The 142,322-nt window shown below is 45.8% G+C and overlaps 3 protein-coding genes across 3 annotated transcripts; 2 read left to right on the top strand and 1 right to left on the bottom strand.

The window, feature by feature from the left end:
* Positions 1-17,985: 17,985 nt before the first annotated feature.
* Positions 17,986-55,301, top strand: SGPP2 (sphingosine-1-phosphate phosphatase 2; the record flags this gene model as incomplete). Its single annotated transcript, XM_082487094.1, has 5 exons — positions 17,986-18,201; positions 32,531-32,689; positions 45,919-46,098; positions 48,657-48,746; positions 54,756-55,301. The coding sequence occupies 5 exons, from the start codon at positions 17,986-17,988 to the stop codon at positions 55,299-55,301; spliced, it is 1,191 nt and encodes a 396-aa protein (XP_082343220.1).
* Positions 55,302-61,893: 6,592 nt separating this feature from the next.
* Positions 61,894-102,827, bottom strand: FARSB (phenylalanyl-tRNA synthetase subunit beta). Its single transcript, XM_082486834.1, has 17 exons — positions 102,753-102,827; positions 101,066-101,121; positions 99,735-99,889; positions 99,142-99,214; positions 98,561-98,676; positions 98,021-98,171; positions 96,683-96,791; positions 94,234-94,304; positions 92,857-92,918; positions 92,719-92,770; positions 91,112-91,173; positions 90,481-90,688; positions 89,973-90,053; positions 86,902-86,994; positions 85,355-85,472; positions 78,534-78,686; positions 61,894-62,579 (listed from the first exon to the last, which is right to left on the bottom strand). The coding sequence occupies exons 1-17, from the start codon at positions 102,808-102,810 to the stop codon at positions 62,428-62,430; spliced, it is 1,770 nt and encodes a 589-aa protein (XP_082342960.1). The 5' UTR covers positions 102,811-102,827; the 3' UTR covers positions 61,894-62,427.
* A 1,052-nt stretch (positions 102,828-103,879) lies between these two features.
* Positions 103,880-127,625, top strand: MOGAT1 (monoacylglycerol O-acyltransferase 1). The gene is made up of 6 exons (XM_082487353.1): positions 103,880-104,039; positions 113,691-113,869; positions 114,301-114,502; positions 117,076-117,250; positions 120,776-120,975; positions 124,099-127,625. The coding sequence occupies exons 1-6, from the start codon at positions 103,946-103,948 to the stop codon at positions 124,251-124,253; spliced, it is 1,005 nt and encodes a 334-aa protein (XP_082343479.1). The 5' UTR covers positions 103,880-103,945; the 3' UTR covers positions 124,254-127,625.
* The last annotated feature ends 14,697 nt before the right edge of the window (positions 127,626-142,322 follow it).

Below are 142,322 nucleotides of genomic sequence, written 5' to 3'. Positions count from 1 at the left end.
AGGTGTAACGTGCCGATGGCTTTGTAGTCCTGAACTGCATTGGTTTAATCGTTCAGTTGGGTTCCCCGGGGTGATGGCGCATGAGGACCGGCAGGTACCATTGCGAAGCACCGGTAACGGAGGGTTAACAGGGGCATCCCCGCCGGCCGGCGGGTTCTCACCTCTTCTGTGCGCTGCAGGTCGCAGCCTAACGTGGATTTGACATCTCTTCGGGAATAACCTCTTGTGCACTGTGATTTTCTTTCATTATGCACAGTGAAAATCAAAGGGTTTTGCTATTTGGGAAGCCAGAGCCGGAAGGAGCTACCGAGGGTTTTATTTACATCCTGACATTGCTGTAAGATTGAGAGGTTTTGCCCTATGCAAAACAATAAAGCGCTTATAGCTTCCAATGTCAGATGTTAAACAATCTGATAGATTTCGCTAAATCAAATTCTGCTCTGTCACATCAGGGAAGTCTGGAGTAACTCTATTACCTTCAGGTGTAGCACGGGCCATAAAAGTATTTATTTCTCTTCGTAGTTCTGAAAATGCACTTGCGGGTGGGGGTGGCTTTAGGCAGGTAAGGCCCGGCTTTCAGGCGTACCGCATCGCCCTGACGTGGTGTTAGAGCTGCGTCTTGGGAGAGAGTCCTGGACCTCAGCTCGGACGTCTTCCCCGCTCCTCTGCTGTGTGACGTGCTGCATCAGGCGGGCTTCACTGCAAACGCCCTCTCCTCCTCAGTATTGGATCCCTTCTTTTATCTGTCTGCACTGGGACTTACATTGTTCTTGAGATCTGAGCATTCTTGAAGAGCTAGGGAAAACGGGGAAACTGTTAATCATTCAGAAAGAACAGCCTTTTTGGAAAGATGAAAAGGCACATATTACTAAATTGTGGTGGCAGGTCTGAAGATTGCCTGTGAGTCCTTGAAAAATAAAACTAGCAAATGAGGGAACTTCCTTAAAGTTTTTCAGCTTAGCATAAACTGAAATAATGACATAAAGTCAAAGAGAGAAAAGGAGGAACACTCTCTGTACAGGGAGCCAGATCCTTTTTGTAATTTATCCTAGGAGATGGTTTACAGTCTGTTAAAAGTCTAGGCTCAGCCTCTCAAAAGAAGAAAGAAAATGAATTTTGCTGTCACTGTCCATAGCGCACAGCTACTTTGGCATGTAGAGTCAAAAATCACCCCTTTTTAAAGCCCATACTGGTTTGCAACTTCAGAGCTAGTCTGCCCCTGTCACCTGAGGACTTTCTCAGTGTTACTGTTTTCCCAGTGCTGCGTATCTTCCCTGATGATGAATGTGGACTGTTTTCATCTAACTCTGGTATCTTCATTTTTTACACTAAGAATACTTGAGTAAATAAGATGAGATTTAAGTTCTTAAATGTATGTTTCTGGTGGTTTGTTTTGCCCCCCCTCCTTTTTTTTTTTTTTTTTTTTGGCTTGCTACTGTTTCCCTGTTTAGCGTTGTCTTCCCATTTAATTAGTTCATTGTTAAAAGATATATGTCAAATTATTCCAGGCACCGCCCTTCCACTTAATATTATTGCCACTTTCATAACCCAACAGCTTTCAATAAATTTTCAAAACACGTGAAAGTCCTTAGATCCAAGCAGTTCTGAATTAATTTTTCAAGTAAAATTTTTTGAGGCACTGTATCAAATGGTCTAATAAGGTCCAGATACATCAGCTGTGTTTCTGGTTCAAACTGCTTTACCCCTGTCTTTTGTGGTCTGGGTTTTCTTATCTGATGTGTATCTGCCCTGAGGTCAACTGAAACTCCACCTAATAAGTATATGAAAGTCAGCATTGGGAAACCTTCCTGTAATTCTGGCGTGAAAACTACACAGAGTAGATGGCAAAGTTGAGCATAACTGAAAAAAAAAAAATAAAAAAAAATAAAAATGCTAAATGCAAAATGAGGATGAAATTTACATTTTTTAATAAAACTAAGAATGAGAAAAACTGGTGTGTAGTCACGGAAACTTTTTTTGCTTATAATTACCCCTGTGAACACAATGCTGTATAACTAGATCCCGCACAAGCAAGGCTATCTTGTGCCGTGTGGTCCCTAGAGAACACTGTTTAATAGAACACGTAAGCCGTGTGGTCCCCACGCCTGGTGAGATGCTGCTTTCTTTCTATGGAAGGGTGTAACTCCTTTTACCTCTCTGTATGTAGTGGCAGTTGAGGGTTCTGTCCTTACTCCTTCGCTAGCACAGGAACTCACGTGATGACGCAGCAAGTCAGTTCATGGAGATGGTCCAACTGAGCACTATTTACATTTTACGTTTTTATTACTATTTCTGCTGGATCAACTCGGAGAAGTGGGTCGCTGCCTGGGTGCGTGAGGTCTGCAGCCAGCGCAAGGAAAAATGCCGGTGGCTGTGGTCAGGAGAGGAAATGAGGCTGGGACCACAGCGACAATGATTTATGTACTTGCCTTACTGTGGAACAAAACCATTAATGATTTCAGCCCATTTGTTCAGCATCGTGCCATGTATACAATGGGATATGGTAGTCCAGAGCAAGGCTGGAAGCCTGCTGCGACAACCTGAAGACCAAGCTGCGTTCCCGCATCCCCAGCCAGCCTTATCCATGCAGGACAGTGCTCAGCTGTAGCTCTCCGGGGGTGCACAGGTTCACCGGACAGGGTGTGCGTCTGTGCTCCTCCTCCCTGCGACGTGGTGCTACCCTGGCTCCTCCGTCCCTTGGGCCGGCAGAGCGCCCAGCCTGGAGATGAAGGTGGCTTCTTGGCTGGATTCCTCTGGCAACTGAATCCGTGATTCTTCACCAGCGGAGGAGTTGGACCATGAGTACTAGAAGACATCTTCATGTTGAATTTAAAGGCTTCCTAGGCTGGGATTGAAGAGAAGAGAAAGGTCTTCGGATTTCTGGAAGAGTTACTGTGTTTCTTAAGATCCAGATGTATTTTCTGCTTTAGTTACTTTAATTGCAATGAACATTTGTTCTTTGGATTGTCAGCTTGTAGGGAGTGTTCTTTAGAAATATGTAATTTAGAAATATGTATTAGTTATTGTAAAAAAAAAAAAAAACCTGAAATGCAACTGAGCCGATTCTGAGGGCTGACTCTTGGCTGAACCACTATTGGAGACTTTGGATGTTACGCAGAAGTTGTGTTATGAATTCTGAGCAAAAGTGGCAAACAGCCCTTACGAAATACACATTTTTCCACTTAAAATAATCATCCTGTGGCTGGTAAGAATTGATTTTTGGCATTTTAAATATTGGGCCTGATTTACCCCGTGCAGCGTGCCAGTTTTGTGCTGGTGTAAGACTTGATCTAAGAAGAGCTGTAACAGTGTAAAATGAACTCACGGATAAGCTGAGCCCAAAACCTCATAGAAGAATCCTTCCGTTTTTCACAAGGGACACGCTGGCATATATCCTCGCAGCAGTAATGTCTTGTTTAGCTGGTTTAATTCTTCAGAATTTCTGTGTTGTGGTACAACAGGTACGTTTGATGAAATTTGACATCTCGCTTTTTATTTACAGGTAGGAAGAAAGTTCCCTCTGACGGATGCGCAGGACAGTAGTGGATCGGATGCCAGCCTATTTGTAGTAAAAAAGTTACCTCCCCCCTTTTTTATGCTTATGTTTTCTATACATTTGACCGATTAAGTATCTTGTTTAGGACTGATGCAAAGGTCATTGAAGTCAGACAGCTCTTCAGATAAGTCCTTGTGGTTTAATATACTGTTATGCTTGACATCAGGAGCTTTTTGACAATAACATCAGTAGGTTTTTACTTTTCTAAAAGTCTACTTATTCTATGACTTTCTAGAGTGCATTAAGTAACTAAGCCTAGAGCTCATTTAGTAAATATTTAAAAAAAGACAACCCTCTTGCTTTTTATCCTTCCACTCAGATTCATTTACAAGAATTTCCTCTTCAAGCCCCATTTCCACTCGCTTTTGAGGGGTGGCAAAAGCTGTGCGTTGTTTTTGTGCCCTATCGTTGTATTGTAGGATGCTGCAACATCATCTTCTGCTTTCTTCACGTTAACAATTTATTTCATATAATGTATTTCTGAATAATTTATAATTAAAGTGCTTTTTTACCTTTTCTGTCTTGGAACTACTGTAAAAGCTGTTGTGTGTGCGGTCTGTTGCATTCAGTACAGAAAGAAATGTTAATTTTCAATAATATTTGCGGGCCATTTCAGGGAGCTGAAAGAGGAAAGAAGAAGGATTACGATTATGAGCAATTCCACGTCAGTCACAGCCATATATGAAGTGTGTTGTTCTCTTAATGCGTGTAATAGGAAAGATGCAGAGGTAAATAGATGCAGAGGTACCGTATTTGACACCCCTCTCCTCCCAAATGCTCTTTATGTGTTGTAGCTGCAAAGTTCTTTCTCTTTCCTTCTAGGTTAAGCTTTAAGCTTCTTTTCCTCACCCAGTGTTGACCTGAGGCCCCAAGCACAGGCACACCCTTGTTGGCATCAGTCTGGTGCCAAATTGTGCAACGGGTTTATTGGCAATAAAAGGATGAGGGACGTGGGCTGAGGGACGCGGGCTTAAAGCTGGAGGTGACCACATCATTTCTGATGGGAATAATTTCCGATTATTCCCATCCAATTATGTTCCGTAACGCTGTGTTTTCGGCACGTCCCAAACAGGTAACTGCACTACGAGCTTTGGTTAAGAAAAGATGAGGAACCATTTAAATTGTGAGGTTATGTCCCTTGGTGCAACGTCCTTCTCAAATAGCCAAGGAATAACAGCAACCGGGGGCATCACCACAGACTGGCTATGCAGAGCAAACCCAACTCAGAAATGGTATTTAAGCTGGAGACAGATGTGGACTAACTCAACATTCTGGCAGAGGAGACTCCGGTATTACCCACGCAGACCTACGCTTAATTTAGCTAATGGGAGTATCAAGATCAATCTTTTGGGCTGCAGAGCCCTGCGCCCCTTGGGTCCCTCGGGCTGTGCCGTACGGTGAAGCGCAACCAAAGGAGCCCGCATCCTTCTCACTTTATTAAGGGCTCCCTGAAGCAGGAACTGTGTTTCTGTGCTAGGGCAGATCTGCCCCGAGTGTTTGCAGGGATTGAATTAATGGCGTAGCAAACGGTATTTAAATTGGTGCAGTCTTCCAGGTTGATTGCAGCTTTAGGAAGAAAGGTATTTTCATAAAATTTAGCTTCTAATAAGCAAACTGCACTTCAAACCCTTTGCTGATGATATACATGAGAAAAGAATCCAGGAATTGCACTGATTTAACTGTTGTTTTTTCAAAAAGGACCAAGCTAAAAAGAGAAAAAGAGAGAAAACCTCAGAGCAGACCTTTGTTTTGGCCAGCACTGTGTTTTCTGCACGTCACAGTAATGGTGAAAATTGAATCCGGCCCGGGATGCTGATTTGGGTGGCAGTGTGGGGCTGGCAGAGCCTGTTTGGGCTTGCTTGGTGCGGCGCGCTGCCTCAGCAGCCTCCGCAAGGAGACAGATCTCTGCCGAGCAGCACATTTCGGGATGCGGGACTGCTGTGCCTCATGTGGCACCTTGGGGCTTAAAATTAGCCAAGTGTTACGGCTATGCTGGCCACAATAAAGCAGCTCTGTGGGAAAATAAAGGCAAAATCAATAATTACGGGTTAGGGTGACTAAAGTAATTAGTGAATGCCAGCACGGCTATATGCTTTGGGGCAGTTACTTTCTGCTACCCAAATTGTCCTTGCATTGTCCTGAGAAAGAAAAGCTATTCCTGTACGGAATCACTTTAAAAGATTATTTAGCGCTTTGGGAGCTCTGTTTAAAATACACAGTACGCATTCCAGTTACTGCATTTATTACAGCATATCATTGGTAACGTTGAGTTCAAATAGGGGTGGTTATCTCTGAAGTAAAATCCCGATCCAGTGAAGCTGGTAAGAATTCCTTCATCAGCTTTAAAGGGGACAAGTTTTTATCCTTGATAATGACAGGGACATAGTTTTTAAGACAGCTTGGAAACGACTACTATTGCTCAGACCGCAATATTATGTATATGTACTCAAATCAATTTTATTCAGAATGAGAAACAGATGAAGGATTTGGAGATTTTTGCATTCATACTATTGCATATATTCAGATATTAAAATTGTATTTTTTTGTTTTGTTTTGAAGTGAGCACATGGGAGTTTCTTATATTTTTAGACAAACTTTAACCTCTTCTCACAAGAAATAACAAACTTAAAAATCACTTGACGTGAAACTAAAAGCTGACCTATAGCTAGCTGAAACCTAAGGGACCGTTTCTAGCCATTTCTCTGGGCTCGCAGTTAGTTTCAAATCGTATTATTTTCTGTTGTAGATGTATTTCAGCTCTGTGCTTAAGAAATGCCTGTGCAGGGGAGAAGAAACTTCACAAGCCTCGCCTGAGCTGAGGTAGCTTTTAAAGGGGACGTAGAAATTGGGTCGCTTGCGGAGTGGCAGGGCTGGGTGCCACCCTCGCCGCCCCCTGCTCTCCCCACCTCTTGGAAGCCTCTGCATTCCCTCCCTGGGTCTCCGTCACCCCGGAGGAGCTCAGCCTCTGCTTTTAAAAGAGGTACCCATCAGAAAAGCAAACCAAGGGTTAGGGGTAAACTAGGAACAATTAAAACATCGTTTTGCCCCTGTATCCGTCACATCCCGAGCGCTGTGTGCCCTTTTGGTGCCTCGTCCCCAGGAAGGCAAACTAGGAAGGAAAGTGTTCAGGGAAGAGCAAGACGGACCAGAGATCAGGAAGAGCTTCTCTGCGAAGGAAACCCGACGGAGCAGGACTCCACAACCTCCGGAAGAGGCGGCTTAGAGGGGGTACGATAGTGGTCTAATTGACTTTGCTGAACAAGCCAAGCGACTCAGACGCGGCGAACGGATCTCCAGCATTACAAGGGGATGGAGACCGCCAAAAGGGATGCTGCCAACTTCTCAACTCGCCCCACCAAGGGCGACTGTAACTCTAGAAGGAAAGGGATATCTGATTCGGTACTTGGCATACTCCTGCCGTATAGGCTGCTCCGCTGGCCCGCTCATTTTCATAATATTGGAAAGGAAGATGAGAAGCTTGTTTCTAATGGGTTGATTAGATATTAAGTATTTTGGAACAAAACCGGCCAACAACTGGGATGCCTTTCCGATGGGGGTGAGAACTCAGGATGTTACATTTGGAGAGAAAAGTCTCCAATTAGCTGAAAAGGCAGTTCTAGCTGAGTCAAGAAAGAGATTCCTTCATCCTAATTTGAAATCTAAATTGCTTTAATTGAAGAGTATATGGTTCCTGCGTTTTATGAGTAAGAATAATTGTAAATGGATTCAGCTGCCATTTTTTTTTGGTTCACAATTATTTTCCCCACAAAAAAATGTGGATTAAATTTGTACTTGCGCTAGTGAATGCCAATTTGGAAGAATTCCACTGGTTTCACTGCAGTTGCCCTACTTGCACCTTCCTTAGCGAGTACAGAATCAGGCCCTGCGTGCATAATTTTTCCACTTTTAGACCTGAGGGAATATAATCGGGAGCCAGGCTGAGGTCCCATTCCAGATCAAGTCTTTCATATGCAGATTATAAAATCAGTGAAAAACAAGCTTGGTTTGGCAGTTACTTTAAAAGAGACCTTTGGATGGTTCTTTCTACAGCAGAAGAGGTGATTCATTCTTCACGCTAGAAAACATTATATATCTCATTTGGGGAGATGTGATCTATACTGACTGTTTTTTGTGCAGAGAGAAAAATACCATATTTGGCAGAAATTTTCTTAGGGCCACTTTAGGTCTCTGGAAACACTTCTGCCCTCAAAAACCTCATCCCGTAATCTCAGAGAAATATTTTTACCCAATGTATTTAGATCAATATTTTTGTGTTGGTTTTTTTTTTTTTTATTATTATTTCTGTAGTCTTGTCTCTTTGACTGTCCGAGGCTTCAAATAAGATTTCAGAAGCTCATCCAAAGTTTCTATATTATTTCTGCTAGAAGCAGCGACAGGGAGTTATAGCTGTGGTTCAGATTTGTAGATCCTCATGCAAGAAAGCACCCAAGGAATGCAACTTCTCTCAAGTCTTGCACCGCTAGGGACCTCATAACTGCTAAGGAAGGGGGTTAAAACATGATTTTCTCTTCAGCCATTGCCAGGAAAGCTGCCAACCAGATGGACGAGCCACAGTGGAAGGTCAACAATCATAATTCGCAGATCTGTAGGTGCTGCCATTGTCTTTCAGAAGAATGCATATTCGCTAAATGAGCGCAAATAAATAGGGATAACAGGGTGGGCATGGATGTCTTCTCTAAAACAACCGATGGATGTCTCAAGTCCTGCTGACTTGCAGAGTGTCCGTGCAAGGGCCACGGGTCAGGCTGCAGCCCTGTAAGGGCTGCCGTGCCGCCCTCCCTCCCAGGCAGAGGGTGCAGCAGCTCCTGTCGGGTGGGATCGGTCGCCTCTCCGATGACAGCTGACGTTCAGCAATTTGATGCAGAGGAAATATTTTTGCTAAAATAGTTAAAAATAAGGATTATTAAAACAGCTGTACAGACAGCTGGGTTTGCGTTAAAGGGAGATGACAGAGTATGACCACGTTTCTCTCCTGCAAAAACTATTGGAGAAGCCTGCCATTTGGAGATACTTAAATACATTTCAGCAGCAAAATGTTGGCTCTGAGAGTGAGGCGTAGTAGAAAATCGCTCCTGCTATGAGTTATTAGAGGTGACGGATCGATGATGACTCCATTCTGAAGAGGGATGAGGGAGCCACCCAGGCAAGCCATCTCCTCAGCCTGCCTGCCGCTGAATTCAGTGATGTCTCCATCTTCCTTACGGATGCCTCTTCCTTCCTTCCCCCGGTCTGTCGATGCTCACGTTTTTAAGGGGTTGCAAACTGCTGCAGAAAGCCAGGGCAGGACAGCCTGAGGCTCTGGAAATACGCTGCTCGCACCTGAAAGAAAGAGTAATCTCAAATTCACTTATTCGTATGTAAGAATAGCTTCATCTGTAGCTGAGTACGAACTGCCCGAATCAGGGCAAATTCCCAGAATATAAAAGGTTTTTCCTCACTGCCCCGTGCAGTTCATTTCATAGCTTCCATTGTTCGAAGTGGATGACTTGTATTATTTCTAATGAATCAGGGCAAACACTGTCAGACCTCCTAATGATTGTTTCTATCTACTATACCATAAAATATGTACATATGTATCCTTGGTTTACTGCCAGTCAATCGATGCTAAAAAGTTGACATATGGGTGTGGGATTTTTTGCTGTCTTTAAAATAGGATCAATGACATTAAGGTTTGTCATGTAAATAGTAGAAATAAAGCAAAAAACCTAAGAGCTATTTATGGGTTTAGGATGACATCTGTAATGTGGGTGGCAGTAGAATGAAAAGTGGAGAATTTCGAAGCTCTTCATAGTTGAATGAATTGACTGAGCATATATTTTTTAGTGGTTTAAAAAGCATTAGTTACCCAAAGTTCATGCATACAAACAAAGTAAATCTACGAAGTAAAGATAAAATAAATCCATGAACTGGCTGCACTGGCCTCAATCCATCTCATTGCTCATTTTCCGCTCCCACCCTTCCTTCTCTGGGCTGTTAACTCAGACTTTTTGTTGAAACTCGTAAATTACCTGAAAACAAAAACATATTTAACAAGTCAGCAGCTCGCGGCAAAAACCACTGTTGCCCTTCTCAGGATGGTTTGTGTTCCTGAGTCTCTGCAGGGACTGACCCATTGGTGACGGCCAGGTGAACCTGCGCTGGCGATGCCCGGCTCCGGCTCCCTACCGCAAATCAACCGTTCAGAGGAAAGAAAGCAAGCAATGCTCTCAGCCTGTTGCACTCCTAACGAGCGTTTGACAGCAGTGACTCATGCCACAGCAATAAACGTTTAGAAAACACAATGCTGCAACTTTGAAAGTGATGTCGGGAAGTTTCTTATAGGTGAGGTACCACAAAGGAGACGGTATGGTGGAGAGGGAAGAACCGTGGAAAAACCTGCAGTGCACAAAGGGCCTTTGGAAGTGGTCTCTGCCAGGGCAAGATAAACTGCTGCTCCCCGCCACTGCTGAGTGTCAATGGCTTTTCCTCCAGGAAAGGTATGTGATTAAAATCGGCAGCTCCTCTCCTGCAGCCTTTGCTCGGTTTTGTACCTGCGGGGTGTGAGCTGCGTGTTAGCAGTTGACTGCTTAAAGCCAACACACCATGTCCAGGCTTCCTTCTGCGCGTACGGGCTCAGAGCAAAGCCGACCTTTCTAGGATAATAGCTTGCGTGAAAGACAAGGGAGTTGTAAAAAGCAGGGTATTACGCTGTATTCGATAATAACTACTCAAGAGCTGTCACCTTGTCACTGTTTTTCCACATGCCGAATGAGGGTTTATTCAGGACATAGCACGCCAGGGGATTTCTCAGAGTAAAACAAGCAAAGGGAAAGGGTGCTTGTTCAGCTGAGCCCTTTCGGCAGCGACCACGTCTCTGTAGTAAAGGTGTACACTCAGCCCGACTGCCCGATTCCGAGTCTTTGTGCCATCCCTTCAGCCCGGGCACTGGCTGCTACGAGCACAGACGCGCCGGGCAGCAGCGCGAGCGCTGCCTTAAAAAATGCTAGAAAACCTTTCTGCGGTTTCAAGTGCATCAGGGCAAATCTCAACCCAAAGACAGACAAATTTTCACCGTTTTAGGCCTGGGCTGCTGCTGCCATAATCAGTTTTTTTTGACAGAAAGCTAAGATACCGAATTGTAAATCGAATCAGAAAGGTCAACTCTTATGATAGTCAACCTTCTGAACATTCTTAGGGGTTAAGTTTGTTATTTAAACACAGCATTATTAACTTCTCTTCTGCTGTTATTTCCCAAAACTCTGAAACAGCCAAGGTGTGGTGTAGCCTACAAATAACCTGAAATGTTGAGAACACCTCTAGGAATTTCACAGTAGATGTGCGTGCAATTGAAGTGTCCAAATGATATGGTGCAGAATAATTATTTAAATGACATGCTAATCATTGCTGGAAATTAGCAATACCATTTCAAGCAATGCAAATCATAAGCAATTACATAGCATTATCTGGTTACTTACCCTGCAAACAGAAAAGTTAATTATTCCTACCCAAGACAGCAGCCGCAGCTTCAGCGCATTCTCTTTCTTGCAGTTTTTGGAGGTGCTTTCATCTTTCCAAGTTCTAAAATTCACTTTGCTTTTGTACTTACATTCTCTAAAACTGAAAATTTGACCATATATAAAGTAAGTATTTTATAATAAAATTATACGTGAATTAGAAAAAACATTCCTCTACGATTCCATTTCTTCCTGTGGCTAAAGTCACGGGAGGTGGTGAGCAGTCTGGACCCTAAAGGACTGACGTATATTTAGCAGGTGCTGGGTGCTGGAGCTTTACATTTTTAAGACCATCTGTGCAAAGACAATCAGCTACGCCTTCGGTGCGTTGAAGGCTGCGGAAGTATTACAGAAACGAGTTCCAATCTTGCTATACTGCTCGGTGAAACTAGCGAAGATATTTTCTCATAGTCCAAAAAGGCTTAAAAAACATGCAGGCTGGAGACCTGTTAGAGCTGCGTGGAGTCCTGTTGTGCAAAACCAAGCTGGTTTATGTTGTTATGTCTCAAATGGAGACCAAATCTGGGAGAGATTCAGTGAGAATTGTACCTATCCGTGCCTTTACATTGCAGACCCAAGACCCTTCCCACTGCTGCAGAGCAAAGCCTGGTGAAACTTTGGGATTCTTTCTCTATTGACGTATGTCGCAAAAGATTTTTTTCCCAAGAAGGCTTCTTCAGGATGAATTGTATTTGAACTTTGATATGCATTAAATCAAAAGCAAAAGGTTCAGGTGCCGTGAAAACCATAGTCTCTCACGCCTTGGTTTCTAAGAGCATCCTCTGCAGAACTTTGCCATCTCTTCACCTTACTTCAAACCAGCTGAGAAAGCTCCGTTCCGTTCCCGGTGAGGTTAGTGGGTGGTTGGGTCTGACAATCAGTTCCAAAGTCTCAGATCCAAAATAATGTGTTCAGTAACGCGTCAACTAAACAAAATGAAAATACAAAGATCTTATAAAAAGAACTTCTGGTAGTAAAAAACAAAGTTTTTTTTTAAATAGTTTTTAATAGTTTCTTTTGTATTATAAACAGTGAAAACCACAAATTGCCCAAAAATGTTGAAGGTAGATGAAACTAAGAGTTGAGCTTTAAGTACGTTGAGAAAATGACTGAGGATAATGAAAACATATGGGATGAAGCTTGGAAAGAAAATGCATTCAAAACCTGTTTAAGCACAATGTGCCATGATACTGATGAGCTGGTGGGATTTCTGTCTTCACTGCACGGCCAAAGTGTTTCTGCTTCTAGCCGTAAGCGTCTTCAAGTGGTGAAGAAGAGGGATCGCACCAAACCACAAGTTGGGTCCCAGCCCTCCCTCTGGCACAGCCCCGGTCCCACCGCCACGCTCTGCGGCTCCCAGGTCACAGCGCGCTGCCTTGTTAAATCTTCATCACCCCTCTCGGCGTCCAAGATATTAGCAAGTCCTCTCCCCCTGGTACCGGAGACATCTCATACTGCAGTGGCTCTGTGCCTACCCTACGGCAGTTTCAGTGGAGGCTTCAGTTTGTCTGTGTTCATGTCATCTCAGTGTTCTTTTCTTTGGAAAACCACAGTTCTGACAATTGTGTGTGTAACCAATAGCCCGCCGCTGCCTGAAAGGGCTGTCAGCCAGAGTAACTAGGTACGACCCTCTGCAGTGCAACGCGGTGGTTGTCTGTAGAGCGACTGTCGAAGTTATGCTCATATTTGCTCCTTCAGCCCCGTTCCCTCCGCTTACGAGTCAAAACAAGACTCGTCTGGCTGTCAGGATTGCAAACTCACGCCAGCATCCGAAAACTGAGCTGTGTTCCCCGCGCATCCTTATCCGCCCCCAGTCATGGAATTTGTACTTCGCTCTTTGCTTTGTTGATGCTGCAGGCAAAATCATCCCCTGTCACGACAGTGACGCCCGTTGTTGTTAAGGAGATGCTTTCAGCGCAAAGTGCTATTTTCAGTTTTCTCAAAAGTTATCCTTTTTACTCTCATCTTTCACGTTTATCCTCAGCCCAGAGGTGATTTTCTTCCCTTGTGAAAATGTAGCTGACTGCTGACCAGCTATTAGTGAAATATTTTGGCCCCAAACGAGGTATTTTCGCCAGTTAAAGCTTTAAAAACGTTCTTCGCAGCTGGACGGTTTATAAATAGCTTCTTTTAGACACTCTTAGAATGCTACTCATCTAGTCCTCTGCAGTGATGTTGCTTCCACCGGTTTTACAGAAAACTGCCTTTCTAAATGTCAGAAAATCTGTGTGGGGCATACAAAGTGTGGGACAGTTCTTGATTTTTTTGTTTCATTTTGTGTGTTTATTTCTAAAGCAAATCTTTCAAGGAGCCAAATCCTGAGTATTTTTCTTGGCCGTCAGAGATACTGTGAGGTCGGTCTCAGGGAAAGGTGATTAGAGCATTGTTCTACGGGAGGAATAGAAGAGGGATGATTCATACTCTTGCTTTGAGCAAGAATAAACAAGTTGCTCCATGAGCAGTGCAAATGATAAAACACAATTCCTATAGATTTTTATTCCACATTACTGGACACTTCCCACTGCGATGGTCAGTCTTCTGCCCTCGGTTCTCTCCTCGAACCCACCACCCTCTTTGTGGCCCAAACACCTCCCACTGATGATGTGTCATGGTCCTTCCTACGGTCCTCTGTTCCATCCTGGAAATATCTTTATTTCCCTCTTCCCGGTCCCCCAAAACCACACTGCTGTATCCCACGGCTGTGCCTGTACCTGTTGGGTAGGCAAGAGGTGGCATTGCCAGCAGCACTCCTGGAAACAAGCGTGTCCTGTGTGGGGCCATCAGGCAGCCCAAATTGTGTCTCCGTCTGCTATTCCGCTGCCATTTCTCCCTAAAACTGCGGGAGTGCCAGTCTGGGGAAACCTCTGCTGCCGTGATGAGTGTGGTTTGCATTTGCCGCATGGTTCACAAATTGCTCGAGGGGAGGTGGTAGAGCAGATTGACCTGATTCATCATTATCTTCCCAAGAAAATGTCCAAAAGCCATCAATGAGTTCTCTTTGTGTCCTAATCCGAACCTGAAATGTTTCTTTCATTCCAGGAATCAGACTATATTAGGAACATAGCTTTCACAAATCCCTTCACCTCCCTTAGCGAAAAAGCGGTGAAAGACGTCCACCATCGGCTTACGTACCGCTTACGATTGCTCGTGTCGACTGAAGGGGTGTAGGCGTCTGGCCTCTCCAGGCATTCCCACAGATCCCTTTTGCTGGATGTTCGCACCCACGCGCCTTTGCAAAGTGGCCCCCACACCTCTAAGCTAATTAGGGTCAGCTTGCTTGGAAGCTCGAAATGACAGGCAGCATCCTTCCCGCAGGCAGCCAGGTTTTGCGGAGTCAGCGTGTCTCCGCAGCCCGGACCACAGGGATGCTCCAAGTCCCTTTGGATCTTGCAGGTTTCGAGCCCCCGGCTTGCGCTTCTTTTTGGTGATGCTGCACTTCTGGCCTCGCTTTTCCTCCCATCCCCCGGCGGCCCGTATCTGCGTGCTGACCCCCCCTGTACGGCGACAGGCCTGGCGTGCTCCGGCGCTCCCCATTCCACGCCGCAGCCGGAAGGTCTCGCAGGGCCGGCCGCGTCCAGCGCTTTGCTGCTCGAGCCGGCAGAAGGCAACACGGGGGTAAAACCACACGCGGTCGTTCTGCGTGAGCGCACCTGCTAAAATAATCTACTAACGTAATCTGCAGGCACCGCTGTATTCAGCTAATGTTAAGAAAATGGTCAATTCTTAAAAGTAGATTGCCCCCCCCTCCCCTTTTGGCTTTGTTGGAAGCCTCAGTGAACAGAGACCAACTAAGAGCTGGAGTGCTCAAGGCGTGGGCAGGGCAGATTAAAACTAACAATAGGTAGAATTCCCCCTACCCCCCTTCTTCTTTTTTTTTTTTTTTAATTTTTTTTTTTTTCTCTATTAGGTTTAGAGTAAATTCGGGAAAAAAAATCTCAGTCATTCTGCATTCTTTACCGTGCTGACGTCCTCGCTGAGGCACGTTCCCACCGGCCTCTGCGCCTGCCCGAAGAAGAGTTAGGTAGAAGCTGGCCGCAAATTCTTAGTGCTATTTTAATACTCGGGAAGCATTATAACGACAACCGGGAGACACAAGGGTGTAGGCAGGTCAGATGAATACTGGCTTGGGGTTGACAAAGAGGTGGTTTAAAGTCGCTGTAGATTGCTGGCCCCAGCCACGCGCTTTAGTTCCTGCTGTCCGCAGTGCCTCTGGATGAGATCCTATCTCGCCGGCCTCGGCGGCAAAACTCCCGGCCGCACCGGCGGGGCTGTAATTTTGCTCTTCAAATTAACACGTTAAAAACTCATGTCCACATCGTCATACAGGTGGATAAAATAAGAATGAAAGCGTTTTGAAGGCTCTTTCTGTAATACAGTGAAAAGAACGGTGTAGGAACTATGGACCGAACTCATCCAGCTCTACTGAAGTCCATCTGTGTAGAAGGAATTAAGCAATACTGACGCAATTTTTAATTGCGATTCCACACTTGTGGATGTTTCACACATCCAGGAAAGAGGAAAAAGAACAGAAAAGCTTCCCGGTGACTCATGAGCGCGCCTAATAAATTATACCGCCATTAAAAAGCAAAAGCAGAAGCAAACAGTGAATAGTTCCTGCGAGTAAACAACATAACCCCATAACCAAGCGGGAGCGGGCAGCCTCCCTCCTCCGCCCGCGTCAACTGGTTCTGCCAACAAACGAGCTGCAGCCCTGTCAGCACCCCGCGGCCGAGCGCGTGCGCCCACAAGCAGGGAGGAAAGCACTGGGAACGCGATGTCAGCCGGAGCTGCGGTTGGGCAAACCTCGCATGATAGAAGATTACATTTCCAGAAGATAAAAGAAAATGAATCACGCGGAACGATTAGATGGGATCTACGGGGTCCGCCCTGGAGTCAGGGCGGGAGCGAAGGACACCCATCCCTGCGGTTCCTGGCGGAGGCCACCCTGCCCGCGGCTGTGGAGCTGGCCTGGCCCCACCTGGGGCTGGGCGAGGAGGTGGCCCTGCCACCTCGAGAGCACCGGCGCTGGCAGAGGCTGGGTGAGCATCTCCCACCATCAGCACCTGCAATGGCACAGGGACAAACCGACTTTCTAAAAAGCCGAGGAGCATCGTTTGGTTTTCAATGGCTCTAGAAACAAAGCCTGGATGCAATCCCAGATAATTTGGGGTATTTGAGAGGGGGCAAAAAAGTAGCAAATTTGCAATGTGCCTACACTGAGAGAACAATGATTTTGCAATCTTTGTACAAAATATATTTCTGGGCACAGGAACGGGCTGTTCTAAAAAGTCAAATACACCAACAAACCCAAAGTTCTCCATGTTTCACCAGCAGAAATCAGTGAGGATCATCCAGAGCTTCAGGGGCACCTTCCAAATGGCAGCTCCTCTCTTCCTGTAGGAAATTCTGTGACTGCATTTAAGGGAAAAACCACTCAGAGGCGTGTGCTTACATGTGTGTGTGTACATGTGTATCTATACAATACATACGTTCAAATATTCAGGAGGAAAAATAAATGCTGGCTACAAGGTGGGACAAGATGAAGCAAGGGCAGGCCCAGGGGACGTTCTACACCCATGAGGGGGTGTCTGGGAGAGGAGCCCCGGGAGCCCCCTGCCCGCAGGAGCAATGGTGTGAGTGCTGGCGCAGGTGGGGGAAGGGGCTGTCCCCTGCAGCCCTCCCCGCCCACCGAAAAGGTGGGCACCCTGAGGAGAAGGACCTGGGGGTGCTGGTGGATGGGAAGCTCAACGCGAGCCGGCAGTGTGCTCGCAGCCCAGAAAGCCAACTGCATCCTGGGCTGCATCAGACGCAGCATGGCCAGCAGGGCTGGGAGGGCATTCTGCCCCTCTGCTCCACCCTGGTGAGACCCCACCTGCGGCACTGCATCCAGCTTTGGGGCCCCCAACAGAAGAAGGACATGGACCTGCTGGAGTGGGTCCAGAGGAGGTCACAAAGATGATCAGGGGGCTGGAGCACCTCTGCTATGAGGAGAGGCTGAGAGAGTTGGGGTTGTTCAGCCTGGAGAAGAGAAGGCTCCAGGGAGACCTTATAGCCCCTTCCAGTACCTAAAGAGTCCTACAGAAAAGGTGGAGAGGGACTCTTTATCAGGGAGTGAGTGTAGTGATAGGACAAGGGGGAATGGTCTTAAACTGAAAAAGGGTGGATTTAGATTAGATATTAGGAAGAAATTCTTTACTGTGAGAGTGGTGAGACACTGGAACAGGTTATCCAGAGAAGCTGCGGATGTCCCATCCCTGAAAGCATTCAAGGCCGGGTTGGACGGGGCTTTGAGCAACCTGGGCTGGTGGGAGGTGTCCCTGCCCATGGCAGGGGTGTTGGCGCTAGATGATCTTTAAGGTCCCTTCCAACCCAAACCATCCTATGATTCTATGTTTAAGTGTTTTCCAGGGAAATCCCGAAGCTCCTGGTGAGATTTGGGGCGTTTCATCGGCAGGTGAAGCACGCGGGCTGTGCTTTTCTCAAGGGAGATTATACTCATCTTTTCATCAGGGGCCCTGCGGGAGGGAAAACAACAAAAAAAAGAGGAACTTGGAACCATAGAAGGGTTTAGGTTGGAAGGGACCTGGAAGATCATCGAATTCCAACTTGCTGAGTTTCCTACTGCCGCGGGGGGGGACCGGGAGGGGGGTGTGTGTGTGGGGGGGTGTGTGTGTTTCACAGCCCGGCCGGCAGGGGGCGCTCCCGGGCGGGGCACCGCACCTGTGCGGATGGGGCGGGGCCGGGCGCACCTGGCGGGGCGGGGCGGGGCGGGGTGGGGCGGGGCCGGGCGCACCTGGCGGGGCGGGGCCAGGCGGGGCGCACCTGCCCGCGGCCCCGCGGCCGCCGGGGCGCTGCCCGGGTCGGAGCGGTGCGGTGCGGTGCGGAGCGGAGCGGAGCGCGGAGGCTGCCGGCAGTATGTCCCGCCTGCTGGGTACCCTGCGCAGCTCCCAGCCTGTGGCGCGCTTCCAGCGCTGCTGCGGACTCTTCCCCGCCGGCGAGGAGGGCGGCAGCGGCGACCCCACGGAGGGGGCCCGTGAAAGCGGCGCCTGCAACGGCGCGGGCGCGCAGCGCCGCCCGGCAGCCGCCGGCCGTGGCTCCCCCAACGGGGTGCGGAGCGGCCGCGGCCCGCAGGTGAGTGCCGCGGGGGGCGGCCGGGCCCGGCCGTGACTCAGCAGAGCCGCCCCCCCCCCCCCCCCCCTCCCGCGGCCGTGCGCGCCGGGGCTCCCCCCCACCGCTGCCGCCATCCCGCCGCCTGCCCGGGTGAAGGACCGGGAGGAGGGATGGAGGGGCCGCGGAGCGCGGCATCATCCCGGCTCCACCGGGGAGGTGTTTCCGGGGTTCCCGCACCCCACCGCCGGCGCCCCCGAAATGGGGTAATCGGTGTGAGCGGGGCTGTGCCCGCGGCGGGGCCCGGGGCAGCTCCGCAGCGTCAGCGCTGCCTCCCCCCGCGACGCGCGTTCTGCCGTGGGCAGCGGCGGGGAGCGCCGTCCCCTTTCCCGCGGGTCTCTCCCCGCGCGGGGTGCCCGGGCTGGGCCGCGCCGCCGACCCGCGGCTCCCCGCCGGTCTCGCGTGGGGTAAGGCCGGGCCCGAGCCGGGAGCTCTGCCCGGGCTGTGCCACGGCCCGGGCCCGGGCGGGCTGGCGGCGGTTGGGGTTGCGATGGAGATCGGCCCCGCTCTCCGCGCTTCCCGCCGGCCGAGCGGGTCACGGCGTTCCGTGGCACCGTCTGTAATTCGGTTGCGCATCTGGAGGGAACAGGGAAGGGCATGACGCCACCCATGGGTGCAGGTTGGATGACCTGCTTTTTCTCGTACTGTAATGACTCGAATTCATCAGCAGATCACTTTGCGGTGCCTTCTGGAAAGGAGGGGAGGAGCGATAATGGTCTTCCGAATTCTACCTGCAAAATAAACAGGCTATGAAGGCCCCAACTCTACCCGCCCTCCCCTCCCATGCTGTTTCACCTGCCCTGGTCTGCATCTCCTGCTTGGTTTCCTATTTCAAGCATCTAAAATTCTTCATCAACTGCTGATTGACTCTTTCTCAATTAGAAGATGAGGAACATTGGGGTAGTCCTGCAGTCTGTTCGCTTCTGAACTACGGTAAACTATTTGCAGTGAATTATGCAGATGATTCACTAAAAGATTTGTTTTCACTATTTGCTTTTCAACAGTGACATGGTTAATGTAACAGTATTGATACTAAAATCCTGTCGAAGTTAATGCTCCATGAATGGAGCCATTCACTTCACCAGGAGCAATTGTTTTGGGTTTCACAAAACAAGAAACAACTGCCAAGGGTGACCAAGTCCTGGGTAAGACTTTATGAGACCCAGAGCTAAAAGCAGAAGAGTTTGTTTCCACATAATCAGGGCACTCACTTCTGATACATGTGAAATTTGGGTTGAAATGCAAAGACAATGGAGATGGGAGTAATGGCTTGACCAATGTTTCAATGAAGTGCTAGAATTATAAAGACAGATTCTCTCTGCTCCTGTGAAAATTTGTTTACTCGAAGAGGGTCTTCTGCAACCTGCCAGGAGATGCAGAAAGTGCATTTGGATCTTCCTTATGCCAAAATGCATACTTGCTGCTCTGTTGCTAAGTGAACTGGGGTTGCCCTGATGTATCTGCAAAGAAGCGGAGGAGTCCAATACACATAGAAAAGCTTTTGGTCATAAACTCTCTATGGACAGTGGTGTTTTCTTGCTCTTGGCTGCAGGCGTTTGCAGAAAGGTGCTTAAGCACTGCCCCTCCATCTCGCTCCTGCTGACCTTGGATGGCTCTGTGCTCAGCTTGAGCATCCCTTTCTGAAGCTTGGGGCTTTCAAAGTCTGTATTATCAGGACAGAAGTTTTCTATGAGGTTGTATTACTGTCTTTACTGTCACAATGCAGTAGTCTTAAAAGCTTTCAGGTTCTCATGTGTAAGTTCTTGAATGATCAGTAGGTTTATACCTGTGAAAGCAGAGTATGTAATTGGCTGCTTGAGTGAAGAAGGTGTGAACGGTTGGCCAGATGCTGGGGTTGCCCCAGCTCCATCTCCCCAGGACATTCCCCTTTCTTCTGTGCCAGCTCTCAGGACCCTGCATCTGATGTGGGCTGGGCTGTGTGCCGAGGTGGCCCAGCTGGAGGGACTCTGGGGAAAGGGAGCTGAGGACCAGCAAATGGTGCTGGTTTAGGAGGGGATGGACAGGGATGGATGCTGTACTGCCTGGAGAGAAGGGGGGATCCCTCAGGAGGCTAACGAGACAAGACAGCTCATGATCTGGGAGAAGGAGGCCTTTAATTACCTGCGTGCATTTGTTGCCAGCACTGCTACTCCTGATGTGTTGGTGTCTTCTTTTATGCATAACCTGCAGATTATATGTGTGTGGTGTTTTGTTTTTTTGGGTTTTTTTTTGTTTTTTTTTTTTTTTTTTTTTTTTTTAAATATCAGCAAGGGCTCATTACAGTGGTCAGCAGCACAATGAGTGGCTGCTTTTGTGAGTCTTTGTAACTCAGTCCCGTCTGCCCCACAGGAGCTGCCCTGAGATGACAAGATGAGGAATGAAATGCTTAGATGTGACAGTGAGGGCTGCATGTGTTTCTTAAATATTGAATCAGTTGCCTAGCCCATGTGCTTGATGTTCACTTGGTTACCAGATCCGTTAGAAACACTTCTTAGTACTTCAAGTGAAAACTTGGGTATCTGAGGATGATACAAAATGTTGCTGGTCCAACGTGCTAGCTGGATGTACGCCCCGATTTAGACTTAATGTGGAACCTATGGGCTTTTAGTGAAGGAACTGTTGGGTTTTCCTACTATGGAAGACAAGACAGTAAGTTCTTGTAATTATCCTGTCTCTAGCTAATACTTCTTTGTTTTCTGCACTCCTTTCTAATCTTAGCTTGTTTCACAGGGGATTTATTTCTGTAACTGCTCGGAAGATGTCTTTTCCTGATGCTCTGTATGATGTGCTCAAGTTGCACGCTTAAAAATGCTAACTAACTTTCTGGAGATTTGTCCAGCGTTTAGTGAGTGGCCAAATGAATGTAACCTACATTTAAAAAGTAGAGCTCTGCTTATCTGTAACCTCCTGATGGACTTTTGCTCCTGAAATTGATAGCCTGAATTAAAGGGAACAAAGAAAAAAAATAATCTCTTATCCGAAGTTCTCTGTAGAGATTTGTTTGTTTTTCTCCCCTCTTCCTTTTTCCAGGTGCTTTATCATCTGCTGAGATCTATCTTTCTGCCTTTGAAAGAGTACAGTTCGTATTTACTCTGTAGTTATAGCTTAACTGTCAGAACCGCTCCGAACTGGTGCAATGTTTACAAACTTCCCCATCACACTTAGTGATTGTGTAGTTCATGCTCGTGCCTTAGGTGAGGAGGCTAATGACCAGGACAACGGCAAGGTGATGGGAACAGAAACAGAAAAGGTAGGTAAAAACTGCACATCAGTCTCAGATGTATTACAGTACCCAAAGATGTAGTTAATTACTGGCAAGACATAGAAGACAGCACTGCTTTTGCTGCAAGGGCACGTCTGGTAACTTGAAGTAGACTTGCTCTAGAGCTTGAGTCAAAGTCCTCTTCTGTGGTGTTCCCTTGCAATAGGTTTTTGTATCGGCCTCAGGGACTTGCTTTTCCTTTTTAAATCATATTACTGGCTTACTTGGTTTCACATTGTTTCTCTTTCCGTGCAGCAGTGAGTTGACACTATCTGAGGTAGGTTCAGCAGGTGAGAAAAGCCCACAAGCACCGTTAGGAGAGTGGGCAGGAAGGCATTTCTGCCTCAAGTGCTGGCGCTTTGTCCTCCTAGAGAATACAGCTGAACTTTTGGAAGTTCCTCAGTTTGGAGCTGCAGCTGGAGAAACATGAGATCCAGTTTCTTATTTCGATGGGCTGAGCAGGAGGCTCGCATTCCTCAGCATCGCTCCCGTGGCTCTGGTACTTCATCTTCAGCTCTCCCCTACCCCGTGTGGCAGCCGAGGGAGCTCGCCCGTCTTGCATGTGTCTGGTTTTTGTTTTGAGGTTCCCATGGAAAGCAGCTGGCAAGGGGCATTGTATGGATGGGACGGTTTCATCGGATGGTTTTGGCCAGCCCTCTGCGTGATGGTGCTTTGGAAGATGACAAGTACTGTCGCATCCAAGATGCAAGCAGTGTGCAGCAACCCAATGTAGACCTGTTAGTGCTGGGTTTGCCGCTCCTCAGCGAGAAGACCAGTGTCCCCTCCGGAGAACAGGCAGCAAAGCTAGACCCGTGCCGTTTGTTACCAGTGGCCAGTCACCTTCTCATTCTTGCTGCAGAAACACCTGATGCTAATAAAAGTTTGTGAAACTTCACTTGCTGATTGTAATAGGTACCCTGTGTGGCTGTGAGGTGCCTGCTGGTGGGGTGGGTGGTGGTGCAGGGGGCATGTGAGGGGCCGCGCAGGGAGCCCGGGTCGTTACGCTCAGGATTAGGGGCTTCGTGACTCAGCGCTTGCCAGCTCACCGCCTGAGTCATCTTTTTGGAGGCTGCTGGACCTCGCAGCGAGGAGCTGTCAGGATCCTAGGATTAATTCCAGTACTTGGAGGTGAGCCACTTACTGTTTTGTAATTCTGCGGAATGTCTCGGGCCATTAGTTCAGATATCAACGAGAAGAATAAAAGCTCATCCGCTGTCATCTTTCTCCTTTGGGTCTCTGAAGAAGAAGGGTAAGTTTAATGGGCAAGGGGCCAGAGGAAAATCTGTTCTCCCTGGAAAATTCCTTTGGGCAGCCAGTTCTTTTACTTTACCTCGCGTATATGCACTGCAGGGAATATTTATGGGTCACCTGGGCAATAGAAGGTGACTATTGACTGCTATGGCAGGTAAATACAAGGTCCAGAATGTACAGGTAGTGTTGTTTAAACCATGAGATTTTATTTAAAAAGACTGTTCAAGTTCCTGCTTTATAGGGCTTCATATCAGTTCAGTATAGTTAGCACCGGTAACTTTCTTTTCCAGGGTAAACTGCTATTGGTCTAGATTTAGAGGTATGTGAATGCTTTAATATAGGGTTACATCGCTAATTTATTACTATTTTATTTTATTACTATATTTGTGAATATTTATTGCTAGATTAAAAAAAAAAAAAAGGTATGTTTAATCCTTCCTTTTGAAGACAACTGACTGTTGCAAACTACAGCTGATCGAGTTCCCTGAGCCTGCTGGCATGCACGAAGCTGTGTGGTCATTCCGTAACAGCAGAGCAGGTCGTCGTTATCCCTCCCCTTTGCAGCTACCTCGGCTTCACGTAATTATAACTGCTTACTTATGCTAACTACTTTAATTAGGTGTATTGCCTTCAGTGTTCCCTGTTGACGTTTCTCTGTGCGAAGGGAGAGCGCTGAGGTGCTGTATTTTCCAGGAGAGTGTCAGACACCTCGGTTGTTCCAGAAAGACCCGACGTTTGCACGGGAAAGGGCTCAGAGGCATTAGCAGCGAGGAACCTGTTCCCTGCCGTTCCTAAGGCCCACGGACCGGGATGTATGGCACGAAGCAGAGGACCGAATAAGCAAAACACTGTAAAGAGGGGTCTGGGGAGGAGCAGGGGGTACGTGCGGCAGGGTGGCCGCTGTGCCAGTGTCACCCCCACCTGTGAGGTGCCAGGGTGAGTAGTGAACCGGCACTGATTGCAGCGTTAAACCTTGCAAGCACCTGCCGAGCTGTGCTGGCGCATGGAGGCTGCTGGAGTGCCAAGGGGGCTTCAGCCAGGCTTGTTTAGCAGCGTAAAAGATCCCGGCCGTCTGCTTGAACAGTGCTCGTTGGTGACATCGGGTCACCCGTCGGTGTCCTTGTGCGTTTCCTCATCGGAAACGGAGCTGGCATCAGCACGGCCTGCACTAATTGCAACTAATAGTGAGGCAGCGAGTGAATTGAGAGCATCTTATCTACGGTTCTGGTCCCCAGGGGCTGGCTGGCGGCTGAGGTGTCCCCCAGCTTGCCCCTCTGCAGTCATGGCTGCAATGTGAACACCTCGTCCCTTCTCGTTTACAGTGGTCTCTGCCTTCCAGGAGCACATCTACCTGGGACCGGTGTACTTGCAGTGATAGTTAACCTGAAGCCTTTTTCGGCGCTACCTTAGAAAACTGCTCTTTGAATTGACTCCTGGAACTATCTGCTGGGGAAGGAGTCACTTCTCCCTGAGCTGTTGCCTGATTATAACAGATTAAAAAACAAAAAAAATATAGTTATCTGGAAATGGTATAATGTTACTCTGCCCATTTGTCTTCCAGCAGCCTTGCTGCTCCGTCCCTCTCAAAATAGACCTCTGCCGTGGAAACCATCTTTGTGCAGAAGCAGCCTGACTGCGCTCATGATGCTGCTGGGTAGAAATGCGTGACTAATCCATGGTGTAAAATTTCCAGCCTATAGTTAACTTCTAAAACCAAGTCTTAAGATGAGAATAAGTGTTTTGCTCAGAAAAGAAACATAATATTGAAGTTCTTGGTCATTTGGCTGTTCCTGTACGCTTCTGCCGGGTTAGGCTGCCGTCAGCTGGGAGGTCCCCAAGTGCAGGCATGCTGGGGGAAAAAGCAGATTGAGGGGCTTCCCACTCTTCCTTCTCCAGGTCTCCGATGCAGCCTGGGTATGGAGCAGCCATGCAGGCCCTAGTAACGCTCTGACTCATGTGTTTTGGCAGGAAGTCAAAAAAAAAAAAAAAAAAAAAAAAAAGGTGGTGGTGCTCGCAGGGAGCTGGTGTGTGGGCAGGGTGGCCGTCTAATGCTGTGCAGTTTGGAAACTGTTGTTGGGTGACGCATCCTTCTTCTGTCCAAAAACACTTTTAGTAACACTCAACCTTTGGAGATATGAAATATGTTTGAGTTTCAGAGGAATTTTTTTTTTTTTTTTTGATCTCCGTTTCAAAGCAGGAGTCTCCATCCTCCTGAGCCCTCTGTAATTTACTTTCTCTGATCCTTAGCTGAAGATTTCCTCCCCTCTGTCCACAGACGTTGCAGCTACCTAACCCTTAAAATGACTTCCTCGGACACTTTCAGGTGGAGGCTCCGTAGTGCACCTCACAAATTTGCAATCTAATTCTTACAAATTAAAAGGCAATTAAACAAACCTGTTCTCCCACTGTAAATCAGGGAGGAAGGAGGCCTTTTCCTTCTGCCCTTCCCTCTCCCTCCTCTCTCTCGCCCTGTTACTTCCTCATTGCACAAACCAGCCAGTTCTTCCTGGAACGCAGGAGGATGCTGAAGCTCGTGGGAAGCTCACCCACCGCTTTTGGTGGGGGCACCTGCAACAGCCGTGTCCCACCCGCCTAACCTCTGGCTGGCCAGGCAGGGCTGGTGGCTTGCTGAGAGGCTGAAGGAGGTGAGCCGCCTTCCCAGAGCTCAGCAAGAAGGAGGTGCACGCAGCCCTGCTTACGCTGGTGGTGTGCGGCTTTCTTGGCAGGAAACTGCTGTTGACACTCATCGGTGATTAAAAACAAAAGCATAAGAACTGGACGTCGGAGGAGTTACTCGGGCAACTGGAATGGCCATGAGAGGGACAGCTTTCCATAGAGAGCGTGCAAGGAAGTAAGGACCAAGACATTACCCTCCATGTCAGGGATGTGTGTATAGATGTTTGCTCACAAGTCTGAAGACCGTGGTGGAAGGTAGCCCTCTTTGGGTTTCTCTGAATGATACTGGAAGAAAAGGGCTGAAACATCATTCTGATACCATGAGACCACCGTGTGGAGAAGATCAGATGATCTTGCCTTTTTATTAGCAACTAGCACAAGTTCCAAAGCGTACGAGCTGGTAGAAATCACGGATGCCAACTCTCCAGGCATCTGCTAAGAAAGCAATATATGAAGTTGAATGGCCTGTGATTTTTGAATGCTGTGAAGAACACCTTTGAATGAAAAGCCATGAGTACAGGGGCTCCTCAGAATAGGTTTCATAGCCACATGGAAGTAACTAGCTGGAAATGTAGGTGTGGGAGCCACGCTGCCTGGGAGGTGAATTTAGGAGGAGCTTGCGGGTAGGCTGGAGGACAAGAACAGAAATCAAATAGTCTTGTCAAGTTGAAGGTATGGTTGAAAACTGACTTCATTTAATAGATGCAGATACCTATTGAACAAGCAGGTGTAATAAATACTCAACTACAGAAGGGGAAACGATAGGCTTAGTAGTGCTTTCACGGAGAAAAAAAAATATTAGAGGAGATGACGGGCTGAGCCTGCTTCAGTGGTGGAATGCTACTCTGAAAACAGCCTGCAAATGAATGAAATTGTGCAGGACTATTCCTTGAGGATTGCTGTGTCGTGTCTGAACTTTGGGCACTGTAGTTCAAGGCAGCTGTGTTAAGTGCTGTGTCTGGAAAATGCTTACTGTCTCCTGTAAGAAATACCAGGCGATTAAGCAGTGGAAGAGAGGACGGTTATGTCCTTTTTGCGTGCTTGTGACAAGCTTCTCCCATGTCAGCCTTCAGAGGGAGGAACCAATTTGTCCCTTGTCTGCGGTAGATAAGAAAATAGTCATAGGTTTAAATTTCAGTGAGAAAGTTTCAGGCTAGGTGTCAGGGAGAGCACAGCACACGGGGATTGCCTGGAGCGAGCGGGGCAGCCTCCACCGTGGGTGTGGGGAAGGACAGGTTGGACAAACTTCTGTCGGGGTGACGGGAGTGTAAACCGTCCGTCCTTGGTGGACAAGCTGGGCTAGGCTTGGGTTAGGCTGTCTCTCAGGAAACACGGGGCTGTCCCTCCAGCTGACTGCAGGCACAGTCCTTCGCGAGCAGTCTCAGCCTCGTGAGCAGCCGTTCCCCTATGTCTCTGAAAGAGACTTACAGGCTTTTTTTTATTTTTTTTTTTATTATTTTTTTAATTAAGAAGGCTTTCTTTTAGGAAGATGACATAATCAATTTCTTCCTTCATTGATTCTTGCTATTAATTGCCTAAGCCAGTGCTCTGTAAACTCTAGTCTTATTTTATTCCACTTTATATTTAAATGACTTGGCAGATTGTTACGTCTACCTGTGTTCTTTCAACAGAAGGAAGGAGGGCTAATTACATTACTTCAAGAGCAATGTACAGAAATATAACCTATAATTCAGTCTACCTCCTGAGTACTAATTGGAGTGGAAAGGAAAATAATCAGAGGATTAAAAAAATGAAATCTTCAGGTGTCTTAACTAAGTCCTGGACACGTCCTAGCTGCGGCGTGCTGGGTGTGTGTTGACCATGCAAGTGTGTGTGTGCGTGTGTGTGTGTGTCTGGGCTGACCATCTTTTCCAGACTGAATGGGAAACTTTGGGTGAAGGTGCACTGATGTAAGATGTGATGGATGGCGCGACATTGACTGGGCGAGCACTGTGCCCAGCGTGACAGCACTGGTGGGCATCCCGGCCACAGCTTTCCTGTTTCCCACTTGACTGGTCCCAGCCTTTGGTCCTGCAAAGCCTGACCCATTTCAGCCCGACAGCTGCCGGCCGTCCCCGGTGCCGCTGCCCGTGCGGCACTGCTCCGCTCAAAGACCTTGCTGAGAGCTTTATGTAATGGCCTTTTTTAGTGCTTTGAATTAATTAAGAAACTACTGAAACGGTACCAGAAGTCCTCCTGATTTTTGACTCCTCGCTTGTTCTTTGCCTGAGACTACTGAGAGCATTATGGCTGTCTGGCTCGAAGCTCCCACATTATTACTTCTCATGCAGAGATTGTCTCGCTTCTGCATCAAGTGATGATTCCAGGCCACGTCCCTAATCATTATGCCATTAGTGCATGCCACTATAAATGTGTGCACAACAGCTGCGAGTTGGACTTTGCCTATTTGTGTAGTAGTCAACAAGCCCTTTCTGCTAATAGCAGAGCCGGTCAGAACTTTATAGCACGGGAGGAGGAGTTTCTCAATTATCTCCATCCTCATGTTTCTCAGGTTTTGGTTAGCTCTAGGGGTCTCTCCAATAACAAGGACAATATATAAACCTGTACAACTCTTGTTAACTGGCTGCATCACATCCTGGAGGTGGGGAAAAAGACAAAAAAAAAAACAAAACACCTGATTAGAAGTGCTTGAACAGAGTGGGAAGCTGCACATATATATGAGCTTGGTTAGATACGCTTTCCACGCCTTGGCGCTCCTTATGTGCATTTTGTAGGCTCTGTGTCCTGCTGTCTTGCCGACATCTCTGCCGCTTCTTCCGTGTGTCTGTATCCCTCCTTTGCTGCCTCCTCCCTCACCTCTGGTCCTGTGCCCCCCAACCCCTCCCTGCGAGGGACTCATGGCCAGGCCGGGAGTTCCCACTGGGGCACAGCCCCTTTTTACTGGCCACACTGGTCTTTCATCTCAGAGCAGTGAGTTTCTCGCGTCGGATGCGTGGGTGCTGGCGATGTCACTGGCTGCTCTCAGCTGCATGTTGGATTTTCAGAGAACTCCGAAATTGTTTGACACTTAGCTGTGCAGGCAGATGGAAGAGCTGAAGCCTTTGATAACATGGTTTCTGCTTTTTCTTATTTTCCAAAATCTCATCAGCGATGGCTAATTTTTGGTTGTGACGTCATAAGTTGTTTTATTAACTGGGTAGAGTTCATAAACATAGAAGTGACATAAAACTGACTGCTTACACAGAATACTGCAATACAGAAGGCTTTTTTTTTCCCCCCACCGGTTATACTCCGCTCAGTACTGCACTGCGGGACTGAATCGTCTGATTCCTATTGTCTCTGTGTACAGCAGCATCTAGATGGGAATTTTTTGCTTTTTCTTCTTGTGCCTGGTCTTTGGTGGCTTCTCTAAATTTTGTGCCTTTTTGCAGCGTAAAAAAACCCTCCTCCTTTAAGTGAGAAATATCTCAATATATTAACTTGGGGCTTTGGGAGGGAAATTCCTGATTTTCTGCAAGGCAATCCTGTTGGAAGGGAAGCATGGGATTTCAAGAACGTTAATTAAACATGCACGTCTTCTGAAAGAGACGAAGTAATTGAGAGCTGAGAACAAAATGTTGGTTAAAGGTATCTCTGGGTCAGGCTCTGAGCCTTCGGTGTCTGATGCTGCAAAGCTTGTCCCTAGAGACAGGGCAGGGGGAGCTGCTGCCTGTTTAGTGCTCTGATGAGAGAGATCCTACAGGAATTGGAAGGAGTGGTATCTTTACGCAGCTTTTTTTTTTTTTTTTTTTTGCCTCGTTGGGGCTATGTCTCTGCCTAAAAAATACATTTTTAAATCCATTACATCAGTGGTTCAGCTGCCGTTCCTTTACTTGAGCTACAAAGGCCAAATATTCTTCATGTATGTACTGCCTAAAACTATGGATTCCTGCTGTGCTGTGTCATCGCGTTAGTGTCCCCCGAGAGACCCCGTGGTGGTGGTTTGATCTGCTCCCCAGGCTCTGTCATTACCGCTCCGCAGGGGGGATTTGGGGATGCTCGTGCTGCGGGGGGGGTTCAGGCTGGGTGCTGGGGGGGGGGGGCAGACTGGGTGCCCGAGCACGCATGGGGCAGCGCCTGGTGTGGGTGACCCACCCGTGACCAGCATGTGGAGACTGTGACATTAGGGTGGCTTACAATAGCCATTTTCTGTGCCGATACTTCAGGTGAGTTTTTAAATTTATGGAGACTGACATGAACGTGTGAGTCTCTTGTAACTTAAGCAGTTAAGCTTTTTTAAAATAGATATTTTACAGCTGATGAGAAGGGTCATTTGTGTGAAATTACCGGTCTTCTGTGCCTGCGAACGTGGTGGCTTCTTACACCTTGCTGCTGAAATGTTCTTGAAATTCTGACTTTCTCTACAGCTTTAATTACTGCCCATTAAAACTCCTCTGATCCAGACCGAATAGTAACGGAGGTGGATGGAGGGACTGACTCACTGAAAGCGCTTCAGAGATTGCGGAAGGCATCGGGTCACTTCAGTACATTAAATATAAACAACTCTAAAGATCAGAGTTATTTAAAAGTAGAGATTGAATAAACTTCTGAGAGCGTTAGAAGGTGCTAAATGTTCAGGCAAATAATTGTAATGGCTTTTTCCCGCCCTGGGGTTAGAACAAGAATGAAAAGGGAAGGTACTTCACAAAGCACAGCCGTCTATTCTTTCTGCTGAAATAATGGGTATAAATAGTAAATGTGAGCGAACTGCTGCAACCCCGCCTAGACCTCTCACCGCCCGGGGTGCAAAGGTGCATGGGGTGGACTTTCGGTACTTACAGTGCTTTACAATCGCAATGAATTAAAACATTGCTTTTTTTTTTTTTTATTACCGTACACTACCTAAAATTAAGTGGAGCGACTGTGTGACACCTCGCATGCCCAACGTGTGGCTCTTGCCATTATGTATCAGGGGTGATCTGCCTGTCCCCTGCCTCACCTGTTGGGCTGTCCACAACTGCTGGTGCAGTGTTTAAAAACACAAACAAAAAAGTAGTGTTAAACAAACAAACAAAAAACCCCAAACAAGTGGGGAGCGATTTCTGACAGAAAAGGAAAAGAAGAAAGAAAAAGAAAGGCTTTAAAAATCACATGGAAGGACTTGGCCCTACCTACTGCCCGGAAATATTTTTTAACTCCAAATTTCTTTTAGAACCTGAAATATTATTTTTATTTTTTCCCCAACAAAACAGATTACTGGAATTAGAGAGTTTTATCCCTCGTCCCGCGAGGTTCCAAGTATAAAAGAGTTGCCTTAGGGATATGTCTGATCATTTTTGATCTAAAGCACGCGAGCACATAATTCCTAATACATTGGAGATGGATGCTTAATTGAGGAATTAGCGATGCCAGAAGAGAGCTTTCTTTGGGGCCATGTAAGTGTGACCAAATAGGGTTTCAGGATCTCAGACAGAAGCATCAGAGTTGCTAATTGCACTGGGGGTGATTTCTAAGTGGCGTATGAGACTCGAAGCACTTAGACTGATTGCTCTGTCATTCGGCCAGCCCTCGCGCGCCGCTGAATTACCTTAGAGGGATGCCAGTACCTGACCCGTGACCTCTGTTACTAATACATGGGGGAACGCTCCTGCGACCCCGGTGCTTCAAAAGCGTTGACTCATCTTTTCTCTTTATTGATGCAAAAATCAATTTAAATAAGTTGTTGGTTTGTTTTTTGTTTTTTGTTTTTTGTTTTTTTTTCCCCTGTGATAGATGAACAGATGCAACTTCTTTCCATTTTGTTTTTGTTGTTTTCATGCAGTTTGCCTCATCTCCATATTGAAAGCAGATTAAGGGACTGGAACTTCTAATGGCTTTTACAATGAGTCACAGTTGCATGTCTAGACTCCTTAGATGATTTTTGCATTTTCTCACTATCACGTAGGTTGAGAATTACTCTTTGGTAGATTAGTTACACAGTCAAGCCCAAGCATAATAATTTTCCTCTCAGAAGAATTTTAGGAACTTAGGTCAAAGCTATATCTTAACTTAGTGTGTCTGTGCTGAAACCTTCACGATCCCTTCTCAGCTCTCCTCTTTAGGAAGTTCTTTTCATCTCACGTTTACACAGCCAACTTCCATATTTTATTGTTTTTCTTTTTGAGGAGACAGAGAGAGACTAGATTAGCTCCCTTGCTCCTGCCCCCAAATCAACCCCCCCCTTCGTATATATCTCCTTTTTCCTGAGGTGTACAGGTGTTCATATAAAATGTGATTCACTTGCACGTTGCTCCTGCTAACAGGGTGGGAGGCTTCTTGGTGGTGCACTAGTCCCAAACGGCAGCAACAGCAAACCTCGCTCGCCACCAGTGACCAAAGTCATGGCCTTAATAACATATGCTGTCGTGTGGCTTCCCAGCTCCGGCGGGTTGGGTGCGGCCCAGAAGACGGAAAACGAGTCTGTTTTAGGTGGGTACGTCTAATGCAATCGCCCGGCTGCCGAATCCAGAGAGCAGTGAAACCTGTAGCTTAATAAAATGAAGTCCTAAACAGTGTCACCCGACACTGTTTGCCATATATCGCCTGGTAATGTTTAAAAAGACGACCTGGTTCTTGTTACTTAAAGATATTGGAGTGAGAACTTGGTGGCGACAGGGGCGGCTCTTCTCTCTGCCCGCTTCAGCCTTGTTTTCCCCCGGATCCACTCGTGCAGCGGCGACCGCTGAGCCTGCCATCACGAGGCAAGTTTTAAATTAAATGGTTCAGGAATTGCGGTTTACTATGTTCATCTCAAAACATATTTCCAGCGAAAGCAATGGTGGCTCTCTTTATGTACGGATGTAGAAACTTCAAAATTAGCTCATCGGTACCCTCTCTTAAATATACTTGGTTTCCCTGGAGGAAAGACTGACCCAGTCTCGTGAAAGATCTTTGTCAATGCGACTGCTACCCTTAATTAGTTTGAATAGGGTTCTTATCTGCAGGGAATGTAATCGAGCTATCGCTGTAGTCTTCATTTTATTATTAAAAAATTGAACTTCATTTCTTGACACTTGTTCCTACAAATTATTTGGTTTAAGGGCTGGGAACTGTAACAGCTATATCTTAAATGTTTGATATAATTTGCTAATTCACTAAAACTTTCTAAAATCCTCTAATTTCCAGGGTTGCGCGCAGAAGTATATTGTGAAGAACTACTTCTACTACTACTTGTTCAAGTTTTCGGCTGCTTTGGGCGAAGAGATTTTTTATATCACTTTCCTTCCGTTTATCTACTGGAACGTGGATCACTCTGTCTCTAGAAGGATGATAATTATTTGGTCTGTAAGTATTTCCGTGACTTATTTAAACGTGTAGTTGTTAAGTCTGTAACTGCAGCAAGTGAATATTTAAGAGTAAGAATAACCCTTCAAACAAACAAAATCCCTTCAAACAAAAAAAGCCAACATTATTTATATGTGTAACTCACGTGTTCACAGAAGCAGAGTCATTGCGATGCCGAGAGAGGAGGTGAGTGGCATTAGCGGTCACAGGGTGACTGTTCGTCTCCCTTTCCTCTTGCACTGACTTATTTTTTTCTGCCTAATAAGTTATTGAGTGGTTTTTGATAGGGTTTGCGCAGAACGGTTGGGAAAACACTTCCTTTCCAATGTCTCGTGGTATTTTTATGGATCCTTCTTTCTCATTTTAGGACATCTTTCTCTTACCCCCATCTCTTCTGCATAACCTGTTCATATAGTTCTGCCTCTGTTGAAATCAGTATAAATCTGACAAGAAGGGGATTGCAGGCTGCAGCGGAATAAACAAGATGCTTCTGCAGTCACTTGGAGGGGGAGGGAATATTCAGATTCTTTGTTGAAGGCTGAGACTTAAAAGCATTGATTTTTGTTAACACCAGAGCATTCTCAGATGAACTGGCTTCAGCATTGCTTCAGCCTTCACAAATGCAGTTTGGGGTATTCAGAATAACGTATTTCTATTCTGGCACCGAAAAGCAGTAGATAACCAAGCACTTCAGTCTGGCAGTGGCTGGTGTTTTGTCACTGCCATTGCTCCTCTTGGTATTGATCAGATCTTTGCTCCCCATATAAGACCGTTTTAGAACAAAGAAGGGAGGTAGGAAGCATCTCTGGCAGATGGCAGACCCTGGAGGTTTAGCTGTCAATCTACATTGATTTGAGAAATTGAAGCTTGGTAAAAACTTGGATGTGATACCTAGCTTTGTTTCTTTACAGTGAACAGTTTTGGTTAATAATGTTCCGTCTTTCGTCCAAATGATATGATGAGAAATAATAAAACCAATTTGAATTGGGTCATACACGTCGAATGCACGCGGTCTTGGGCAGAAGGCGTCAGTTGTTCTGTGCCAGTAACCCTAGTCAATACATTTTATAAAGGGAACATGCAAAATAACTTGCAGATGAAATTTAGAAGTAGGTGGACACTGTATAATTAGAGTTGGGTTTTGGCCAGCAGTACACCTACTGCTTCTGGAAACGTGCCACAGAAGATGATAATTGGTAGTCGCTGCCTTCTGGGTTTGCATATTGCTCAAAAAATGACTCTTTAGAGCTCCTCGCATGCCTTTCTGCAGACTTGCCTTGCCTTCACCTTGCAAGGTGGCCATCGGAGCGCTGGCCAGATCTAGGCTGGTTTAATTAGCGTAGTCGAGCATGTGATATTACGATTATTAATATTAGTCGCCGACTTCGGGAGTTCTGGAGTTGCATTTGATACTGAAAAGAAGAAGCTGTTTTCAAATACACGGACCTGTGACAATCTGTAGTTTTCAAAACATTTTAATTGTATGTAATTGTGGGTTTCTGCTGCAGGTTGGAAATGACAGAGTCGGGGTCCCAGGGGGAGTCGGGGAAGTTTCTTCCCTTAAAAATTAAAGCAGCGTTAATGGTGTTTACCAGGTCTTCCTGCCGTCTCCTCTGTCATAGTTTATGCAGAGCCAGTCACCCGCATTTGAGAAAGATAAAGTGGAACTGGAGCGGGGCCAGGGATGATTAGGGAACAGGATATTTCCTGAGCAGAGACTGAGAGCTTAGATAAGTCCCTAACAAAATGAAGTCGAGAAAGACTGGGCTGGCTGTAAACTCCAGGGGAAGGAAGGAGCTTCTTAAAACGAAAGCACGGTCACAAGAAACAACGTGCATAAGGCAGTCATAAATTAAGTTGAAGCCAGAGGTTGTGAAATAGCTCTAGAAGGGTGAAGGGCAGTAAGAAAAATTCTGAAGAGAGTTTATTTCAGCAGCAGCAGAGGAGTGGACTTGGTGCCTTGGGATGTCTTCTGCAGTCCTGGGTCCCCGAAACCAGCTGCTCGTGCTTTTCCGTTGAGCTGGATGGCCACGTCCAGGCACTTTTGAAACTTTGAGCAGCACATTGCGCTTCTCAGGTGCCTTTCCTCTGAGGATTCACCGTATATATGTGGGCTTTACCTTTCTCTTTGTGGATGGATGAGGGAAATAACTGCCTGAAGCCTCTGAGCAAGGTGCTGGGTCAGTGCTGAAGGCACCCTGGTGTCTTTGCTTCCCTTCGCCAGCAATTTGAAGTAAACGCTCTTGAATCTGCATATTCCAGGCTTTGATGCCCGTGACTCTCGCTACTTCAACCAGGGAGTGCGGAGATGAAAAATAACTTCCCGTGAACCAGCCCCCAATTGTACTTTAAATTTACGGCACATCTTGGCTGGAGAGGTGAAAGCTCAGCTTGTTTTTTTTTAATCTCTGCGCCCCTTCAGGGTTGAAAGCGTTATTTTGGTGTGGCATTTCAGAAGTAAGGTAGAGACCTGGAAAAAAAATACTTACAGTTTCTGCTTGCTATTCAGCACGCTCGGAAATTTTTTTCTGGTTATTTTTTTCCCGGGTGTTTGGACGTAAAAGATATCTGCACCTCTTCTGAGCCTATAGAACTTTAATTTATACAATATAAATAAGAACCGGCCAGCGTGGACTTTGTTGAGGCAGGTGTGGAAGCTGTCGGCCTGTGACCGCGATAAGCTGCTGACTGGGGTGAAGGCAGAGTTTGGGGGGCTGGTGGTGCCAGGCGGGCACTCACCGCGCTCCTCCGGCATCACTGGGTGCCCACATCTTCGGCAGGTCTAAAAAGGTCCCGGGTCTGGATCCATGGCAATTTAGTTTCCCATCTTGCTTTTTCAGGGGAACAGTTTTCCAAAGGCTGTCGGCATTTGATTACGTGGGAATGATGAGCCCTGAACTCGGGCTCTCAGGGTAACCAGGAGTTTAATAACCAGCAGGAATTTACCTGCAATCAAGATGCCACTGACATTACCGTGCGGTGGCTGAACCCCTGGATGCTGCTTTGAAACCTCACTTTGTTGCAAACTTTGGGTTTAGTGGTTCTTATGTGTTTGTTAGTTTTTGTGCTTTTGCAACATTTCACCCAAACAAACTTGGAACAGCTGATAAACAGAATCACTCAAAAGTCAAACTCTTTAAAGCGCCATACATTACATTGCATAAGAACATGTAAGACTGTATTCAGGCATGTAAGTAACTAAAAAAATGCCAGAATACAAAAGTAAGATACAAGAGAAAATGCTATGCGCAGGATGAGAAAGTGTTGATTGAAAGAGACTTTTGTCTGTGCTGGCGGCTGTACTCTGCCCTTGAAGAAAAAGTGCCGGTGAGGCTTTCATAACAGACCAGCTGGGAGTAATTTAAGGTGAAGTTTAAATTGGAAACCTTTTGTATTTCACTAGAACTGCTAGGTGTAACAGTTGCCCAGTTTTAGGTGTTGGATGATGAACCACACCAATGTGACAGTAGTTTTTCCTGCTACTGGGAGACTCGGCCCAAATTTCTCTTACTTAAACCCCATCATAAGATAGTCAACTACCTTATTGTTTTTGTCTGAAGGCTTCTTCTAAAGACAGAGTGAATGTCCTAGGATGTTGGTGAGTTATACTTTTGGAGGCAGAATCATAGAATTTTCAGAGTTGGAAGGGACCTCTAGAGATCATCTAGTCCAACTCTCCTGCTAAAGCAGGATTGCCCAGAGCACATTACTCAGGACTGCATCCAGGCGGGTCTTGAAAATCTCCAGAGAAGGGGACTCCACCACCTCCCTGGGCAGCCTGTGCCAGTGCTCTGTCACCCTCACCATAAAGAAGTGTTTCCGTGTATTTGAACGGAACTTCCTGTGTTCTAACTTGTGCCCATTGCCCCTCGTCCTGTTACTGGGAACCATTGAAAAGAGCCTGGCTCCATCCTCCTTCAACCCACCCTTTAGATACTTGTACGCCATAATAAGGTCTCCCCTCAGCCTTCTCTTTTCCAGGCTAAAGAGTCCCAGCTCTCTCAGCCTTTCCTCATAAGGCAGATGCTCCAAGCCCTTAATCATCTTAGTTGCCCTTCGCTGGACTCGCTCCAGCAGTTCCCTGTCCCTCTTGAACTGGGGAGCCCAAAACTGGACACAGTATTCATTCCAGTTGTGGCCTCACCAGTGCAGAGTAGAGGGGGAGAATGACCTCCCTCGACCTACTGGCCACACTCTTCCCTATGCAGCCCAGGATTCCATTGGCCTTTTTGGCAACAAGGGCACATTGCTGGGCCATGGATAATTTACTGTCTACCACGACCCCCAGATCCTTCTCCTCAGAGCTACTTCCCAGCAGGTCTGCCCCTAACCTGTACTGGTGCCTAGCATTCTTCCTCCCCAGGTGCAGGACCTTGCACTTGCTTTTGTTGAACCTCATTAGGTTCTTCTCTGCCCAGCTCTCCAGCCTGTCCAGGTCACGCTGGATGGCAGCACGGCCCTCTGGGGTGTCAGCCACCCCACCCAGTTTGGTATCATCAGCAAACTTGCTGAGGATACGCTCTGTCCCCTCATCATCCAGGTCATTAATGAATATATTAAATAAAATTGGACCGAGTATTGACCCCTGGGGGACACCACTGGTTACAGACCTCCAACTAGACTCTGTGCCGCTGATCACAACCCTCTGAGTTCTGTCCCGCAGCCAACTCTCAATCCACCTCACTGTCACCTCATCTAGCCCATACTTCCTCAGCTTCATAATGAGGATGTCATGGGAGACAGTGTCAAAAGCCTTGCTAAAGTCAAGGTAGACGACATCCACGACTCTCCCCTCATCCAACCAACCAGTTATAACATTATAGAAAGCTATCAGATTGGTCAAGCACAGTCTACCCTTGGTAAATCCATGTTGACCACTTCCAATAACTTCCTGTTCCTCAACGTGTTTGGAGATGACATCCAGAATGAGTCGCTCCATTACCTTCCCAGGGACAGAGGTGAGACTAACTGGTCTGTAGTTCCCTGGGTCCTCCTTCTTGCCTTTTTTGAAGATCGGAGTGATGTCAGCCTTCCTCCAGTCCTCAGGCACCTCTCCTGTTCTCCATGACTGTTCAAAGACGATGGAGAGTGGTCTAGCAATAACATCCGCCAGCTCTCTCAGCACTCGCGGATGTATGCCATCAGGGCCCATGGACTTGTGAATGTCCAGCTTGGCCAAGTGGTCTCTCACACGGTCCTCCTCAACTGAGGGAAAATCTTCCTCTCTCCAGACCTTCCCCTTTGCCTTCAGAGTATGGGATTCATGAGGGACAGCTTTAGCAGTGAAGACCGAAGAAAAGAAGGCATTCAGTAACTTTGCCTTCTCTGTGTCTTCCACCACTAGGGCACCTGTCTCATTCACCAGTGGGCCTACATTTTCCCTAGTCTTCCTTTTTCTATTGATATACTGAAAGAATCTCTTCTTATTGTCTTTAACTGCAGTGGCCAAGCTGAGTTCTGATTGAGCTTTGGCCCTTCTCATTTTCCCCCTACATAGCTTTGTTATATCTTGATAGTCCTCATAAGTTGCCAACCCCCTTTTCCAGAGAATGTAAACTTTCCTTTTTTTCCTGAGGTCCAGCCAAAGTTCTCTATTTAGCCAGGCTGGTCGTCTTCCCCGTCTGCTCGTTTTTCGAGACAAGGGGATGGCCTTCTCCTGTGCTTTTAAGAGCACCTGCTTGAAGTATGCCCAGCCTTCCTGGGCACCTTTGCTCTTCAAAACTGCCTCCCAAGGGACGCTCAACCATGCTCCTAAACAGGCTAAAGTCTGCCCTTCAGGCTCTCTTGATCTTGTTGTGGTTTTGTGTTTCTGAAGTCCTCCCTCCTACACGTAAATATTTTTTAAGAAGCTGTCTGTGCTGTCCCTTCCTTCCTCCTGTCCCCTGCTGCCCCTCGCCATGACATGCACGCTGCGCTGCTGCTCGCTGTCGAGCGTGGCGCTGCTTGTGGTGGGCTGGAGACCTTCCTTGTAAGATGTGCTGCTCACCTTGTGGCTGGGACAATGCAAGTGCTGGAGCATCCCACCAGCTCAGTGCGACCTTGAACGTCCCATAGCGCCGACCAAATCCTTGGCAAACATTGTGTAAAGCTCCTGCGCAGCTAGCACAAGGTGGATGTGTTTTCTGGAGAACAATGTCCATGTTGGAGAAGGCAGATCCTCAAGCTCCTGTAGCCAGCCACCCTCTACCATAAGGCACGGGTGCCTCACGGAGGTGCCCAGCCCCGCGATTACTGTTGGCATCTCTACAGGCGGGTGGCATCCAGGTGTCTCAGGGAGGGGATGGGGAGCAGGATGAGATCAGAGGGTGGCTCAGAGCGCCCCAGGCTGGGGGTGCCCAGGGCTCTGCGGGGCTTCCTCCACCTGGGCCGCCAGCAGTGCTGCTCGGCGGCTTTCACGGTTATTTCCCTGAAGCCAAACCTTAGTTGCTGGTGTTGACTTGGGGGTAGGAGGAGCATCTCCAGAAGAACATCCTCTTCCTCTCTCTGCTCCTCTTTCACTGTGAACCAAGTGATGCTCGAGGGGGACAGTCACAGCTATTCTCTGTTGCAGTGTTGTCTGTTCGCTTAAGCCTTAGTTGGGGGATGCTGAGAATAGAAGCTGTGAGCAGTGCAGACGGGGTGCTTGGTTTAATTTCTGTATGGTGAATCAAAGTCACGCCTGCCTTGACAACCACGAAAAACAGCTGGCACTTTCAGGATACAGTCTTTGCTTCTGCTTGACTAATCTCCTGAAAAATGCCAGTTTATTAATAGTGCATCCTTATCCCCCCTGCCCCCCCCCCAAACTTTCCAGTCTTCCCGATGTGCTCAGTCACTCCTATCAGCACACAGAGAGACTATGATAAAAACAAAAGCAACATCATTTTCAAACTGTAAATTTCCTTTTTGGGAAGATGACAAATACTATTGCAGGGTTTCTAGAGCCAGGTTATAGAATTTCTGTTTTGGAGCCAAAACAGCAGATTCAAAGTCACAGTATGAGCCTTGGGGAAGAAGTCACCAATGCTATTTGACCCCACGTCTTCTCTAGAATTTCATCTTGTCCTTTTAATAGATCAATAGTGCAGACGGGAGAGCTGCAAAATCAGAAGTTGAAAATAAGTATGTTCTGGTTCACCTTTGTTAGCTGAAATATTACAGAGTGCAAAAAGAATTGCTCCTCCCCACCTCCGCACGCCTGTGGGCCGGTGAGGTGTGTCTGTCCCCGCGCGGAGGTGGCAGCGGCAGAGGGGAGATGGCTGGCGTGCGAGGAGGACGCGCCACATGCAGCGCACATGCAGCACTGGGACTGTTTCCGAAAATCTGCCAGACCCAGGGTCCGGCCAGCTGCCCTGTAAACATTCCCAATGGGAAATCACGCCTTGGGGCACCAGTCCCGTGCCTTTGCGTAGGGAGCTGGCTCGGCTGTGTTTGTCTACGTGCCTTCGTACGTGCCTCAGGTCCCCTCCAGCCCAAACCCTTCCACGATTCTGCGGCTGCAGCGTGAGATGCGGGCGGCTCTCTTGCTTCCTGCCGCAGCAGCGGTGAGGGAACACCACTGAGAATGCCAGGCAAGACCTGCAGGTGAGCAAACCCACCTCTTAAATTATTGAAGCAGTACCGGAATTCCGCCAAAGTTGAGGAGCCAGGACGCTTTATGGGATTCTGATGCCCACAGGGAGGGGGACGGCCCTTCACCCCAGAGGGAACCCCCGCAGCTGTTGGGACAAACATGTTGGCACCTCAACTCATGTGGATGCCAATGCCTGGAGTTTGATTCATCGTTGCTCGCTAAAGCAAGATCTGTTAAAACACAAAGATAGACTCATCTTGTTTACCCCAGTGCAGAGCCCCAGGTGAGGATGGAATTTTGGAGATGGACCACATGTATGACTCAGAGGAAACCCTCAGAAAAAGGCTGTTGTGCTGCTATAGCAACTGCTAATTGCATTCATGTAGTAAAATGTAACGCTGTTGACCCACAGTGGCAATAAAGCTTTGCCTTTCCTTCGCCTGCTGCCGTGGCCGTAAAGGATTGCTGTTCCCCTCACGCAGCCCGGGCTGCCCCAGCAGTACCGGGAGGCACCAGGGGCTGAGGAAAGTCTTTGGTTTTAAGTTGCTTACAGCAGGACAGAAAAATCCTTGGAGAGGGGGACAAGTGTGTACAACCAGTAAGAGGTCTTTACCCAAGTAATTTTTAAATGTAAGGATTTAATTCTCAAGGCTTCAGGGTCACCTGCGTAGCACTGGGAATTCCCCAAATCCCAAACCGAATCGGGGTGGTGCGGGTTAGAAAAATTCTCCGTGTGTGTCGGGGTTGCTGCCGTGGCCCGTGTGTTCAGCCTGTGCGGTTAGAGCCGTGGGACCCCCCGGCAGGGAGGGCAGCTTCGGCGCAGTCAGTGCCGCAGGGCCGCGGCGTGCCCCGCTGATGCGGTACCACCTGGCGATGCAGAAACAGCAGAGGCTGGCTCAGCTCTGGGCAGATCCGGGTAGCCGTACCCGGCATTTCAAGCCGGTCGGTGAGCCAGGCTGCTTACTGCTTCGCCGTGGAGCAGGACAAGGCGTGGGTGAGATATTCCCATGCAGCACAGGAGCCCTGGGGAGGAAAAGTTTGCCTGGCCGAGCCCTGGGCTCTCCTCCAGCGGCGAACACAGCTCACGGGTTCAGCCACGTAAATGCAGCGCCCGGTTTGTGTTTCGCAGGGGCGGGGGAGGCGGGAGCTGTGCAGCCCGCAGGGAGGACCCGCAGCCGTGGACCACGTCCCCGCGGCTTTGGAGGAAGGGGCCGGGGGGATGAGTTGTATTTCCTACATCGCCAGCTGGTGCTGCTGTGTCACTGTCCAGTGATGCTGCAAATATTCGGGAGCCGACCTAACTCCCTGAGGGTCCCTACTCTGGCGATGGCATGTGAGCAACATTTCCGTGTGTGTGTGCCCGCGCTCACACCTCAATACAGAGGCAAAGCAGCATTCCCCTGCCTTACGCATGTGCCTGGCTGTTGCTAGTGACCCCTCCACCACACCTCTGCTCCCATGCCGTGGTCCCGTCTGCCTCGCTTTTGCCATCGTTTCTTTAGTGGGGACTCGCGTCGTGGCATTCGTCACAACTGTAGCTTGTGGGACTTGCCCATACAGAGGTAGAGCGGAGTCCCTTTGCCTCCCCTAACAGAGCACTCCCATGGGAAAGCCGTCCCCATCCCATCAACTTCTGTGAAATCACAACTAAATTCCCGTGCGTTTCTATGTAGTTATCTTCTCCGGCTAATTGTGTCCTACACAATCCATCATGGCTTTGACTTTGTTGCTTCCGTAACGGAAAAGCCTCCAGGTTCAGACAAATTCCCCATGCAGAGACGGAGGTACTTATTAATGTGCAAATTAAAATTATTTATGCTGAAGATGTCTGCAAACTTTTTTCCACCAGAACTGCAGAAAATGTGGTTGATCTGCGTCACTTGGACAGAGCGGAAGAGAGCCTGTGCTAGAAATAAACACAGAAGAATGGCACCGAGAGCTGTAGTATAGCACTCTAGGTAGGCAAGAAATATCGGTAAGGTAGGCAAGAAGCAAACAGAACAATAAAGCACGAAGAAATTATTTGCTTCGAGGTTTCTCTTCTTTGCTGTGCCTACGCGACTGCAAGCTGTTTGCTCGCTCGGTGTTCAAGCGTCCGGTGTTCCCTTTCCTGTCCAGCGTTCAGCTTGGGGCCGGGAGACTCATCAGGTGGAAAAGTCCACGAGCACATAAAGACTTTTGGAATGCTTTTATTTAAATCTTAGATTAGTATGATTTGAGTCTAGCCCCCCCCCCTTCCTCCCTAAATCTTCCCTGCCCTTGTGAAGAAGGGGGAGCCGGGTGAAGCCCAGGGGCTCACCATCCCTTAGACTTGGAAGTGCATAAACTTGCTGCCCATCGGTGGCTACTGGGTGATGCGCTCCTGGGTCCGGCCTTATCTCCCCTCCCCTGTTTGCCCGAAGCTGCTGTGAAGGTGCTGTTTGGCTTACCTGGGGCGGGCTGGAAATCACGGCCAAATCGCCCGGTCCTGTGATCTTGGCTGCGCGACCTAAGCAAGCCCAAGCTACCCGCTGGCGTGGGCTTGGGGTAATCTCTGCCCATGCCAAATTTATTTCCAGGGCCAGCAAAGATTTTTAGTGTTGTGCAAATAGGCGATTCAAGTCAAGTGTAGGTGAGGCTTAGCTCAGTGTTGATCTTTAGCTGTGCTGATCCCTCCATCTCCCTTTCTCTTCCTCTCCAGTGCTTATGGTTTGAAATGTTTATTATGGGAGTTTTCTCATCTGCTAGGTTGAAAGAAGCTGATAACAGGCCAGAAATTTCAGGCTGCTTGCTTTCTTTCCCAGGGCTGTTAGAGAGTAAATCCAAACTAACAGAGAAATAAGGTCAGGAAATAATGAAATGTGGCTTGAGAGAGAATATGCCACTTAACCGAGGCAGATACCTACCTTCCTCAGAAGACGAGAGCTGCAGTAGAGTGCAATTCAGATATATCCTGCAATTAAATATAATGCTGTAAGTGTGTTTCTGCACAACACTTGTCACGTAGTGACCGCATCCGCAGTGGCCTCCTACTTCTTTTTTTTTTTTTTTTATTTTTGGTTGACTCTGCCGCTGAGCTCTGGGATTTTGTGCCTGGTACGCTGGCAGGGGTATTGCCCTCAGTGGCCAGCCGTGTGCTGGTCCCCAGCGGGGCTGGCTGCCGCGCTGCGCCGGGGAGGGATGCGCTGCTCCCAGCTGTGCATCACTTTCCACGCTGGGGGGGTGCCGTCTCCCCAGGGAGGGCATCCCTCTGCCCACCACAGGCACATCTGGCGGGAGCTCTGGGCCACTTGCTTGCCGTGCTTCGAGCCGGAGAGCCCAGGCGGTGCTGTGGTCCTCCGGCCACCCAACACCTTTGCTGGGTGGCTTTCAGCAATGGTGTACTCGTCATCTTTCGCCTTCGCGGGGAAGCCTGCCAGTTTGGCCGATGGGGGATGTTTTACCGCACCCGCAACTGCCACTTCTGCCAAATAATCTGGGGTATGGCATGTAAAATCACGTGCACGGCACCCAGATAAGCTAAAGGCAAAGGCTGGTGCTTCAGAGGGCAGTGCTTGGTCTGGCGTATTCTGGACTCCCCTTCCTATCTTATGGAGGTTGTCTTACCTCTCGTTACAGTACGTGTCTATACAATATGTGTTTTTAACAAACAGAAGGGTCAGAATTGAATCTGGAATGCCAGGAAGGAAGGTGTTGTGAGGATGCTTGTTATTTTTGCTCACCCGTACCACCTCCAGCATTCAGCCTGTTTTTCACCATGAGAGGAGTCCTAGCATAGCCTTCATTTCAAAGATGACTCATTTCCCTTTCTGTAATGCTCTTACGTACTAGTGCTAATAATACTTTTACAAGTGGAAGTCATTATTATGGAGGACTGCTGATAAACTGGCTCGTCCTACCTTGCCTCTCAGATGGTATCACGGATGGTAGCCTCAATGTTTTATGTTCCGTCGGAGAGAGTAATTTTGCTTTCAACCCTGGAATTTAATTAACTTCCAAAGATGTGCCTGCATCCATTTGGAAACCGGTGGCATTAACCAAATAAACCCACGCAGTGGTTTCTTTAAGACACTCGTTCCTTGAGCCTTTGTTGACCGTGAGCAGCCGGGGCAGGGTATTTGCTGGCTGCCCTATGCCCCATATATCAGGGTGAAGTAGGAGCAGCCAGGCGTGCCACAGGTGGTGCCGATAATAAGGAGGTGATGTGATTCATGTAATGAGGGATAAAGGATGCAGAGGCACCAGCAGTCGCTTTTCCAGGCTCTGGTGCTGGCTGTGAGCCGAGCACTCCCGGCGGCATGCCCTTTGCTGTAGGGAGAGGAATGAAGAAACGTGATGTTTTGGCTTTTTCCTGGTTCCGATTTGTGGGTCCTGAATCCTGACGTCTTTCTTTGAATGTGAACCCGTTTTCTTTGTTTTTTTTTTTTTTTAAATGGCTGGTGGGAGGGAGAGGGATGTAATGTGGCTGGTGGCAACTGTGGCAGTGGGTGATCATGTTGCTGTTCTGGCATATGGCTCGCACCAGCATGGGAAGGATGTTATTTTAAGACCCCTCCTTTGCTAGTGGAAGCGTGAGAAGCAGAACAGCGAGCCGTCTCGCACAGCAACTGAGCTTTCACGGCAGATGTCAGTTAACCTGAATTTTGTATTTAAAAAAAAAAAAAAAAGAAAGAAAGCAGGTGTGCTTTGTTTTGTAGAGCTTGCTTTGCATATGTCTGGCTGCGCTATCCAAAGGGAGGAGGGTGGCAATAGGAAGCAAATACATCCTCCAGGGACAGCCTAGGTGGGTTTTGTTCACAGCCTTCTGGCTGTGGATGCTGAGAGCCCATTGCCTTTGGGAAGAGGGTGCTGAGGAGCAGAGGGGGGTCGGCATGGCGGGCGCCCCGGGCGCTGCCGGGTGGGCTGCATCTCTCGGGGATGCTGGCCAGCTTTGCCTCCTATTGCTCCTGCTTGCAGTGACCCGAGAATGCAACGTTTTCCTCCAAAATCACTGCGTTGTAGTGCTCGGTAGCTAATTAATGGAGCCCTTGATTAAACCTCTGGTGTCCCAAGCAGGGCACAAGACCCCTTTGTTGTTGGGGAGTTAGGCAGGAGAACTGGTACTTTACGTTGCTCGGCCAGTTTTCTCTCTGCTGCCTCCCCGAGGATGCCAAAGTTATTATTTAATAACCGCGCCGGCGCTGCGTCCCCGCGGGGTTCCTGCAGCACCTTGTGCGGTGGGTGGAGTGGGAGCTGCAGGGAATGGGAGAGCTGGTGCTGCACTGGGACCACGGTGGCGCGGAGCTGGGAGGGATGTGGCTGGGCGAGGGGGTGGTTTGAAGGCGGTGGCGGAAAAATGTCTCTTACGGCTCTTTGCTCTTTGGGAGAGGGGTTGTAAGGGATAGGGAGGAAACTTAAACTTCTCGAGCACGGGGTGGGAGCCAGCTGTCCTTCTCGCGCCATCCTGCACTGATGCGTCTCGGCAGCGAACCCTCCTGTTGGTCCCACTGCTGATCGGGTTACAACGTGGTGCGGTAAAACCGCCGCTGCCTTCGCTGACCGGGATAATGGAAACCCCTTTAATAATTCAGGCGATAAATTCCACACTTGGGGCAGTGGATTTTGCAGGAAAAGGGGCAGAAATAGAGGTGGTTCTCGGGTGGGCTGAGTGGGGATTGCCTGCGCTGACTGACAGCCCTGTGGCCTTTCCTCTCCCCAGATCGTGATGTACATAGGCCAGGTCTCCAAGGACATCCTGAAGTGGCCGCGGCCCCTCTCGCCACCTGTCGTCAAGCTGGAAATGAGGACGGATGCAGAGTATGGGATGCCTTCCACCCACGCCATGGCCGCCACAGCCATCTCCTTCTCCTTCCTCATTGCAACCACGAACCAGTACAAGGTAAGGGGTACAAAAAAAAAACAACCCAAAAAAAGAAAAGCATGTGTCTGCTTCCAGCAAGCTGCAGAAAACTGGCAAATCCAAAGCTGTTGCCACTTCCAGAGGAGCTCTGCATTTAATTTCACGGACGCGTACTTCTCCCTGTTGCAGCCCGTAGCTGGCCGATAATAGACGCAAGAAGAAATTTAGCAGAAACCTCTGATGTTTAGCGCGAGCCCCGCTCAGAGGCGCGGGCGGGCTGTGCCGCCCTGCCGTGGTTTGGCGGGTTCGCTGTGTTTCGGCGCACGGGAGCCCGGCGGCAGCTGCGGTGCTGCTGTGGGAGAGGGCCGGCAGCGGCGTTTCGTGCTCGCCCCGCGCCCGCCAAGCCAACGCTGCACGTCGGGAAACACTGGCTCCCGGGGAAACCAAAGGAGCTCCGTGTTGCCTGGATTTTGTACGATGCAGGAAGAGCATCCTTGGAAATGCCCTGGCTCTAGCCTGCGTTAGACTAATAGCGTACAACACGATTTGAGACATTGAGACAAGAAGTTCGATTTTTGTCAGAGAAGTAACAGCAGTTTCACTGCACAGGAGCTGCAGGCTGCTTGGGGACATCTCATAATTCTTTCCCCCAAACCTTCAGCCTTTTATCCTTCTAAAAGGTTGATTTCCCAGAAACCCATTTCTCCGTGATGATTATTTGCGTTTCATTTTATGAGTCCAAACACGTGTTGCCTGTACTCTGGCACTGGCAATAACAACTTCCTGGCTGTGTCGTATTTAAGCGTGTTTCTTAGCCTCCTCAGGTGTGTTTCAAAGATAAACCCGTGTAACCAAGAGGGCTCGCAGTACAGCCGGCGGGGTCTCACCATCTCGTCGTCCCCACGGTGCCCCCGTGTGTGCAGGGACAAAAGGTGGCCACCCGTTTGACGAACGGTGCTGCATCTGGGGGCTGCAACTCATAGAAACGGAGATTTCTCAATTACACCGAGATCTCAGAATTAATTTAACTTCCGGGCTCATCCAGTCGCAGCCGTGAAGCAGTGGGCTTCGCTCCTGCCCACAGCACAGGGATGAGTGAGCAGGTCGGTGGTGCCCAAAGCCGTGCTGCCAGCTTCCTGCCGCCTGGAAATGGGAGGAGAACTGGTCACAGCAGCTTGGCAGTGGGATGGGGACGGGAGGAGGAGCCATGGGATGGGGTATTTGTCAGCCCTGGAAGGCCGGTTCCATCCCATGTGTCAGATCCGCCAAAAAAATCTGGTCAGCAGCACTTTCTCTTCTTCCTCGGTTGATAAGCTACCAGTGGGACATGCGGCTCTTCACGGGCTGTCTCATACTTCTTGGAAAAAGCCATGAAACGATAAAGCTGCTGTAAAATAATTAAATGATTTAATTGCCTCTATTAAGAAGGAAAAATCTACCAGTACATTATGCTGCTATCTTCTAAAGCTGCCCTAGTCATCAATTACCGATCTGGACTAGCTCCCGGGCTGCCTGCTGAGGGGGGGGAAAGTGGGCGTAAATCCTCCAAAGGCTTAGAGAAGTGACGAAAAAAGTGTTTTAAGAACCGGGAGTGACACCTGCAGCTGTGTCTGAGGTCTGGGGGCTAGAGGACGCCAGGGAAAAAGGGTCAGAAGTGACTTGTTATGCTTAACGTTTCCACAGAAGCATTTTTGCGCCGGTCGGTCATCAACCTCTCGGCAGTAGATGGAGTCTTTGTGTCAAATCGGGTGAATTAATTTCATTTGTTTATATTTTGGGTTGGTTTGTTTTTTTTTTCAGAAATATGTTCTTTACGGCCTGAAAGGAGCCCACCAGCCCACTCAGTTTAAGGATTTGAATGGGTGGATAAAGGGCTAATATGTTAACTTTATTCTTTACCAAACATGTTTTTTGTTTGTTTTTTTTTTCCTTTTTAAATGTTGATTTATTTCAACACCGCTTTCTGTGTTCACAGGCAACTCAGAGAGGGAATTAAGCAAAACCAGCTTCATAAGATGATGATTAAAACCTTAAGCGTCACAGGGCAGAGCGGCTCTGACTGCTCTAATAGCTGGACTGCGGTTTCAGCCCAGACATTGATTTTTTTTCCCCTCCCAGCCCGCTGCTCGAGGACTATCGATCGCGCTTCTGGTCAGGCTCTGTGGCTGTCGCGTTCCCCTCGGGTGATCTGAGGCTGCAGTTCAACCTCGGGCATCGCTTGTACGACGTGCTGTGCCTTTTTTCCTTAAGGTCTTTAGCACTAACATGGATTTTGCAGGTGGATGTTGCGGGGGAAAAAACTCTGCAAATACCATCTATTTCCCAGGTTTCCCCACGCTGAGACTGGACTTTCACAAAAGTGGGCACCACAGATAACGAGGCGACCTTCCGGCCGGATGGCACGTAGCCGGTGTGAGGTCTTGTCTCGGGTCACGTTCATCTCTTTGGGAAAGTACAGCTCAGGAGCCGCTCCCCAACGCAAGACCCTGACGTCTGTCCGGCTGCTTGGATGTTTTATTTCCCATATATACTGATGTTAAAGTGGATAACGGTGTAATGTGTGGGTTTTTGTTTTTTTCTTCTTCTCCTTTTCGCAGTATCCGTTCGAACTAGGCCTGGTAGCAGCGTTTGTGTTTTCCACGCTGGTGTGTCTCAGCAGGCTCTACACGGGGATGCACACAGTCCTGGTAAGGATGCCCTGCGCCGCCCCGTGCCCGTCGTGCCTCCATCTCTGCTTACCTACAGCCATTCCCATCTCCCACTCCTCAAGCGATGCACGTCCTGCCTTGCCCGTGCCACCGCCGGGATACAGGAGTCACGCCACTAAGTTTCAGGCCGTAGGTTCAAAGGCAGCCGTGAGGAAACCCTCAGGCTATCGCTATTTGAGTCCGCAGGGGAATTATTTATACCGTCGGTGAAGCGGTGGCGCGCGTGGGTTGAGGAGCCGGGTGAGGTCGGTGTGGCATCCGAATTGTAGTCCTCTATTTTGAAATTTTAATTGCGAGAAATGCACTTGGGCAACTGACGCTGCTCCTTAGCTTAAGCCTTTTGTGCAATAGTATCACTGTTGTCAGCGAGAAATATTCGGGGCTGGTTTAGCCTGGGAGTGTCCGGGGAAGGAATAGCAGGTTGGTGAGTCACGCTGGGGGTGACCAGCGGAGAGAGGAGGAGAGGGTAAAACGTGACGAGTGAGCTGCCCTTGGGGGACGGCAAGTCTCATCTTACCATGCAGGGACATGGCACTGAATATTATAACCAGCTTCTTGTTTTCAGCTGGTAGGAAATTCATTCTTAAAGGATTGAGATGCACGAATACTTTGTCCGAAAATAATCATAAAATGTCGGTGACTTTCCACGACAGTCTCACTGGGCAGAGTTGTGTAGAGAGGTCAGCCCTGCTTTAACAACAGATTTCAGCGTGGCTTCGATTAGGCGGTAGCCGGTTCCTTCCTGACGAGGGGAAATGGTACTGATTTGCTACAGATCAGAGGGGTGGTCCAGCTTCCCAAGTACGGGTGAAAACTCCAGGCTACTTCCCCACAGGAATTTGATGCACGTTGCTGGTTGGTTGCGTGTGCATAAATAATTGCATTTCTGTTACAAAGTAATAATTATGTTTGTTATAATAAGGAGGCTCGATGAATGTAAGAAAGGGAGCCCCTATGAGATTAAGGTTATCTATAAAATATAGCTTGACCTTCCCCTGCAGGCCCAGTGGATCAAAACAATATCTTAAATGGAAGCTGGAGACATCCTTTCTTGGCTGGTGACCTTAAGTCAATCTGTAAAAATTCTTCACATACTTCCCTTGCTAGTCCATCGTAATGAAAGACTCCTCTAAATTTAGAAGGATTTTAGGGTAAAGAAGAAAAAGCCCTTTGTGCCTTTGACGTGATAAAAAAGGGCTTTAAACTAACTAAATAAAAAATCTCCTTAGTTGAACTGTGAGCGATGCTGCCTTTCAAAAGGCTGAGCGTACTTTGGTGGGGTCTTCGTCTCGTGCGTGCCGTGGTGGGGACGGAGCTGGGGAAACGCCTGGTGATGACAGCTGCCCGAATGCCACCCTCCTCTCTGCGGTGCCGTCCCTCCCACTTGCAGTGACGGGTTCTGGCGTCCCACCTGCGATGACAGGGTTCTTCTTGGGGAAGACGTGAGGTTCAGAGCCTTTTGTCACGCTTTGAGGGACGGTTCCCACCCTGAGCTGCCCGGGCTGCTGCGGGACGGAGGCGCAGCGGCTGCTCAGCCAAGGCACCAGCCGAAACGGCCTCTATCTAATGAATTCTTAACCGAGGTCTTAATAGAAAATTAATACCAACAGGATATAATTATGTATTAAGCTATCGTAACATTTTAGTAAAGCAAATGAATGCATAAAATATATCCACCGAATTAACGTAACTGATTTTTTCCTGTTCGAGGAACCAGAGAAGGGGTGGCAAGGGGGCCGCACCGTGCTTTGCTACAGCTGGAGCTGAAGCTCCTGTGCAGGGGCTCCTCTTCTGCAGCCTCTGCTCTACAAATCTGTCCGTATTTCAGCATCGCGGGCGCTGCTTTTGGATCAGGAGCAGCCTCAAAAAGCACAGTCACGTCAGTAGAAGACATGTTACAATTAAAGACCTTCTGGATATGCACTGAGCCGGTAGGAGAGCTGTCTGCATCGTTATAGCCATATCAGAATGAATACCGTGATCAGGAAAAGGGAATAAACGCCCCTTGCCGGGGCTGTTACCAGGCGGGCGTCACCCGGGCGGAGAAAGGGATGGAAGCAATATACTTGCACTGCTGAGAGAGAATTTAATGACAACAACCCGCCTTCACCACCGTGACAGGAGAATATCCCGTTTGTGGAGCAGCAGGGGAAAGGCAGGGTTCTTCCTTTTAGGTCTTAAATGACGGAGTCTGAGGAACTGGTGAAGAGGGAATCTGGAGGTACCTGGAAAGGGAAAAGCAAAAATTTGGACGCATTTTGAAAGCGGAGAACCTGTGGCATTTTAGGGGTTATTTTTAAGGAACAAAAAGCAATTGGAGACACTGGGGCTGGGGTTTGTTGTTGTTCATTTCCCCCCCCCAACATTTGTATTTTAGAAAATATCCCTTTACTCCCCGTCTTAAAACTTTGGCCCAATTTTTGATCTCTGTCTCAGTGAGACTAACAAGTTTCTCCATCTCACTGTTGCTGGAGCACGTCTGAGTCATCTCGTATTTGAAACGGTGAGTGATGGTGTCCACGTGAGTGCACAGTATTCCAAAGAGACGCGCGCAAGGTCATTGCAAATCACATTGGGAAGAACTCCATGCGCCGAGGGCCGCCCCCGGAGTACCACTCACTGGTACCACAGCCCCCCGCTGGGGCTGCCTGGGTTAGAAGCAGTACGCCCTGTGCCGGCCAGTGTAGGGGGTAGGATACAGGGAGAAGTCAAAAGGTCACTTTTTATGGCCAAAAAGAAACCTGGAAGTTGTTTCTGTAAGCAAAATAATTCCCTCCCCCCTCCCCCTATATACCAATTCAGTGTTGATGCATTTATTGCTGATTACAGCACCCTCGGGAGAGGGATGCTCAGTATCCCCCCACCCCACTCCTTTGCTGTGCTGTATCTTGTTGTTTTTTTTTTTTTAACACAGCCATTAATCCTGAAATTATCTTAAAATATTTTAAAGCTGATAAGCAAACAGTATATTGGCATCACGTCACCCGCTGTGGCAGCACAGTCCCCGTGGGATGAAGCACTCCCTTAGGAGCGGAAAGCAAACGAGATTCCTGGTGAGGAGAGCGAGTAGCGTCTCGCACTAAATGAAAGCGTGAAGGGAATTTGGGCAATAAGTGACCATATACAGAATAGAAGTGTTATTTTTGCTTTGATCGGCAGTATCAGGGAAGATGCTTGAGTGCCACCGGCTCTCCAGTGAAAATCGATAGGAGCGAGGTCTCCCTTGTGTGGAACCCGGGGAGATGCCGGTGGCTGTGGGGGATGCAGGGGGATGCTGTGCGGGAGCGGGGCCGAGCAGCGCGGCGGCAGGGGGGACTTTTTTTGAGAGGGATGGAGCCTGCGGTGGCTTTGTCTGTGCTGAGGGAGCTGGAGCATCCCAGCAGGGAAATGGGAGGTTTTAAGCTTTGCCGGTAGTGCTGCACCTTGAGGGAAATTCGTGCCTGCCCTCATTTAAAAATTCCTTTATAATTGCGGGTTTGGCGAGAGGCTAATCTGTTTACGCAGGCGGAGAGGCAAGAATGTGCTTCCTGGGAGTGCTAGCAGCAGCTCCGCCGCCGGGAAAAGCAAAGGGGTCCCACTCCTGGGCGCACGGCAGGGAAAGTCCAGAAAAGCAGTTTTTCTGATGGAAATCAGAGCCATCCCTCCTCTTCCCATCTTCTCCTTAGTTTAACAGGCGAGCGGGGGAAAATCACAAATTCTGCACCGCTGAATGTCTTTGTAAAGTGTTGGTCTTGTACTCCCCCACCTCTTCTGGGTGTTCAGAAAATCAAACCTCTGCCCGTGCATACTTGAAGCGAAGGCAGTCACTACTGGTGGCCGCGGCTCGGTATGTCCCGGCTCGCCAGCAGCTTCTAGTAAGGAGTCTCCAAAATGAGAAGCCCATATATTGGTGGATGGGGGAAAAAAAAAAAAAAAAACAAACCAGAATAAACCACTGGTCTCCAAAGTTTTTTGATTGTGCACCCCATCAGTAAAATATTTTTGAGCGTGCAGCCCCAATATATGTCTATTTACTTATGAATGATATACATGTACTACTGCATTGGTACGTACATTATAAAGCATACACAAAAACATAAATTAAAAAAGCATGAGATAAGGATGAAATAAGCACTACTTTAAAAATATATATAATTTTTATTTTACTTATTTGTGCTGCAAAAGCTATTTTCTTCCCACAGCCCGGTGGGGTTGCCTTGCACACCCGCTTTGGAGACCACTGGTATAAGGCGCTGGTGGGGAGCAGAACTGGTTATCTGCGTCCTGCTTGAAAACTACAGGAGCTGTTACTGAACAGGAGGATAATAAAATTCAGAAAACTTTAATCAGGTCCCTAAATAGAGGCTGCCTGCACCCCGGCTGGGAACGGCTGGAGTCAGCTGGGTAAATCTGAGCAAAACATTTGGTTAAATGTCTTTAATTGGAACAGAAAAGCACCTGAACAGCTTTTGAGTTTCACTCCTCAATCACACGTGAAGGGGGTATTGAGGTGTCAGGACTTTTTCTACTAATATGAGGTGGGCAAATAGCCGGGTGGGAAATGGAGGTACAGAGTGGTGATGGGATTTCTGAGCATCAGTGCGGGGAGCAACCCCCAGCTCTTTCGTGTGGGTGCAGTTACTTAGCGTTGGGCCAAAACACGCCTTTGCGTGTAAAGTTACCCTCTAAAAATTGGTATCAAAAGACGGATTATTGTGCTGTTGTGAAATATTGACACCTAATGGTATTTTACATATTAGACATCTGCGAACAACTCTGTGTATTTCCACGGCTGTCCTCATGTCATGGGTGAGGGAATACATGTAAGCGGAGCTTTGTATGAGGAACGTGCAGAATGGCTCTGGGAGTTGCTTAAAACCAAATGTGCTGGGAATCTATCGCCTGGAAGTTTTAAACAAACAGCTAAAGTTCAGCCATACTGGAGTAATGCATTTACCAGGAAGTCATTAAATATTTCTGTTGAGAAAAAGTCCCCTCGTTCCTGCCTAACTATAAATGAAGTTCTCATAAATAATTCATTTTAGACGGTGACCAAGCATGGCAGCAGTCAACTGTCATGACTCGGTGAAAAAGATACAGCCTTGAGAAGAGGACGTTTCTGTCTGAGATGAACTCTAGCTTTTGCAGGGCATTTCGTGGTCGGAATACAAATTCTGCTGCCTCCTGAGAGACATCAGGAGAGCGGCACAGGGAAACTTATACTGCTTTTTATCTGGCTGCTGTCATACAGAGGGCGTTTTTCAGGGGTTACCTCTTGTCTCCCTTCCCGGCCTTGCGGTCGGCAGCAATCAAGTTCTCAAAACACCTTATTTGCTTCTGTTAATAAATTAGGTTTTAACTATGTGCTTGCCTCAGGCACTCAACTACGAGCCGGATTTCAGAGGCTTGGGCAACAAATTTCCTGCCCGGCGGTGCCTACCTCTCGCCGCGGTGGGCAGAAATCCCACGGCTCTGTGGCTTTGCTCCCCCGGAGCCTGTGTTTCCGGACCGGGTGCTTGTCTCTGGCAAAAGACAGCATCTTCCCACTTATGCAAAGCAAGGAAGCGATAATCCTACTGATATGATGAAATTACTTGTAGGATTAAGGGGGAGGGAGGGTTTGTATGAAGACAGCTTGCCGTGACATCGTCCCTGAGATGGAGTGGCGCACGTGCCTTTTCCACTGAGGTCGTAGGTGGACAGTGCCCAGAAAACATGAAAGCGGGTGAGAGGAAGAATCTCACTCCTTCGGGGGAAAATGTGAGTCAATAGATATGCTCATGGGGACAAAGCTAAGGCTGGGTTCACGGATTGTCACGTTTTGTTGAGCACAAAGCTGACAGCACTTCAAGCTGTCCCTGTGCATGGACAGTGCCATCGCTGTGAATTCGGAGCGTTCCGCCGCTGCTGCGCGCTCACGAATGCACACGTTGGTCTTTTATTATCGCCTGGGAATTTCTGTTCTGCCTGCCGGCTCTCACAAAGATTCTAAACGTGCTCTCTTTGCAGGATGTGATTGGTGGAGCGCTGATTTCGGCTGTGCTGCTCGTGCTCTTGTATCCTGCGTGGGACACGATCGATCACTTGCTGTTAACCAGTCCCTTCTGTCCGCTTCTTTCCATAGTGGTGCCTCTTGTCTTATGTTACAACTACCCCAAACTGGACTATTACAGCCCTACCAGGGGAGACACCACTACTATCTTAGGAGCAGGAGCTGGAGCAACGGTGGGGTTTTGGTTAAACAACCAGTATGCTGCGCCAGCCTACGCCAGAGAAAACTTTCAGCTTGGCTATCCTCTGATCACCAGTAAAGTAGCGGCGGTCGTGCTAGCCAGGTTCTTCGTAGGGATCGTTGTTGTTCTACTGACGCGCCGGCTCATGAAGAGCGTGGTCCTCGGCGTGCTGGGTTATCGGTACAAGTTTCCCATTGGCGACCTGGAAGCCCGGAGAAGGCTGGAAGTGGAAGTGCCGTATAAATTTATAACGTATTCCTCAGTTGGCTTTAGTGCTACCGTGCTCGTGCCGCTGCTGCACCAGCTGTTAGGACTGATGTGAGCGCAGTGCCCTCCTCACCAAGTCATGTATGGCACCATCATTTCAGAGATGCGATGAGGCGATCGAGGCTGGTAACTTCACCAAAAAAGTGTTTTGTGCCTTTCTGTGCTGGCCTGAAATACCTGATTCAGAAGAGTCATGGGAATCGCTGTACACAAATAACTTTTGGTTAGAAAGTGCCGACCCCACTTTGTCCCATAATTAGTCCCTGGCCCAGATGACTAAAGATGACAAGCAAAGAGTACAACGCCAAAATCCCTGCCGGAGCGGCAGCAGTGGCTGGTTTGCCGTGGGGTTGAGGGTGCGGGGGAGCGTGGCTGTGCCTGTGGGACGCCGCCCCAGGGCTCCCTCGGCTGCGAAACCACCTGCCCGGCCGCGGGGTTGCTTCTGCTGAAGCAGGAGAACGAGCCATGGAAGGGCTCGCGTTTGGGGCACGGGGGAGCAAGCAGCTGGTGGGGTGGGGGAAGAGGCAACCAGCCAAGAGCAAAGTGCTGTCCTTGGGGCACGCAGAGCTCTGCCCGTGTCCCGCTATCCCCTGGGGACCGGGGGCGAAGGAAGAGTGGCTGAAGACGGGAAGGTGATGTGGAGGTGGAGGCTCTTCAAGTGCTGGCACCTTCCCGCTGTTGGGCTTTGGTGGGAGGGTCCCGCTGGCCAGGACCAGCAGGTTTCTTCAGCAGCCAGCATTGGCTGTGGTCAGAGATGGCCACACTTGGGCATGGCTGAGCATTTCCCTAAAGAAATCTGATGATTATTGTACTTGTCGCTTGTCATAGTGTCTTCTGATGGCACTGCCAGACCAGGCTAGTTCTGGGTGTATGGGTTTTACCCACTGTAATCCTTCTGAAAAAAAACCCCAAACAAAACCAACCAACCAAAAAAGCATAACAGAAGAAAGAAAAATCCAACACAAAACACTTTAAGTGATTTGTGACAAATTTATCCGGGATATGAATAAGAACGCCTCCACTAAAAGATCCTTTGCTTACATACAACTGAGCAGAGTTGTTACCACGATGTCGAGACTTGTGTTCAAACTGTTTAACTGGGATTTAGCTTCCCTGTCTAGGTGATGGGACAAAGCCCTTCTTATTGTGCAGGGGTGACAAGTAATGTCCTTAAACCGCGTTGTGGAAGGAGCTGAGTGGTGACTCTGGTGACTACAACGTGTGGCGATGATACCATGCCATCGTTTTCAGGTGCTGCACAGCGTTACGGTTGGTCTTCCATGCGTCTTGCAATAGGGTGTATGCGCTTGTAGAGCAGCAGCTGAGGAGTGTTCGTAGGAGGGCTGCTGCTCTAACTCAGGCTGCTTATTTTAAAAAATAATATATATATATATCAGCTGCTGGACCAATGAGCTGTTGAGAAATACAGCGGTGAATGTGGTCTGCTTGGCTGGAAAAACGTAACACATTATGACCGCGGAGCTTCAAGCACGGCCCCCGTGCCTTTCCCTGGCAGAGCGTGCAGTGGGAGCCAGCGTTTTAACCCTGCCGCTTGGCATCTTGGCTGCAAGAAAAAGGAAGCCGAAGAATGGAAAGGAGGCCCTTTGCCGTCAGTTGACCGCTTGGATAAATACAATCAAGTTCCAAAAACGTAGCTGGGGGTTGTGTCTGAGGAGCGGGAGGCATGCACGTGGAAGGACCGCGCGATTTTAAGACCAGGTCAGTATTCTCCAGAAGAAACACAGGCAGAAATTTTAACCCTTTTCAGATTTGCCCAGGCTGTGGATAAACTGCTTTAAATTAGGCTGGGTGGACTTTACCTGTGCACGCAAACAGCTTCAGCGCGGCCTTCAGCAGGGCACGTGCCGGCCCACGCGGGTGCTTTGGGGAGCGCGGGGCTCGGGCCACCAAAGCCACGGGGTCCCGTCCTCGGTCTCCCTCCTGCCCACGCACCGCAGAAGCGCTGCCAGCGGGCTTTAAAACACCTTTAAAGTACCTTCTGTTAAGAGCGGTTTATGACACACAGCTGCAGGGCAGAGCTGAAGCCCCGTGGAGATGCCACGGGGCTTCAGCTCTCCATCGTGGCGGACGGGACCAAAATTGGGGAAAAAACTTGACAGCAAGCTGAGTGTTCAAGCTGTGGGGTGGAACCAGTTAGTCCCAAGAAAGGCACGGTTTGACGGGAACATTCATGCAGTTTCACGTGTAAAATTTCTGTTCCAAATCACAGCTATTTTATGCTATAAAGGTTTTATAACTTATATATAAATGCTTGGATTTATAAAGTATGTGCACAAGTATTTTTATCTTTTCTAGTGTTCACCCGCAAGTGACTCATGCAATACATGCAAACTGTACTTGGTTCAAATTTTAAAATACAGGTGTTTTGCAAAATTTGGTGTTTCTCTGTTCATTCTGCGTCCTCTGTTGCTACGTGTAGATGATTAGTGTAAGGGGAACGGGTCGCAGTCTGGAAGGCGTCCCCACTGGCCCCCCCGCGGCCCCGGCTCAGCCTGGCTGCGGCCTCCAGCTCCTCCGGGCCCCGCAGCGACAGCCTGTTTTTTTTTTTTTAAAACATAAAAACCCACCTACCTGTTACATCCTTTGCGAATGGAAATTTGGTGAGTTGCTGTGTGGTTAGTGATGGGGGACACCTGGGCACCTGGAATCTCCTTCACCTGCAACATCTACCTCTAATAGACCACACAGTTAATTGGAAGTTAAATTTGATTTTAAATTAATACATGCAATTACAGCACGACATCCCATAAACCGCAGAATAGTTCCTGTTCATTGAGGAACCTAACAAGTGGTTTGTTTTTTTTTTTGTCGAGGATGTATATTTGAAACGGGGTGGGGGCCGTGTCCTCTCCTCAGCATCGCGTCCTGCCTGGAAGTGGAGTGCCCGTGGGCCCCCAAGTGCCCGCAGCTGACTGGGGTGAGCCCCCATCGCTGCAGCACCTCTGGGCCACCGGGGCCAGGCAAGGCTTTCAGCGGGGCGGCATGCTGAGCTGGTGCTGGTGGGATGCTCTCTGGACCACAGCTGTTCCCGTGGGACCAGGCTTGAAGAGGCGAGTCCTCTGACAAGGTAAGACACGTCACCCTTTCTGTATTTTGATAACCCGAAGCACCAGGTCCTCCTGCAACCCCCCTCTGGGGCTTTGCTGCCTTTGGAAATGCTCCCCACCTCTTCATCCCCGCAGTTCGGGTGCCTCTGTGTCTCCAGTGTGATGGTAGAAAATGAGGTTTTGTGGCAGGTTTGCTGGTCGTGTTCCGCGCTCAGTGATACAAAGGCATCAGCCGAACCCTCCTGAGTACCTGTGCTCATTTTTAAAAGTAAAACACTGCTCTTGATGCGAACGGGGTAGGAGATAGCCTCCAGCTATGGATGCATCAGCCTCGGAGCCTGGGCTGTTGACTTCTCCTCAGTACTGTGCTGTCCATCCTGGTCCAGCGCAGCCGCTCTCCATCCCACGGCCTTCTTCAGCTGCAGGGGTGGTGCCAAGGCAGTCTTTTTCCAAATTTCGTTCGTTATGCTGCCAAGAGGGATGTAGAAGACACCTCACCCTGAGCTTAGTCCACTCTGTCCTGCCTTCAGGCTGCCTCCTCCGGAGGAGCTCGCTCTGCCGACCGCTCTCTGGGTGCCCAGTGCCGAGCCAGGCTTCCTCCCGGCGCAGGGCATCTCCGGGTGCGCAGCCCCCAGCACAGAACCGGCTACTCCGGCAGCGCCCGAGCGTTGTTGCCCCCCTCTGCAGGGATTAAAAACCAAGCCAGCAAGCACCGAATCTGCCTGTTTTAATTTTCCGGCGGTAACTTTGTCATGGGCCCAGTCTCCCAATCCAGCCAAGTTTCTATGTCAAACGGCAAGTAAGCGTGCAGGTTGCTTTTCTGGGTACAGGTGATTTAATTTAGGGGAGGGAAGAAAAGAAAATGGTTTCGGTATCAGTTTTAACCCTTCTAATGCCTGCTGCCAGCAGAAGTTGGGTACACCTCCGAACAGGGCAGAAGTGGTGCTCAGCAGCGGGTGGGATCTTGCTTGAGCACAACCCCAGTTTGCTGCCAGCCCGCTCCCGCTCCCGCCAGAGCCCATCGCCTCCTGCGTGGGACCACGCTCGCCGCTCAGCCCGTGGCCACCGCTGTCCCCGCTCACCCTCCCTCGCGCCGGGCTGGGTTTCAAGGTCGCCGGGCGGTCAGAGGTGTCGCGTGTGCCCTGGTCCCCAGGGCAGCCGCCTGGTAGCACCCGATGCTTTGCTGGGTGTATTCCATACTCAGCACCCAAACGGAGAACAGCTTAAATCGCAAGCAAGGACACCGCCAGCCGGAGAGGGAAACAGTCCCAAGCGTTACCTTTACATAAACTCTGCCAGGCAACAGCGACAGCGACCTGCCAGTACGGAGACGGGCGGCCAGGGGCGGCAGCCAGGCTCTCGGGGTTCCCGCTGTTCGGAAAAGCATCTTTGCAGCACCGAAGGACAGCAAGGACCAACCCAGAAGTCAGTCCTGGTGTCCAGCTGAAACGAACCCAGCGGTCACCCAGACAGCACATTAAAACGGGCTTTGACCTCTCTGTCACCAGTTCTCCGCCCTTTCATGCTCATGCTCAGCTCCCGAGAGATGAGTAATTAATAATTGGGGACCACTTGTGAGAAATCTAACTTGCAACTCTTCCTTAAAGAAATACTCAAAGTTCAAAAGATGCTCGGAAATTGCTCAAAAGTCCCCGCCATCGGCGGGCAATGTTCCCTTCGCCAGAGGCCGTCGCTGCGGCAAAGGGTAAAAGCGAAACAGCAGTGCTCACGGTGGCTCTCGCCAGCGCCAAGCTGCATGTAAGATACCTCGGTTATTAAATACAGCTCCGAGCGAGCTGTAAATATCAGATAATTGGCTTTGGGCTACGAAAGACGACGCCCTGCAATAAATATGCTAGACTTGTATGAAGCGTCCCACTCATCAGGATTCCCCGCTAATCCTGAGCACAGCACCGCAGCAAAGCTCCGATTTCAGAGCCGCGGCAGAGGCTGCTGGCACCGCGGCTCGCTGTGAGAGGGGCCGGTGCCTCCAAAGAGGCTTTCTGACCTTCCTCACCATCCTCTTCCTCTGCTTTTAGCAAGTAAACGCTACTTCCCCGGGACAGAGCTGATGTCCCACTTGTGGAGCAGCTGGCTACTGACGCACGGGCAAAAGGTACGAAAAAGAAGAGACCCCTAAAAGCCTCGCAACACATACCACTGCAGCTCGAGCCCTTAGTCCCAGCCTGATCTTACTTAGCCTTTACACTCGAAGGACAGCCAATTCACAGGAGAATTGGGACACCCAAAGAGTCAGAAAATCTTGCGTAGAGAAACATATTTAGTGCACGCAAATCTGCCTGTACTCTGCTGAAATGCAAATCTGCCTTATTGTCGTCCTAATCCCCGTGCATGACACACTAATAAACAGGGGGGGTTAATACTCACCATCTGCGTTACAGATTGCTTCCCACACTGTGAGCTCGCTTGGTTACAGTTGTGTAGGCATCACGGAGAGATATATCCTGCAAACGACAAGCTGGCTAATCCCTTGGGAGACTTTAAAATGTGAGCTGCGGTTTTTCTCACTCTCTGCGGGCACTGGAGTCAGTCGCGCAACGTATAGCAACAGCTATATTCTCATTTCACGTCTGTCATGCAGAGATCATTAAAATCTACACTTCCATCTGAGGGGAACCGTAGGGTTTCCAGATGGGTAACTGTAGTGCATTCTTCATACCGGATTAACACTTGCACCAAAAAGCCTTGCCTGTTGCCCTCCCACCTGTTGAGATTACCGACGGGGCTACCATCTAAAAGCCACGGTGGGTCCAGCCACAGGGGTCTGGGCAGGCATTGTAACGCCCTTCCCCAGCATCACCCAGATGCCCACCCTCGGGCGGTCCCCTCCTGCGATCCGGCCCTATCTGGCGCTCGCAAGGGAAACAGGACACAGCGTACGGGTCTAACGCGAAATACCGGCTATAGTTAGCCTGCAACATTAGCGATGGTTGTAATATTGCAAATGAGGGATAGCCAGCTTCATTAACAAGTCAGTAAAGAGCCTGCTTAAGAGCACTGAGCTGGCCGCCCACCCAGTGACGCTGCACGAGGAGGGATGTCTCGGGCACCACCGTGCGGGACGGAGGTCCTCCGTTTCCCAGATCGCAGAGGCACAACGCGCCAGGCTGTAGCATAACTCCTGCCAGAAAGCACCCAGGGGCAAAGCCTGACCCGCCAAAGGCTTTCATGTATTGTCAGGGGAAAAGACTGCAAGAAAAGTAAAAAGCGTGCGAGAGCCGCGTGGTCCCTGCTGTGCAGCTGGGGGCCAGAAAGCCACCGCTGGAGCTTTGCGAGCACAAGGGCCGCACCAACTTCTGCAGACAAATACGCCATGCCAGCCTCAGTCGGACAAAGGCTTTGATATTTTTCAGCTTCTCATGCAAAAGACCACTGGCATATGCTCTTAAATGCATTTCCCCAATTTGGTTTGGAGCTTCAGAAACCGCTAGGCTTACCTCAACCATGAAAAAATTTAATTCCACCCCCTCCCTTTTCTGAATTTAGAATGATAAAGGATCGACAGTTATGTCTGGACTAGGGAAGCAGATATTACACACATCTTGCTTACGAAATAGCTCTGGTTTTCATGAAACAAGTTTATTTTCCTCCCCCAGCCATTGATGAGCACATGACAACCGTACAGAATAAAAGCTCAACTCCTTAGTTCTGCTCACATTCACTCAACATTTGCTCTAATCAATTATCTTATTTCATGCAATAAGAAAAGAATGAGATTCCTGTTATGCAGCCATAATCAGTTACAGTATGAAGCTGTGTCTGTGGAACATTTCTGATTTTGAAAACTAATCATGTGCTCTGCCATTACATTTCTCTTGTAAACCACTGGGCTTTTACCCAACTTGCTTCTTCCCCCTCCGCCCTCTAAAAATATCGAGGGCACGGTCCGGTCTGAGCTGCCGCATTCTTACCCTGCAGAAGCTGGCCAAATCCCACTGCAAGGAACGTATTTACCCAGGGAAGCCAGGAGCTGCTTTTCTAGTTTATTGGAATATAAAAGCACAAGCGGATGTCCCCCCGCGGAGAAAGACAAAAGAGCAGAGGGTGCTGCGTGTGACAGTGGACGGCGGTAGGAGGATAAAAGCCCCGTCTTCACACAAAGGGCTCGATATTGATCTCTAGGGCAGAGCACGGCATGGTGAGCTCAAACTTGGTGATAACGTCGGGGTGTAGGACTCCAAGTTTCCCAATGCTTTGACCTTTGGCAAAGATCTCGGCACAGCGACCAGGAAAGAAAGCAGAGCCTGTAAAGAAAGTGAGAGAAAAATCAATATTTCTCCGGGCCAAAGAAGTCAATAGGCATTTCTCACGGAGAACAAAGCTCTCAGTATTCAGCCCTTCTCTGTGCGTGAGATGCTAAGAAGGGGCTCTCACTTTCTTGCGTTAACAGTCGTCGTGATTGATAGGGAACGAGGAAACACTTTGAGTTAAAAATAAAATGTGAAGCCCAAAGCGTGGGCGTTTTTCACACTCCAGTTGTTTTGGCTAAGTTACTCCTGTAATAGAAATTAGCACAGATAAGTCAAATCAGAGGGATGCTGAAACGAAGAACTTTCGCAGGCTGGAGGCTATTTAACACCTGAATGTTTCCCACCTTGCTCTGCTTAAGGAAATAAAGCTTGCTGTCACCTAAGGGGTAAGTAGGCATGTCACGCCCGATTACATGTCACATAATTAGAAACAACCTGCATTCCTCATCTGGAGAAGAGCTTTTAAGCAGTTTCATATACACTGTAGAACTGTGGCACAATGAACAACCCAACGGAGGTTATCTGTGTGTGGTGGCTACACCAGCGGTACGTTCAAGCTTGTCTATAGCAGCTACGCTCGCATTTTTTTGCTCTCTGTCCTGAGGCGAGTGGCATTTCGATCTGATGGCCCTTCAAAAGACAAAAGGACACCAAACCAGCCAGCTGCTCCTCCCGCCACCTCCTTCACAAGGAGCGAGCGTGTGGAAGCAAGGCACGGTATGCAGGACCTCCAGTGAGGAGTGCTGCAGACGATGCTGTGAACTCAAAGGGGGAAAGGGGAGAGGATGAAACAAGGCCACGGAATCCTACAGACAGACCCTCCTGCAGAAAGCCGCCTCCGCCCTGTTTTTAATGGTAGTGCCCCTGCAGAGAGGGAAGGGCTCTTTACTAGATTGCCGCTCAGACGTTACCCAGGCCAGCAGGGACAGCCTCGGGGCCCAGTCAGCTCCCTGCCCTCAGCCTTTGCTGTGCGTCTTCTTCTCGATAACCCCAAATCCAAGAAGGCGTCTCCTACAAGAAGAGCTGGGTATTGGGCGGGGGTGAGGTTGCGTCAGCGCGGATGAGAAACGTCCCTGCTCTGCTTGCTTGTGTGCCGCCGTGAAGACAGCAGCCGAGGAGCTGCTCCCAGTCCCGCTCCCTGCTTGCTACCGGCACAGCGCTCAGCCCGTCAGCATCCTCCCAGCCCTGCACCATCCTCTGCATCCTGCAAAAGACTGCAAGAATTTCCTAACGGCAACTTACTTTCTGGTTGCTCCAAATGCTATTGAAGGTTCAGGGTCAGCCCAGGACATTTTACTGCCTTTACAAGTAGCTATTTAAAGAAGGCAATAAAGGGCCAAATTAACCTCAAACCTCAGGAACGTCTTCACGACACTCTGATCGCTAGTGGTCAAGCCCAGAGATACAGTCTGGGTTAGTTCCCTAACGGAAATAGTTGATTCGAGAAGTGTCTCCTGTGAGGTCTGTAGTCATAACTTGCAGCTACAAGAATAAGAACTGCAATTAGGTCTTTTTCTTGTCCAACTTGCTGCAAGTGCAAATTAACTTAAACGTGGACTTCAATGTTGGCTGCCTTGTGAAATCCGACGGCAGCAGTAAATGATCACAGTAACATTACGTAAAGGCCGTTTTAAAAAACATTCAGAACCAGTATCTTTTAAATCATCCGGTTCCAGTCTCCGCCGCAGGCGCGAATCAACTACTTACACTGGACATCCGAAAGCGAAAGGATCTAGCCCCCGGGTGTTACTGGCGCGTGACTCTAGCCAAGCAGACACTTGCCACTGCCAAGCTGCACTATTCAAAACAAGTGTTAAAATAAAACTCGGTGAAACAAATTTAGAGAAGAAACAAATGCCACACGTGCAGATCACTCTGCAGATTGTGAGTGGAAACATAACCTAAAAATAAAGTCCCCTTGTAGTTAGTGGTAAAGGCTTTCCTATTTGCGAATAAAGCTGGTATTGTACCCCTGATGGGAGCAGCACACAGTGACGTTCTTTCAGAAACTTGACTGTAAGCTTACGCTGGCACAAGAGCAAGAACCAAGCAGAAGTTAATGATGTTGGCATGGTACCCCACTATGAAATTATAGGAAAAAAGAGCTTTGGCAATACGGTTAGTTAAAAAGCCGTGAGTCTGACTTGTCCTTCTGAGCTGCCTTGTGTGCAGCCTTGGGAAAGTTACTTTATCTTCTTACACATCTAGACCCAATTATATTATGAGACTTAACCGTTTTTAAACTTGTTTTGGACATCTGGATGGGGTCTAAAATAATACTGCACTCAGTCAATCTATCAAAGGCAGTTTCCAAGATCTGGGCTGCTTCCCATCGCGTGAAACAATTTTATGTTTTCAGGCGCAGGGAATGCTCTGCCACCCGGGCATCACCAGCTGTCGCTCTCCCAGGCAGAAGTTAGGCAGAAGGTGGACAGGCGGCGGGGTCTTGAAGCCCTACCCAACCCTCACATCCACCGCTGCTGATCCTTCCCTACAAGGTTAACTTCAGTAGAAGTTTTCTTGCATTTAACTAAATAATGTGCATTTGCGATAGATTTTGAAAACTGATGGCAATTCATGACATTATATCAGAAACTATGAAGTGGCTTAATTATGGCGTAAAGTGAAGTGTTATGTTAGCTAGAATCTTAACACCGACAAAATTTATCTTCTTGCCATGAGCTTACAGCACAGCTCCATATCACAAGTGAACCCCATCAGTGAATCACCACCGCCAAAAGGGAGCTGGTGGCTCTCCACCTGGGGAGGGGAGGGGAGGGGAGAGGAGAGTGGCACAAGCTGTTGATTTGGCTGAAGCCTTTGCCATGAAGCCATACGTTCAGCGTGGCGCTGAATACACTGCCCCGGGCTATGCATTAGGCATTCAGCCGCATTTTCTGTCTCATATGCAGCAACCAACGCTGGACCACGACGTTATTTACTTTACCCTGTGCTTCCTTGCAGTGAAGAGGTAAGTATATAATTAAGATCAAGTGGGTACACTTAGCTCCCCTTCAGCTCCCCTCTCCATTTCCAGTCGAGCTAACCCTGGGACGCTGGCTACTTCACGGCGCGCTCGCGAGCGTGCCCGGCGCTTTGCAGGCATGGCACTTGCCGGGTATTATGCCGCGACTGGAAGAGATCAGACAATAAGCAAATAAAAACGCAAGAACCTGTTAAAAGCTTTAGGGTCCCCATCCGTCCAGCTAACGCTTGGCTCTCGCCCCAAAGAAACGTGAGCTGAGGAATAGGTTGACAGAGAGTTTATGAAGTCTGGTTAATAATGAAACTATTATGATGATAATTGGCTGCACGACAGAATGCTTCAAAGTATATTCCTGCCTGCCAAAAGGGCCTCCCGACCACATCCCACAGATGGGGGATCCAAGGTCTTCCTCATCTCAGCGACTCTCCCGTTGCCCGCATACGTGGTAAGGGAAGGGAGTTGGCTCACGCCTGCGCCTGGGCGCTGTTGGTCCACCTGCCTCTGCTAGGGCACCAGAATTTGGAGCAAATGTAAATTTCAGATAAAAAAAAAATCAGATGCTGAAAGGGAAGCACATTAAAAAAAGACCAAACTCAGAAGAAACATGCAAAAATCTGAGTAGAAGGGGGGGGGGGGAAGAGAAACTAGCATTTGCAGCCGGGGGGAGTGCTTTGACTGGGGGACCAGCCAGGAGTAGAAAAGGAGACTTGGCCCAGAGGAGCCCCCCTGTGCTGAGGACAAGCCACGGGTTGCAGGAGGACCTGACCGACCCACAGAGCAGGACAGCTAACCTGAGAATGCTTCAAAATGACCAGGAAACGAAGGTAAATAATTTTTTTACCTGGTTTGTGTGTTTCTTGTGTTATTGAGTAAGTAGTAATGGTAGTTCAGACTTCTAGCAAAGCTTGTGTTATGGACTGGATTTTCACGTCAACTCACGAAGCGTAAAACTCTAGACTGAGAGCCCAGCCTGTATGAAAGACATGTACCTACACTGCTTGTATGTATGGAGAGCAGCAAAAAATGCACAGACTGTTATTTCCTTTGAGTGAATAGCACCGTGAGCTAAGCGTAGTGCTCTTCAGCTTCAGGAAAGTCTTGTTGCCAAAAGGAGTCTAAAGGGCACCTGCCCAGAAAAGCAAGTGGTAGTGACCTCCAACTTTGGAGCAGGAGCTCAAAGCTGACAATAGTGTTTGCCCTATGTATGTCCTCTGTATGTAACATCATCGAGAATTGCATGGTTGTGAAGAGCATGGTCTTCCTGGAGAAAGCCCTCCCTAGTCAGTAGTCACCAAAGTGCACCTGGAGGCACTGTTACCAGTAAGTGTGCTAGGATGGGACTGCCTTTGCTGCTGGTGCAATGGTATCGAAAGGCTGCTCTGGTAGTCTGGTTGGTTGTGCCACTGAGTACATAGACAGCCAAAACTAATTTAAAAATCTCAATTTACTATACCGTCCACCCTAAGGATAATAAATTTATCGCTCTTGATACAGTTAATCCTTTCCGCTCTGCACACGAATAGTACTTCACAAACTTCACCTTGAAATGTAGTCGGAGATGGTATTGTCCTTGCTGATAGAGACCTATACAATGGCAGAGGAAGCCAGAAGGTCTGGCAATGGAAATCCACCTCTTAATATGTCAACATTATAATTGGTAGTTAGGAGAAGGGGTGGGGTGAAACACAATATGCGTTCCTAAAGAAGAGATGCCAAAGCCAGTCGTGTCTTATGCTGACATACTACACGCAAGCAAAAGACAAAAGCTACTTCTCGTGGCTGCAAGTAAGAATTTAATTTCCAATGTTCAGTGATGTAGAAGTAATACCTTTAATTAAAGCTTCTGTAGCATGTCCTCAAAATCTGTAATTGCCTCTCTGTATTCAGGCAACAGGGCCACTTTGATTGCTTTGGGGTAATTCTTTGGCCAATAATCCAATCGAGCATGTAGTCTTTAGCACGTTTTCTGGCTAATTGACCCTCAAAGAGCTCAGAGTTCCCTGCACTCTTTGTTGTCAAACACCTTGCACAGTTTCTTTTCTCTGCCTTACTCTCCCTCCTTTTCAAAAAGAAATAGATTAAAGTAGTATTACAGGCCTACAGTTGCACTAAGCCTTCAAACCCACTCGTTTGGTCCTTTAATTTGAAGGAACATCGGAAGCTGAAGCTTAAGAAGGTAATAGAGCAGAGCTCATCTGGCCTCCAAAGGCTTTCATCTTAATTCTCCATCCCTTAGTCGTTCCGGCTGCCCTTTCGCTACCTCATCCTGACTCGCCAGGTGAAGTATTTTACCTGCGCTGCATTGGATGGAATTTGGTTTTGTGAGGCTAGTGGTCGTTTTTCCTCTTCAGGATCAGGTTCTTCACGCTTTCCATTAATTCCTTCTTTTGGCAGATACACTCAAATGCAAAGTTACAGGACGCTATCAGACCAGTCAGTATTTTAAAAGGCAACTCCTTTTTCTCGCCCGTGTACGCAGTGCAGTCAGGCTCCCAGAACCTTATGCAATGCAACGCCAACTGCAAAATCCTGTCTTGTCATGAGATGATACACCTTCAGCCAATTTTTCAAATCACAGGTATCTCCAGTCTTGCATGATTTTTGGAACAAACTGAGAGACCGATTGCTCTTAAATTGCACGCTGTCAGCAATTCTTCCCCCATATATTCTCACGTGCAGAAAAAACATACTTTGGGATCAGTGGGATATTTATTAACTTTAGTTTCCCGATTTGTAACTCCTGACTAGAGCCGCGCCAGAACAACCTCCACTCCCCAGATCACACCTAAGCGTAATGACACATCAGGAAACTCAAATCAGTACGATCAAATCTAAGGCGAGTGCCTTAGATTTATCCCCCCCCACCCCCCCAATAATTAATACTTGAAAAGATGACAGAAGAAATATCTGTATGATATGAATGAATATCTCCTCTGTCTAAAGGACATCTTTCATTCTGATATCTTCCTAAGTTTTTTTGAAAGCCTCCACATAGAGGGCATAGCAGGAGAGGGTAACGGGACAGTCAATTATTTACCTGGACTGGTACACTGGATATCCAAAAATAGAGTTGGCTATTAGAGTCCTTGTGCAGTCAAAGGCTAGGGAACATGGAGAATCATCCACAAATGGGAAGTGGTTCAGATAATTAATCTTTTCATGTTACAACTAAGTCAGTGGCTGTATTTTTACTAACTTGTATCTTGGGGAGGATGTGAGGAAAAACTGATTCTTCTATCTCATAAAAACCCTCGTGTAGAACTCTACAACGGAATATATTCTATTCTGTATTTGACTATATTTAAGACTATTTAGGGATCAACGATACTGTTTTACAAATACAAACTTAGAGTACGCTGTGAGCAGTGTGGAAAGAATCGTAGTATTGCCTGGGTCCAGAGTCAGCTGTTGTTAGTCATGTTAAAGTGTGCCGCAGCGATGCGCTGGGGACTGGCGTAGCTGGCAGTCGCTTTCCTTCGTTTGCCTCGAGACCAGAGACCAACACAGACTTTTGGGCTAGACTTATTCTTCACTCTTGCTGTAGAGCACCCCGGGAGCTTTAACAGAGAATGTTTGGTGCTGCTGGATGTCAGCAAGTGGTTCAAGACTGTAACGGGTCCAGAGGTCCTCTTTATTCGCTTGTGCTATTCTCATGATTACAGCAGCGTCAGCCCCTTAAGATTACTTGGGTAAAAATCACTGTGTTCCTGCCTCTCCTAATGGAAGGTAATATTGGGGTGGATGCTGAGGCTAAGGAAAGCGGACGTTCTGGGTCACTGATCTGGGTGACAGGATTTCACATAGTCAGTGCTGGAGTACCAGGGTGGTCGCTTAAATAATGCGTACAGAAAACCTGAAGTAGGAAGCCTAGAAAGAAATCTCTCAAATTTCATGTATTTTTCTAGAAATCAGTATTTGTGTATAAAGCTCAATAAATTAGTATTTGTGTGGCAGTTGTGAGAAAGAGCAATTCTACACTGGAGTTTAGCTGCACTGTAGAGTTACCATTCCATAGCTAATCTTTGCTTTTAGGCCAGTTTTATCTGATTTATCTGAAATCTTATACTTCGTCCTGCCTGAAAGTCACAAACTGAAGTTGATATTGTGTCACAGCTATTTATAAAACTAGAGAATTCCTAATCCCAAATAAATCTTTTTTTTTTTTTTAAAGATGCCTTGCTGTTTCACTTTAGAGAACACAAAGCTTTGAATATTAAAAAAAAAACTTAATTTCTTTCTGTTCCCTGACTGTTTTTTATCCCTCTTTAAATATCTAAAGGAATAATTAATCTGTCAGAAACTAGGAAACGATAAGCCATATTCTTTATGGTAAGGGTACAACATACTCTATGTGTGCACAGTAAGGCAGCAGATTTTAGCTTTTAGGCTCTGCCTTCATACAAGCATTAGGGAATAACAAGAACCGGCACGAAGTCGGTCTGCAGGTCTACTTTAATATGTCATATTTAGTTTGCACGTTGTTTATTCACTTCATGCCCTAGACCAAGCCGTCCTCCCCTCCCAATGACTTGACATTACTTGCCGAGACAAATAACAGCCACCTGATGTTACGCTTTCACAGCTACCACATTTCATGCCTTTTAGTAAATCACTGGACAAACTAGCATGGAATAATACATAATTAAGCGATGGATCTCAACAGTCGCTGGCACTGTTAATCACTTAGCTTTAGCAACTACGATCTGTGTTGCAAAGCAGTGCCTTGTGGCTGAAGCACACGGCTGCACCCCAAGGAGCAGAAATGCGTGAACCGGCCGGGCGTGAGCCAGCTCGGCACCGGGAGCGATACTGGGTCTGCAACAAGGAGGGCTATTCTGCTTCTGGCCCCAAACAAGGAGGGTCTGTGCCCAGCACGTGTAGCGGGTCGAGGCTGCACTAGCTCGGCATTGCTTTGCCGTCCGCTGTTTCCTACTACATACGCCACAAGCAAAGATGAAAGGTAAAGTCAGTTCCTCCACTGTCGGCAAGAGAAATACTAATCTTAAGACCCTGCGTTCGTGTCGATCCAAAAGTTTGAGCCAAAATCTTGCAAATTCCTGCTTAAAATTTTACTGCGTTAGTTACATGTTAGAAAATGTCTGTAAGACTAAATTTGAAGTACTGCCCCTCTGCCTCCGTAGTGCGGTCCAAATATCAAAGCAGATCAGAGAACCGCTTAACTACGAGCGATAAATTCAACATGCTCACAATTGCTAACGTTAATATGAATATAGTAGTGAAAATGAAGGCTTACAGGCACTGAGTTGGCCTCCAGCCCCAGCCAGCTGTGCGGCTGCAACGAGAATGGAAGGATGAAGCTGCGGCAGCAGTGCAGTGCAGCACCTGGCCAGACCCGCACCCTGACCCGCACCCCTCTGATCACCGCCCCCTTCTCTCTTCTAGAGAAGACCGTGTAACATGGAAAATACAGTTCATGATTAAGAAATAATTTTCTATTTCAAAATGTAAGAGGACAGGAAAAATGGAAGTGACCTAATTGTGTATCGTATAGCGTAAACTATGCAGACATTTAAAATTCTTGATGCAAGGAAGATTTTTATCTGTTAGACTTGTTATGATGTATGAAAAAAGATAGCTGCCTTTGCAGGGGGCAAAAAGAACTAAAGAATTAAAGCCTGAAGAGGCCTTCCCAGTAAAGGAGCAGCAGGAGAGCAAAGACTTAATGTCAGGGAGACGAAATGAACACCTTGAGCTCAGGAACACGAATGCCGATGTTTTAGATGGTTCTGGGAGTTGACAGAAACTGGTAGAAAATGAAAAGTCTACCTGTCGGGAGAAATGCTGCTACTTCTCGGAGCATCCCTAATCTGTCAGAATAAAATGTGGTGGGAAGAAAACCATAGTAATCTTCACTAGCTAGCACTTGCAAAAAGAGGAAGAGAAGACAGCTTGTGTCTCTTCACAAGTTGACTTGGCACCCCTCCCCCAAATGGTTTTGCAGTTACCATGGTTTTGTTTTTGTTTTTTTTTCCCCTCCCACTATTATACTATAGGAAACATACTTCTAAATGAGTCAATTCAAAGGAATCTCTTCTGAAATAACATTCTGAATTTGAAAAACAAATATTTTCTTTGTTCTCCTCTTGAATTTCTTAATTTCTGGGGGTGGAGGGGAAGCGTGTTGAACGTAATTTGGTGATGAAAGTTTAAAAGACACAGAAGTCTAAAACTGTCAAACCTTTTATTATCCTATGCAGTGCTAAAATGATGTACTTTTCCTCTACCTGATACACTTCTTTTGTGTTTGTTTTTTTTTATTTTGGGGGGGGGGGGGGGGGGTGATAAGGTTTGTGCAAACAGGTGATATTTGAAGGATATTGGGAAGGAACATTCAAAAGTTTCCAGACGAGGAGAGGAAATGACCGTAAGAATGAAAAAAGCCCTCCTCAAACTCACTTCTGATAGCGCTTTTCTTTTTTTTTTCAATATAATAAAGATCAATTGTATGACACAAAGCGAATGAAACGGAACTTATTTCCAGAAACAAACTATGTGTTTTGCCACAAACTGTCTCAGTGTTGCTTGCCGTAACTGCATCACTCGGAACAGCACAACACCTCTGAGATGTCCAGTGGTACAGTGTGCTGTCAAATTTTGATAAATCAGGTTTATCTGGAGAAACTCCAGACGTTGTAGACTCCCACTTTGGCTAATTAAGTAACGTAAGCAGCTCACCTGGTTCATGTCTTTGCCAGGTGTTCCTTGGGTGTTAAAAAGGCTACAGCCAAATTTGAGGCATCAACACCGGTGTGGGAAAATACTTGGAAAGACAGAAATGGCCTAAGTTTGTAGGGGTTTAGTTCCTATAAATCTGAAGTCCTGTATTTACAGGAAGGAAATAAAGATCAGAAATAAAAGACGATTAAAGGGACATTAAGAGTGCAGCCACACCCTTTTTATTAGATAATTTAATTCTGAGTTGTTAGAACAGTAGTTCTTCACATAACTAAGCTCCCTTGATCCTGCAGGGAAAATTGCTCAAGAGGAAAGGATGAGAAATTAATTAGAAATTAATTAGATCTCAAAGTAGGGGCCAATAGTGGAAAAGCCACAAGAGCTAGTGACAAACATGTAATTTTGTAAAATGACTTATAATTAAGCCATTGTAATGATCAGTGCTGGAACTCTTGAAACCACTTGCAGAATTAGGGTAATACATTCCAAAGTATTAAATCAGTCAGATTTAAAAAAAAAAAAAACCCTGTCCTTACCTCTTAGTGTTGTTAATTCATGAAGCTGACTATGGTGGGGGTGGGTGGAACTAAACAGAAAAATAGGAGTGGGAGAGCTTCAAGGACAATTTATTTGATAAACGAGCAGTACTAGTTTCACAACAAAAACCGCAAAGATTTTTGGCTAAAACCATATCCATATTTAGGGCTGAAGTGCAAGCGGCTAAAAGTCAGAAAAGCTACTTGCAGACAAAAATGAGAGAAATAAATTGCGCATCATAAAATGTGATTAGTGACAGCGGCTGAAAATTCATCAAGGAAACTGAATAAATTAGGAAAGATTAATGACCGACAGAAATAAAGACAGCGTTAGAAAGAATGTTAAGGATAGTGGAAACAAATTGTAGGTAAAGATACTTTCGTCTGCTAAAAAGACTGGTTCAACTTTTCATGTGAGACAGAAATGTGTAAATTTTTAAGAAATATTTATTTTCATCTGGGGGGAAAAAAGGGTATTCTTGAACATAATAAGGTATCTTCCAGTCCACTGAAAAAAATGGAGAGTATGTTTGGTTATATCTACCGGGACTAGGATGTTTCTGAGATGTCAGGAGTCTTGGTGCAATTCTCAAAGCAAGTATCTGCTGCTGCTAACTGAGCAACAATACCGGGAATTCTGTAGTACTAGAAGAATGTTAATGTGGTGTCAGTATTCCAAGGTGGATGATCAAGATTGATCCTGGGTGAGAAAAACAATTATTTGGGAATTGGCAAATGTGAAATTCAGAGAGGACTTGAATACAGGCGATATGTTTTTATTGAAAATGGATGTTGTCAGATCTGGTTATAGACTTCCAAATTACAAGTTTGGTAGATAAATGAAATTACAAGGATGCAATAGCACCTATAGAGTATCTATTTTTGAATGCCAATTAAATGAGTTAAGAACCGACTGATATCTTCTAGTATGTCACAAAGGATATTTGGAGGCTTGGTAGTAAAATTGGCACACTTCCTTTAGTTATCTGTGAGTAAACACACAATTATTGCCTTGTTCATGGATGTCACTGGTTGCCAAGACAGGTAACGGAAAGGCTAGGATCGCCATTAAGAGCAATTCCTTAAAATAAAACAGGTATTGATAATGCCAAGTTCAACGCGGGTACTAAACTTCTGCGTGTATTAGTCTCCCGATTTAAACTGATGCCCAGAGGTAGATGCTGGGGTTCAGTTCTATACGTGTAATTCGGAATTAGTCCCAGACTTCCCTCGTCTTGTGAATTGAGGTTAACTTTAAAAGAAGATTTAGACCATGGTTTGTTGTATAATTATTCTTATAAAAGCAAATATTTATGGATGTCCTTAGTTATGGAGATAACTATTACACCTCTAATTTCACAGCTAAGCCTTACTAAATGAGAAGCTATTACTATGATTTACTGTGGAATCAAAATTTTCTACACTTTACCACACCTTTCATTTAATTAAATAAGGGCAGTAAAAAGAAGGGAGTGCGATTTCTCCTTTTATTTTTTTTTTTGAAAGACAACTGTCAATTACTGAAGGAAGCAAGACTTAGTATGCATTTATTAAGTACACACTTATGTTGAACAGAAATGATTACCCTAAAAGAGCAAATGGCAAAACATTTACTTAAAAAATAAATAATCCAAGCCTTAGCTGAAATTCACAAGGATCAACAATGTACAAAAAAATAGCTTGTGTCACAAGCTCAGTCTATTCAGAGATTGTTTGTTTTCACATGAACTAATGCGATTTCATCAAATATCAATTTTACCGTGGAAGGCAGTGGGGCAGACAGTGAAGCAGTACCAATGCGCGGATTTACCATTAACACTTTCCGTGAACCTGTCAAACGGCTTCATTTTCATAAAATATGACTATTGTTTTCCCTTTTCAAACAGTTTGTGCCCGATTAACTTCCATTTGCAAAGTACAGAGACCCTCAGAAGGTACTGCAAAACTAGGGCTTCTTTCCTTAAACAGGGGACAGTCATTCTAAATGTTATAATGTCAGCGAGGATAATTATACCTTACACTTAGCACCACTCCTTTGAAGACTGCGATACAGAATCCACTGTCAGTACTTACTGAGCCCTTTTCATTCTTTTTAGCCTAAGTAACACTTTACTGTGGACCCAAATCCCATAATTAACATCACCTCCTGTGATCATGGTCCTGAATTCTGCAAGAACATAGTCATCTCGGGTGGTCATCTAGAAGCACAAGATGACCAAAGTGTTGCAGAAGACATACCTGTTCCTGCAGAGATTAAAACTTGAAATTAAGAATACCTTCTAATATAATTACCAGAATGCCTCTGGCTTTCAATTCAAGGGAACTGAAACCAATGAAAGTGCACTCAAAAATAAAAATCAAAATTTTAAACAATAAAAATATGGGTAGGAAGAGCCCACAAATTTGGTAGTGTACTGTCAGGTAATTTTATTTAATAAAATTATTTATTTTGTTTACTTCCTAATCATACACACCCATACTGATCTTTACATTTTATTAATGGTATGGAACTGGCTAAAATTTCCAAGAGTTTTACGGATTTTTTTTTTTTTATTATGGAGCACATACAAATTTGAGGATAGATGCAATAACTGTACCCTCTTCAATCTATGTTTCATTATGGATGCCTATGCTATAAAACACAGGAGAAAAAAAAAACCCAAAATGCTTTTCTAGGCCAGTAATTGTAGGATTCACTAACGTATCAAAAAATCCATTCTGTGTATTTTACAACCATGGGTAGCATTTAAGAATTCTGTCTTTAAAACTTTATAATTTTGTATGTTTAGTGGTAATAAGAAAAAAAAAAAAAGGTTCCATTAGTAACTTTAAGAAACTGAAAAGCATTGCGTGCCAAATGTATGCCGAAATCCTTAAATTCAGTCACTCAAACCCCTCTGTTCCTTAAGGCTGCTCTAAACAGCTCTTCTCCATTTATTACCTAGCTCAGATTACACCAAAGCGTAGTGCAAAGGCCAGGGGAACATCACAATTTCACCCGTATTTTCTAGCATCTGTACTTTTTGTCACAGGTGTTGCTATAAAGGCAAAAAGGCTCTGACCTTAAGGTCAAATCACAGGGCACTTAGGTGTTGGTAGAACAGAAGGAGCTTAAATAACCATGATTTGCACAGATGGACCAAACAGGACTCGGTACAGGCATTTCATTTTTCAAAGTGAATTTGGGAAAGAGACAAATATATGCCCAATACATCTCTCTCTATTCATTGTTGCTTGTTTAAAACAACCCCCCCCCCCCCCCGTATTATTTTCCAACAATCACTGGAACTATTTTAATCAGTTACACAAGGAATAATAATAATAAAAAAGGATGAAACCCTTTACACTGTGTTGCTTACTAGTCTCAAGTTTTGCTTAAAATCACATACAGAAAAAGTATCTAGGATCTTTCTAAATCACAGTCATAGGATAAACCCATTTCTCACTGTACAAATTTTAATTTTGCACAGGCAATAAAAGAAAAAGCATGCTCCATTAAGATGCATCTAAAAACCCATACCATGTGTAATGTCCTGGTTTAAAGCTTCTGAAGTAACTTGCACTGTTCTTCTGAATTATCTCAGTATGCTGCAGTCTCTTAAGATGTTACAGGATATCTTTTTTTTTTTTTTTTTCCCCACTAAGCAATTGACCTTACTCCATCATCTGCTGACATTTGCTCTCTCGCACATGCTTAATTGACAGATTGCAAAGCAAGTTAAAAAAAAAAACCAAACCACAACAAAACAAAACAAACACCCCAAACAGCAAAAACCCAAACAAACAACACAATCCCCCAAACTACTTTGACTTCCAACCATCTCTGCAGTCAAGGTCTGTTAAGTAAGTTGGTGCAGTGACACTGCATTCACTATGGCACTAGAGTATCTGCCATCTGCATTGTTACCAAGGTTAAATTCCAATGTCAGGAGAACTGCAGGGAATCTACATGCCATCCCAGGAGAGCTTCTGAATCACTGGTGAGACAGAAAGTAGTGGGCTTTTGGGGCTTTTTTTTTTTTTTTTGTCTATAGCCAAAAGCCACAAACTGTTTGTAATATATTGCATATGACAAGGCATAATCCATCCTTTACACTAAATGCATTGTGGAGGAATGTCATGGGAATGCGGGGATTTGGAATGGGCATTACAAGTCCCACAGTATCAGGAATACTAAGCAGCACTAGCGGCTAGAGATAATTTCTTCACTGTGCTAGGATTATTTTTTGAGATCTCTTCCAGTTTCTTGGAGCTAGCCCATACATCATTGAAATGCTCCGGTACTGAATATAAAACGCTTGCAAATATTTTCAGTACTAAAGCAAACTCTTGATATGGCTATTCAAAAACAAGCTGCAGAAGAGTTTTGAAAAGGAATCTAACAGCTTGGTTTGCCTTCAATGACAGCTGAGTACTGAGCTCCTAGAGACTCTTCTAACCTCCCCCAGACCCCCTCCCAAATAAGAAGCTTTGCGATTACCTGTTCTGTGCTTGGTAGAACTAGAACAAAAAGTACAGTTGTTTAAACATTCCTCTGGTCAACCTGGGAATCTTATTAACAATATTCTAATAAACCCTCTGAAAGTCTGCCTAAGTAATACTGAGCAAAATACTACTTTGTCAAAAAACAGGAGGGGGAAAAAGCTTCCATGTGACACAAATCTGCATTAAAGTGCTAGGAGACCACTTAGTTGAAGCGTTACGTTTGGCATCTTGGCAGCACGCTGCAAAACAGGGAGACATCTAACAATTTTTCATTAAAGTTCTATGAATAGGCAAGCTCGGTCAGGCTGTCAGGGATTCTCTGTCAGTGCCGCTTGTTCCAGAACGTGCAGAATGGAGGCACTTCTTCAAGCTGAGTCAGTTTGAGTCTCCTCTCTCTGAACACCAATGCCTGACGTGTAAGTAGAATCGTAGCTGCTATCCCTGCAGTCTTGCTTTTCTATACTGTATTTACTACACTGTTATTTTAGGTAGCAGAATAGATGAGTTGCTGATGTTGCTCTCTTGCATCAACCTACGCTCTCTCAATGAAGTAATGGGGTCAACCTGCTTCCTTTCTCTTTTACATGCATACGCACATACACAGAGGAGATTTTGCACTTCAGGAGGTTATTTTTAATTCATGGGCAGCTCGCCCCGTGTGGAGAAGGAAGGGGGCTGTTATACAACTACTCCTCTAAGCAGCAGGTTCAGTCTCAAAGACAGCAGGTCTTTGAATAAGAGATATATAAGGCATATATCTTCATATGAATATATAAATTAAAGGTACGTAAGAATAAAAGCTATAGATCAAGCTATGAACTAAAAGATCAGGTGTAAGAAGTTGTCTTTTTGAGGCTCTGTTAGCCAAAGAGAATACAGTGGGTATCTGGCACATTCGTCAATTCAGTGAATTCCTACCTACCCTTGCAATCAGCGGATTAATTCATTATAAACAGTCCATGAAGCTCATGGCATACACTTTACTATAAGTCTCCTTAAAAGGCTCTCAACTTGCAATTTGTATAAAACTCCTCAGAATAGCTCACAGAAAGACAGCGATCCCATCTGACAATCAGTGAATGCAGTTAATGCCTTTTCACTTACACTGCAGTGTGACAGCATATCTAATAATATTAACTCTTAGTGCCCACTGCTGAGAACAGCCAAAAATTCACCTCAGACTGTAGGGGAACACTTAAGCTCCAGAACAACCTCAGCTGTACGTTGCGGGTCTGTCTTCCTTACCTTCAGTCGCCTTGATCGTGTAGCCGTTCTCTTCATTTGGTGGTACTTCAAGAAGCTGCATGACCCTGTCCAGCAAACCATGGATAATCTCAAACCCAGGGCTCTTGTTGTAATAAACTGCGCAGAAATGCCTGTAGTTTCTTGCACCTACATCTGAAGAAGAAGGAAACAATTACGTTATCCGGGAAACTTTATCACGCTTTCAACCTCGTCTTCTGCATCAGTGTTCTTCTGCTGGACTGTGAGGCGCTTGTGGCTGAAAGGAGAAATGAGTATGTAGAATGGCGTCTCTGACACACCTGTAGTATCATCTGAGGAAATAATGGGATTTATTTAATCCCCTGGACTCTCAGAAATGTAAAGAAAGATTTAAAGTACCCTGTGCCTTGGGCAGAAAAGGGGGTTGTTAAATACAAGTATCTTCTACATGGTGACAGTTACCAAGCGTGTAGTTAAGAGTTAAAAGACATTAAAAACAGACTGGCCAGAATGCAAATACTCCGTAAGCACCAAGAAATGTGATGGTGGTGGGAAAACTAAGTATTTATAGAACTCAGCCGCAGAATACCTACCAGTACAAAACAACTAGCCCACAACTTGAAATGAGTAATAATGTTAGCATGGTGACTTATGACAAGATCTAAATTCACACAGGTTTCCAGATCACAACTGATGTTTTTCATGATCATCTTGGACATCCCTGAAACCAAGTGACTGTGAAAAACGTGCCACGCTTCACTAACCAAGACTGTCTCCCACTTTGGACAATGCCTTAATTCAAAACCCTGCCGCCTCCCTGCTCTACGTTTTCTTACATTACTGATTTCATCAAAATAGTTACTTGTTTTTTTAAACTTTCAAAATGAGCATGTAGTAGTATGTCGTTACACTTGTATCTTTGGGCTACACCGTTGCAATACACTCTCTCCAGGACTGCTGTGGCCTACTTCAAAGCTTTACTCACTGTGGGTTTCAACGTTTTCGCTTTTAGAGAGGAACCATCTAGAAACAGGATAACAAGTCTATTGTCACAGCTGCCAATTAGTAGCAGTAAAATTCAAAGTACTGATTAATGTAGTGAATGTGTTCATTGCCTTCGGGTCTTTACCTTCTCAAGGTTAAAGGGCAAGTGTGTTCAGCAAGGTTGGCGTATACAAGGGCAAAGTTTGCTGAAACCAGGGAAGGACTCTTAATGTGACTGTCCTCTCCTTCTGGACATTCATATGCTTTGAAAGCACCTTAAGTCTATACATTGCATTTCAGTTTGGACCAGACCTGCACTTCTGAAGGAGATCTCCGGATCATCCCCACTTACTGTGCTTCCGTTCACACTGTAAAGCAACCCTGTGGCACATAAACCAGACTCCTTTCAGTTGCAATTCAGCAGGACAGGTGTTGCAGAAGGGCACCTAAGTAGCTTCAACCCCTGAAGGGCATTCAGCAGGCACAATCGGACTAGAGCTAGACAAAAGGACATCCAGCATGGACTGCGAGTCATCAGCTGATCTCTTGGACTGCACCGCTTTGTAATATTGACGTATAGCGCAATGAGTTACAGCCAGATTTTCATGCATCAATTTCTTCCCTTTCTAGAGAGTCCTCTGGCTTCTGTAGTCTCCTAGTGGCTCATGTCTAGATGGACATTCTCATCTTTCTCTTCCACTTAACAGTGATGAGATATAGGGAGGAAATGCATTTACTGACAGCAATTTCATTCCCTTAAAAAAAAAAAAATCCTTCTGATCTATAAATACTCGTAATATTTCAGGAGAAAGTGGGAATAAGAACTTTTTCAGTAATGAAGGAATGAAGAATGAACGAGTGAAAAGAGCAAGTTTGTCTGGTCTGCAAGTGAAGGTAGGGCAGCATCCATGTCGCATAGTTGCATGCGTAGGGCTTTCCTATTTCTTTCCAGAAATTACTCAAAAGAAAGGCACATGAAATCTGCTATACGCCAGGGTGAATTATGTTCTTTACAAAGTCAAGCTGTGTTCACACAGAGTAGGTCAGGACTTCTGGTCATGAAACATCTTGGCTGGACTTAGTGTTCCTAGAAACAAAGCCACTGCGCTGCATTCTGCTCATAGGAAGAGTGTGGTTAAAGACCCCTGTACAGTTAGTGACTTCATGGGAGTTATAGCTGCACCTCTGGTCTGAATTGTATTTCCATGTAGTTCTGGATGCACGTGTCAGAACTGAGCATCTCAGATGGTTCTTTTCTACAGGCATCAGTTGTTTGCTGCTGAATTCAGTTCAAGAAACAGGGGACATCAAAAGCCAAGCTCAAAACAAGAAAAGGAGTGGGTTCTTCAGCCAGCATAGAGTTAAGTAGTGAAACTTTTTCCCCACAGGATTTTGTGGATGCTAGATGTTCACATGGCTCTGAGGAGGCAGAGGAAGTTCATGTGAGTTAAGTCTATTACTGGTTACTACAGACCAAGAACCGCATTTGAGTCAGGAAGTCCCTGAGCTGCTCCTGGCCAGAGAACAGGGGAGCACTCTGGAAGTATTCTATACGCCTACCTGCTCTCCCGCTTTTCCCTTGACGACCACTTTTGGCTGCTGTTACAGACAGGTTATTTGGCTAAACGAGCCCTTGGTCTGACCCACCATAGCTGATCTTTGTGCTTGAGGTACAGTGAGCTTCTATACAAGCAGAAACTCTAGCACTCGTTGAGTGTCCCCTGAACTGTTAATACCTACCACATAAGAAACTAGAGATTTTTTTTTTTTTTTAAATTAGATTTACCTCTTGTTTATTTGCTCCAACTAACCATTTAGTAACAAAGAAAATCTGTCAAAAACTAAACAGGAAAACATTTACCAAGTGACCAGAAATACACGGATTAAAAAGGACTGCAAAAGACAGGAGCAAGAGCCTGCACAGAGGACGAAAGCACAGCCTTTTTGAGCCAAAAGTCATTCAACACGCCTAGGGCAGCAACTTGGCAATACAGCTGCAAGTTCTCTCAACAGTCACTGAAAGCTGAACTTACTGTGGCAGTAAGGCTGCGTTTTGTCACTCGGGATCTTTCTCCTGTCGTTACAATAATTTGCAGTGTTAAATCATGCTGGAGAATCCCATCCCGAAGTTAAAATGGCAACACAGAAAAGCAGAAGCTACAGAGAAAACATCAGTAAGTGTAACATCTGATTTCTGGTCTGGGCACGCTGGCTGTTCAGTGCCATCATTATCTATCCGTTTGCCAGCTCTGCTAAGATACCGATCAGTAATAGAATGGTGGGTAACTTATTTTCATGTTGTACTGAACAATAGAAAAGAAGAAAAAGTTTTTCCCTTCCTTAAGCCAGAACGCTCTTCGGGCTAGACAGTCAGTAGAATGATTTCCTTTTTTTCTGTGAGTCGTCGTGCTAGCAGCATTTGTGACAACTACCTGAATTTTAATTTCGTTATTATTCAGATAGTCAATGGTGTCTTCAGATCGCTATTCTTAACGAAAGCATCAGAAATAAACATACGCAACGATTTTTATACCTCATGTTTTCAACTGTAGAAATCTTTGGTAAAGGAAAGGATGTTTTTTTTTCAAGCATTCCAAAAAGACGTGTTATAAAACTTACTCCTTTAAGGAGTTACATTACAACACAAGAAGTTCATTCACTACAGGCGATAGGAAGAAAAAAAGAAAGTATTAGGAACTGTAGGCAAAAAGCTGGCGGATGTTAGAAATGCTTCAGTTCTTTATAACTCACTTAAGAGATCTCTTGTGTCATGCCATGAAACAATTCTATTTTTTTAAATGAGCCTGCCAAGTATGTCAACCTAAATTATATATATATATATATTTCTGAGACTTCAAAGCACTTCCTGGGGATGCTGTTGAAAAACAATCCAAAGGATGGGCAGCTGGTTAGGAATATGTGAGCCAAAAGAGTGCAGAGGAAGATAAAGCGGTGTTGTATGCTGCCCCCTTCCAAATTAGAGATGCTTCAGAAAAACCACTTGGTGATCTGAAAGGGGGCACCTGCTCGTTTAAACTTGTGTTCAGCCTCGCAAAAATGCCGAACTAGTTGCTGCGCGTAACTAACGCTTCCAGTCAGTTTGGAAAAATGCGTCAAAATGTAGCAGCAGCTGTACTCACAAATGATGTAAATTGTGCTAAATGTGCGCTACCATAAGCTCGCCAGATTCCCCAAGATCACCGCTCAGAGGTGATTTTCCAATGGATTCATTTCTTCAGTTGCGGTTAGGGAGAGAGAGGGTATTCTCTGTTAGGACGGGTGGTGCGAAGCGATGATTTATATGCTGAACTAGTGTTAACTATCCTACCAGAAGGGACCATCTAGTGTTACAAGCGAACCGCGCAAATACTGCGTAACGTATTCAAAATCAGCACATCTCCCCCTGCCTTGAGAAGAAACATTTCTGCTCAGATTTGGTTTCATTTAGTTATATTAAATCTGTCACACGTTTTGCTAATTTAGTATGTCAAACCTTTCTGCCAGATATGCCTGAAGAGAAATATGCTCAGTTCACCTTGGTAAGCAGGAGTTCTGTGGAAGAAGGTATTTTATTAAAAACCAGTGTGTTTAAAAGAGCTAGGTTCATTCACACATGAATGACTACAAGATGCCATTTCAAATACAGTTAATGTCAGTACTCTTCTGACCCATACTTTTTAAATTATTAATTGGAAATTCTGCATGCCAAAATCATGAAATAATAAAATTAAATTAGTCAGTCTGATGACATAACCTTCTGCGGGAAATCTCATTCCATATGTGAGAGGACAACCCCACATTTTTCAATGTTTGCAGAGTTAGTAGTTATTTCTTTCTCCCCTCCCCTTTCATACCGTTTATTAGCCAAGTTTAATTTTGGAAGAAAGTTTGGGAAAGGCAATAGTTATTCTAAACGCAGCATTAAAAACTATTTCAGATACTGTGCACAGTCTGCAAGTGCTCGACCCGTGAGAGGGCTGCCCAAGAGCAGAGGGTACAAAGCTGCTGCCTCAGAAGTCTTTATCTTTCATCTGCTGCAAGGATTCCCATCAAAATGAAGTACGCTACAAAATCAGTCTTAAAAATAAAAAAAATTAAGCAGCCATCTGCATAAATTAAAGCTTCCAAGAGCTACAGTTAACACACACAAAGCAAAATTAACAATTTAGCTTGCAAATTTTATAAGCCAGAATAAATGCGTTCCTTAGTCCAAGATAAATAGCCCCACTCTTGGTTCTGAAGAATGCTGATGCTATTCTGCCATCTGTACCAAGGTTCTTGCATTCTAGCTAACTGCGTGCCCAACAAGGAATGAGCTGCTCCACCATACTGTCTGTATTTAATAAAAAAAAAGTCTACATTGTTTGCTATAACCGCTTATTTTGCTTGGCAAGGCTTTTTTTTTTCTTAAAAAAAAAAAGTAATCTACAAATTAAATGCATCACGAAAGCAATTTACTTGCCATTTTGTTTATGCCTTATATAAATCTTTGTTTTGCAGATCCCAGATACCTTAAACACAACCACTAAAATCTGAAACCAGATAATGAAACAGAATGATTTCTGCTGCTGAATTTAAAGTAACGTCAGCCTTTTTCACTGAGAGGCAAAACTTTATTCAACGTTGTAACTCAGTGTACATACGTTTTCTCCTGCAAGTTGTAGGCAAGCTGTGCCTCCTTTTCCCCAATATACCATGTAAAAAGAAATGAAACAGTAAATTTTAGAAAAACGTTTGTTAACATTTTGAAAATCCATTTTTACAGTTCACTTTACTGAGATATATTTTTCCAGATAAAAAAGATAGTTTGAAATTTTGATCCTGTCCAGTGAAACCAGGTCAAAGAGGCCCCATCACACAGGGGAGGTTTCACTGAAGCTTTTGAAAAGTGAACTAGCTGCTTTGGCTGTTTCACGTAAAACAATTAAAGTTACAGAACAATTCAAAGGCAGCCACGCTTCCTTAGCATAGTTGGATGAAGTGGAAAGATAAGGAAAATCTTTTTATAGATGAGAGGGGAAATTTTATACTGCCGAGCTTTTCACTTATTTATACATTTTTATACCCAGACTTGCTCCATTCTTTACCCTCTATCTGTGCTGCAAATCTAATTCTTCATTTTGGTTGTCAGTTTTCCAGAAGGTAGTTTTGGAGAACAAATACAAGCAATCCTGTTTAAAGAGCACTGAAAGATGGAAAAGGGATTCATGCGGAGACACACTGACCCAAATATTTTCTTCCGAGTTACAGCTCTCCAGAACAGAATCAGTCTGCGAGTACAACCCGCTATTCACAGGCTGGAGACATACTGCTTTTCCGATGGCACAGCGCTGCACATCTTTGAGACTGCAGCAGTTTAAACGGGTTCTAGTACTGTAATAGCAGCACGCCTTCAATATTTTATACTTTCCAAGGTTTGTGCCGCTTGAAAGCATTACCAGCAGGGAGTTTCTCTCGCGAGCTACAGCCCTGAGAAGAATGCAAAGGAGCGCTAGATTAACAGCGAGTAAAAATGGGTGCATCGACATATGCAATTTAGAGCGGGTTCTTGTTTGGCGCAAAATTGTCTTGGGGTTATCCTTGGAGTCTGGCGGTATTCTTGACAGACTTTAATTGATATTTTGATGCCTAAAAATATTTACGAGGTACCCACTTGCACTTCTGAGAATCGTATCTCTAGCCACTCTAAGATCTAGCCTGTTAGGCTAGCCTCTTAACTCTCGCGTGTAAATTAAAAAACAGAACGTAATATGTAGTGATTATCATCTTTTTAAAGAAATACAGATCTACTTACTATTACCCTTTAGTATGCAAACGCATGTTTCCATTATCGAAGATTTTAAGGAACCTTCTCTTACCTCTATTAGGATCTTTTACTACGATGTCAGAAATCTCGAAGAGTTTCAGAGGCAAGGGCATCTTTCGGTTAGCGGCAATAGTTTTCAGCAGCCCGGGAAGGAGGGTTGTACGTGCCACCTGCAGGACAAACGTGGTTGCTGCAAGTGAAAAACCTTGCAAAACAGCTGTTAGATTTTTCCAATTTTTTGTTTTGCTCACTTGTAACAAGAGTTTAAAAGTAGTCAGGTGCAAATACTGCACTAATCTCTTTGAGCATCTTTGTTTTAGAATTATTAAACCTGAAAATGTACGTTCTCTGCACTTTGCTTTATACTGTATTTTCTGAAAGAGCGTATGTGGGACCTTAAGAATAGGTATTGTTTCACAGATGCTTGAGCTGCAGCGCAGGGCAGAAAAACAAACAGTACAGAAAGAAGTGCAAAAAAAATCCCATAAATTTCATCTCACTTATGCAAAAGGTAAATACTAAGTGTTATTTTGGAAACATTAAATGTGATCTGAATATTATCTTGATACCTCCTGATATCAATAAATGGTACAGGTGGAACATAAGTAGCAGAAATGGATATATTCAGATTGCAGTTGTGGACAACCTGAAATACACAGAAAACGTACGCAAAGAACCAAGGCAGGAGGCAATCATATTAATGTTCTTACAGATATATTTACACATATTTCCTGTGTTTTCCATTCAAATACTTCCTTAGAAGTGCACCGTTATTTTTTTTTTCCAAACTGGAAGAGTCTGACTCAAAAAAAACGAATGAAAAAAAGATGGGGGTGACTGTCTGGTGCTTGACTGCAGGTAGAAAGTTACCATGTGCTCAGCCATAGTTATTTTGTATCATCGGGCATGCAGCATTTCTATTTATCCTACTTTTCCTAACCAATGAAGAGTTCCAGCTGCACGCTCAGCTGGAAAAGGGTCCCTGGCATCATCCGGCCCTTGTCTTGATGGCAGAGAACAGGGGTTGGGGGGAAAAGCCATCCTGAGAATCCCATCACAGTTAACATCTAAAGCTGAAAGTTTACAGTGCATCACAGAGAATGTATATACTTAAAAAGAGTGTATATACTTAAAAAGCAGTACAGAATTTAAAAAAAATATATTTTTTTTTTTTAAAGAAGAGTATTAACAGCTAATAATTTTTTAAAAAGCCCACCAAATTTCCTATCCAGAGCTCAGGAGGCTTAGATTGCCAGGTCCAGTAGTTCCATTTATATTGAATGGCTTTTCTAAATGCGCGAGTTGATCAGTCAGCTGGGATTCTTCTATAATAAGACAGCTCAATTTTGCCACATGCTGTCATGCGCAGCGTGGTATTTTACTTTATTGAAACGCTAATAGTATTTCACACCAAATAAGGTATTTCTCAGTGAAGGAGTAACAGAAAATGACTGCTAGCAAGTTTAGCGCATCCTCTTTAATGCAGGAAAAGTAGCTCTATAGTTTATAAATTTAATGTCCCATTGGTTCCTTTCTTTCCTCTTTAAATATAGAATCTGTGACAACGTTGCTGTCAAAATCTGACCTGAATTCTCTCACCTGAAATTCTGCAGTCTTGGGGTTTGCTATGCGCACTGCTTTCGTTGCAGAGATATCCATGCCAAGTTTATCTGCAATGTCTTCTTGAGAACACTGAGAGGAAAAGACAAAGCCCACCAAGGTCAAGTGGTCAGACAGACAGACAGACAGGAAGTCAATGAAATTTGATCTCAAGAACAAACAATGCAATTGTAGTACTTCTTCTGAGGCCCCATAATATATGCTGTCATGTGCAACACCCACTCATAATAAAAATTAATCCCTAGTCTAAGTAGGCAAACTGGTTTATCTACAAATGTTCATTACTAACCAAAATAAAGCGAGTTTAAAAAAAAAATATAAAAAAAAAAGGCAAGCGTTTAGGCTTCTGTTGCGGATTGCTGTCATCTGTTTTCAAAACAGAGGCTCAGATTCTTCCCCCTGACTTGCAGTGGGCAAAGTATTTTATTCTGAAAGTAGCACTTGTGAAGGGAATGGTACGCGAGCTGTCTCACAAAGAAAACAATCCCTTGGGGGCTACTTAGAAAAAGTAAAGTACTGTCTATGAAAAACGGGTCATATGGCCAAGCCTTCAATCTTCATAGCTGCATAGGATTCTCATAGTTCATTGTTGTTGTTTTATTTATTTTTTTTTCGAGTTGGGGTATTTTTAAAGCCCTTATTCTCAAGGTGTATTTTTAAGCCAGTCAGCGCAGCTGTAAAGCAATACACGTGCACTTTATCAGGCTCAGACGGTATCTGGGCACATACAGCAACAGATGCTACTGGTAAGATCCACACTACAGATTTCTAGAATTTATAGCTTTATTAATGTATTAAAGAAACCAATAGCAGACTAGGCATGTAATTGAGGATTTGCTAGTAGTGTACTGCAGTCTCCCAGAAGTGTTCCCTTTGCACTGGCAGCACTCCGAAAAGCAGATACACCAAATGTGAGGAAAACGAGCAGATGATACCATCTGAAAAAGCGGATTATTGACTGAAAAAAAAATAAAAATCTTAAATGAATGCTGACCTTAGGAGGAGAAAACTGTGTTAAACAGTTTTCAGATGTGTATCTAAACTACAGTATGTTACTGTGATTTAACTAAATACATTTTGGCTAAATCGGAGCTCCCCACAGAAAGCAATGTTATTGTGTATAATTATAATTTGGGGCCCAAACCAAGAAACAGATTGTATGCACAAAGACATAAGCAGTGTTTGTCATGTAACACTATGCTACAGCATGTTGTAGCATAAATGATATTCGTCATAGTCATAGGCCTCACATCGAGGTTTTCATAAAGTGTTGGTGACGCAGCAGACTGCGGGTTTCATCGTGCCACAGCAGAAATACAAATATGTAATGTGATAACATGATAGACTGTGTGACCTTACAAAATTCTGCTGTTGCAGTTCATAAAGGTTCTCAGTAATAGCGATGTAATATATTCAGCGTTTTAAAGTGTATTACCTATTCAGTGCTGAAAAAAAAAATATATTTATTAATGAATAAGGAAAAGCTATAAAAGCTTGATCATGTTGTACATACTATTTCCCCAATATGGTACTATCACAGGTAGTCTGAATGGCTTTGTCAAACACTACCGCTGCAGGAAGTAATACTAGTTATTGTCCTGGTTACTTATATGAGTTAATAACAAAATATTAAAACTGGAATATATTTTTCAGACTTCAGGATTAGTCCAAATTTTGCTTTTGAAGCTCCATGAAATCGGAAGGTGTTAAAATTTTATTCAATCCATTTGGACTAACAACTTTGGTTGCAATACCTGAAGTGTTTTAGGAGCAATGCCTGGAAGTGTTTTAGGAGCCTGCATCACTGTATCTTAAAATCTTTGAGTGGGTTATCAAAAAAACAATCTGTGATCAGATAACCGTCTCTTGAAAGGTTGTGTACTTTCAGGGACGTATACTTCTGGCCATCTAGTAGGTTTTAAGTTCAGGAAAAGGTTGAGAGATTCCACAGAGGTTTTAATAGAATATGTGATGGTAGCTCCCCATATGCTAAAATGTCCACAAACTGCACTTCAAGGCATAGGCTTTGAGGAGATCTTGCAACAGAAAGGATTTTCTAAAATGTGTAGGCTATTTTCAATAGCTGACTATGCCAATCTCCACATATGGACAGTTACCCTATACATTTGGAGGACATGGGGGTGGACTTAACTTTTTTTTTTTTTTTTTTTAAAGTAGATCAGGTTCTCTGATCCCGTTCACAACTATGGCAAAGGGGTATGAACAAGTGGCCGTGACAAAGATGGTGTTTCCTACTGAGCATTTTATTTCAATAAAACAATGCTGCTGCAAAATTTCAGTATTAGAAATTATGCCACCTGTTAGTACTGGAGCGGCACGTGCTGCTGCAGCATCCTAGTTCTTGGTAAACGACTACTGGCATGGCTGTAACAAATAACATGAATACCTGCAACCAGTGGTAACAACAATTACTATATTTTTATTCTTCCATGAAAAAAACCCCACCTGTGGTATAATTTACAGAGGAATTTGTGTCCCCTTACTGTGCATTATAACTTTTTAACAGGTATTCTTAAAGTAAACTCTTTGCCGACTGAATAGCTACGTATCAGCTTAGTATCTAATGCAAGGAATCTCGGCAAGTGACAATACTGAAAAGAGACAAATAGAAACAAGGTAATCTCTAAGCTGTAGTACTATCCACCAGAAAGTATTACATTTTTATGTTTGTTTTCCAGATTATCAAACTATGATGAATTTCACATCTGGTGATCAGTCTCGAGAGAGACTTGCTGTCTTACAATTTCATCCTATGAAGTTAAACTAAAAACTACTTCAGCAGCTATTTTTGCCTCTATCCTTAGAACTACATGCCACATTAACAGTGACTCATTCAATTTCTCTGACCTACAAACTCACAAAATATTATACTATAATTTCAAAGCACTAGCAAACAATCACCTGCCAAAACAGTAAGGGATAATATTGGTACATTTATACAACAACCTATCCTCAGACCATCCTCTGCAGTTTTGGCTGCATCGCTGTTCCAACACAAAAGAAAAAAATAAGAAATCGATGTAATATACCAGGGCAAAAGTGAGTCCTTCGGTGAATCCGGCAGCTGCCAAGTCGAGTCTCAGAAGTTCTGTGAGCTTATTGAGGGGGAGCTAAAATGAAACAAGAAACAAGTTTTCAACTTCCATCTAAAAACACTTTTTCTATTCTTTCCCGAGGTGATTCTGCCTGTTAGGTTATGGTGAATTCACTAGGGAGGTACTATGCTTGTGTGCTTAAAATTTTTGAAAGCGTGAGCCAGCTGCCTTTAGGCTTGCCTGAGGCAACGAATCTCCCAATTAGAGATTTAATACGGGCTCCCTACTTAAACCCTGTCTTTTTTCAAGTACCAGCAACCACTGGTCTTGGACTTATTCAAATCAGTGGGGCATCTGTTTTGTATCCTACCCGTGGTAAATACTTCTCAAGGCAAAGCATGTCAAAATATTTAATTCCTAGGTTCTGTTTTCCCCAAAGCCCTTCTGGCATGCACTAGTCATTTACTGACAACAGAGCGTTTATTTGAAGGGGCAATCTTACTTGATTAGCTATGGTGTACGTTTTCGGAATAGTCATCTGAATGTTGTTATAACCATAAGCTATTGCTGCATCTTCTACGATATCACATGCATGGATAATGTCTGGTCTGGTAGGAGGGATTTCAATCTCTATATTGTTCCCATTCCCTATGACGTGTGACTTCAAACACATCCTGGTCAGCAGCTTTGCAAGGCTTGATGGAGTTTCACTGAAACAAAACAAGAGAGTAGTCATTTATGGATCTTTCACTATATCGACTGGCTTTTTAAAGTAATCGATGTTTCTGCTGCATTGCCTTATATCGTGAAGAATTTTCAAGTGCTTTATGGACTGGACATAGACTTAGCATTCCATCGGAACCAGCCCGTATTCTGACTCTTGAGACGGTCATTTTTCTTTACTTCATAACAGTTGTGTGAGGCCATAAAGAATCGTTCACTTTCCTTGAAAAGAGGGGAAGGCATCTTACAGCACTGATCTAATTACCCAAGATAACCACTGAATTTTTGACAAATTAAAAAAAAATTAAAATCACATAGCGTAAACATTTTTACAAGAATGCAATAATCAATGTTTTCTAGTACCTTTTTCATGATTAATGAAAACTATGTTTTCATTTACAATAACACACCTGATTCCTATTTTTTTGTTAATAAGTTCAGGTTTCACCTTCTCTTTTCGGTAAGCCAGTTCCTAAAAAGAAAGACAAAGCTTTTAAGCATACACAACGCCTGCCATTACTACCCAAGAGGATTCAATTTTGACATCTTGGTAATCTAGCTTCTTCTAATTATGATTGTAAAATGACATCCACAGAAGACAAGTGTGGAATATTAGGCTAAACTGAATATTTTAAGGGAATGGGATTCTTGAAAACATATTATAGCATGTGATGCAAAAACTGTTCTCAGTTAAGCTAAAAGGTTGAATGCAGCATGAAATCCCTGTTATGGAAACTTCCGATAATTTCTGATACATGCAAGTAACAGAGTTGCTGAAAGTTTCTAGTCACCAGTTCATCCTAAGTCAAAGCCCTAAAGCAGTGAATGGTCACGCGTGAGATCTCATGGTCTAGTACAGATCAAATGACTTTTAGGAGGAAAAGGAAAGAAAACTTTCTATTTCCGTACTGGCACAGAAATAGCTACTGGTGTATTACTTAGAAAGTTTGCAACGTATTTAAGAAAGTTATTTTGTATGTATTTACTTAGGTGTTTCTAAACGTAATCTAAAACTTGGGGGATTTTTTGCTCTATTTTATCTAGGGAAGCTCCTTTGGTTACTGTAGAGATTTCTGTTTTGTTGGCTATCTCGTCAGGATTTTCTAGGTCTTTCCTCTGCTGATTAAAGCTGACATTGCTAAACGAAAAAGCTAAAATACCACTAGAAAAACTCTCAGTAAGTTTCTTTTTCCTCTAATCAGTTTCTACTTGCTTGATACACGTGATTTTATGAACTCAACCAGATCTCTGTCTTCAGTTACTTTCAGGAAAGAGGAGGAATTGTTTTCTTTATACTTATTAAGAGAACAAAAAAGTAAGACTACATTACTGCAGAGGTCTGCCTGGGACTCTGAATGCAGGCAGACCTGCACTTGAAGTCAACATCCTGCCTTATAGATCTTTATATAGTTGAAGTCTATACAGTGAAAGACTGAAAAATCCAGTGTTACAAGGTTATTTTAACTGAAGGGCATTAAAGCTTCCAAATCTGATAAGTAAGTTATGCTGAGGCTGATTTCAGTTGTCCACTGGTTTAAGCCTGAAGGACCTCTTCCTGCATTCATTTTTCCCCGATTTGGAACACGTAGGTTTTAAAGGCTTTAGACACAGATTATGACCTTTGATTGCAATCTTTACTTGTTCCTGAAAAAGCTCCTGTCACATGAACTCTAAACCACAATAGTGGTTACCACTTATAACTTTAAACCCTACCCTTTTTAGAGTATCAGGCTATCGCTGTATAAGGCTGTATTGTTAAGCCTTATCATAAATTAGTGGAGCTTCAGAATGAGTTTCCTAGATAAGGAGAAGCTGGAGCTAGAGTTATTGTTCGTGGGGCTAGAGAAGGTCCTGACTCACTAATATACAGACAGCACCAAGCTGAGCTTTTACAGTATATCTCAGAGCGAGTATATACTGTCTCTGCAGAAAAAGAAGACAATGTCACTCTTACCAAGCTTTGTGTAAATAAAATCCTTTCCCCAAGGATACGGGCATATCATATCACTATGCTTACCGGATAGATGTGGGTCTTCCCATTAGGATAAACTACTTCTGCTGCTTCAACACTGAGAGAGACAGAAAAACAGAAGTAAAAATGGTTTTGACATATGACCCAAATGTAATGTCTCTCTGACAGGAGATTTATACTCACCTGAATGGCTTCTCGCAATATTCACTAAACATCGTGACTATAATATCAAGAACAATTTTTGCCTACAAAATAAAGATAATAATCACATTGAAATCTGTCATCTAGTTGTGTTGAAGGAGACAAAATATCTCAACAAAAAATGGGGGAAAAAAGCTGGTCTTACACACTCTTCATTCTATTCTATTTAACAACTTCACAACCAAAATCCTAGCGGTCTAGAATACCAGACTGAGTTTTAAAAAATGTTTTTCTTCTGCTGCAAAGACATTTATGCAAAAACTTGAAATCTTTGGTTTTCAAGGTTCTGAAGCATTTATATATCTTTGCTAAACTCTGTTCTGAAGATACACAGGGTCTTTATTACCAGTTGGAACTGTGTCTTCCCAACCGTTAGCCTAATTAGTCATTTCATTGAAGTCCAAATGAAAATGTAGAGGCTGAAGGACTGTGCATTGTTGAGTAATACATTATCAAATAACCTCATCTGCAATAACTTTTGGTTTACAGTTAATATTTTAAGAGATTAGTATAATAGAACGTAATCATGAGATTCAGATCAACTTCTCACTCTACAATGGTTGGTTTTTTTGATGCCGCACAGTGTAATTTCCTTCACGTAAACATAACAGCACTATTTTTATTTTTACTGTCAAGGCAAGCAGTAGCAAGAAGCAGTTTTTTATTAGTTTGGTTAGAAGCCACTCTCCAACGTGCAAATTTATTTGTGTCGTTAACATATTATTGTGTAGTAGGGTAAGTTAAAAGTGGTTTTGCTCTTAAGTGTCAAGATATGTACTTTAGGGAAACTATCAATGAATGCACAACCTGTATTCAAGAACAGGCAATTATAACTGCTAGGCTTTCATGCTTTGTATTTCAGTTACAGAATTTGCATATGGAAAGACTTCGATTTGACAATTATTTGCACAGCATCCCTGCTTGAAAAAGATAACTAAGAAGAAAAAGTGTCACCTTCCTTCCCTCAGCCCAAATTTTATGCAGGAGACAAAATGATTCTTTACAAAGAGTATTCTGGCAAAAATAGACAGTCTTAGTGAATTTCGCTCTTTTCAAAACTTTTCAGATTTAGAAGAGCTCAACAACAAAAAAAAGCCCCTAATTTACTTAAATTACTTTCTCATACAAACCGAACACTTAGTGTCAATAAAAAGACACAGTAAACCCAAGAAACCAATGAAAATACAACACTGTCTGTAGAGCAAGCCTAAAACTGTGTTGAGTCCCTGCCTTTTTGAAACGGAAGGTTGGCTCTATAAAGTAAATGCCTGGCTATTGTAGGTCTTTGTATCGGAGCCCTATCACCCGAAGGGAAAACAATGATATTACAGCATATCAACAGCAGGAAATTGAATTTACCTTTGTAATATCTGTGCCTGTACATTCAATAAAGACATTTCTGGTCTTAACGCTTATTTTTGTATGATCTCCTAAAACACATGAAGACAAAAACATGTTAAGAAATGTTATTACTTTTCTTGCAATTACACTGATATTGACTCCTTTTGGGATTCAGAAAGATCACTGTCATCTTCTGCACCTTAAAAAGCCACTGCCTACTGCACCAACATTCACAATTATTACCAGAATAGCAGCTCTTTTTATTTTTAAATTTATGAATCAAAAAGAGGAAAAAGACAGACCAGACTCACTAACCGGGTTATGCTTTACATTGAAAGACACACAAACCTACAGGTACCTCAGTATTCAGTTGAAAAAGCAAACTAGCAGAATAGCGGCCATCTGCTGGTTGCAAAGTAGTTCTGCACCTCCAGAGCATCTCATCTTTCCTGGTTTTAGTAACATTTCCATTTGATGTGAGATGTGCGTAAGAAAGCAGCTTTGGACAGGAAAAAATTAAATAGCTTTTAAAAAGTGATTTAGGCTGGTGAATATCCATAGGTACTTCTGTGAATAACCAAGATCTCTTGACACTGTCTGCTGCTACACGACGTGTTTGTCTACATTAGTGATTCAGGTCCTAGTATGGGTTCCTTTTAGCCATGAATTTGCTTTGTGTCTGTACTGGGAGTCATTAGGTGTGCACTGATGCCCTCAAAACTGTTTCTCATCTAGAAGAAGCAAGGTAGAACGTACACTTAGGGACATCACCTAAAGTGTCTCTCTTGCAAATTGGATGCAAAGTCTCCCAGGAGTTGGTTTCCTATAAAAGTGGTGTTCTGTTAGTAAGCCACAAGCCATCTAGAGCAGCTGTACAGAAATCTGCCTCTTATTGCCTGTTAGGTATAGAAGTGCAACGCATACCCTGAATGAGTTTCATTGCTGGTAGCCTTGCAGCGTGGACATACACAGTCCTAGAATTGTATGGGAACGTGCCAAATCCAACCGCTTTGTCCTTCTCGCCTTTCGTTGCACCATCCACTAAAGCAGGTGCACCCCACAGGAGGCAAAGGGAAGCACATGCGTGGATGCACGTGGCCATTGATGCTTCCTCTGTTTGACCCTGAGCAAGTTGTTCAAATTCTGTGTTTTAGTTTCCTACCTGAGAAAGTAGGTCACAGCTAGACTGATAGTTAGGTGCACTGAAGGTCTTCAGACTAAGGGAACCTATATTCCCTTCCCTTTGTGCTGTGTTGTACCTCTTTGCAGATGGAATGCATTCAGCATTTCTGGACTCACTTCAAAGCAAATATAACTTTTCACTTAAGTGCTTGTAGATAATCCAAAAAACCAATACAAATGTTTACATTTCATTATCTGTTTAAAAAGTACCTTTAACCTGGAAGCTTCTCTCAAATACTGCTGTTTAGCGTAGAGACCGATATTAAATTTAGCTCAGCCTTTATAATTGATAAAATGTAAACCATATGCAATGCTTATACATGGAACACTCCAAAGTTCAGGTGAGCCTAACAAAGGAGGATGAGACACAGTGACTGACACCACCTTCAATTCAGAGCAGTTGTTCTTACCAGTCCCTGGCACAGAGTTTGAGCTGCCTTTTATGAAGATTTGGGCTAGCTGTTTCAGATATGGGTAAGGTCAATCAGGCAAAATGCATCCAAAGAGATTATCACTGCAGATTTTATTGGTCAGTATAGGTAAAGTTACTCATTCTTGACCTAAATATATAGGTATACTGAAATATCTTTGTTAAAAGTGTAATTCTTGCTATGTCATTAATTGGCTTCAGTAAACACGGTTCTCAAAAATCACCCATAGTTTCTTGCATGCAGAGGAAATCCATGTTTAGAAACAATGCAAAAAAATTAGACCAATTTATTCTTTTTATGCGATTAAAGTCATCTGGAATCGCAGGCATGATAGGAAAAAGATCCACAAGAACTGGTTCACACTGCTGATAAATACACTGGGCTTAAGACCTAGATGAAAGGTTCCCTATTGTGATGACATAAAATGGAGTACAAAGCAGACTGTTACAGTTATCAGTTTACAAAATAATTTCTTACACGCTTCTTTTAGCTAAATGTCTGATGAACAATGTTTATGTATGCAAACAAAATGCTTTCCTAACAAAGGTTCCTGTCACAAGGAACCTTTCTTAAGTTCTAGAAGGGTATGAGAAGCTAAACGCAGAGGTTTGCAGCGGAACTTTTACATCCTCTTGGTAAGGATAAGAAAAGCTGAACACTTAGCAGCGTATGGAGGGAGAAAAAAGATTGGCTGCATTTAAACTGAAAGAAGGAAAGAAGACTATATGAAATTATAAGTGAAATGATTTTAAGAAAACAGGATAATCCTTATTACACATCAATGTTTCTGTTAGATACTCTGACTCACACACAAAATAGCAGTGACAGTACAAACTAGTCATAAGTAATCTTACCATTGATGATTGGTGGCATGGACAGAACAACACCGTTGCTGTCATAAATGACAGGATAAAGTGGCTTGTTTTCTATTAGGTGTAAATAGTGCCGAAGGTGGCTGTCAGTCTGAAGAAACAAAGCACAACCTCAATTTCACATTAGCTCACTTGTGAACTTCCATAGTGCCACAGTCCTTTGCTGAGAGATTAATGGGAATTTTGAAAGAGGGAAGGGTTGGGCTTAAAGCTGGGCACTTCACTAGCAAAAGCCGTTTGCTCTCAGAAGCAGGAAAATTTTGAAATAAACAGAACTCGGTTTGCTTCAGAAGCATTAAAAATTATTTCTTTAAGGATTCTCTCAAAGAGACATAGGCTATGCTGTCCAAACAATGCCTTTGTTCACCACAGCAGACCTTTTATTGCCAAACCCACAGGCAGACACCCTTGGTTTACAGGAACTTTTCTTAGAAGTGGTAAAATTAGCACTGCAATACTATTAATTATAAATTGCTGAATACTGACCTATTTATGCTTAAATTTGATTCAAAATTTACATCTGTTCCAATGACATAGGTATATGCTGTACCAAAACCATCATTTGCTTTTAGTCTCTCTGATACTCCTTGTTTCCTAGCTCTCTTAACTTGTGTTTAGTCAGAGATGTTTGAGAATTTATTTATCTCTATGACCAGTATGTGTGCTCCAGCAGGGCTGTGTATGGTAGTGACGGTGATAATAGTTTCATTTTCAAATGCTGACATTTAAAGTGGCCCACATAAACATCGTAAAATTAGACCTGATGGAATCTTCCTAGCATTTAGCTGGTTTCATCAGGATGCTGGGCCAAGAGCAGTGCCAGACTTCACTTGAGCTTTTTACACAGCTACACTTGCCTAATATGTAGTTGGGTAGATAATTCAACATCTTCCCCAAGTAAATTAGCCAAATTAAAGTAACATTTAAAAATCTGATATTATTTACCCCAAGCTTTTCTCAGCTTTGCACGCTATTGTACCAGCATAGATAAATACACGACCCTTTTACAATATTATTAAGAGCATCATGAAAAGCCATCTTTGTGTTGATATATCAGAGGGTTAATATCAAACCCACTATTCTAACAGTTATGCTTAGCCACAAAACACCATGATGTATCTTTCATGGACAATAAAAATAAGGTATTACCATGCATTTCTCATGAACAGGTAAAATGTGGAATGCTCACTGGCTGAAGCTACAGAAGATAACTGTTTTATGTGTAAGAACAACTCTTAATAACAAGGATATCAGAGGCGTTAAGCCTTGGACGTTTATCTTCCTGCATTTGGTGCCACAAGTCTGAAAAATCTCACTTACCCTATAGAGATCCATAATTTGTGAAGCTGTGTACTCCTGGGATTGATTCAAGGGCCTGAATTTAATTTCAGAAGGTGCTTTAGCTGTGAAAGTAAACGGACCCGAGATGGTGTCCAAGTCATGGGTACCTATTGCTACTAACGCTCTTCTCCTAGAAAGAGAAAGCAAAATAATGATATTACTAGTAATATTTGGAGTTCCTTTGAGATAGTATCTCATGATGCTCTATGCTCCTATGCGTTCATAGAACTTACTGAAAAAGTAGAAAGGCGCTTTTGAGAAGCCTAGAAATTATTTTCACGAGTAACATTTCAACAAATTTAACAACACATTTAACAGTCAAAGGCAAATCCAATCCTTAGCATAAATATAAATATAAATATAAATATAAATATAAATATAAATATAAATATAAATATAAATATAAATATAAATATAAATATAAATATACTGGCTCTCTACAATAGGGATGTGCAGTCTTAACGTGTGAAAAAATCGTACACATAGACACTATACACTACTTTAAAGTTAAGCACTAACCTGCAAATATTTTGGTGTAGTTTTTCTTGGAGCTCAATGAAACTATCATAACGTTCCTTGTTAAAAGTTATATTACGAAGGACTGCAGCCACAGCATGAGGACGGACTTGGACAGTCTGTAATTTACAACAGCAACACATTAAAAATTTCAAGTTCACAGAATACACAAAACTAAAACTGATTATATGCTCACTTTTCTTCATAAAATCCTCTTTTGTAAAGTAGTAATCAAAAGGAAAATTCACGAAGAGACATCAGAATCCCAATGGGGGGAAAAAACCAAACAAATGCACTCCAGGTCTGGTAGAGACAAGGAGGTTTCCAATTTACTGTGTAATGTCCCAGAAGGTTAATGCAATGTGAGCATCTGAAAATTTGATTTGATCTGCTACTAGGTTCACCAAAGATAATTTGTTTATTGTTCCTCCCCTTCCCTAAGAATAAACATTTAAAATTTCTTTAGCTCTTGTTCTGTAAATAAGATTTACAGTCTCACTGCTTTTATAAAATTGGTACTGATATGTGTCTTGCTGGTTCAGAAACTCTCAATGAATTTACAAGGGTGCAGTAAACACTTTTACCTCTTCAGTAATAATCAGCCTCTGACCTTCACCCTGAGCTGGTATTATTTTTTCATACCTAGGGAGATTTATCCTAGAATAAAAACAGAAATAAGTCTGTAACTGAAAGAAAGTTCTCGAAATCCAGGAAACTTTAGAAATGTAGCAAGAATTATACGTAGAAAACTTCCTTAGCAACATTTATTGGCATGTAAATTAGCTAACTGTTTAAAACTTGTTTCCTATGGGATGGTAAGCATATTACTGAACTAGAAAGGAAGAACTAAAGAAGATAAAGTCATAGCAGAAAAGTGAAATAAATTATGTTTTGGTACTTATTACACACTATCACAATGAAGTTTCTCTGCAGGAGTTCTTTAGAGGATAAGTCTCAAAAGGAACAGCAGTTGAAAAATTTTTAGAACAGATCCAAAACCCAGTAATGTTCTAGTCTAGTCTTCTAAAAATACATAATAGATCCTCTCCAGAGGAATCTGATCTACACGAGATCATACTCAAAATCCAAGCAAGTGGCAAGTTTGTTTATTGACCAGAAATGGACTTGTATTTAAACAAATAACAAACCACACAAAAATCTCACAATTCTGCATTACCTTTCTTTAAAGACCTGCAGTCCTCGGACCAGCCCTTCAAGGCAAAGAAGATCATAACGGTTTGCAGGAACATCAATTTTATAGAGAACAGTATCAGATGCACCCTTTGCCTTTTCTTCACCTTTTTCTTTACTTATAATGTCTTTCTCGGATGTCTGAAATTAAGAAAAATGTGTTTTTTACCTGAAATACCTTAACATTGTTAGAGTTATGATAGTGAGATAATATAATAGGAAAAAATGTATTAATTTTAATAAAAAGTTTAACGGTGTAATTTGGATCTATACAGCAAATGAACACACCAAATACCAGAATGACGTAAAACCTAAACCTTTCTCAGATTCAGAGATTGTAAAGCAGTATACAAAAAGAAAAATTCACTATTAGAATTTGAATTTTAGAAAAAGATATAGAAGCAAGGCTAACAGATCCCAGTAGAGAACTGAGACCTTATTTTCGGCAATAGATCGGCAAAAGACTTGTCATACCAAGTCTATTCTGAAATAAACCATAACATATGATGTTCAGATGTTTTTTGACAAACCTAACTAAAAGAACAATTAATTCAAATTAAGAAGCAAAACCAAAACTGGTCTACTTGGAAAGATGTACATGGATACCGTTAACAAGGCTAGCAAGTTTTCACAAGTACAGAATCTAAATCAAAACTTTAAATACAAATTAGTTACAACTTAGGTTACAATGTCCAGGACAAATACATTTTTGTGGACATTGCACAGTGGAATGCATACAAAATAAAGCCAAATAGCTCTTGTAAAATATGTTCAATACACGGTTTGTCGCCACATTTATACTGCTAAATAAAATGGGGCTAGAAACTGAAGACCAAGTGGCACAGACTGCCGACCTCCACGAAGTATAGCAATATGCCATCTTGGGGTCTTTTGCTTCCAAGACAGTAATTTTTGTATGTCTGGGGTTTTTTTTACAGATTCAAAACACCTGTGCTAACACAGTCTATTACAACAGTATTTTATAACGAGAACCTAAAGGTATATGTTACATATTCTGGCCTGGAGTATGGAGACGTATGAGAATATTGCAGGATGAAAAGTCTGCTGCAGTACTGCTGAAAGACTGTATAGGTCAAGGGAACCTTCAAGCCTTACCCACACTGCTTTTTGAGAATACCCAAGGCATGGTATCCTCCAAACCTTGCCTAGACATTTTCTTGGTACATGTTAGAGGATATCGGCCAACACTGTACCAGGGAATATGCTGGAAATAATGCAGTACAAACTCTTACCGAATATAAATGCTGTCAGTACATTACATCTACTAAAAAAGTAACAAATAAAAACGTTACTTACAATTTCATCAAGCTCCAAACCAAACTCAAAGCACAGCTCATCAAATTCTTCATCAGCTGTGAAGAAAGAAGGTGAATTTTGGTTAATAAGCAGACCTCAGACTTTAAAGTATTTTTTTGATCTGAATGTTTTCAAACAAGGTAATAAATTCTATTTTGAAAAAAGGGAAAAGTAATTTGAAGAATTTTGCTTATAATTGCATCTGAGTCACAGTTTCTTGAGTACGTATTGCATTTATTGACACGTTACTCTTACAGCCACTGCAAGGGCTTCTGAGCCGTGGAGCCTAGCTTCACTACCAGCTCCTCAGCCAAGCTCGTCAGAGCAACGCTGGCCTGAATAGATAATGAAAACAGGAGGGAGGAATTGGACAGCTTCTGCCAACAGCTACTTTTTTAATCAGTCAGCTTGTCATACACAGGTTGCATCAACTGCGTTATCACATGTAACACAATCTTGATCTGAAAATGGAGAGTTGCACCCATGTGTCTTAAGAGCCTACCAGCTCCAGTGCTGCATGTCCCTCAACGCTCTTTGAGCCAAACAGTTCTTAAATCACATTTCTAAAGAGCTGGGGAAGGACGACTGAATGAAAGCACGGCATTGATTGCTTACTTTGCCTGCGCCCACCTCTCCCCTCTCCTTTGTGATTTAACCAGTTCCGACAACAGACAGTGAAACTCCAACCAGAAACCGCGATTTGGAAATGCATGGTTCTGATTTCCTGAGTGATCTGGGCTCGGACAGCACGTATCTGGGCAAGAGGCTGCAGGGGCCAGGGAGAGCACACGGCTTTGCCTGGCACGCCGTGGTGAAGAGCAGGTGAAGAGCAGGTGGCTGGGGGGCACCCCTGACACAGACACCACTGCTGTTCTGAAGCCTGGGTGTCCCCCGAGGGTTAGTTCAGCTCCGTGGACATGGGATAAGCAACAAGTGAGGGGTGCTGCCAGCGGGGGGCTGGACCGGAGGGTTAACGCACCTCTGCTGTGAAGGCAGGCTGAGAGCTGGGGTTGCTCAGCCTGGAGAAGAGAAGGCTCTGGGGGGACCTTATAGCCCCTTCTGGAATCTGAAGGGGGCCTACAAGAAAGCTGGAGAGGGACTTTTTACAAGGGCAGGTAGTGATAGGATGAGGGGTAACGGCTTCAAATTGGAAGAGGGGAGATTCAGAACAGATATTACAAACAAATTCTTTACTGCGAGTGCGGTGAGGCACTGGCCCAGGTTGCCCAGAGAAGCTGTGGATGCCCCATCCCTGGAAGCATTCAAGGCCAGGCTGGATGGGGCTTGGAGCAACCTGGGCTGGTGGGAGATGTCACTGCTCATGGCAGGGGGGTTGGAACGAGATGACCTCTAAGATCCCTTCCAACTCTAACCATTCTATGATCGCCGCCGCCCGCCGGGGGTTTGCCCGGGCCGGGGCGGGCGGCCGGCGGAGGCGCTGCGGCCGATAGCAGCCTAGCGGCACCGGTGACCGCAGGGAGGCGCCCCTCAGGGCCGCCGACGCCTCCTGAAGCCCAGCCGGAGGATCCCCGGGACTCTCCAGCCAGGAGGCGCTGCGGGCGGCCGCGCCGCGCCGCCTCAGCCGCCGCCGGGCACAACGCGACCGACAGACCGGCCGCTCGGGAGGCGGCGTGAGGTGAGGCGAGCCGCGACCCCGCGCAGCCCCCGTCCCGCCCGCGCCACTCACTGTAAGTCCTGCCCAGCGCCTGGAAGAGCAGGTCCCGCTTCACGCTGACAGTCGGCATGGCGGCATCCGGCTCCCTCACCCGCACCGCGCCTGCGCGACCGCGCACCCGCCAGGACCCCGTCGCGCCGCGCCTCCCACCGCGCTGCCTGAAAGCCGCCTACATTTCCTTCTTCCCGTGCCCGCCGGCCCCCCTCCATCTCCGGCGCGACGGCGGCAGACACCCCTGTCGAGCGCCCGTGGAGCGCGTCGGCCCGTTTTCTGCGCCCAGGGAGGCGGCGGGCGGCGCGCCGAGCACCGGCAGCGCGGCGGGCAGCTATGGCGGTGACATCAGCCCGTTGGCCGGGAGGCCCCGCGGCCTCTCAGTGAGGGCGGTGCGGGCGGCGTGCGGGGCCGGCCGGGCGCGGCGGGGGCAGCCCGGGTGGGACGGCGAGCTGCGGCGGCCCCGCGGGGAAGCGGGTGCAGCCGGGACGGCGCTTCTGCAAGTTTTGGGGTGGTTTTTTTCCATACTGTTTGGTTTTTTTTTTGTTGTTGTTGTTTATTTTGAGGATACCTGTCGCTGACGGGTTAGGCGCCGGGGGCGGGAGGGGGTTGTGTACGTGCTGATTTAATTAAAAACGGAAGGATTAAACCCAGACACCGCGGGAATCTTACGTTCTTGGTCAGCTGCCGTAAGCTCGTTAACTGTAAGAGTCTTAAGGGGGGGGGGGGTGTGCCCGGGGGGAGGCAGGAGGGGGGATAAGGCAGAGATGGCCTCGGCCGCCCTGAGGAGAAGCGGCCCTGCGCTGTGCACCGGCGCTCCGGGCGGGAGAGGCCGCCGCGCACCTCGGCCGCTGCTGCTGTTTGCTGGAGCCGGGGCCGGCTCGCAGCCGGGGCCGTGGAAGCGGCGTTGGACGCTGCTGTGACGGGGTTGGGGGGGAGGAGGGGGGGGGCGGTGGTGTAGCAGCGGCGTTCCGCGGGGGCGGAAGGTGCCCGGGGCGGGCTGAAGCCGGGGCGGCCGCTTCCCCCGTCCCCGCCTGCTGGGGGCCGCGCCCGGGCCCCGCGGCCGTGGGCAGCGCCGGCGGCGGGAGGGGGCGCGCCCCTGCGCCACAAGCCGGGGGCCGGGGCCGCGGCGGCAGAGCGGCGCGGCGGCGGGCAGGGAACGGGGCCGGAGCCGGCGGGTCCGTGCCGCCCCGCGCTGCTCTCCCGCCGTCAGCATGAAGGTCGAGTTTGCCCCCATCAACGTCCCTCTAAAGAGGAGGATGCAGACAGTCGCCGTGCTGCAGTGGATCTTCTCCTTCCTGCTGCTGGGTAACAGCCTTCCTCCTCCCTGCCCTCTACCCCAGAGAGAAAAGGGAAAGAATCGGCTTTTTCCCTAACCGGCGTCAGCCGTGGGCATCGGGCTGTGTCACCCTGTGGTTCCACGCGGGATGAGAGGCGAGCGGCTCCCCGGCTATCCTCCCCGGGCGGGCAAGAGCATCGCGCTTCTGGGCTGCCGCCTTCTCTTCCCTGAAAACTTTGGATGGCTTTTTCTCTTTTTTTTTTTTTTTTCGGTTTTGGGTCTATTTCTTTCTATGGGTTCTTTTTCAAATATGACCTTAAAAAAAACTAGCGTCCACATCTTCTCATGGAGTTGCCTTCTAGGTTTCGGACAACTAACAACCTTTTATTGAATGTGAGCATGAAGGCTGGTACATGACTAATGGCTGTTTTCGTTACTGATTTTGTAAAATAACTTTGTATTCTGTAGTTCAATAAAATTATCATTTAACTAGGTGGTGAAAATTAGTAAGGATCAACAGTGCACTGGCTTGAATGCAGCCACGTATGTAAATTTGTGGAAAATGTCCTTGCTTGCTTTAAGAAAGTGTTCCTAACAATTTTACTTGGTAAACTTTTTCAGCTGATTATTCCTCTGTAGTAAAATTTCCTAATATCTTAACAGACTCCCATCAATCTATTCACAGCAGTAGATCTTATTCTCATGGGTAGTTATCTTGAACTTGATAAAATGAGTCACTTGATAAGGTAAGGTAAGCCTTAATTCTCTGGGACCAGATCCACGGATTGTGTAAATTGGCAGGTGGTTATTGAATAGTCTGTGTGGAACAAAACTGTTCTGAGGTGTGGAGCGACCGACTACCTGTGCGTTACTGGAAAATGTTGGAATGTTTTACGGTTGTCTGTGCTTTAGGACTTAGAAGGAGAAAAGAAAAGTGTGTGTGTCTGCCTTGTATATCATGCATGTGTAGTATCATTCACATGGTGGTCTCGTGTCTTTCAGACAATTAGTTTTTAGGTTGTTAGCCCACACAAATGATTTGGGTATGTGGGGGAAGCATGGAGGGTATGAAGCACCTTCACAGATTTAACCTTAGCACTTGGCTGTTTTATGTTGCCTCTAAATTGGATATGCTTGGACTATAAACAGTTCATGTTTGTGGCTACATTGTAAATAGCCCGTGCTTTTAATTTTCTGTTATTGAATTAGATCTTGGCATATCCCATTAGTCCAGTCTAATGATAATGCAGTGGAAGGAAACAATTTTTATCCTAGCCTGGTTGGTAACAATGCTGCTGCAGAAAATCATGTCCTCCTTTGCTTACTAGAAGTGACTGGGCTGCAGAAAATCCACTCTTGCTGCAGTTCAGTGAGAGAAGTAGGCAGCTGTCTTCCGCAGCTGGTGCTGCCTGGGAATAAATATCAAGGAAAATCAACAAGGAGGTGGCCTTATGGCTGGGTACATTGTATGTAGTGAGTGCACATGATCGTGAAAAGAACTGTTTGCAAGAATGCTTTATTTTTGGTGGACAAATTGTCTCTAGTAATAATAATCTGCTTGTACTTTCATGGGGTTGTTTATCTTTAGAGCCATCCAAGGTGACCTTGTAATTTTGTAGGCGTACCCTTTCAGTCATAGGACAGTTGGAGCGATCTGGCCAAAAAGTTTCGCTTAGCTTCAGGAAAGTTCAGATGGCTGTATCCTAAATAACTTAAAGGGAAAACTGGGTTGGTTTCTGACGTTCTGGACTGCCATTATGTCTTGATTTTTCAGCCTTTTTTTTTTTTTTTTTTTTTTTTTTTTTCCTGCTGAGCAGATAAGGTATGGAAACATTGGTTGTTTGTGAGCTCTTGAATTTAAAAGTTACACTTTCAAATCATACAGGGGATGCCCCAGTACAAGTGAAATACCCTGTGATAAATTCACACACTAGGTTGGAGGGGTAGGTGTCGTTTGGGGGCTGGTATATGGCTGGAACTAGTTTATATTAAGCAAGATCTTCTGTATAGTCAGTCTGTCTTACATAAAAATATCTGCATGTGAAAACATGAACAGATAACACCATGTAATAACTAATGATTCATATTGTAGATGTAGGGATTCTGTTTAGAGCAGTGAATAAATAGGGTACTGGCTTAGTTCCTAAAGTTGTCCATCTAGGTATGTGGTGAGGTGCCATCGCTTAATAAAATGGACTGATAGGACTAACAGATAAAATAAGAGAACTCTAAAAATTAGTGCCCTGAAAGACAAAAGCTGAATTGGGTAATAACGTCCTTTAAATCTGGAGAGTGACGTGAAAACATGATTTGGCACCCAGACTAAACCTTAAGGCAAACGTGAGTCTATTACAACTTAGAATCCATAACGTGACTTGGATAGAAGACTCTGAAAATCAAGCATGGGTTTTATCTTCCTGGCTGAAACCCTTAAGAGTAGCTGAATTTAAGGTTAAAAGCACATTGTGTTGGACTTTGCCGCTTGCTCTCCGGGATTGCTCTGTCGTAATGCTGCGTGGTTTTCTGAGAGCGTGGAATTGATGACTGGAAGTGCCCTATTGCTTGTGTGACTACAGGCTACTCGCAAGTTGGCCTGAAATACATATATATGCAATAGTTGTTGAAGACTGTGGATCTCATCACCACTTGTAGAAAGAACGACTCAGTCAACAAATACTGAACAAACAGCTGCGGTAGCATGCTACAAACAAGAAAGTTCGGCTTCTTTGCACAGCGCACTGGCTTGGGCTGGGTCTGCACTACAGGTACATTGCCCCCACTGTAGAGCGTAGGCAGTATAAACATGCCTCTGCCTCGAAGAAGCTGTACAGATGTGCACAGAATTTCATTACATACAAAAGGAACCTCTTTAAGATTCCGGGTGTAAGTTCTCGTGCTTCCCTGCTCTGTACTGCAAGCTGCCAAAGCTCGCCCTCGAGCAGAAAAGACAACTTTTCAGTGTAGCAGTGGTCCTTCTGTTAGTTACCCAGGGGCATGACGCCAGGAGCAAAAATGGGTTCTGAGATACTGTGGTCTGTATTTAAGAGCTTCTGGATTAGACGAGAGAAGTGCCCACCTAACAGTTTCCCACCCTGTGCCAGCTGAAACTGCCATATGGTTTCCTTTCTTACACGCTCAAAGCGCGGCAGGCTAAAACAGCTTAGGTAAAGTTCTGTGAAAAAAAAAAAAAAGTGGTTTAAATGGGATTCCTTCTTTTAAAAATAAAAGTGGTATCAGCCTGGAGTCCAGAAAACTAAAGCTATGAAAACTGAAAAACAGGAAACACTAAAGTGATGCTGTTTCTTGCCCGTGTTAAGCAGAAATCCAAAACAGCTTCAGGCTGAAGCATAATTTCAAGGCATTAGCGTTTCACTGCCGAAACAGCAAATATATGAAGTTTTGTAATTTCAGAGTACCTACTTCAGAAAAAAAGTTGAAACAGACAATTTTGATAGGTGTAGTTTTATGCCTGTGATTACTGTTATTAGAGGTTCATCAGCTCGGCCAGGGGCTGACGGTGCCGGGGCAGGTCTGGCCCCGTTCCAACCTCGTGCAGCACCCACGTTGTGTTCCCCAGAGTGCTGATATCTGCTTGTGGGCGCTCTCTGCCGTTGTCCACCCCAACCCCGGGGCAGCAAGTCACCCGGAGAAATGAAATCTCCTAGCCTGCCAGTGCTGCTGGACCGACTGGGAGCAAGAGGTTACGTGGCTCCCGTTTCTGTACTGTAGGTTTGACAGTACATATACACAAAAGAAACTGTCGCCATCAGTGAATGCTAAACTGGTGTTTAGCATGAAATCTTTGCTTTTAAGCTTGGCAATCTTTTTGTTAAGAACTCGGTCCGAGTTAATTTTGCTGCGGCTAATAGTATGTCTGAGATCCTCCTGTTAGGAACCAGCGTAGGTTTTCTGTTTCTCGCACAGTGATGGAGCAGTGATTTGCCCTTGGTAGGTAAGCGTGCTGCAGCGGTGAGCTGTGTGTCTCAGTACCGCACATCGCCGAGTGAGGTTCAGGTTGTAGCGGGAGGTGGTCAGTACCTCGGCAGCAGGTCGATTAAAGGGTTTGTTTCAAGGCAAAACAATTTAAACAAAGAAAAATCAATGACATTTGGTTTAAGCGCTGCGTTGCAGATGCTCCAGCGTTTTGTTTTTCTTCCTCTCTAATGTACACAAATCAAATGACAGTGTTTTGGGGAAAATAAAGCCGGAAGGCGAGGGGGTGAGCTTCCCCTCTGCCAACTTCTGTGCAATTGATGTGAAAAGGGACAGTGGAATTTGAGCATGTAGAAAATCAAATACAGAACTAGGTAACTTGGATGGGGTGGTGGTGTCTTGGTCAGGGCAAGGAGAGGTGGAAGTGAGAGAGAGAGTTTAGCTCTATGACAAGGATACCAGGATCTTGTTTTGAGACAAGGTGGTGGTTGGGGAGAACGGAGCATCTTCTGCGGCTCGCTTTCTGGGTCCACCGGTGGCGCGCTGGTCTTCTTCCTGGGGACCTAGGAAGTGACTGTTGTGCGTGCACCCCTCTGTTTATTTACAAAATACTTAATAATACAAAATCAGTACATAATAAAAGGCATACTTTAATATGCATGAAGCCACAAAATAATATGCTAAAGACATTGGTGTGTATTAAAGCACATCCTGTTCTCTAGTGATTAAACTTCTGTGCATGGAGCATGTAGGATGAAGCGCTCTGCTAATTGAAGTTGGCTGCAGACAGTTTGGAGTTGTGGATCTGGCTTCTCCGAAAGAATAGAAATGATGAAACGTTTGCCACAGAGTAAGATATTGCTGCTGGAACAATAAGTGACTTAAGCGTTGATGAGGTGTCAGTGTAATGTGCTAAAGCAAAAAATAAACTTTTTCCCTAACGTGATGATATTTTGTTATCTCGTGCTGATTTAATTCATCAGCTGTAGCTGGCTACCTAGAACGGTCTCATTCTTCCTCAAAGCCTTTTTTAGAAAACTCTCTTTTGATCCCTAAGAAAACGCAGCTAAGCCCTCCGAGCCTTTCCTAGCAGGCTGGCTGGCATTTCTACTTGTTTTTGTCAGCCCTTCCTGAAGCTGCTTGCTGGCTCATGGGCAGGGACTGGTGTGTCATCACAGAGAATAACAGGGTACGTACTTGATGCTTGACTGACTAGTATTTCTAGGAATTCTACCTATGCTACCTACATCTTAGGGAGGGAGTTCAACGGTGTCTCCCTGCATATTTGTTTGTATCTCTGAAGAATAAGAACAGAAAGACGGCTGTGCCGCATCAGGCCAGGAGCCCTGGCTTGGCGACCTGTGTGCGAACATAACATACCTGATAGCGGACGCCTAAGGAGGAATGAAAGAAACAGGAAATATGTCGACTGCATTTGGCACGCTGTCTCCGGATTTGGTAATTAGTAACTCGGGGATTTACTGTATCCAGACCGCTCTGCGAGTCAATAGTGCCTAATGCTCCCTATCTCTACTTTATCAGTATTTGTCAATGGAAGGTCTGCTTGCTTGGGAACGGCAACCAAATTCCCGAGTAAACAAGCCTATAAACCAGCCTCCAAACCTTGGCATCTGAGGGTTTGCGTTTGTTATCATAGTAGTGTTGAAATACAGCTGCTTTGGTAGGAATGCTTGTGACTGGGGCTCCCAGTTGTGACCAGTAAAACTGAGAAAGGACCTCTGCTACAGGAGACTGATAGGTATTCAGCAAGTGCTGACCTCCTTGTTACCTCAGTCTTGGAGTTGGCTACCAAATTCATGGGGACTTTAATAAATTCCCAGTGCAGTTAGTTTAAATGAAGTCCCAGTTTGTTCTTTGCAGGGGGTATGATTTTTGCTGGGGAGTCCCTATCTGCTCTGGGTAGAAAGTGGCAGCAAGTTCCCCTGGTTCTGGTGGAAATCTGTATGTTGACAGAATTGCACAGACTAGTAGGATCTAAACCGGAGAGTACTAACATTATGACTCTTTTTTTTTTTTTTTTTTTTTTTTTTTTTAAGAGGCTTTCTATGTAAAAGCTGCAGAGGCCTGAACTTGCTTACTGTTGCCTTAGCAGATTGCCTCCCCTCAGGTGCCTTCTGCTTTCTCGGGTCTTCCTTTAGGGGGACTGTTGGAGTTCATTTGCTGTATGCGTTATTTCATTTACAATTCCATCCCTTTCTCTTCCATTTATGAATAATTTAGAAAGTATTTCCAGAAATTAAGGCTGATTTTATTTTTTTTTTCCTAATGAAAGAATCCCCTAAGCAGGGGAAATGTGTTTTGGTTTTTTTTTTTTTTTTTATAATGCCAAAATCAACTTATCAGTGGTACCTTGAGGGATAGTAGAGAGGAGCAAATGTTCATTGGGGATGAAAATGTCACTGTGCAATTCTCCCTGTGTGTTCCCTCCAACGTTCTGTTCCAAAGCAGTGGGAGCTGCTTCGCTTGGTTTGCGGGGTACTACAGGCTGTGCTCGTTGGATTGAGCCGAGCACCTTGGCCACCTAGGATGGACCTGCACTGGCTGGACATGGTCTGTGACTGCTCTGAGAACAGAATCATAAAATCATAGAGTATCTCAAGTTGGAAGGGGGCCCGTAAGGATCATCAAGTCCAACTCCATGCTCCTCGGGACTACCTAAAACTAAACCATGTGGCTAAGACCGTCATCTAGTAATGGGAGGCTTTTTTCTTCTAGTGGACAATCTTAGCTTTGGTGGCCCTCACGGTAGATATTACTCAAATATTTTTGACTCCTTAGTAACTGCAAATGCATTCAGAGCTCCCAATTACTGGGATCGCCCGTATTTCCCCACCCAGTGAGGTGGTTTCCTACTTCCCATCTCTGTGGTATTTTACCTTTTATGAATTTGGTGCCCACCGCTGCAAACTCAGAGCCTATGTAATGAGTGAAGCGTCAGGTGTTCAAACATCATTGGGCAGGACGGCTGCCAGTGCTGCTAGCTAACTATATGTATTTTTCATCCATTTCTTGCAGCAGGTAAGCATTCACATGTTCTAAGTGGAGGAAAAGGGACTTGACAGTGTTGGCTGGCAAACCAGATGTTCAGAGTCCCATGGCAGTGATTTGTCTTTTAATTCATATTGTTTCCCTTTTGTCCCCACTGTTCCAATACACTACAGGTATATTTTTAAAGCTTTAATTCAAGTTCAAGCCAAAAAATATGCTTGCAGTATACCCTGGAACTACATCCAAGGAGGCGATGATATAGTACAGTGACGGAATTGCAAGTTATTTACCTGTTGCCTGGAGTTTGTTTATGAATTTAGGTAAAGTGGTTGCCATTTATTTACTCACAGTCTTCTCTGAAGGAGAAAACTGATCGTCTGTTTACAGGCTTATTGTTTTTGAGTCATCCGTGTTCAACTCATCCTGCAGGCTGTTAACGCGTTGAAATAATGAGGAGGTATGGTAAAAGGAATTTGCTTTGCCTGTCGTATTGCAAATGCAATAATAAATCAGCTTTGTCCTACAAGATGCCGAACTCCCCTTAGGAAGTGCTGACAACATACTCACCTCCCTGTACCTTACATGCATGCAGGAACGTGTTCTAGCTAAAGCAAAGCCGTGAGCTTGTTGATCTCGGGTATGTTTGTCTGCATAGTATTAAGTGGTGCTACCTGGTGCTTACCGCTGCTGATTTAATTAGCTGTCGCAGCAAGGATGCTTCGATCCAAAGCACCTTTCAGGTATTTGGCTGGGAAACTGATCGTAAAAAGCCATGTGATTCTGCACCGAGCCAAAAGTCCTTCTGAAAGGAAGGGTAGGAAAGATAAATACCTACCAATTTTTGCATAACAACTTGCAAGTAATTGATTTATGGCAATTAAAAAAAACCTTCTCATACTTATTCACACTTGGACTGTGAACCTTGGCATCCTGTCCCGATTAGCATTCCTAGACGCTTCTATGATTTCAGGATCTCTTCGTCAAAGAACAGGTAATGACTTTTCCTCAAGACATTTCAGTGCCCTATTTTGAAGTGTGGGTATGGGATTGCCAGTGAGTTCCCTCTCCCCACCTATCCCATGACAATGTATTTATTTCTGCTCTGAAGGCACAGTCAAACCAAGCACAGGGGAAAGTTGGCTGAAGTTCAGAAGAAACAAATGTTCGGGTTGGGGGAAACACAAGAGTGCTCGTGGGCCGCGTTAAGCTCTGAGTTTCAGCAGCTCGAAACCTGCTTGATAGAGGGAATCTGCTGTGAGTTTTCAATGCCCACGGCATCTCTCTCTCTTGAAGGAAGCTCATCTTATCGAGGATGAGTGGTTTTTACGGTTGGTCCATCTGCTTATTTCAGAGTTTTCAGTTCTGGCCATGTTTACGTTGTGTTAGCCAAGTTATTCCCTGATGTACTTCCGTTAGTTTTCTACTCTTTCTCTATTTACTTATGCGTTTAGCTCAATATGTTTCACCGGCGTAACTCCTTTTAGGACATAACAGGACGTTGCCCTCGTGAAAGCCAGTCAATTGCGGCACATACAAAGCGCTACTTCTGCTTTGTAAAATACCACAGAAAAACGCCCGTTTCGTACAACTCCGCCTGTTGAGACTTCCAGTGAGGACCGGGTCCCGTTTTGCCTGCCATTGTATAAATCCCTGATGCTAAAGCCCCGGCTCCCTGGCGGGCCTGCAATTCGGCACCTGCCGAGCGACGCTGGTAGGTGATGCCGCTGCGGTTTGCGCGGGAGAGGTGGGAGCGCGCCGGGCTGCGGGGCGCACGGCGGGGCAGGGAGCAGCAGGGACTGCTGTCCCGCTGCAGCCACCGCCGTCCACAGCTGCTTGGATTGCTGCGAGAGCGCAAAATTCGGCAGGCCCTACAGAGGTAATGCTTCCATAGGGAGTTTGCCAGAGTAATTATTTCAGGGTTGAGCCCCGAAGTAACGCATTCTGTTTAATCAAACACCTTTTTCTGGCTTTTTGAATGGTGTATAGTGTTCTTGTGGTAGGATGTTACAATTCTTACTAACCTGGGTCTGAAAGTATCAGGACTTAAAACTGCTGTTCTTTTCCCATAGCAGTGGTGAGTTTCCACGTACAGTGACGTGTTTAGAAGCTGAAGTGAAACCTCTTAATGTTTTGGGCTTGTCCAGTGCAATCTCCTTGGCCGGTCACAGAGTGCTTTTCACAGGCGGTAGAACCACCATCCCTATTTTGTAGGTAGAGAAATTAAGAAACGGAAAGGAAAACTGATTGCCTGACACCACTCCCAATAGAAAAGAGATCCTGCTGTGGCTCCTTTTCCTCTTTCCTTCCCTAGCTCTCCTCCCGTCTCGCTCACTGGAGCATCACGCCTTTGTTAGCTCTTACAGTCGGCGTTTATTCCGCCTTAGGTAAACCAGATGCTCTCTACCAAACACTAGTGTTCTACTCGCCGTGGGGAGAAGACAAGTGCGTTGGTTCTCAGCTTATGCTTTTGCTCTTTTGAAGTAAACCAGCATCATCTTAGGCTTATTCATCCAGTTGTGCAGCAGAGTGAGAAATACAGACTGAGGTGATAAACCCTTGTAGGTGTTTTACCCTCAGTGTAACAACATCCGCGCAACGTGGAATAAGCTAACTTCAATTTGTATGCATTTCGAGTAGCATCTGTAATAATAAAAGCATCGAGGCTGGGAATTCAAGGTCTTAAAAGGAGATAGGTGTGATTAATGCTCGCTACGTGTTCCTTTTTTTGTCTCCTGTAGCAGAGTTTTGCTGTGGATTCTTCGTGATCCTGATCCTGGGCAACTTCTGGTTCCTTGCGGTTCTGTACCTGCTGTGGCTCTACCTCGACTGGGAGACGCCATGCACAGGGGGCAGACGGTCCCAGTGGGTCAGAAGCTGGACGGTTTGGAAGTACTTTAGGGAATACTTTCCCATTCACGTGAGTAAAAGGTTTCTCGCAGAACTGTAAACGTTGGAGCAGAGTCAGCTTGAATAGCCATGAGCGTGGACAAACGTCGAAGACTCCTCTTTGGTAACATTCTCATACTTCCTCCAGGGTGAATTTAACTTCTTTTTAAAACACGGGAAGTCTGAGATTTAGTGACAAAAAGGAGCAGGGGCTGATTTTCTACTTGGACTGTTGGGTCACAAAACAGTGCCTCAGCACGGTAAATGCTAGACGTGATAACTTGAGGCACATCTGTTTAAACTTTGTTCAGCTGTAAAATGGGACAGTAGTTTAAAGTGCTCAGAAGGAACTGATTAGTCATCGGTTCTGTGTCCCGCCAACGTGCAATCTCCATACTTGTTTTTGAGAACCCTTCTGAGGTAAGTATTGTAATGTCCTTCACTGTCTCTGTTTTTTTTCAGCTTATAAAAACTGCAGAGCTGAGTCCAAATCACAACTACTTACTTGGCTTTCACCCTCATGGGGTCCTGGTAGCTGGAGCCTTCGGAAACTTCTGCACCGGTCCAAGTTTCAAAAATTTATTTCCCGGGCTTACTCCGTATCTTCATATCATGCCCATCTGGTTCGGTTGTCCCTTCTTCAGAGAATACATAATGAGCGCTGGTAGGTAAAGGCGGAATGTGTCAGCTCTTGCTCTGTATTATAGCTTCTGCTTCCAATGTAGGGTCCATTCCTGTACCTGTCAACGGCAAGCAATTCCGTTTCAGAAGGATCAGCGTTGGTGCTAAATTAAGCCTCCGTTTTATGATGAACTGTTGTTGCAAAACAACTCGAAAGGTTTTATTAATAGTTTTGTTAAACCATATCGCTGAGCTTTTTTTCTTTCTGAAAAAAATTGCTGCTTTTCCCTTGAACTGTGAGACAGCAGTACGGAGGACCGGTTATTTACAAGAAGAGAAGGGCTTATTAATTTATAACGTTATTTAGTTATTGCACAGACACTTGTAAAACAAATCGAGGATAATCTCTTACCTGAAAGGCTTAAAGTCCTACTCATCACAGATAGCTTCCTAGTCATAAATTAGGTACCTACTTCTGACTGAGGTCCCATATTGCAAATCTGTGTCATTTCAACGGAGATGCAAACTCTAAAGACAGGAACCGTTTTTTCCTCTGTTCTGAGTAGCACTTGTCATAAAGCGGTGATATTCGAGACTGGTACTGCGGTAAGAGAAGACAAAAATACCAAGCAGTAAATTTTGAGGAACAGAAGAATGTATAATGAAATCAGCACTAGTGTTCCCCCACATTAATTAGGAGTTATTTTACTTAAATTCATTAAAGTGTGGCGTTTGAGTAAGTACGGTCTGGCGCGCAAGGCTAGCTTGGGGAGACGGCCATCTAGCTCTTATTCCTGGCTGCAACACGGACGCTATTCAACTGCTCCATCCGTAGAAACACGCCCAAGAAGTTGTTCCGATTACACGGCTATAGAATTCTGATACTATAATTCAACATACCAGAGAATGTTATTTCTGAGGGGATTCTTTTCAGGCTTGCAAAGCTGAGGGATTGGCGGTGGTGGAAGACGGCAATTTTCAACACTGCCTAGCCTGGAAGTCAGCTTTACATGGTTTTGACCCGTAGGAACAAGTATTTACCTGCTAGACGAGAAACAACTTGAGTAAAAAGCATGCTAAAGGGTTGTAGCTTGTTTTTTCACAGGCGCGTAGCTGATAAACCAGATACACCTTTGGTATAATTCAGGTTACCCGTCAAATCCTGAAACACTTGCAAAACGTTCCGTGTAACGAAAGACACGCTCCTAGCACATTGTCCCATCTCCCGGCCTTTCGCTCCCTGTCTCCGAAGCTGCCGCCGGGCTGCCGCTGGCCATGCCCGGGCACTGGGGGAGCCGGCGGGGAGCAGCACCCCACGTGCCGGCCGGCCGCCGGCCTTCCGCAGGGAGAGGAATTTGCCCCGTGGAAAGAGAGCGGCTCTTGCTTTCTCCTCCAGAGAAAATGCCTGCCAACTGGTGAACAAGCGTCCCTCGCGTTGTTTGGGGCTCTCGGGTCAGCCGCGTTTTTCAGAGTAACAGCGCCTGTGAAGACGCGTATGGCAGACGGCAGTAGCTCTTTACTGAGGTCTGAGCTTCCTCCAGTTAGCAAGCTATCCCTCTCGGTGGCCAGCTCTCAAAACTAGACCACAGCCATCTTCTCTTTCCTGTGAGATGTTCATAATCCACGTTGTAATGTCCCTGATAGGAAGAAAAGCAGGTAACGGGGGCTGAAGTCTTTGCCTAGCATCCGAAGGAGCGCGCCTCGATACTAGCCCTGTAAAAAAAAAAAAAACGATGACGACGCAAACTAGGCTTCATCTCTAGACTAGGTTAATTCAACACGGTGTAATTGAGTGCGGCTTCCGGCTAAACGGTGCCACTATGGGCCTTTGAAGTAAAACTTCTGGCACAGAGGAAGTGTGGAGGGCTGAGATGCGTATCTGTGAGAAAGGGGAGTTTTCAAAGCGCCAAGTTCAGAGCAAGGTCGAAGCTGAGGTTAAAGGCTCGTACAGCGGCGTCCCTCTGATCAGAACTGCTGCCATCAGCAGCAGTACCAGGAAAGCTTCGTGTGTTCTGCTGCTTTAGCCTAATTAGATTGATGAGTGCCAGGCCCTGGTTACTAGAGAATGCGCTGGCGCGCTCATTGGGAGCGGTACAAGTGAGCCTTGGCTGCTGCTTCTGCTGCTGTCGTGCCGTTGCCTGGGATGGAGCTGCTGCTTTATGGCTTTGAAAAGAACGAAGGGGGTCAGCTTGGCACGGTAGACCCGTGTGTGAGTTAACAAGTCCCCTGTTCGTTCCGGTAAGCCCTCTGTGCCCGCGTCATACGCGCCTGCTGCACGGCTCTAGCTGCTGCCGCCCAGCAGTATCTGCTGCCCTTCAGCTCCTCTGTTCTCGGGCACGGAATCTCTGTGACGTCGGCAGAAGAGCCCGCTCTTCCCTGAAGAGCTCAAAACCCCCGTGGTAGGCGAACAGCATCTAGCTCGTCAGTGTGGAATTAAAGGACTTGCCTAAGACCAAATCTGTTGCAGAATGAGGGGGTTGAACCCAAATCTTTGAACCCTGACCTGTGCTGTAATCATTTTGAAACCTTGTTTAGATATTTAAAAATATTTCTTGAATTGCGCTGTACTTGTACATGAAGATCCAGTGGTCACTCTTAAAATGTTTGCTCCTGAAGGAATGGTTTCTGCATCCAAGGAGAGTGTCTCGTACGTGCTGAATAACGAAGGAGGCGGCCACGCGTCCATCATTGTGATCGGAGGAGCGGAGGAATCTCTGAACGCGCATCCTGGAAGTTTAACTTTGAACATCCTCAACAGGAAGGGCTTTATTAAAATGGCCTTGAAACACGGGTAGGTTTCCCATCTGGGCTGCTGTAGCAAGCGTGCTTTGAATACAGATTGATTCTTAAATATAGTTCATATTATATATAGTAAACTCGTATAATTAGAATTTGAAAGAGTTATTGACTAAGAACGTGCAGATGTCTGGCACGGGAGCCAGTCTGTCCGCCTAGACCCAATCTGGGAGTGTTGAAAACTCCTTTTGGCTTTCATAATTTGTAAGCAGTAGGTGTTATTAGCATATCTTGGTGTTATGCTTCAGTTGTCTTTTGCACTAGCAAAGAGTAAGAATTATGAAACGGTATTAGTAAACCTTGGCTGTTACTGCTGAGTGGAGCAGATGTTCTGTTTTCTCTTCTGTAAACTGGAGTTGCATTAAGATAGAATTTTCTTAAGCAAACAATCATCTTAAGCAAACGCAAAAAAACATTAGAAAGGTAGGCCCCGTTTTATTAACTAACTGAAAATGTTGGTCTGGGGAGATTTGTTCTCACCTTTATTCTAAAGACTTTCTTTTGAAGATTGTTATTTGCAAAAGTAAGTTTCTGGGAATTTTTAGTGGAAAATCTCAAGAAAAACAAGCTTACTTCTTACTATCAAACAGCCATCAGTGTGTAACTAAACAGAGATGGTATTAATATCTTTTGAGCAATTTATACAGTATAAGCTATTGTATTTGTGCTGGACTGGGCTAGATGTCTTGTATACTGGAAATATTGAAATCAAGGACTTGTTCCTGCAAAAACTTTCTGAACAGCTCCCAGGATGATATGTTGACATGCGAAGCAATGAGGGGGGAAAAAAAAAATACTAGTCTTGAGAAATCTGTAACAGTTTTTTTTTAAGCTATCAATTGGAAAAAAGGTAGTCTGAGAAGAAGACCTCTCTGTCTTCACACAGGATGCTAAGGTCCGTTTTTTCTAGAAACTGTTCTGTGTCAAAATTCCAAGAGGGTTTCTTATACATATCCCTAGGAGTCTCATAAAGGACCTTTTCTCCGATAGAAACTAACATTTTAGTCTAATTTGCACCCAGAAACAACCCTTGTGTATTTAAATTAGGACTTTAGTGCCTAAATGAGTCTAAACGCTATCGGTAGCTTTTATTTTTTAACCATAAAGTTTAGAAGATACTTAGGTGCGCTTTTTTTTTGAGCATGTCTGATCACAAAGGTTGGTGTTTATCTCTCATCTAAACTGATTTGGATTGAGAAACTAGATACACCTGTGCCTCTCATGGCCTTGATTCAAAAGCATCCCCAACACACAACAAGAAGATCAGGACACTTACAAAACACAGGAATGGCCACTTCTTTCCTAATGAAGTTCTTTGTTTCAAATGACGGTCCTCCTCTTTAAGAAAGAGTCTTAGTTGTCTAGAGCCCTCCACGAGGGTGATAACGCCCGTCTCTGTCCGAGTGACTTGAGACCTACACCTCGCAGGCGGTCACCTTAACCACCGGGCTACGAGTCATTCCGAGTCTGAGGACTGGCAAGAAAAAGCACTTCTATGTGAAGCACAGGAATCTTGACATCGTTTCTATACAGTAGGGCTGTGGGACAGTAGGACAGTATGACTCCCGCCATCATAGCTCTTGCGGCACCGTTGGCAGCCCTGAGCTCTTGTCCAAAGACTCTACATCCAGTAGTCACTTCTGGTTTTAACATTTTGTTTCTGACAACTAATGAAATGTGAAACAAGCTTCCAACTCGTGTGGAAATGGAAGGGCGAGGGAGGCTTGCGGGAGGTGGATGAGAAGAAGCACCTGTCATCAGTGCCTGCATGCGTTTCTGGTGCTTGGCATCTGCAGCATCAAAGAGCAACAGAGGAAGGGGCAACGTGGAGACCAGGGGCAACGTGGAGACCTGTGCTCTCTGGCCCTGGCTCCTGTACTGCTGGCACAGAGAAGCTGTGGTTCCTTAGCTGTGAACTTGTCAAACGTGGTCTGAATTTGCCAGGAAAAGTCCTCTGCACTTCTGGAAGAGACTTTTCGGTCCGAGGTAGTACAGCTATCTGATGCAAAGTGAAGAAATCCTAAAGACATGAAAGAAACGATGAATCAGCTAACTTATCTTTAGTTTCACAATCATAAGTTACTTATTTCTCTGTCTCAACCTCCTACATAGCATCTTGCAAAAGCCTTCACCAGATTAAAGCAAATCCCACAGTCTCAGAGTGCTATTGCACCACAAAGTGTTCCTGTTTGTCGTAGTGTTGTAGTAAAGAGTGGAGTATTTACACAGCCACAGTATGTCCCAGGCTTTCCGATATTTCCTTTCCAGGTGGCTGGGTGATATACGCTCTATCTGAGAAAGAACCTTTGAGCAGACCCCAGGCAGAGTTGTGAGTGGGAACGAGAGTTTTTAGGGGTCGTCAGGCTCGAGAAGCTGTAGAAGCAGTTGTTTCTTCCGTACGGGTGGGTTTTGATTGTCCACAGTACTTTCCAGCCAGCTCTGTCCTCGGCGCATCCTCCTCAGGCGTTCAGAGCTCTGCAGGAATTCACCCCCACAACTTTATAGCGGTGCCGCCCTTTTACAGCGAAGCTTTTCTGAAAGACAGTGTGGAGCTAAGGTATGGAAGCGAAGACTTAAGTAAAGCAAATAAACCACCTCTGTATCCTTCAGACGCTGCTTAGGATTACCCTGCTCTTTTTTTTTCTTTAAATTCTGTAGAATACCATTTAATGAACCTGAGCATTAATCAGAAAGCATACCGCAGTCAAGGTTTTACATATAGCGGTAGTTTTTGCCTGATGGAGACAACTGCGCTGACTCCATCCGCCCCAGTAGTTTGTCCGGGAGGTAGTCCGTGCCTTTCCTCCCGAGCCAATTCAGGAACTGACTGAGAATTCATTAGGCTGTGCAGGAGCCAAAGCGAGCGAGTATAATTTCTGTGGGTAGGTTTTGACCTCTGGTAATAATGGATTAAGACTCATGTTTTCGAAGAAGTCCGCAGGAAGCGGGATTTCACTGGGAATTGGACAGCAGAGGAATTTGGCATTGGGCTGGTGTCTGTGAGGACGTCTGGTTTGTATCACGGTTTCTGTGCTGAAATCAAGTGCGGGCGTTACCCCGGTCAACAGGCAGAGGAAAGCCAAGATCTGGTTTTGACGCCACCCGGCTGGGAGCATTATAAGGTTAACAATGAGGCCGCTTTGCTTGCCAGGGGAGAAAAGGCAGTGGTGGACTTGCTGAAAGAGTGCTGGATAAGATCATAATCGTAATGATGATATATACAATTATTCATTTTGATGGTTACGAACAGCCGCAAAAAAGGTGTGATGGGTAGCAACCAGCTAAATGCTGCCCAAAAGCTGGTTGTGAGTTTTATGCCAGTTACTTGTGGGGTTTTTTTAAACCCAAACCCCTCAAAGCAGCTGCATATCAGGAGAGTTAAATGCCAGTTGCTGATGAAGTCTAGAGCTGCCGAAGCTTTCTGTGCTGGTTATTGTGAAACCGTTCCCGCGCTGCGGATGTGAACCACGGTGCGAGTGCAGGCTGACGTGGGGTTCTCCGTGTCTTCGTTGTTTTGCAGGGCTCATCTGGTCCCCGTGTTCTCCTTTGGTGAAAATGAACTATTCAAGCAAGTTGCAAACCCCAAAGGTTCATGGCTCAGAAACGTACAGGAGAAGCTGCAGAAGATAATGGGCTTTGCTTTACCGCTCTTTCATGCTAGAGGAGTTTTTCAATACAGTTTTGGCTTAATACCTTACAGGCAACCTATTCACACTGTCGGTAAGTTCCCTGTGCCTTTTCCAATGCTGTTGCAGATGTTTAGAAGTGCATAAGTGTGCTACTAATATCTCTGTAAATTTATAAATCTGTTCTAAGAGAAACGGTTACTGTGCATCTAAAGCAAGTATGTGAGGTTTAAAATTAATATTTCCTTTTTAAAAAAAAAAAAAAAATCCTGTCCTTCCCCAATTAAATGGGGAGAATCTTTTCTCCCTTTGCCCGTTCTGTCCCAGGCCAAACCTTATCCTTCGTTCGCAGTTCTTCACAGGCCTCTATCCTCAGCAATCCTCAAGGAAACCCAAGAGGTGGTCCAGTCCGTACCAGAGGGCTGCCACAGCTCCGCGGCTGTTGCTGCGGGTTCTGGATGCCGCAGTTAGGATGCCCCGCACCGACATTTCTCAGCCCCGCAGAGAAGCAGCAGTCGGGTGTCTCGGCTGACTCATGGCCACCACAGTGGTGCTCCAGAGCAAGGCTGATGGAAGGAGCTGGTGCGGTGCTGACCCGGCGCTCACGGGGACAGGGGAGAGACGGAGGGAAGGGAGAGAGGGCGCCTTGCGGCAGCTCTGCTCCTTAGGTGGCATTGCAGCTCCCTGGAGCGTTTCCTGCCCTTTTGGGTTTTTTTCTTCCCCAGGGAAAGATCCATTCGTGTTTAATTGAGAGCACACAGGCCGTGTTGACAGGCAGTTTGGAAGAGAGGTTTTTTTTCCCCAAAAGCTTGCATCCCCGGTTCTCTACTCTTACTGAAGTGGGGGGCTGAACGTCTTTTGTTTTTTTTCAATGGCTTTAACTAGTGCTATTGACAACCGCACCTTTAAAAAAAAGTTGTGCTGGGCATCGTGAGAAGGGACTAGCTGGCTGTTTATATATTTTGGAAAAATCATTTTTAGATTCTGAGCTGAGTGAGCTAATGAAGCCTATTTCTACAGAAAAGTACGTTCAGCTTTTCTGGTGTTCCACAAGGGACATTTAAGAAGGCCCTCCCTCTAATGGAGGGATGATTTGATTTTTAGCATGGATCAAATAAAAATGTTTAAGACAAAAATGTAGCTCTTGTTATGAAAATTTCATGCAGCTCTGTATCTTACCAGTGCATATAGTTAAATGTTTTAGAAAATATTTAATTTTTGAAGCCCACATTGTGCGCAGGCAGGCTAAAAAGGTCACTTATTTTAAAGCCAAAAAGCTTTCAAAGCCCTGTAATGAGAGCAGTGTATTTCCTGCAGTGTTCCTTGGGCTGATGACACTGAGGCTGTTCCGAAGCTTAAAATGCCTTTCACTTTGAGGCAAATCGTCATTGTAATATTTACTGCAAGGACAGAGGTAGTCTGTGGCTAAAGTGCGGGAGCGCTTCAGATCAGCAAGACCAGTGTCTTGCAACAGAACTTGTTGCATGATCTCAAGAAATCCCTTACCTTTGGCATCTCTGTCTCCTCGTGCTTGAAAAGTGTCACCGCGTCCCTGGATTCTTGGGGAGGGTCTCAGCAGGGCTCAACACGGCTTTGAAAGTGTCAGCTCGGCTCCCGGAAGCTGCAGAGTCACTTAGAGCTCCACTCGAGCCGGTTAGCCGTGTGGACACCGTGGCCAGGTATCGGCCAGTTTCCTCCTGGCTCAGAAGCCGTGCTTCCTGCAGCAAGGAGATGCCATTCAGCAAAACCAGGGTTCCTGAAGCCTGTTTGGGGCTTAACAAGTGAAGCGCATATTTTTTTTTTCTTTTTTTTTTTTTTCCTGAAAATTATTACTGCTTTTCAGAAACAGAGTTGACTTTAAAATATTAAATTAAGCAGGTTGCTTAAAGCGGCGCAGAAAATGAGAGAGATGAGTGTAGTTTCCAATTCCACAAGAAGTCTCTACTCTTAGGAGAAGAGACTGCTCCAGAAGGGCTTGGGGCTTGTTCGGTGTTTCCAGTTGTGCTTCTGGAAATCCTGTATTGGATGTATATCGGTATTGCTTAATCCAGGGCTGGGCTCCCACCCCCAGCCACGTAAAGTCTGAATTTCAGCACTGTGTAGGGCCCGAGAGCTGTTGGCAGCCGAAGCTGCAGCAGGAAAATGCAGAATCAGCCCCTCGTGGTTCTGGCTGGACTTCCCTTCCCGTTAGTCAACACCGTCCAATTCAGAGTGGCAACATCTGCTGAAAGGGATTTTCAGGCGCCGTTGGAAAAGCTCCTGGGGGGTGCTTTTAACTCTCTGCTTCTCTACAGACTCCCTCTGTGATCTCGGTCGGGTCTCTTAAGCTCTCAGTGCCTCCAGTGCAATAGCAGCTGTCAAAATGTGCAGCGATGGAACAACACAAGGAAGACTTTGATCGTGGGAAGCTTCCCTTAGCGTATCGCAGGCTATTTAGCCCTAGCTTTTTGCGGAGCAGGAGGCTGCCCTCTGGACTTCTGCGGAATTACCTCCCCTGCTCCCTCTTGCTCTCGCTCCGACAGAGCAGGTAGCCGGCTCTGCGCAGCGCCTCGTGCCTGGAGAACGCTCCAGTTGGGATGAGACTTGTGGGCAACGGGTGGTTCAGAGACACCTCCCAGGGTCTGGGGTATTTTTGTTTGCTACCTCCCTAGGCTGAGGTAGCCAACAACTCTGCTGGCGCTGGTGCGCTGATACCCGTTCCGAATGAATCGGAGACGATCTGTATTTCCTTCGGTCCTGTTCATGTGGCTGTGGGATTGAGGGCACCGCTGCCCTCTTAGGCATGTCCCTCGCGTCGGATACCTTTAGTATTCAGCTCAGAGCAGGAGACAGTGAGAAGGTACGGTTTCCAAATGCTATTTTGAACTTGCGGAGTACTACCCCGATGGCAAGGCAGCACATAGCCCATGGGATTGTATGGTGAAGTGTAAACTGCTCCGAGTTAGAGTTTAACCCCCTCCTCACTTGCTCTTTTGCTGCCGAACTGAAACGATGGGGGTCTTAAATCCATTTGAGCTGAACTCGAGCGAAAGGAGGTGAAGAAGCAGAGCCAGGGCTCAGGTTTGTGAAGGGCAGGATCGTGCCCCAGGGCAGGAGAACTGTGCTGTGGTTCTGCGGCCTGGCGGGGAGCTGTGGCGGAGCTTTACAGGAGGGAGAGCCCTTCCGCTTAAAACGAGGTGTCGATGAAGCTAATGCTGCTCTTGTCTTTGATTTACAGTGGGAAGCCCCATCCCTGTAAAACGGAACTTGAACCCCACCACTGAAGAGATTGAACGGCTACATGCGCTGTACCTACAGAAACTAAGAAACTTATTTGAAGAACACAAAAGAAATTATGGCATCCCTGAGCATAAATCGCTCATCTTCGAGTAGCAAACTGCAATTTGTAATTCCAAATCTTGTGGAAAAAAACAGTGTATGCTGAAAGATGTCTTTCTTGCAATCGGTATTTTGCAATCTGTAATTATCCTTGTGTAAGGAATAATTTTAAGAAGGGATTATTAGATGATTTATTGATTTTTATCTTACTCTTGGGAAAAAAAAAAAAAAAATCCTTAAGGTGTGAGCCTCGAAGCTGTGAGCTGTCTTGAGTTGTCCTTTTAGGTTCATCCGTACCAGAAATGCTAGTGAGAAACTCAACACGCATGTTCTTACCCCCCTGGTACCTACCCATAGCTTGAGCAGAGGAAATTGCCCTGGCACGAGATCACGAGCAGGAAAAGTAAAAACCTGAGAAGTCTGTGATCAGAAGGTGAGAGTTACCGGCACGTATTAAACATGACATCAGGCTGTTCTCTGAATAGCAAAAAACCCCACCGCTCTTCCATAGAAATGAAGGTGTATATTTTCAGCTATTATAAGCCATTTACATGTGAATTCAAGAATAAATAGGAGCTTTCCGCCTCGACTAGGATATCGGCAAAGGCGGTTTGTCCAAGTTATGGAGCAGAGCGAACCCTCTGTTTGGAGGAAGAGCAGCGTGTTGAGTTTTCCACGTCCACGTGTATGTTGGGTGGGGGGGAAGCACTGAATGATGTGACTTTTTTTGGACAAGCTGTGCTTTGGATTGTCAGGTTGGAAGATGAAGCAGCTTTTTTCGGTAGTCCCAGCTTCAGAGAAGGTGGCAGGCACAGGACAGGACAAGCGTACAGAGGAAACCAGTGGCGGAATCGTACTCGCTGTACTTGCCACCGCAGTGTCGGCGCAGCTCTGGGGTGCAGTAGGTTAAAAGGACGCTTTGCGTTCAAACCAAGTGCCTAAATTCGAGAGAAGGTGTATCCTCTTTTTCAGTTAAAAAAACTAGGTCTCTGAGATGATGGCGTGTGTGAAGAGAATTATAGTACATTACTGCATTATTTTTTTTTTTTTTTTACAAGATAAATTTTTGTCTTTAAGTGCTTTGTATTTGCACCTGGATTTTGCAGATCTGGTTTTACTGAGAAGCGTTTGGTTTGCTTTAAGCAACTTCGGTGCCTGAATATCGCATCGGTTCTGTGCTCTGAGAGGCCAGGCGCGGGCTTGTAGGGCAGCCTGGGTTGACCGCAGCGGGGTCGGTTCAGCGCTGGCGTGCCCCGGGAACAGCAGCGCCGGGGCCACAAAGGCGCGGGACGCGTCGTGTGCTTGCTGGGCTGCAGCGTCCGCAGAAGAAATGCGGTTGAGCTTTTGGGAAAAAGTTAAAACTCTGGAAAGAACAGGTCTTAGCAAGATGAAGGCCTTCAAAGAAAAGGGTGGAAACATCCTGATTCCGGAGGAGTGGACTCCTAATGAACCAAAGCCCCAAAGCTGAGTAAATATTTGCCGGACGGAGCGGATGTGCATCGATCTGATGTGCTCCAAAAAGCCTCTGACAACAGGTTGGTTTCCTGAGGAGGGCTGTTCCTTCTAGTGCCTCTCTGTCATTCAGAGGTGACCAGCACTGAGCAGTGAATCCTGCTCTCGCTTTCTCTAGGATGACAGACGTCTGTCTGGGAGCCGTGGCTGGAATTTGTGATGCCTGAAGAAGCAGCCCCCCTCCTCCCTGAGGGACTGCTGTTGGTGTGCCCACAGTTCACCTCTACTCTACTTGAGCTTTCTGGCACCATCTGTGCTCGCCCTTCCTTCCCACGCTTTTGCTGCCTGACGATCGCTGCGGTGTGGACATCTTACTTCCTTACTCTCTGTCCATCTTCCCCTGGGTTACGATCTCTGAAGGTCTGCGTGTGCATGCAAAATATTGAGTGGTGGCTTATTGTTGAGCAGGAATGGGTTTTAGGAGCAGGGCTTGGGAAGAGGAAGCACTGTGACTGCGTGTTTAACACGAGCTTAAGATCAGGATTGTTTCAGCTCTTGGAAGGGCACGCATGTAGGGAGGTCAAACACGGCAGGTCTGATACCTGGGAAGAGGTCTCTAGGGTCCTGAGGGCTGCTGGAAGTATTGAGCCCTAAGTGGTTGTTTCTGCTTAGCCAGCTGTGTGAAATTTCCTTTGGATTTGTTTTTTTGCTGCCCGCCCTGAAGAGTAGTGCTGATTATTCATGAAAGAAGAACTTGGAGGCTGTGTCAGACTGTTCTCTCCCAGATCATCTGCTCTAATGAGATATTTCCTCTCGTTCTCAGCCTGCTCTTTACCTATTACCTTAATGATATAGGAGTTCAGGATGTAAATTTAAAAGCATTAGCGTTGGGTTGAGGACGGGAAGTAGCAATGGATTGTTGTTGATCAGACTGTTCAAAACTTCTAGGGAATAGGTGGATACTGATTCTGGGGCAATATCTGGCCCAGAGGGTACCCTACAAACAGGCTTGCCTCTGAATTCCATGCGAAAATTATCTGTGGGCACTGAATACCATCCATAACTAGCACAGGCAGGACAAGTAGGGATTGTATTACTCTGACTGTTGGCATTTTCATTGCTTTGGAACACAGGAAGATGGAGGGGAAAAAAAGAACCCAAAATCTCCAAGCTACTTAAATATCCGTATTGTTGCTCAATAACTTCTACATATTGCTTATGATGGTCCTTCCAAACTACCTTTTATTAACAAATTGTCTAGTGTATCTAGGACTGTTTTAAAATAGAGCGTCAGCCTCTAAACCTGATAGGCGCGGTGCCATCTGAAATATTTACCTCTGTGTCGGTATGCCGGTTTGTGAAACAGCCCTGCAATGCTGAGCCTACAGGCCAGAGCCCTGGAAGCTGTAGCCCAGTTGTGGCTAGTGCAGGCACCAATCCGACCGTTGCTGCAGCCACGAGGAGGCTTCCCGTGTTCGTTAGAGTAAGTATCAACTCAGTCTTCCGTTGCAATTCACTCTTGACAAAGCAGGAGCAAGCAGCCGGTAGGAACGGTGACACCTCCCTCCGCCGGCTGCGGTTAGAAGAATCGGGTAGTGCTCAGATTTCTGGTGGGATGCCCACGCCTACCGGGGCCTGCTTTGTGGTGTGCGTATCTTTGTGCCTTTTAATGACACGGGTAATCGCAGGGATGCTCGTCGTCTACCAACAGGATAGATGCTCGGCCTCTATGCCACGCAAACACCGCCTCTCCAGCGTGCTCAAGCTGTGGGTGCCTGCCTCTTGCCTCGGGGGTGGACACCTCTCTGCCAAATCCCGTTTACAGAAACTCTTTACCCATCAATCCTCAAGAATTTTTACTTTGTGAACTACAGAGCGTGTTTCACACTTTGTAACTTTTTACGGTACCTGTAGAATATGAATGTCAGTTGTTTCGATGATGGCTGTGGCAAGGAGGTGGGAGACAATAAAGGTTTGTACCAATGTGTGCTTGTGTTGACTGGAATTCCTGTGTGCATCCCCGCCGTTGGGGAAGGGCTTCGTCCCTCGGACCTTTGGAGCCTGACTGAACTCAAGAGGTCCTATTAGACTACCTATAAGGCCACGGTCATAACATGCTGAGAAAACAGGGGGCAGGGAAGACAGATGGATTGCTCGCTGCAGTCTCCTGAGGGCTCGCCTGAAGCCAGGTTCCTGCTGGCAGCCCCAAAGGGTCTGAGGAAGAAGGGATCCAGGCAGGGAAGGGCTGGGATGCTGCGGCTCACGACCAGGGACGCAGCAGGGAAGGTGGACCACAGGAGGGTGGGGGACTCCTCTGAGGAACTGCTGAAATAATAGCTTTTGAATTCTACTTAAGTTTAAGGATAAGTTTGAATTTTAAGTGAAAATTACATCAAGGAGTCCAAGTCTAATTATCTGTAGCCCAGAAAGAAGAACAAACCCTGCAAGGGGCTCTGCTGAACTCTGGGTATCATAGAATGGTTTGGGTTGGAAGGGACCTTAAAGATCATCTAGTGCCATCCCACCCCACGGGCAGGGACACCTCCCGCCAGCCCGGGTTGGTCAAAGCCCCATCCGGCCTGGCCTTGAACGCTTCCAGGGATGGGGCAGCCACAGCTTCTCTGGGCAACCGGGGCCAGTGTCTCACCAGCCTCAGAGTGAAAAACTAAGGGGAACTAAATAGCTGCTTGGAGTAAAAAAGTGTTGCATTTGTCTGTTGGGAATAGGAAAACGAGCCACCTTAAAACATTGATGTATTTTAGGGATTTTTAAAAGTACGGTAATGCTTATACTAACAGCTGCACTAACAGGTACAAATTCCCAAGCCTGGGAAAGGCTCATTGTGTTTGGGTACTGTTTTAATACTTTATGGACCGATTCCACCTTGCATCTTAGTATACTATAAAGGGGAAAAATGAATAAGAAGTGAAGTGGCCTCAGATTGCTTTGAAGTAGTCTCATTATACCCACGTGTATGTGAATGAGAGGTGTGTCATGGTTTATCGATGGATCAACATCACATCCTGGTTTTGCTGAAATTCTAAAAAGAAGCAAGTTATACCGGTAAAGCAAGTGGTGGAGAAAAACGAGGAATGGAGAGCAACTGAATCTGCATCCTCCTTGAAGTGCTGCGGCAGCACTAATCCTGATCACGACTGCTCGTGATTGATGGGTAAGTGATGTTACCTCCATGCCCAAGTAATTGACTCAGAAGGGAATCAGGTGGACGGAAGGATGTAGATGTTTTTTTTTTTTTCAGCTGATGTTTCTTAAGGCTGGTATCGATTTCATGTCGGCTGAACTGCTGGAGCACTGCCTGTGTTGCAGCCCCTCCTCTTTTCTCACTGAATAGAGCTGCGGAAAAGGAAGAGAAGAAGAGAAAAAGGAGGAAATTAGTTTACTTAATGCAGTCGTATGCCAGAGAAATCTATCCAACTAAAAGAAGGTGAGGAGCCGTATGCTTTATGGTTGCCTTCCATACCCTAGCAGTAAGCCTCACAAACAGCGCAAGCTTGGGCACGGCCTTTTGCAGCGCAAGGAGGAAGAGGTTCCCTTAAAGCATGCTGGGATTGAGGAATACTTGTTGCCTGCGTATGCTCGGTTTGGCCAACATCTGACCTGGGTTCTTTTCCATCTTGGGCAGTAGTAGCAATTACAACTGTTAGCCAAGTAACACCTTCTGTTCGTGCAACTTATTTTCAGTCAAATTTCCTACTGATGTGAATGGAGCCCCGTTGCTTTCTGAATGGCTTTAATGAAAATCAATATATTTTTATATATATATATATATATACACAGCATATTTAAATATTGAGGACAGGTTTGTTGACTGGAAAACTGACATTCTCTCTAACTATTTGTAGGGCAGAGACTGTCCTGTAAAGACAGGAATTACAGTGTTTTCCTGGGGAAATTGTTCAAGACTACTTCTTAGACATAATAATATGGACATATATGTTCTTTGAGATGCATTGAAGTAAGAGTCCGCATTAAAACGGAACCTAGGTGTTTTATTTGTTGCTAAAATTTGTGCTGCTTCTCTAAATTTGTTTGCTGTGTAAGTACAAAGTGAAACCTATTTTTTTTTCTATTTAAAGCAAGCATTTTTTTCATGATTTTTCCGAAATTATTCCTGCCCAGTAGAGGCCTATTTAAACCAAGAGTCCAGTTCAAACAAGACGGCCTGTGGACTCTGTACCACTGTAGTTCTCACAGAAGATGAGAGACGGGCTGGGCTGGGCTGGACCGTGCCCATTTGCTTGCGCAGAGCATCACTTACTCCACTGGTAATGACGTACGCATGACCTCGGTTCGGCTCTGGAAGAACACGTTCCAGGTGAGGACGTTACACCCTACCCCAGGGGCCTGACCCTGAGGGGATGCTGGTGGCCACAGGGCCAGTAGCCAGCGCAGAGCAGCTGGGTGCCGGACTGCCTCTGGCTGCAGGAGAGGGCTCAGCTTCACGGGCAGTGCGTGGTGAGCCTTACCCTGCCACCGCGCCCCCAGTACCCATCGGCTTTGATACATCGGGTGTGTGTGTTCTGATAAATGAAGGCCTGAGGCTCTTCTGATTAAAAGTAGCTTTTTATTTATTTATTTATTTATTTTTTATTGGTAAGTCATAGAATCACAGACTGGTTTGGGTTGGAAGGGAGCTTAAAGATCATCTAGTGCCATCCCACCACCACGGGCAGGGACACCTCCCACCAGCCCGGGTTGCTCCAAGCCCCATCCGGCCTGGCCTTGAATGCTTCCAGGGATGGGACATCCACAGCTTCTCTGGGCAACCGGGGCCAGTGCCTCACCGCCCTCAGAGCGAGAAATTTCTTCGTAATATCTAATCTAAATCTCCCCTCTTCCAGTCGGAAGCCATCACCCCTCATCCTATCGCTCCGTGCCCTTGTCACGAGTCCGTCCACCCCCCCCCGCCTTCCCTGTATGTCCCTCCAGGTGCTGTCGGGGGCTACAACGTCTCCCCCCCGGCAGCCGCGGCGTGGGCTTTGCTGCCGGTCCCCGGGCAGGCAGGGGCCCCCCGGCGCCGAGGGACGGGCACCCCCCGGGACACCGCCAGGGGGCGCCGCCGCCCCGCCGCCCGGCCGGGGACAGCGCGCAGGCGGGTTCCCTGCCCCGGGGAGGCCGCCCGGGCGGGTTCCCTGCCACGCCACCGGCCGTGCGGCTGCGGGGGGGGGGGTCACGGCTCTCCTCCCTTCCCCAGCAGCAAGCCCAAATCCCTCCTCTGTATCAAATTTTTTTTTTTTTTTTTTTTTTTTGCTTGAGATTTTTCTTCCTGAGGCTGGGAGGAGGAAGAAAGGCAAAAAAAAAGGAGGTAGAACAACTGTTGCTGCTCTGGAAGATATTTGAAATATATCATTGCTTTTTGATCTTCGGTGAAAAAAAGAAGTTCTGCTGAAAAGATGTGGGAATATTCTCAAATTGGAAATTTGTCTCTGTTATAGCAGGGTTTATTTTCCAGTGTGTTCATCCTTTTAAGCCTCTCTTCCAAGACGTGCTCTGCTGCCCTGTACCTGCCACGTTGCCCCCGGGGGATGCTTTTTCCTCCCTCGTTTGTCCCTTTCTCTTCCAGTACTGTGTGAAGTGAGTGACTCGGCCAATACTTTTGCCTTCCCTTCCTTCAAAGTCAGAGGTAACTCCCCTCTTCCTTTGGATTCACACTGTCCTTGGGGACCAGCAGAGAGAAGGGGGTTGGCTGGTGCCTGCGCTGCTGCAGGTCTTACTGCGGTGGCGGAGCCGTCACCCCTCTGCTGCCTGCCCCATCTCCCTGGCGGACGTCAGCACTCCCTTAGCAGAGCTGGTAGGACAAGATGCGCGTCCACATCTCAGCCTGGCATCTTACCTCAAGCCACCACTGAAACTCAGGCTGGCAGCAGCTGGCAGAGGCGCGGGAAGAGGCAGGTGTGGGCAGGAACGGCGCTGGCCGCTGCCAAGACTTGTGCGCGTCCACCTCTGAGCAGCATCCCGGGAGAGCATCACTGTGATGCCACGGATGGGAGGTCCCAGCAGGCAGATTTTAAGGGAACAAACTTCAACCTGAGGTAGATGGCTGCAGGTTTAAGAGAAGTTTTTGTCCATCCTCAGGTGTTGAGGCTAACAGCGGAAGCGTGCTGAGGGCGAGATTAAAAATTTGTAGACACTCATTCACCTTTTCATCCCATGTCTCTTTTGCTTGTAAAATCTCATTTATGAGAATACATAAGACTTAGATTTCTAATGTAAAAAAGTAGTTAAATGTAAACCACATCAATAATCCTTTTTTTAAAGTGATGATTTAGTTTTACTGTGTCTGTAGGTCATGTGGAATAAGAAAGGCTTTTAAAAACGTAGAAGTTCAGTGTCGTGCGCTTTGTTCAGCCAGCGACAGACAGCCTTATCGCATATTTTGTCATTATTGCCACCATCAAACAAAGTTCTGTCAGCTGCGAACCAGAGAGAGAAAAGTCGTCTGTAATTTGACCATAAAATCTGCTGAGGTGGAAAATATTTTCTTAACTGTCATATAATGCATGAGTGGAGGAAGTGGGTGTTATTACCGTAGCTGGGTTACCAGTGGTGTCGTATGAAATCCTGTAGTCCTGGCTACCACTTACAAATCAAGACAGCCAGTATTATTTTCCCCTCCAGAACAGGAAAAGCATTGTTGGAAATCCTGAAATATTACATGCCATTAATTTCCAGAATGAGCCATCTGAACACATTGTATTTGCACTCTTCTGGGGAATAAGCAGGACCTATGAAAACGCACATTGCTGCCAAAGGGCATTTTACCTGAGTAACGATTGCAAATTAATCCAATTAGATTGGACTCAAGTTGTGAGAAGGTGAAGTTCCCAGGGCACCTTTCCACCTGCCCGTAGGGGTGACGTGCTGCTCAAACTGGATGGCTTTCTTTGGTCTATCGGTATTCATTTTGATAGAAACGTGTTAGGATTTTTAGTTTGTTATGAAAATAGTGGCTAGTGGCTTTGACTGCTTTCTGGCTCGTCTTCATTCTGGCTCACGTGTTAACCTAAGGATGTCTTCTGTGGGACTGTTCTCTGAAGCTTAGAAGTGTTTTGTTTGAACATGCAGAAGTGGGGCACGGGGTCAAAGCTGACAATTTCCTCTTGAAATGAGGGGTACGATACCATCTTTGAACCCGCCTCTCTGTCATATCCATCTTTTGTGTCCGCCTCCTATATCCTGACTGCAGCCGGGGAACAGCACGAGAGGTGTCTGTTCCCGGCGCTGATCGGCATCTCCTCACTTTAAGCGACTCCGCCGCTCTTGAAGAGAGCGGTTTCCCTGCTGACGGGCCGGCCTCTTACATCAACTGCTCTCCGAACAGTAGCTGACAGCGCTAATCTGCATTACGTGGGATTAAACAGGCACAGTAATTAACTTGCATAAGCGCTTTAGCAACTTTTGGCCTTTGAATCGCGGCATGTCCTGTATACTGCAGTGCAGAGCCCCTGTGAGGTGGGGACAGCACGGCGGGAAGCCGGGGAGAAGAAAACGGAGCTGAAATTTCAGCTGCGAACAACAGTGAGAAGGGAGAAAGAAAGCGCACGCGGCCGAGCCCAAATAACCGTTGTCATTTTTGAGGAGCCAAGGTACGCTGAATGTCTTACAGGTGTGTCGAAAGGGCAGTCTGGGCACTGGTATCCACAGCTCTCACTGACTCCAAACGACTGTGGCAGAAGAGGCTCCATTTCTAGCCCTGTGTTAAGTGTTGTTCCCGGGTGAGAAGTGAAGCTGTACCCAGCGGTTTACTCCTCTAGCGTTTACACATCACAAATCATAACTTTAACTAATTCTTACTGTTATGCTTGGGAGATTCAGTTCAAATGTGCATCCCTAAGGTGACATAAAATGCTAGTGTAGGCATGCCAATAATTTCCCCCAGCCGCTCTCCTCAGGTTCTGGATTTTGCTCAGCGACCAAGCGTCTTGTAGCCCTTAAGGCATCTATCCCGAGACGCACTACAGAAATAAGTCCTAAGCGGCACGTTTTTTCACTGGTGTATGGCAACTCTGAAATATATCCGATGCAGCTAATTCAGATCTGCTTTGAATGAGTCGAAGAGCAGGGGAGACTGAAGTGCATTTGACTGTAGCATTTTCTCTTTCTTTGAAAACGTACGGTGCCAGGGGAAAGGTCTTGAAGTCAGCAGGAAAACTTGAGAAGATTTCACTCCCCCAGTAGATAGCGTGTTATTCTGGGTCTTGTCTGTGAAACTTGTTTCAGTTTTACATGAGGCAAAAGTGAGGAGTCACCAGCAGGTCAGCTGAAATTTTCAAGGCTCGAGGAAAAAGGGCCGATCCCGTCTGCCTTGTAGACCATGTGGGCTTCTTGTTTATTTGGCTTTCAGACTCGGGGTCCTCTTGCAAGCCTCGCAGGAATATGTTCTCAAGACCTTTTTGCCTTTCAGGAAGTGTTGCCTTCGGTGACTGGAGATTTCAGAGCAAAGCACTTGAAGTTTTCTCATCGCCCAGATAGTCCCGTACGACTCCAGATGTCTTAGGAGCCATTGAGAAAATGCGTGCTGCTGAAGTAAACAGAAACCTTAGGTACGATGGACTTCAGCACTATGCCACAAACCCTATGGGAACGGAGCACTTCGGAGAGTCCTAATTCAGCCTTAAAACCTCACAGTAACCTTGGGAGAAGTTGCTCGTAGGTCATCAGCTCAAGAGGATTCCACTTACAAGTAGTGACGGTGCAACAACTTCTCTCATGCGTTTAAAACTGAATTCAAATGGAAAAATAGATCTTCTGCTGGCTCCTCAGTCCTTTTAACCAGGTAGAAGTGGGTCTGATCCAGTAGTCTGAACGTGGTCCAGAAGTCAGGACAGTGGGTTGGCAAACAGGGAACGGGTTCACAAAGGGCCGGCCATTTTGTAATAAACAAATCAGAGTTCATTAATTGATGATTGCCTTGGGATTCGGACCAGGCCCTCATCCTCTGTGCCTCAGTTTACCTTTTTTGGCCACAGCATCGTTACTGCTTCCCAGGCCCCTACAGCCGCAAAGTGCGCACAGTGTCGCTAGCCGCCAAAGCCTGCTGGCGCTCACCGGTGGGTACGGCTTGTCACAGCCCGCTTTCCTTGTTCCCCCCGCGGCACCTGGGACCTCCGCTTCCCATAACCGATCTGTACGCAGAGCGGCGTAAAAAGTAGAAGACAGTAAGGTATTTTGGAGGCCTGATCCCAGTGAACGCTAAACTTCCTTGTCTCTCAAAAACCAGTGCTGAAAACCTGACCCTCACTGCAAGGTGAGTAGCCCTACCAGGAGTATCGCAAGAAGCTCCTCTCTCTCTCTGAAGAAAGCCGCTGGGGGGTGTGAAAAGCTCTGATCCTTATCCCAGTCTGGACACACTGTCGGTGGAGGTAAAACTAGTAAGTGATAGATAGAAGTGATAGAAGTTTACCTTCACAGAAGAGGCAGTTCCTCGATTCCCCCTTTAGACAATAATTTTTGTGTTCAAAGCTGGTATAAACTCCATAGTTGATCTTTTCTAGAAGAGATGGGAAAACGAAATTGGCGCGTTATTTACAGTGAAACCATTAGTAAAAAACAAAGTACATAAGAAAATGATCCACACTTGAAAGAACAAAACCAAAAGTATGACTGTAACAACATAAAATTACTTTGAAGTGCAACTAATTGTTTTACTAACTGGAATCCTAAACTCTGTGTCTTGTTTCTGCAAGAATCTCTTCACCTGATTTTGTATGGCGATAGCCTGGCGCTCCAAACCTTTGGGAAACAGGTTACGGATTTGGCTACCTGCGTGGAAATCCCCAGTTTTAAAAATGTTTATTATACTATTTGTCTACAGTCCTTTGCGGTGGCAGCTGGGTGTCAATGCTGACGTGCTTAGTATTTATATGGCATTACTATCAATTTTGCTAACGTTATACATGATGTATCCTATTCAGTATTGGAAGGATATTCTTCTAGTATCGCTTGACTATATTGCTATGTTTGCTGTGTAAGATTTCACAGTGCAAGAGAGTAAGAGCTGGAGAAAATAGGGAAGAGCATAAAATTGGCTCTTTCCATGTAAAATTGCTAGTCACGTGCCATTGCACTTTTTGCGCAGTTGCATCAAAAGAAATCTGATTCTGCTTCCAACGAAATTTTGTATCGCAGGACCCTCGTGACACCTGCTGATATAAACGCAACTCCTCTGCTTAAGGCACAGTGGTATTCGCAAAAGGGCGTAACTTTAGCTGTGTGCTGAGATTTAAGATGCTCCTCAAAGGCGAGGCTGCTGGGTACGATGTTCTCGGCCTCATTCACAATTCCTGTTCAGCTTGATGCCGCTCCTGACCCCATCTACGCAACGGGAGGGCTGCTCAGCCCCGTGGTGGTTGAGAAGCAGTCAGGCACAGCCTCCCCAGCCTGACCTATCTACGCAGGCGCCTAGATTGCACTGGCCATGGTGGTGTCCCGCTGGAGTCACCTGCTGCTCCCGGTCAGTGGGTGGAGTGAGAACGGGGCTGAACCAGGCGCTGACATCAATGGAGAGTGGTCTCCGTGGGTTGCGGAGACTGATTGACTTTGACGTAATCTATGAGAAGGCAAACCCAGCTGTCATTGGGAAATGCAGATGGACAGCTGTATTTTTAATCGCTTGCATTAAAAAAAATAAATATGAAACTGAATTGGTGCGTAACGTACAACCGTCCCCAGTCATGGTTCCTGGGCTCCCCCATGGCCACCCGCTGGCTCTTCCTTCTCCAGCCCTGACTGCAGCGAGGGGGATTTGGTTCCTTCTCTGTTTTAAGCCGTAGCCTCGATTGCAAGTGAAAACTGCACCCTTGGCCACTGTCCAGAGTTGTAACCCGGTTGCCAAAACTTATTAAAAAACCACCAGCCGACCTTCTGTGTCGTTTCATCTTTTCTGTGATCACAAAAAGTACAGAGGACTGACGTTTGATGTAACGCCAATGCCGCTATGGTTTTCCATTATCACTTGGGACAACTTCCAATTAAATTTTCAACAGAAAAATAACTTTCTGTTGTGTGTCCGCTGGCGAGACGTTTTAACTTATCAGCCATTGAAAGAGGTGGTATTGTTAAAAGAGCAGGCTGAGCTTAGGTGTAACATGATTTCTCTACAGCACAGTTAGCTACATCTCCTGTTTTAATAATCTATAAACATTTTAGATAAAGAGAACTAGAACGTAACGTCCAGGTCCCGTTAACGTTTGAAAAGGGCTTGGCAGCCACCCCTAGGTTTTGGTTAGGGGCTCGCAGCAAAGGAGCTACCATGGGTGGGAGATGGAAAAAGTTAATGAGTAAACAAACAGTTCCACATACATGTACGTGTATACATGTGTGTGCACGTGTGCAATAAAATGGTAGAACTTTCTGTACCTAATTTCCACTAATAGCTCTTAGAAATTTTGAATGATGGCTTTTCTCATCATGAGCTTTCTTAGTTCTCTTGGAAAGCACCTGGTGTATAAAGCAATCGGAGCGTTGCCGTTGCTCTACTACATCCCACACCAAATTAATACTGAAGGGAAGGGTTTTCTGTTTCAAATGTGCATTAGTTCCATCAGTGCTCTCACCATCAGTCCTAGGCTTGTTCCACCTTTTTATATGAAGTGCATACCTGGTTCCTCCAAAGTATTGTGCTCAGTAGAGCAATATTAATGAGATTAAGTGAAATCTTTCAAAATGTATATATACATAAAATTCATCTGGATTTCTGTTCTGGTCAGATTCTTCAAAAGTTTCCTGATTCATCATCAATTTCAAACAAATCTTTGCAAGTAAAGAAATAGGCACAAAGATCTAGAGAGGAGCCTGGGCTGGAGTTTTCTCCTTTTTAAGTCTGAAGAGCACAAATCTGGAACCCGACTTCACGGCCAAAGCCCACATGGAGTTGAATGTGGTGACCCAATGCCACGATTTCAGCTGCTTTCGGATCATTCCCCTCCAACAAGAGCAAGTGAATGAGGACTGAAGAACTTCATTCAGCGCTGCTGAATCGCAGCCTTAATTATATGCAACGTAAGGTAATGGCAGTCGGCGGCTGTGACAGCAGGCTGCTGGCATTCTTGCCACTCGCCTGCTGCTCGTGCCTCTCCCCCGGGGGGAAGCTCCGTTTTGTTTATTTCCTAAACTGAATCATTCCAGAACTCTGGCCGAGAAGACGGACACAGGTGGAGCGAGCCGGAGGAGCTGAGGGGTTTACCCGGGGCTGAGGGCGAGCAGGCTTGGCTTGCCGCAGGAGATGCTCCGTGGAGCCGCGGCCATAGATGTGGGCCGGTGAAGCTGCAAGGAAGCTGAGGAGCAGTGTCATGGACGTCAATAAGACCTGAGCGTCAGCCCTGGATCTGCACCCGCCTGAACTCCAGAGGTATTTGGATATAGAGTGAAGTTCTCACCCAACTGGTGTTAATAGAAATGCTCTGACTTGTGAGGGGAAGGGGATTTACCCGTGGTTGTTTCAATTCTGCGGTGAGAAGAGGAGGGCCTGGCTTCACTCTTTGGAGCTGGCCGTCACCGTCTGGTGGTATCTCCGATATAAATGTCTGTTGGGGCCCTGGTTTGGTGTTTGAGCCATTCAGCCCAGCAAGAGGTTTTCTGAGCTGGGCCTGGCAAAAATAAAGATCTTGGGATGTGTTTGTTGGCAAATACAATATGTCTTTTTGTTTTGGTATGTAAATCTTCTTATTTAGTGGGCAGTAATACTGTATAGGTGACCTAGTGATGGTTTAAAAAAAAACCCAAACGTAAATTAGCTTCAGAGAAAAAAAACACAGATGCGTTAAGAGCATTTTGGTTTTGTTTTGTTTTCCTTATTGCAAGCCTCTTCATGTTGCTAAGACCTTGTCTGCAGTGGGCTTTTAGCCTCCGCTTGGGTTAGAGCCGTGTACCTGATGGGAACCGCCGGTGCAGAGATGCTGCCACTCAAATGCAGGATGGCTGGAGCAGCAAATACCCGCTGCAAATGCAGGGTATGGACAGCAAGGAGGGAAGCGAGGGAGCGTGGGGCAGGCCGTGAAGTGTAAGGGATCCGGTGATATTTATCGTTGGTGTGCGTGTTTATTTTTGCTCAGGGGATGAGCTGGAGAGAAGGCAAATAACTACCCCCAGAAAGCAAGGTGGTGCCAGGCAGGGGGTACGAGAAATGGTGCGGGGTCACCTACCCTCCTGCAGGCAAGGATGTCAGTAATTAGCACACAGCGTAGTGGCTGAGATGAGGCTGCCCTGCCTCCCTGGCCAGTATCCAGCTACGCAAACAGGCGCACGGGGCACGTCACCCTCCCAGGTATTTGCCCACATACCTCCGGCCAGGCTGTGAATTCTTCCATTCAGCAGGAGCCAACACCCACGGGAGCCAACAGGAGCCTGGCTCAGGCGAGGGATGTAATTTTGCTTTTTAGTTACCAAGCATTGCATCTAATTGAGCATTGCAGGGGAGAAAGGCTGATCTTAAGCTGATTATACCTTGTTTAGATGTGACTTAAAATAACTGACTTTGGGGAGCAGCAGTGCCTCCGCTGATCCCAGTGAGAATTGTCCTCCTGCCAACTCTGGCTGCAGGTCCCAGAATTACCACAGAGAATGACATCAAAGCCCCACTATCCCGTCTTTTTCCATCACCCTTTGAAGGACTGGATGAAAACCAACAGCAACAGCTGCTCTGAGCCACCAAGAGCTGGAGAACCGGACTCGGTTTGTAAGTCCCCTCCCTGCCTCAATTCAGCATAAGCGGTCAGCCAGCGGTTAGCCGAGCTAAGGGGCAGGGAATGCAGCCATTGAGACACGGTCGTTAAACCTGTCGTGAAAAGGGGCTCTTACCACAATTAGTGCTGACGAGATGGGATACAGATGCACGAACTTCCCATTTTTTTTTTTTTTTTTTTGTTAAATATATCCGGCTTTCTGTGGATAACCACTTGTTTGTCAATTCAGGACACCCACAACTAGCTCTTACTGTCACATTTTGAAATTTTAGCTCATAATGGAAAAATAAAAGCACGTAGGGGGAGGTGTCACTAAAAGCAAGTGATGAATCCTGGCAGTGTCAGCAGTTTGGATGGCGTGAACACGTCTCCATGCACTCAAGAGCTAGTAATCTGTATCCTTGTTACTCATCATCACGTGTCTAACCATAACTATGTTTTTAGTTACATGGCAGCAGAAGTATGCATGCTGTTTTTGAAGTATGAAAAGGCCTTTTCCTTGTGGCTGGAGTCTCCCATGCTAATTTGCTGGCCTCTAAACTTTGATCCTAGTCTAGCGCGACTGCTGTAAGATCACTGGCTATGGTCCATGTACCACAACAAGCGATGAAGATGAAGAAAAAGGGTAAAGGTGATGGAGAGTAGGGGTTACGGCAGCTGGGTCGGAGCATGTGAGCTATGCGAGCATGCAAGCAACAGCCTGCTCCAGATAAGGTGGTACATGAGGACTTACAGCTCTTGCAGGAAGGGAAAAATCAGAATTTTCAGGGGACCTAAAAGTTTAGTTCAACAGGAGGATTACCTGTGTGTTGGCCTTTCCTTCCCCAGCACCAGTTTTGTTGTGCTCTTTTAAAAGAGCTGTTGTTGAAATGTAACACCTTCTTCTTGAAATGCCAGTGGCAGTTCTCCTGCCTGCATTTCCAGCTGGGCACAGCTGGGCTGCTCCGCAGCCGGCACTTCAGACGTGACTTCTTTGGGACTTGGGTTTGCCAATTCCCACGATATTGTAACATATATATATTTCCTGAATCAAGGACTGGGTTCTGTAGGCAATGAGTGGCTCTCGAAAGCCACATTGTAAGCCTAAATATTTTTAAAAAAAATCTTACTTGCGCCACAGAAAATCTAAAAAAATGTTAATAGCAAATCCAAGATTGCATCCTTTGCATTCTGAAATTGGAGCCTGTCAAGATTTCAGGCTTTGTTTATAAAAGCACTGATGTCCTATTTGCTAGGATTTTTTAGATGAAGAGTGGTGTTTCTTTTGTACTTGACTCTGGTAAATGAAACGTAGGAAAACCACAGGTTCCCCCAAGGCTGACTGTGAGGGCTGGAAGCATATCGGGAGCGATGCTTTTCAGCAGGTTGGGAGATCATTTGGTGTCTTAGAATTAAGAGTGTGGCTATTTAGTATTCCTCCAGGTAAAAGATATTACTAAATATCCTATCAAACTATTAAAGAAGGTTGATGGGGTGTAATCTGTTCCCCACTGCATGATTCTTTGTATATTTGCCGAATAGTACTAATGAATTTCTAAAATCAAACTGCAAGCTGGATTTTTTTTCTCACTTAAAAATAATTGCTTTTATCATGGCATAATGACTATGATGTTGATTGTTACCTTCAGTGCTGTGTACTGAGAAGGAGATGCGTGGAGTAATAAAAAACTATAAAGGGCTTCATGAATTGGTGTTGCAAACTGTTAAAGATAGAAATAAAGATGGATCTATTAAGCATTTTTTTTTCCCAGGAGTTTTGTTCCTTGAGGTAGTCAGAGGAAACTTAATATTGCTATAAAATCTGATATCCCTTGCACAAGAAAAATAAGGAGGTAATAAGGACAGTTTAAAGCTTTTTAAAAATATGTTTCTTAATAAATATTAGTTCTTAATGGTTTGTATCATGCTTTCTTTGCCTCGGCAGGAACAAAGCAAATGACATCTAACGACAGTTCTTCTAGCTGATCATATCCTAAAGGCATCCAGATTTCACACATTGATTAGATACTCCACAATATACTTTCAGTAGCTACATTCATTATTCACTATTACATTTACATCACTGTTAATTACAGTATCACCAGAGCAGTCTAATTGTCTATTACAGACTTAAAATCTTGAAAAAATAGTGCTCTAATTTATTCTAATACTGTACGCTAAACCATCCCTATAGTTTGCAGATATTTCTAACACAGCAGCGTACGACCAAACTAATTGCTCTTATTGCTCTAACTTAAGAGATGAAATAGAACTTTAAGTGTATAATGACTTAATATTTATCAGGTGCAAGATTTTACATCTATGCATATTTTCAGTAAATTAACAAGACTTTTATTTAGGCCTCCAGAAAACACCATTCATTTCTACTTGTTTACTTAAGAAGCAATTATTGCCAAACCCTCCCACGGTAAACAGCAATACCTTGCTACAAGCAAAAATAAAGCTGTTGCCCGTGTTAACATCCTATTCTGGAAGAAAAGGGAGCTGACTCAGTATCTGCAATGGCGCTCTCAGAACTGTCTCCCAGGAGCAAAACAGGTTATGTGAGAACATGACCTCGGTGAGCTGTGCTAATGACTGTGATTTAAAATTCCAGGCTTTTGTCTCATCTAGAGAAACAGATGAGACAAAATGCCTTTAAAAACAACCCAAATAACACTAAACCATGTGCAGATACAGTTTAAAAATTTTACAGTGAGTAACTAGGTGATCTAGCTAAAGTATGTCCATTTTTTCCCAAGCCGGCATAAGTGGGAAGGCTTAATATATTAACACCACACGTTTTTATGTTTATAGCAGGTATAGGAGGTCTCTGTGAATACCTGCGCTATCGTGTTGTCGGCTGACAGCTGGCGGCACAGGAACGCAATGGTCCTTGTCCGCACTGAGTACTGAGCATACTGTGCCCTTCTCCTGCTTTATTGGCTAGCAAAGACCAGCCCAAAATGTTTTGGGTTTTTTTTTGGCG

This window comes from Vanellus vanellus, assembly GCF_965231255.1.
Source record: "Vanellus vanellus genome assembly, chromosome: 8".
Classification (NCBI taxonomy): domain Eukaryota; kingdom Metazoa; phylum Chordata; class Aves; order Charadriiformes; family Charadriidae; genus Vanellus; species Vanellus vanellus.
Note: the sequence above shows the minus strand (reverse complement) of the source record. Positions and strands in the feature narration are given on the sequence as shown.

Coding starts and splice junctions, on each gene's coding strand:
- FARSB (XM_082486834.1), bottom strand. CDS start 102,810: ATGCCGACTGTCAGCGTGAAGCGGGACCTGCTCTTCCAGGCGCTGGGC. Junction 98,677..99,141: donor GGCTGATTATTACTGAAGAG/GTAAAAGTGTTT, acceptor TGTAAATTACAG/ACTGTCCAAGTCCGTCCTCA. Junction 78,687..85,354: donor AGTAAAAGATCCTAATAGAG/GTAAGAGAAGGT, acceptor CTTCTTCTTCAG/ATGTAGGTGCAAGAAACTAC.
- MOGAT1 (XM_082487353.1), top strand. CDS start 103,946: ATGAAGGTCGAGTTTGCCCCCATCAACGTCCCTCTAAAGAGGAGGATG. Junction 113,870..114,300: donor GGGAATACTTTCCCATTCAC/GTGAGTAAAAGG, acceptor GTTTTTTTTCAG/CTTATAAAAACTGCAGAGCT. Junction 120,976..124,098: donor GCAACCTATTCACACTGTCG/GTAAGTTCCCTG, acceptor TTTGATTTACAG/TGGGAAGCCCCATCCCTGTA.